The sequence below is a fragment of the Pholcus phalangioides genome, unplaced genomic scaffold, assembly GCF_987345545.1.
Source record: "Pholcus phalangioides strain wild (caught in Gottingen) unplaced genomic scaffold, Ppha-v1.0 ptg000007l_1, whole genome shotgun sequence".
In the NCBI taxonomy this organism is placed as follows: domain Eukaryota; kingdom Metazoa; phylum Arthropoda; class Arachnida; order Araneae; family Pholcidae; genus Pholcus; species Pholcus phalangioides.
The window spans coordinates 52,694,598-52,838,776 of record NW_028301600.1 but is presented as its reverse complement, the minus strand read 5'-3'; the positions used below and the strand labels follow the sequence as shown (position 1 = coordinate 52,838,776).

The following is a 144,179-nucleotide window of genomic DNA, read 5'->3' as shown; positions in this document are numbered from 1 at the left end:
CACAATAAATGACCAACTGAAAATAATTGTGCTTGTCATGTCAGGAAAAGAAGGCAATTGCCCTGGGACCCCTCTCAACAGAGACGGACTTCAAGATTTTGCCGCCCCGTTGCTCTTATATGTTAAATTTTTTCCGAAAAATTATGATTAACTCCCTCCTGGTTCCCAATTTTCGAAATTAGAGAATTTTTTATCATCATGTCTTTACTGTCTGTCGCTCCAAATATGGTTTTGAGTAGGAGCCTACTGTTTCATACCCACATTCATAACATAAATGAGATGCCGTAAAAATTTTAAACTGCAATCGTGACAATTTGTAACTGTGATCGATTTCATTCATTATGTTTGTTGTGTTACTCAGTTTTAATTATGTTGCAGAATTTCAATCAAAAGCTGTGATGCAATATGTAAATCTTCCAAAACTACTGAATTGGAACTAGAAAAAAAAATCTCATCTTAAAATTGTTGGAGATTATTTATCCATTTAAGGGGTGTCATGACCCCTGAAGTCGAATTTTCAAACATGACTTTAAAAAATATTTCATTCAATCGTGAAAATCAGATGAAAAAATTTCTTGTAATCGGGTTAATTTTTTTTTTCAAAATAAAATTAAAAATTAATGAATTATAGTGTAAATGTACACAAGAAAAAACGCTTTGAACGCGGTTTCCACAAATTGCAGTTTTTAAGCTCATCCATTTAAGATTTGAAAGAAACATATATATACACAGCAAAAATGACACACACACACCAAAAATGATGAAATTTTGCAGAAATATTTATATGGCATTTTTTAGTGAGATGAATCTCGAACTTCGATGTTCGATCATCCGTTGGAATTTTACGAATTTTAAAGTTTGAAAAAATGCATAAATTTTCAAAAATATGAGAAAATATTCAATATTTGTGTCAAAAAAATACTAGAATTAACTTCGAAATCCGAGGTTCAGTTTACTAAACATGGCGAGTGAACATTACTAAACTAAACTAACTAAAAAATTACTAAACATTTGAGCAAAATTTCATAATTTTTGGGGTGGCAGTAGCTTTTTTTAATCTTACGGATGAATTCAAAAACATCTGCAACCTCATAAAATCGTAATAATTAACACCCACTTAAAAATTTGAAAAGTGTGCACACAACAACAACAAAAGATGGAAAAGAAACTGGTTTACTTTGTGGATTGCATAGGGTTATGTCATTGTGTAGTTAAAAAAAACGTCAAGTTATACATCTGTTGTACGTTTGGTGAATTTGCAGTATTTTTAAGTGACGTCATCAATTTTTAAAGCGTTATAACGGGTGACCATACTTCCTCGAGAGAAATACGGGAAAATACGGGACGTCGCCAATTATCGCCAAAAATGACGCCAAAACCGAACAAAGTCGCCAAATATTGTTGAAGTAACGGAACAATCACAATGGCGGAAAATGCGGCATTACTGCTAATTGCAGTGGATTAAAATTAATTCCACGAAAAAAAAACGTTCACTAGGACAAATGTGGAAGATTAATATTCTCATTTATAGTTGTGATTATCAGAATATAATTTATAAGTTGAAAAATAATTTCAATCTTTGACTTCAATAAAGAACAAAAATTCAAGTAGGCTTCGTGCAAAATACGGGAAAAACCGAGACTTTTGTCAAAAAGTCGGGACAGCCAAAAAAACAGAAAATACCGGGACTGTCGCGGGAAATACGGGACGTATGGTCACCCTAGTTACATTAATAACCTTATAACTAGGCTGACCATATCTCTTCCAGAGAAATACGGGACATCGCCAATTATCGCCAAAAACGACGCCAAAACCAAACAAAGTTGCCAAATATTATTGAAATTACGGAAAATCACAATGGCGGGAAATGATGCATTACTACAAATAGCAGTGGATTAAAATGTATTCCACGAAAAAAAAACGTTCACCATGGCAAATGTGGGAGATTAATATTCTCATATACAGTTGTAATTATCATAAAATAATTTCTGAGTTGAAAAATAATGTCAATCTTTGACTTCAATAAAGAATAAAAATTCAAGTAGGCTTCGTGTAAAATACGGGAAAAACCGGGACACTTTTGCCAAAAAGTCGGGACGGCCAAAAAAACAGAAAATACCGGGACTGTCCCGGGAAATACGGGGCGTATGGTCACCCTACTTATAACATTAATTATGGGTCAGATCAAAAACTATAGTATATTTAGGAAAATAGGGGGGGGGACCGAAGTGATAGAACAAAAGATTTGGCCATCTTTTTCCCGTCATTTTCACCACATTTCGGGGGGACCAAACCCCCAAGTCTGCCCCCCCCCCCGCTACGTCCTTGGTGGTATGTGTACGAAAATTTGACAAAAATACAGTTTCGAATTGGATTTGAAATCTGAAATAGTGTGTGTGTGCCTGTGTTCGAGTTTTTGTTCTACCTGGACTGGAAATATTTCTACAATATTTTAATAGAAACAGCTGAAAGGCATTATATATGCTAATGTTTTATAATGTTTTTCGCAAAAAAAGTCAGATTTTTTCAAACACCGCTTGTTCGAGTGTCTTTAAACATTGTCTCTATCTCAGCACTGAGGTTTTACATGCTTTTGCATAATTTTTTTAAAATTAAAATGCTGAGGAGAAATTTCGTGGCACAAAATATGGGTAAATTTTGGTTATTTTTGCAAAAGGTTCCATGTTGAAATTAATATTCGAAGCAAATAACAATTAAAATTGTCAAAGCTCTCGTTCAATTGTATAAATATATACACAGAATTTGAGAAAAAAAATTGAGTTCCTCAAGTGAGAAGAAATTTTTTAAATGTTTTTTGAAAACGGGATGTGTGTGTGTGTGTTTCTCATAGGAAAGCATGGGAAGCCATGGTTTGTTTGGGCTTACTTGGTTCCTTTAATAGAGCGATCACCGGCTTCATCTGGCAAACCTGACTCACCATACTTTCTCTCAACGGACGCGCAGATCACGCCACCTCCTGTTATTCTTTCCTCCAGCTTACCAGAATAGAGACCATGGAATGTCCCGACAAATACGGGACGTATGGTCACTCAGGTTTGATTTAGCGAATAGTCAACGATACGATAATAATCGTAATCTAAATGTCCGCCCTGCCAAACCATCCGCGCCACACCTCTCCACTCCCTCTCTTTAGCAGAGCATAAGCAAGATAGCACAGCTTGATCTGAGTTGCAGCAGTTGAAGTGCGAAAACAGCTGGAGAAATGTGTGAGCTATCTATCTCTCTATCGTACACGTTACCGTCAGCAATTTCAAGGGTAGAAATTTTATTTTTGTCGAGAAAATGAACTTAATATGCATGATGTAATGTAATATCGTGAGAAAAGTTCCATGTTTATTTGTTTGTGATCGTGATCACCGATGGGAATCGCTTCCTTGGACTCCGTGAGCTCATAAGGATAAGTGAAAAAAAAAGAAAAATAGTTTAACAGGCTTTTGTTGATCAGTAGTTTCCACGATTTATCTACTCTCGAAGCAGTCACTGCGCATTCGCTGGTAAATATCTGCACATGCTATGGAGGGTAAATTTAAACCTCCTTTTCTACCAAACATGGGTTTGTGATGCAAAAGGAATGTGTCAATATTCAATATGACTTCCCTATAAGTAATTTTTGTCTATTCCATGCACAGCTGTCATTCATAATGTAGATGACATGACTGCACAGATATATTTTATGGAAAAACCAAATACAGTATATTGATATTAAAACTGTATAACTGTATGATCTTAAAATATTAAATTATCATGGATAAACACGTGAAAAAAATCCTTGAAGTAACTGAAAATCACATGTTGGGAATTGGAGAAAAAGCTGTCTTGGAACGTTTGCTAGAAGGACGTGGTGTAAGTTCGGAGGACATTAGTTTCTCCATTCTGGAAAATGCGATTAGATCTGAAAAACAAATAGATTTTAGTGATATGGAACGATTTAGTAAACACAAATTGAGGAGGCACCATAGTCTAGGAAGTGCACCAAAATATGCTAAGAGAAGGTTAACGTTTTCTGGTATTCCAGATGTGAAGTATGCTGCGAAGAAGAGACGCCGTGTAAACAGTGTAGCTCTTCCTACGAAATTTCTTTTAGGTGGTGATATAACTGATCCATTGAATTTGAAAAGTTTGGCAGATGAAGAGGTTAATAGGAGATTGAATGCTCTTACTCCCATTTCTTCACCTGTGTCTGTATCAAATGCTCAAACTGAGATTGAAGTCCTCATTCCACCTAACATCTATGATCCTTTGAATTTGAATACTGGTGAAAATATACAGTTTAATCTGATGCCTTCACGAGCTAGGAAACGCAAGATAAGGCGCCAACATTCTAAGCATTGCATGGAAGAATGTTCGAACTCGACTGAAGTGAGTCTTGATGCGAAAATGAAGACAGCATCTGCATTACAGTCAGAAGATTACAATGAGCTTCAAAATAATCTGAATAAAGTTATTACTGGAGATTGTGGAAAACAATCAGTTGATGTGATTAATATCACTTGGGAGAACTGTGGTGATGAACAGGATATAAAAACATCGAGAGATTTTATACACAATGCTTCTGATGTGAGCAAAACTATCAATCTAACAGATACTGAAAGAATTCCTGCTCAGTCTGTTGTTTCTACTAAACAACCAAAGACTTGTGAGAAAGAAGGCTCAAAAAGCCCTTCTAGGAAACCCAGAGTTCAATTATATGATATACCAGAAACAGAATTTAAGAAAGACAAAATTGTTTCACCTGTTGTGCCTCAAGGCAACACTTTCAAGCTTCGTAAAAGGTCATCTAGGTTTAAATCGGGTAGGAACAGGTTTTGGAAAAAAGATTTGTTAGCTAATGTACATTTCAAAGATTCTGATGAAAAATATGCTTGTGGTAGTTATCCTTTTCAATACAAATGTCACATTAACCAAGAAAGCAGACTAAGGTTTTTTAATAAAGATTTCTTTAGCGGTAAAGAAGTACTGGACATTGGCTGCAATGTAGGGTGTGTGGCTATGAATGTAGCAGAACACTATGGACCTAATAAAGTTGTGGCTTTGGACATTTGTCCAAAAGCTATAGATAAAGCTAAAAAGCATTTGCAATGTCATTTGAACTCTTGTATCGCAAAAAAAGAAAAGTTTCCTGTATCAATGGCTGCAAGTTATGGTGCATTGGTCAAAGTGGTTTTGCCATCCAAAGAAACTTATTCATTTCCAAACAACATCAGGTTTCATTGTGTAAGTATCATTAGTCATTTAATCTATGATAGTTTCTCAGAATTTTACTGAATTTTATTGAAAATCCGATGGAAAAGATGGGATACACTGGATCATACCCCTTTTACAATTTATTTTTCATTTTTTGAGCTTGATATTTTTGTTAGACAAGTAATGAAGGGTTACAACCAAAAAAGGAAGGTAAAAGCATAACTTTGCCATTTCACAGAAGTTTGCTGTTTTTAGCTTCATAAAATGAAATATTGCTCTATCGTTAATTAAGATTTCTTAACAAATTCTCTTTTAATTCTTTCTTCTCTTTTAATTTAATATTTATTTCCAGTGTATTAATTTAGATGTCAAACCTGTATTTATGTTTAATATTGCAAGAGGGCCAGTGGGACACATTTTTTAGGTTTAAAAATAACTTTTCGTACCGATGTTATTAACATTCGTGCTTTGGGAAAATTTATAGGTGCGAAATTGAGGAACATTCATGATTTTTTTGGATAGATTGTTTTATAAATTTCACAGAAAAACCCTTCAAAATTGGTCCACTGTGCTCCACCTTCCCTTACATTCCACAGATTATAGTCAACATTTTCTAGAGAAGCATAACTTTCAATCTCAATCTTTTGCTGTCGTAAAACTGAAAGATGAATGTTTTACATTTGTTTTAAGCAGGGTTGGGTTTTTGACATGACAAGCGTCAAAAACAGATTTAAACTGTCACAAAAACTGTCGAAAACCATCAAAAACCTAAATAAATGCTTTTTGATAATGTTTTGAACACAATAGGAATATAACATGATGAAAAACTTACTTTTTTGTATATTACAATGTTTTATTTTTAAACATTAATTTATTACAATAATTAAAACAAAATTTTAATTATAAGTTGAAATTTTGAATTTTTCAACAAAAAGTTTAAAAAATATAAAATATAGTTTTGTGGTTCATTTTATCTAAGCTACTGATTACCTGTGTTCAATTTGCTAAGTGGAATAGAGCTACTTATTCAAAATATGTATGATAGGGGCATCACAGAGTTAGGCTTTAGACTTCAGAAACTATAAATCAGTATTAAAACAGTCAAAAACTTATTGTCAATGTTGTCAAATAGTTTTTTAACCTGATAGATATGCTAAATAAAAAAAACATTTACTTTTATGTAGGTTAAAGGGTTTCCTATATTCGGAATTATAATTACTGAAAATCTATTTTGATACTTCAAATTTTCTGATCTGCCCAAAATTTTATTCCATGTAAAAATTCTCACACAGAATCTGTTAATACACTAATTGAACTCATTTATTTTCATCTAAAAATCTCTTGAGCTCAGGGTGTATAAATTCACAGTTTTAAAGAGTATTTTCAACCAAAACAGAGCTGATAGGACTTGATACCCAATGTTTTGCACATTTAAAATTAAATACAGCTTCAACCAATGCATTATAAATGCTAGTAAATATACCATATCCTAGTGCAGAAGTAAGAATGACTAAGGTTTGACTAAGGATAAGTTACAGGAGTTTCTTAAGTTTCATGTACAAGCTAGCATTGTCAAATTAAATGACATTTTAGTTGTATAATTTAGTATTTTGATCGCTACATGTATTTCAATGTTATTCACAATAAGAGTTTCTCAGTGATTATGTAGATAATTTAATAATAACAAAAATCACAACATTGCATATATAATGTAATAAACTTTTTTAAGCACATATCTGTTGTAAAAAAAAGTACAGTAGATGGTTTATATCAAAGCACATATATAAGCAGTTGAAGAAATTTTGGAATGTCAAATCATTCCATAGTTTTTCCTTCAGTGTTTATGCTATGCTTTATTCAAATTGTATATTTTATAAGAAAAAAACCATATATATATTTTTTGTTAAAAATAATTCTGTAGAGAGTAGAAAATTATTTTAGAATCATATTAAATATTTATTCTTTGTATAACAGTTACTTTAAACATTACGTGCAATTAATGTGTGCATTTCCAATGGGAATTTTTATATTCAAAAGCAATATTTGAGGTTTTTGACAAAGGTTTTTGATGTGAGAGTTTAAACCGTCAAAAACTGCCATGTGTCAAAAACCTGCCAACCTTGGTTTTAAGGCTTTCTGATTATAATTTATGTGCAACTCGGACACCTGCTTTGGAATTAATATTCCCCCATAGCATCTGAATTTGTAATTTATGTTATTTAATAAACTGCAACATCGGTAAAAATTATAAATCGCTCAGTATATTTTTTTAAATAAGTGAAAATCAAAATGATTTTCCAAAAAAAAAGATGAAAAAATTGGTATCATTTTTTAACATCAAAATGCCTGTGAAAAGACATCACATTTTTAAGAAAACATTTAATTTAAAAAACAGTGGAAAATAGACGGTTATTATTGAATTGCACATGCATCTGATAAACATTTCTCTGAGAAATTTCCGATGAATTGGTGTACACCAGAATGTGTTGCATATATTTATTTTGTAATGTGAAATTGTCTGAGATGTGCATGTTATGTGTTGTGCTGTCATCTATTTTCCAAATTTAGAAGTAACAAATTTGCTGGTGATTGTTTAGGTAGAGAACTACATAAAGGAGATTGTTGTACTTATACAAGGTGAATTATTTTAATTAAGATTAACATTATTTTTCAAAACATTTTTATCAACAGTAAAATTGAGCTAAATTCATTTTTATCTATAGGTACTGTCTCCAACATAACATTTAAATTACTTTTCTTTCTTACCATGAAATATAGATTTTTAGAGAAAAAGTTAAAATGTTTCAAGGTACAACGTGGGTCTTATAACTTTTAACATGTGATGTACCTTGAAACAGGAAACACAGAAGAAAAAAAAAAAATACAAATATTACGGTATAAAAATTTATTGAGTATTTTTTTTTTTTAAATCGCATAGGCCTATTGAAATAAAAAAATCTATAAATAATGACAAATATAATTTAAAAAAAAATGACATACAAAAGTAGTGCAGGCAGGAATGTATTTTATGTAAAATTAAATGCATAATTATTTTAAATTTTTCTTTTAGAAATGAGATTGAATCTTTTTACATCTTAAGTTCTGTCAGTTTCTTTGTATTAGAATTACAACATCTGTGATGTTTAGCACTTGCTATGTTGGGCAATGATGGGTAATAAAAAATATTCTTGCCTTTTTTCCTGAAGAAATGAATTTCATTCTCACTGTTATATTATTTGTTGAACACAGATCCATAGTGAACAATAGGATACTTATCTTGAACGAACGTAAACTTCACTATTGACTAAGTGCTGTGGATGTGTTTCAGTGAACAATATAAATGTATATTATTTTTGAAATGGAATTATTTTTTCAAAACATGAATTTTGTATCTTGAAAATATATTTTGTAGGCAAATTATGTGCCAGACTCTGAAGAAGCTCTTCAAATACAACAACCAGAATTTGATATTATCCTTTGCTTACGTGTGACAAAATGGATTCATCTTAATTATGGTGATGAGGGTCTGAAGAGATCATTTAAAAGAATATTTTCTCAGCTGCGCTGTGGTGGCCATTTAATATTGGAACCTCAACCATGGGAATCTTATAAAAAGTGTCAGAAACTTGCTGTAAGTAGGCTATTCCATTGAAAACTTCAGACAAATTTGCAATTTGCATATACAAAATCCTTTTTTTAATGGTAAAAATCATGATTATATTATATTCATATCGTATTGTTTTATATGTGTAAATAATTTAAAGCAAAATACAGAAAAAGAATTAAAAATGATTTTTTTTTTCAATAACCTATCAGTTTATATATATTATGCAATCATATGCTGCTGGGTGCATAAAAAAGTCCTTTCAACTTAAAAGAACTTGCAAATGGAGAGAACTACAGAGCTATGTGAACACATCATAGTAAAGTGACTATGCCACACCAGATAAGGCAAACAGCCAGAGGTGGTGATGTACAAATAAAAAATTGGGGGAGGGGTGAAGTTGTGCCAGTCGTTTTATATAATGTACTAGGGTACACAGGAAGTGGAGCATGTTGCATTGTATATTCATGAATTTTTGTGGTGGCTCAGCCCTCTGACAATATTTGGTGGGGGTTTAAAAAAATATAAAAGTTCAAATTTGTGTACAGTAAAAAATCTAAAAATACCAATCAGTACGAATTTTGCTTTTTTTCTTTTTCTGTTGTACTGAAGGAAATTTTTCTTGTTACAAAGATGGAAATTTGCAGATATATTAATGGCTGAAATTGTTGGTTTTTACAACATTTTACAACCATCTCTGCATTCCCTTTGAAAGACATTATTGGTCTATCATTATAATTATTATTTTAGCATTTAAAAATTGCAGAAATAAAGAGATTCTGTCACCAAATATCTTGTAAGTTTTGTTGTAAACTTGAGCTGTTAAGTTTGACACCTTTAAGCTTGACTAAATACATAGGCCTTCTTGAGAATTTTTATTCTTGTCTGCTTTCTAAAAATTCATGCCATATTTGATAAACAATGCTCGTGCTATTGGGTTGAACATATATATGCATGTTGTGACAACTCAAAATTTTGAAGTTTGTATTAGTGCAGTGGTTCTCAACCTTTTCGGACTCACTGAGGCACTGTTTTTAGATTTATATGCTCTTTGTTCTTCATAACCTCATAAAAATGAGTTATTTTATGATACATGCTTTTGTTATCTGCATATTGATACTTTTCTTTTGCTCTTATAAGTTCTGTTCCACATTTGAGATGGGTTCCCATGACACAGGACATTAAAACTGCGATGATGTTTTCCAGTGCAATTTTTTTTACTCTCAACTGCAAGGCATAATTTAAATTTATTTTCAATAATTTATTAGTATATACTCTTTTTTAAATAATTTGTTTAGCCATTTCATAGAATTTTGAATCACATAAAAATTTGGATAATGGTGCGTGCCACACTGGAAATTGTCATGAGTAAAAATATTCATTATTTAATATGTATAAACTTTCAATACATTCACATCTTTTTTTTACAGTCAAAACTTTATGTGAACTACAGGAATATTCAGCTGAAACCTGATAAATTCATCCCTTATTTACTGTCAGCTGAAGTTGGATTTCGAGCGTGGAAATTTTTAGGGCATTCTCCAACTTCAGTCAAAGGTATGTATGAGATGTGTTAGTCTACAATGGACTCTCAATTATCTGATGCATCTCTTAATACACTAGTGTGCAAAATTGGAGAATAAATGACAAAATCTGGTATATCTGGAAACGTGCTCAATAAAAAGGTCATTATAGATCTTTTCATAAATATGTCAAATCTGATCTATAAGATATATTAACTAATTTACTATAACAAAGTTCAACTAACTATATTTTTATAATACAGTGTGTACACTGCTATAAACAAATCCAGCTTATAGCTAACCTCCAGGTATAACAGAGTTTAACAGTTTTTAGTCCCATTCTATAGGAGGGTCTCTAATTAGACTGGATGTAGTGAACCCATAATTTTTCAGTGCTGGAAGCTCATTGGGGGGGGGGGGTATGACATGATTTGACTGCTTTTACGTTAATTTAATATTTATACATTTAAAAAATACAGCTGACTTACATGTTCTCCTGGTTATCTGATGATTTTGATTATCTGACGTATACCCTGCACATGTTGGCTTTATTAAAATATTTTACTAATTGTTTTAATTCCTATGCATTAGAACAATGTTTTTTTAAACTTTTTTTTAATCTTTTTATCTCGCGAGACTTGAACGTAGTTAAACTTCTGCAACACACTTAAATTGAGATTTTAAAAAGTAGTTTTTTAATGATTTAATTATTAATACCTGCAATTTTTGCTATTGGCAATTAAAGGGTAACTAAAATTCCCGGAACAAAACTTAATTAGATACCTGAGCTCAATGCTTTTGGAAAATATTTTCTTTTATTTGAAGCCAAATTTAGGACAGGCACACTTTAACATTTTTTTCCAAGGATTTCAGCTTTAATCTTTTATTTTAAATATTTTTCATTGCAAAAAAGTGGATGCACATGAATGTGTTGTTAAGAATGTGAGAAGTACAGTGTGTAAGTCTGGATACAAAATGTCTTTCTACAAACGGATGCACTCAACCACTGAGCTATGGGAGATACCCCCTCAATATTACAGAAATTATTTGTTGTTGTTTTTCAAAAAAAAATTCAGTTCTTTCAGTTTTAATTGGATAAGAGAACCTTAATAAGGTTATATAGGTATCTTAGCTGTAGCATAATAACAAATTTGTGTATGCATGTGACAGAACGAGAGAGTTCAAGAAAAGACAAACATCTAGGGTTGGTGATAAAATTTATGTATTGCTTGCCATCAGATTGTTGCAACGTTACTTTTGGACCAAACTGAAAGGAATGCAGTGACAAGCTCAAGATCCAGGCGACACCACAGCATGAGGATAAAGCAAATAACAAGTATCTAATATTGGGACTTCTGAAAAGTATATGTGGAATCTATCCTCCAAAGTGGCTGTGATTATTTTAACACTGGTCCCCATGTCTGATAAAGGTGGTTCTGGATCTCCAAAATCAAAAATGACTGGTTTCAGGGCTAATCAACAGAGGATTTAAATGAGTGAGAGCAGACTTTGAGGCCCATGCTTATCTGCCTTATCTTGTGCCATTAAAACATGAAAAGTTATTATTCCATTGAAGATAAATGATGGGAAAGAGAGAAATGCAGTATGAATCTTATGATGGTTTCAACATTTATGCACAATGTTCCCTTGAACTTTTTTATCTTACCGGCATCGATCTGCTTTTTCTGAGCATTGTAAGGCAAGCAATGCATAGCAATAGTGTATTTGGTAATGTTGTATGAGCAGGATGCATTTACAACGTGCATGACCATGCTAGCAGAGCTTATGCCAGAGAGAACGTTTTGCAGTACGAGGTGCCATAGGAACTCTGCTACGAAAAAGGTATTTGGATATCCATAGGGTTGTCAGACTTCCGTATATACGACCTGCAAGAGAGTATACAGAGAGGCCTTGCATTGAATATTCATTAATTACTGAGGGACTCTGCAACCGTTCAAAGTTGCTTAGGGAAGGTGGGCTCACATGGCCTGAGCCCCTAGGCTTCATGTATGGGCTGCTGTATTTAAATGAACTTTCATCACTACTGAGAGGCTTCATACCAATATTGGCATGTCTGTATTTCTCCTTTATCCACATTATCTCGGAACATTAAAAAAAAAATTTTATTTCCTTTTTATTTTTGCAGAGTATTGTTATATCGAGACTTTACTGTATATTAAAGCAATGGGGTCAACAATCTGTTGATCGCTGTACCATTTATATCATGATTTTTATAAAGTTTTTCAATATCTTATAATAAAAGTTTACAAAATTATCTATTGCAGATTGCTTTATTATTTCACTTAAGAGATTGGTTATAGTCTCATGAAAAACAATGCAAAGTAATCTTTGAGAGAATTTATTTTCAATATAAAGGAAGATAGTATAATACATCAGAGTCAATGTTTGATGAGCAAACAAGTCACTGAACAACTTGTCAAGTTTGGTTGCTGACTTCTGTATTTAAGGTTGAAACTAAGATATTCCTTTGAGAAAATATTTTTCTATTAGCTAATTTTACAGTTTATAGTGTGTGGCCATGTCAATAACTATGAAAGCATCAAAAGTAAAATATTTTTTATGTATTAAATATAGGGTCTAGATCACCAGTGTTTCTTCTTACAAAAACAGAAGATATTGGTCTACCTGATGAAGCACACCATTCTAGGGCAGTTTCACCTGTGGTTTTTAATGATATTGAATGGTCTGGTTGTCCTGATGATGAAGACCATCAAAGCTCTTCTGATTGGGAAAAGGGTGTTCCAGAAGATTGCTTGGAGGGTATATCTTCATTTCAGAGAGTTGTTGAAGAGACAAATTATGATTTTTATCAAGATAATCAAATGTTTATTGAAAGCTATGTCTTTACTCCTGAAAGTGATAATAGCAATGATGTATGAATTAAATTTAAGTCTTTTTGGCAAACACTCATTTAAAAAATGCATATTGTTTTACTTACATTTTCAGAACTTCCATTTCATTGTTTCTACTCATCAGCATATTACTTTGATTTCATCATCATTTCGCAACTATTGATTTTTATTCTTGTCATCCTGTGGCAAACTGTGTGTGTTATGGTCTTTTTTTGTAAGACCTATATTGCTTTTTGATGGAAGCAGAATGTATTTCATGTATCAGAAGTAACTTCCAGCAAGCACTTTTGCACGATTTTGTAATTGCATCACACATTTTTATAGCATTGAAAAGAGCATTGTGTAAAAATATTGTTTACAACAATTTGCTCAAGAAAATAGTGACTAGGTATAGCTTTACCTAAGTTTTAAATCCAAAATGAAGACATCTAGTTTAATGTTTGTGTGAAAATTCAATGTTCACATGCTTTGTATTTGTCTTAATATGCAGAAAAATTATTCCCCTTATTTCCATTGTACTATTTAAAGCCAGAAATTTTGTTATAAAGTAAATTTTGCTATAACATTCTTTTGTTTAAAATTGCAAACAGCACTTTTAAGACACCAAAATTTTGACTCTTACTTTTTGTGTGAAAGTGAATACAAAAACAAAAGAAATTCAGGTTAATTCTGTGCTAGTCAGTGTCTTGCATTTCTATATTTATGACTTATTAAATTCTATTAAATTAAATTTTTAAAAAATGATTCTCCTAATAACCTTGACAAATATGAATGCATAATGTTTTGTTATGACTTAAAGTTGAATTGTGATTTCAGATATACTGTATATACCTGACTATAAAATGACTAATATAGCCTGTGAAGACCATTAAATCAAAAAAGTGAGAAAAAAGCTATGGTAACTATATACAGCTTTATTGCCACATGTATATTCATGCAATACATTGCTTACATATATGGCGGGGCTTGACAAAGCTGAGGCGCCAAATCACCATGGTTACTGAAAACTTGACACTTGAAATTTTCTGTGTTATGATTGAGTCAGTCTGAGGGCTATGGAATTTTTTTGGAGTTAATGTAAGCATGTCCACTAGCATAGAAAAGTCTTTGAAAAGCCTGAAAAAATTATTTTGGCCATATTTTTGAAAAAAAAAAAAGTTTGGTTCATTCGAAATTTGTCGGGCACCTAAATTTTTATTTGTATACCTGCCAACTGTTCTGATTCTAGCAAGTTAATACGCTTTTGCTTCCAAAAATACTGAATCGCTAATATTGATATTTCCCTACCTTTGTCACAAACTGGTCGGTGTTAGAAACTATCGATGGTTCATTGGTTGACATCATTCCACAAAACCTAGCAGAAAATTTTTGCACTCCCCACAGTAAGAAAGAGTTGAACACAGCTGGGAGTTTTCGTGGCAGTTTTACTGCTGCGGCTTATACTGAAATGATGTCTCAAACCGTCTCTGTATTAGACAGTATACTGAGTGATACCCCCAATCCTTTAGTTTGATGGATCAATGTTTTTCCGAAATTTGCATGCCATCCTACCCCTTTATAGTTTCATGTATAATATAGCATTTTATTTTTTTTATTCAGGCAGAATTTTCTAAATGAACCAGGTGTCTCTGCTTTTTCCCTTCAATTCTGTCTTCCATCATGTCTCGCAGCAATCTGCACTGCTGGAGAACATGTCTCAACCAGTGTAGGCATCTGTATTTGATCTTTCCAGGATATGGTGATTTTCTCCAACCTTTGTTAATATTTGTGCATTTGACCTTTTTAATGTCTAGCTTATGCACTCCATGCGTTTCTAGCCCCACATCTCCAGTGCTTCCAATTGATCTCTCTTATTTATGATCCAGGTCTTTGATCCATATAGTGTGGTAGACCACACATGTACTTTAATCAGGCGTTCTATAGTTTAATCAGTAAATTTTTGTTCATTAACAATCCTTGTTTAGCAAGGGCAATTCTGGATCTTATGTCATTGCTCAGTAGCTATCTTCTGAAACACCACACTGTATAGGTATTCCTTCTCTTATTGGAGGCTATCTTGATTCCACTACAGATGTAAATACAAAAAATGAAATTTCAGTCATTCAGGATTAAGTAGTATATATTCTGATTTCCATGCCCTTGGTTTCATAATTCATACTGCGCAGTAGCAGAAAAAGAAAATATTATGACTGATCTTGTTTTAGTTCCATTTTCTCTTTCTTCTGCTTTCATTTTTATTTTTTCTCCCTCAAAGCACTCTGCCTATTTCTTCCTCTGCCCTCGCAGGGGGCAGAGTGGTTTTTTTCGCTTTACATAATTAATTGGTTTCACAAAATAATTGCTTGAGTTGAAATAATTTAAAAGTAAGTTGAATTTAATAAATCTCGTGAATTTCACTAAATTAATTTAATTGATACTTTTTATTTCTGACTGTTCTCAATCGGATGATGAAGGAATTGGTTCTGGTGAGTGTGATTGTTGTTCTTTTGAAAAGCATGGGATGATCAACTGATAACTTCTTTCAACAGTTGAAACTCAGCCAATGTATCAAAAGTCCTATCTCCCTATGAAAATTGTTGTAGCAAGCCAGAGAATTCTTTATAACCCTTGCAAATGGGACAATTCTAGTCTCAGAATCATTTCCTTTCATTACACTTCTGATGACATTGTAAAATAAGTTTCCAAAAGATTTTAGTGAGTTGGATTTCAAGCATATAATTCACATTTGTCTCATCTTTATCCTCAAATCCAAGATTTTGCTATTTCAGCTGTCATGTCTTTGGTTTACGAACTAATCCAGGATTAAAATAAAATCCTTGAACAAATTTCACAAGGTGTTTTTACTGTTTTTCAAATTAACTTTTCAAAACCGTGTTGTAACAAAATCCCATAAAGTGAGATCACTTGAAGTGAGGGATATTTTTATTCACATATTACTTCTAAAATTTCCATTGCAATCACTTTATTTTTTTTCAAAATTAGAATTTTTTCGCCACCACAAATGTGTCAACTTGAGTGACCAAACATGTATAGGTAATCAATGTTACCATTCTTTCAATAATTATTAAATTTTTGCTTTCCATTGTGTTTCTCAAGTTGTCCCAAAAACAAAGAAAAAAAAAATCCTGCCGAAAAATATTTTTGTTAATTGCCAATTTTTAGATTTTCAATTTTAAAGTGCTTTTCTCAACATTATTTTGTGGAATAAATTATGTAAATGTTTGAAAAAATCATTTATACATACATAAACTATATGTTACTGCCAAAGCTCAAAGTGGTTGGCGATGCCTGGCGAATGTTCGATGTGCTGATGTTAGCTGGTCTGTTAGGTCCCAAATTCAGAGGAAAAAAAAACAATTTGTTAAAAAACTATTATTAATCTATATTGAAGAAAAAAAAAGATTACCATATTGTGACTGCAATATGATAAGTTGCCATAACTAATGTGAACATAATTATCTCGAAAAAATATGCCAAATGGCGCTAACTCTGAATCATGCCTTTTCTTTTTGGATTTTGGCCATGGATCTCTAGCCACTTCACAAACTGGCTGGCCAATGCCTGAAATTTGGACATTGGCCGGGTCAATTCATGAACTGGCTGATTTCGGGCTTTGGCAGTAACATACATATGGGTCATTCTCATGAAATTGGACAAAAAATAAAACTGACAAACACTTATACTCTGAACAATTTTGTTGTCAATTGCATTTTTAATTCTTTTGTGTTTCTCACTCCTTTTTGTCAAGTTTATGGGGAACAACAGATTTCTAATTTGTCTTTTGCTAGAGCATGAGATGCACTCTCACAGCAAAGTCTTTAGATGAAACATTACTGCAGCTTGATGCTATAACCCAGAAATATGAATTTTTTTACTTTCTATCCCCCTAACTTATGATCAAACCTTCCTTCTGGTTACCTAATGCCTAGAGAAAGACATTTTTACGTTTTGCAGCACAACTAAGCATGTTGAAAACATGCTTTTCAGAAATATCTCTGAACTGAAACATGTGGTTAAGTGAAAATAATTTTAAATTATATATTTTTCACAAAAAAAAAGCTGAGAGGACATATAAACACTTATCTCATTTTTTCCTGAATAAACTTACTTTCTGAATAAATTTACAATGCTAATTGATTTAAAAGAAGGTTGAAGTGATGACTATATTTATTAACCTCATCACAAACTTTCATAGGTAGCAACTGAAGTTATAGGATTTGAACCAATGTTTTCCAAGTGTCATGAATGGGGAAAACAAAAATCTGGGGAAAGTTTTCATTTGGCTATAAACCAGTGATTCCCAACATGGGTATTAATGCCCTCTGGGGGGGGGGCGGTTGAGGCTACAGTTATAACATAGGATCCTATGGGTTGGGGGCGATGGGAGAAAAACATTTTGGAAGAAGGGGGCGATAGGACAAAAAAGGTTTGGAAACTGCTATAAACTATTGGTAAAACATATTTAAAATTATAAAAAAGTTGAAATATGAAAGTATACTGGTCTTAAAAATATATATTATTGAAAATGAGACTATTTTTGTTTTAAGATAGAAAGTTATATATATTTTAAAATTTGAAAAATATATGGGCTGAGAGAGTCAGGAGAGGACATTTCCTTAAAAAATGAATATTTGTTCAAGCAAATTTTAAAAAATCAATGAAAAGATTAAAAACAGAGTGCAGACTTTTCAGAAACTGGAATATAAATAGAAAATGATGAAAAAATAATTCTGAGTCAAATATACTTAATGTAAACTGCTGGGGGATATAATTTAGGCCAATTTCATGTGAATCGCCCATATATCAATTTTAAAATCATAAGTACAGCAGTCTCGTTACACAAAATGTATTTTGTGTTGGTGCATATTGCCTTTCACCAGATGTGCTTGAGCATTATATGTAATTTTCTAGTCAGATATATTCAAGCACTTGTATAATAAAGGAGGAAAATATGTTTACTCATATAGTCTGCATGAAAATGTTTTGCATTGTGTGCATTAAAGTGTCTTTTGTTTTTTCCTATATATTTTTTTTGTAAAGCATACGTTTTCCAGGACTATATAGATGTTTAGTATTACAAAAGTTCTTTATGTAACAAACTTATATAATTCTTTTGCATAAATGCTCATTTTTTTTTGTTACTTCATTTCAAAAATTATTTTTGTTATAAAAATGTTCTTTGTGACAAATTGTTTCTTTAAAATTTTGGAAATTTCTTTTTGTTTGCCTCGCTAAGGTAACTTCTAAATTTGTACATTTTAATTCCCATGTGTGGTATTTTAATTATTTCTTTCAAATTAGAAATATTCATTCTCCTTTACACATTCTTTTGTTATTATAGTGGTATATCTCTTTGGCACTACCAATGGCAAACTAGAAAATGCACTGATTGTTTCACACAATGAATCATTTTGCAGTCCTTTGAAACTTTTAGAAACAGTTTATAAATCAAAGAGAATGTCCCTTACTATAACATTAATTCACTGTTTAAATGTGAAAATTTTTATGAAATCAATCATCAGCAAATTTCAGTTAAAAAAAGTCAAATGATTTTTTTTTCATCAAGTAAATTGAATACAAGTACGTGTTTACTGAAATTCTAGTCATATTCTTAAAATACATTAATTTTATAAGGTTTAGTAATTACTATTTTATAATCTAAAGTGAACAAAAAATTAAGTATAATAAATGTGGGGTGTACATGATTTAAGTTGTATTTTGAACTTCTGTCTTCTATCAGAAAGCTAGAAAACCCAGATTTAGTGTTTGTATCACCATTTTTTTTTCAATTGTGTTGAATTTGCAGTGTCTGAGTTTGGTTACCATCTATCTTTCACAAAAAAAAAAAAGCTCAATGCTCTGTTTGCTTCCCAGAGAGTGAAGCGTTTCTCCAAATACTGGCATAGCCGAATGGGTTAAAGAGGCTTGAAGCTGCATATAGCTCTGAACATGGTATTTGTTATATACACCCTGTACATTTATTGATTTCTAATTGCTTTGAAATGCAGTGAAATCTTGATATAATGATACTCTATGGCAGTGGTTCTCAACCGGTGCTCCTAGGGCTCCGTGGCTGCTCAAGGAAAATAAAAAACCCAGTAAATTTGAAAAAAATAATTACTTTTGAATAATAAAAAAGTCAGAAATATCAAGGAAAGTTATTTTCCGGATGTTATGCTGAGGTGAACTCGGAAAGAAAAGTCAGTCATAACGTCTCTGCCGGGACTTGAACTTGGGCCCTCTTGCATACCTCGCAAGCATGCTACCATCTGCACTAAGTCAGAAACTTTGATGAATGAATAAAAATAGGCATATATAATTAACGCCATAGAAATTACATACCGGAAAGGGCTCCGTGGGTCAAAAAAGGTTGAGAACCACTGCTGTATGGATAAAAAAATGTAGAGATATTTTTATATTGAGCGGCAGCATTATCATGTGACTCAAAAGTTAGGATGTTGACATCTCTTTTTAAATTAGCATTATTGCCACCAAAAAATGTATTGTTTAATACAATTAGTTGATTAATAAAATTCAGTTGGTAGTTTTGTGCCTGTAAAGGGGTTCACCATATTACACTTTTGCATATATCACATGGAAATTAGCAATACCAATAATTTCATTAACACTTTCAGTGATCAGGTAATGAAAAACACTGATGCTATTAGATACTCTGGGAAGAACAAAAATATATTGGAGGTAATTTTGAGTGAGGTACCAAAAATATCATTGTAGCAGTTTCAAAATCTCTTTAAAAAAAGGGTTGTAAAAGATTTATCAGAGTAAAGGATATAACCATATATCCTTGTATGGAGACGAGTTTAACATTAGACCAAAGCCGCTTGAAAGTTAAAGCTTTTGCACTCAATGTTGCAAAAATTGCAGCAGAATTGATAGCAGCGCCATCTTGCATGTGGTAGGAGAAACTTAAACTGAATGGGTGTGACTCCCATCGTGATTAAAAATTCTCTCTCTCTATCTACTATTAAAATTTCTACTTGTGCATCAAATTGAAAATGTAAATCAGTGAACTAACCAGTATTCTGATTCCAATTCCAACGGGAATGGCTGAAATAGCATTTCATGGCCGCCATCTTGGATTAAAAATGACAAAATCATGAAAAAAGTAAAAACACAGATTGAATAGCTATCAGTGGCAAATATATAATTTTTACCTTGGCTTTCTGCCAGTAGTCTAATATAATGAGCACCTACTAAAGATAGTATATCTAGTCTTAAATAATTTTTCAGGGGCTCGATAACCCAATCAAGTTTCTACTGCAATAATAAGAAAATTTTGGGTGTATGACAAACTATATAACTCTGGGTAATAAAATCTTTCAGCACATGTCGTTGAAAATAATATAAAATAGGACATAAGACTAAATAGGTAATTTTTCAACTTGCCTGTTACTGTCCTTCCAAAATCTTGTTATGTACACTTGAACTCTCATATTCATTTCGCACCATCAATACAAGCAAAACTTTGGATACTTGGACATATCTAATAAATATAACACCAGCTGTGCAGGGAATTTTAGTTTGTCTCTTCAAAAGAACCTTTATGATAATTTTAAGGATAAATAATTAACCTAAAAACTACAAGCAATAGCTAACCAACCTAGTGTCATAACGCTAATAAGTGCCGAGGATGGGGTGGATGAAGATGAAAAAATGGCTTCCTACCTAATGCTAGCAGTAGGAATTTTTCCTTCCTCAACAGAGGATGCTGATTCCATATTCTGCTACCGGTTTCTCCATAGAACTGACAACGCATACTCTTTATGCAGCTTCGACCAGACACGGTAATTTTAATCAACATTTGAGAAAAATATTATTGCAGGAGGGATTTATCATTGTCAAGTATCATGTAGCAAAATTTCACTATGTAAACTTCTATTAAACGTATTCTAATTTCTGATTTTTTTAATTTTTTTTTTATGAAACTCTTCAATTTCATTGTATGGAGACTTGAATGTATTTGTTTAATGTAAGAGTATAATATTGTAATATATTAATTTATTGTAGTAATTCTTATTGTAAAATATATATATTTTTTACTTTACACACACACAGAAAAAAAGACAAGTGAGAATCGATTGTGATTGATTGAAAAGTGATTGTGTGGTGTTATTGGTAAAACAACTTATTGAAGTTTTATGAGAAAAATAGTAAAAGCTGTTCATTACATATGATATAAATAAACTGTTGATTAAAAAAATTGGCATACATAATTATTCAAGAGATTGAAATATAATAAAATGGGAGTGTCAACCCTTTTCTATGATGGTAAATTATTATAAAGAGCATTAGAGAGCTTATGTAGTTTTTTTTATTTTTGATAAAAAATAAGGTTGCACAGCAATATAAACCACTATTATGGTAATCAAAATTCAGTTTAAATTGGTGCTTGAGTTTTACAGCAATCCTAAGAGAGTGTATGCCTTTTTTTCGTGATTCAATATCTTTGATATGCTAATACATTCCAAAACTATCCCTCTATACACTTTTACACTATTTTATTTGAGTGGTTCTCAATTGTATGTTGTGGTAGGCTTGGGATATTGATATGTTCTCATTTTATCCATTAAAGTAGCTCTTTTTTTTTTTCTAGACTATTTTGAAGGAAATGATTAAAAACCAGGGTAGCCATGGTTGGCAAAAGTTTGAGAACCACTGTTTTACTCTACAACATTTCATTTGTTTGAATTCCTCATGGTTTCTTTTATTTTATAAATTACAATTTTTTTGAAAGTTTCTTTTGCATAAAAAAAAGAAACTTTCGAAACATTCATTTCCAAGCATTGAATCATAGTTTCTTCTTGCTCTATGATTCTCACCTTCTCTGTGGCAATTATAAGATATCTGTGTCCTCCTTAAAACCCTCTTATTTCTGAAATAATGAGTCCATGTAGATAATTTTTCTTTCATACTCTAACATTTTTTCCTTCCCTCCCAACTTGTCAACCAACTGCCAGTGGGTGGATTCAGCTTTTGTGTTAATGTGTTAATTACCAGCTCGGTTTATGGCTCTCAGAATTGGGGGGGGGGGGGGAAGCAGCACTATCTCCTACATAAAATCGGAAAAATGTCTTGGAAAAAGGTATGGCATTTTTTACAGAGGGTTTGGTTATTTCCACTGTGCTATTTATAATGTGTATCAGTGAAATTTATACAAACTGTGGAAAAGGGTTAACTATAGACTGTTGACCAGATGGCTGTTAGGTAGCTTTATGATGGATTGCATTGACATTGCTTCTTTAATGATTAAATGTGTTTGAAAACACTGATGAATGTGGTGGGGGGGGGGGGTCTGTAATAAAGTCCTTCAAGCACAAGATGAGACTTGGCCGTGTCACGTCAAATGCCTCTATTTTATTTTAGGTAAAGTGATTGAGCGTCAAGAATTACTATTGAGTGACTGAGCTTTTACATTTAGCTTCTCCTTCTTAAAAAGAATAGAATCGTCTAATTTGACATAGCCAAGTCTTGTCTTATGCTTGGAGGACTATATTAAACCTTAGGCTGTTTCCTTTTCCTCTCTTTATCAAATGAAATATATTTTAACCTCTTCCCCCAGCAGAAATTTTCCTAGGATGGCTATCTCTAATTACATTGAGAAAATGAGAAAGCTTAGTCCAGTTAATATGATTTTTTTATGCTTGGATTCCAGACCAAGAGTGTCATTATATTTTCATGCACACAAAGGGGGGATGGCACGTTTATGAGTGCAATTTTCATCTTTTTGGGTTAGGAACAAACAGCCGAGCTATTATATTTATCTCTACAATTAAAGACCAGTACAATATACTCAGTTGTTTAGAGACCGTAATTGTTTTAAATGCATTCTAAGGCAGAATATGTACTATTTCCCTGTGTTTTTTCCTTTGAACCTTTAGTGCACATTTCTACAAGTATCTATCCCAGTTTTAATCAGAACTTTCAGATTCTAACACCATACATAAGTCAAATCGTTGCTGTTCATGCAAAATGTCATAGATATACCACAATTCTCAAATTTTTTAATGCCATTAAAAGTGTCTTTACATGTGTTTCTATGTTTTGTAAAATGTCATGTTTCTGACCTATATGACATTTTTAAAGAACATGGAAACATGCGTGAAGATACTTTTTTTAAATGACATTAAAAAAGATTGAGAATTTTGTCACGACATTTTGCATGAACAGCAACAAAATGGAATATTGTTTACAAACATAAGGTGTGAGGAGCATATAAATACAATGTTAAAAAACAACTAATGGCAAATATTTGAATTGTATAAGGACTTCTATGTGATTTCTAATTTGAGAATCCCATGACAAAACCAACCCTACTTTTTTTAGAAGTTTTCATTCACATCGTGCACTCATTATGTGAGCCAGTGGTGGTCTGTGGAATGAAACCGTGTTGCAGCCAAAGTGTTAATATTGTGATGTTTTCAAAATCCTTCCTAAGATAAGCAAAGATGAGCAGAGGAAAACTTTTTAATTCTGAATGAAAAAAGAAAGTTTTCCCCTTATAGTTTTTTCCTCCCTTTCACTATTATATTGTATTATTGGTATAGGGTGGAGGTGAACAATCACCACCACACTCTATTCACTGTACACACCCTTGGGGATCACCCCCAATTCAAAGATCCTGTAAATGCTTGTGACTTACATGCCAGAAACTGCTGAGAGGTTGAGTTACGAATGATCAACAGTGGTTCAACATTGGGCTTGATGAAAATCTCAGTGAGACATGGAAGCATATCTGTTTGGATCCAGCTTCAACTCCTTTGCTGATGCTTGATTATTAATACGTTTGGATAATGTTTAAGTTCCAGTGAGACTGCTTCAAATTAGATTATTAGTTAATTATGATTGTTCTCTTTGTTATCAAACTACTTCAGCCTCTTGTCTTCATCATCATACTTTTATCTTTGTTGTATTACTGGTTGTAGAACCAGTTTATCTCTCTTCTAACTTCATAGGAAAAGAAGGAAAAACAAATCTCTGAGGTTCATAAACAAAAACCTTTTTCTAACTGCGTGCTATGGAAAGGTGTTGCTGGCGCGGTAGCCCAGCTCGATAAGATACTCGCCTAAAGTACCAAAGGATGTTTAGAGGTGTCGTAAGTTTGATACTCGGTTCATCCTTGTCAGAAAACTTTCCTGACATAGTGGTACAACAGAAACTGCAACATGACCGCAGAAAAAATTACTACCGCAGGGAGTCCCCCATCAAGGAGTTAGTGTACCAACCTCTCGATGAGCATAAAAACAAGCCTGCCGTTCGGAATCGGCAATAAATTGTAGGTCCAGGTCTAATTAGCCCTCGTGTGCAGAAAATGACAGTGGTGCGACAAAAATGATCAATGAAAGGTGTTGCTATGCTAACTAAAAGGAAAAACTTGACGAATTTCTACTAACTGGATTACGACTAGTTAATTTGTCCATCTGAAGAAAATGGTTGAACAGGTCTCTCAGTCTAGTTTATCCTAATATTCCTAAAATAAGAATGGTGCAAAAAAGTTATTGATAGAATTATCAAATGATCAATTTATGACAAAGCTTTTTTTTGTAATGTGTTATTAATGAAAAAAATTTTGAGAAAGAAATTTGTTTCCTTTTTTTTCTCATTTTAGAAATTGTGAATATTTAGAGAAAATATGAGAGCAATGGGGGGATCAAAACCATATTTGATCATTTTATTAACATACACTGTTTATTTTAGTGAAGTTTAAATAAATTACAATTTCTTATGATAGAAGTTTTTTTAAAGTTTAAATTGCTGTTTTATTAACTTTATTTTTGATACTGATAATAATCCAATCCCTTTATAGATGGAATGTTGTTTGTTTGATTAAATTTAGGCAAAAAGAAAATTTGATAGAGTGCATTGAAAAACAAAAGCATAGCACATCAGAGGTTCAGCCATAAAGGAAGCATTGGGGAAGCTGAAAGTTTGCCAGTCGTCTTTTATATATGGGACTGAAGCACATACACAGGAGGAGGGGGTTGTCATGCATTGTATATTTATTTTTTATTGGTGGGGGGAATCAAATAGCCTGAGTTCCCAGGTTCATGCACCTACAGATCACATACCATTTGCTAACACTTCAACTTGCTAAGTTAAAGAAAAAATTTTGGATTGTGGTAGAACTGGAAATGACAATTGTGTGAAGTTACTAATGGTTCAGATGCTAAATTTTTTTAGAGAGAGAGTATTTGCACAAGTTTCATTCATGTTTTGAAATGTTTTTGTTAATATTGTTTGGGTATGTATTTCCATACATTTGAAGGAAATAAGATTTTTTGAAGATAGTTTATTTTATTTAAATTATGAACTAACTTTGGCTATGAAAATTTAGGGTAAAGTCAAATGACTAGTGCATTCTAGGCTAATCAGATCATCAGTCTATTCCATTCACTGTGATTGGTCGTCCAAGACCATTGCAAATTAAAAACTTTATATCTACTCAAATTTAATATGCACTTTTTTGCCCCAAAACCAAACTTGTTTATATGGATATGCATTAGAATCTGTGACAATACAGTGAAATCTCCATAATGGACATTCCCCATTTCCAGATACCTCCCATTAACATACTTTTAGTTTGTGGTACAGGGGGCCTCAATGTATTTCACTGTACAACTTCCCATCATTAGATAGTTTTGGTCCTATGATGTCTTATCAAGAGGTTCCACTGTATTAAAAAACAATGCATGTTTTGGGAATTGAGGAATGTGGTCATTAAATGTGAGAATGTGAACATTAAACTAAATTGAACTATGGTATGTTATGAAATGAATTGAATCACAGAGTATTCTATTGATTTTGTTGCATTTTTCAAGTGATGAAATGCTTTTGCAATATAATTTGGGGTAATTTAAGTTCGTTTCCTAGATTGTGTCAAGTCTCAGAAAGAGTAAAAATAGTTCAAATAGATAGCTGTATAATGCGAGAAATGTTAGTACATGCAGGGTTTGTGTTCCAGAATTGTCTGATGGTTTTTATATATATAAAATACAATGGAAAGAAAGCAAATAAGGTGACAGTCATTGAAGTTATTCTTTCAGGAGATTAACATGTGATGTCAGGAGTTTTTATCTGTATGCTTCCTTGTGTCCTTACCAAATGTCATTAACAGGTGACATTTTGGTTTCTGAAGCTGTGAATCATTTGAAAACTTTTGGAAATCAAAATGCTCTTGAAATTTTTACATCCCAGCAATCACATTGTAAGTAAAGTTCAAAATTTGTATACACCTTATGCCGTGTTGCTACTGGAAGAAGTACTGAGAGAAACCTGGTAGGATTTTGTCAGTATTTCACATCCTTCAAGTGATCCCAAAGGAAGCAATCATAAATTAAGGTCCCACAAATGCAATGAATAATCCATATCCTACATAGAATACTATGCCATACATAGGATGCCATGGTGCTGCAAGGCCCTCTGTTAGGGACATTTGGTAATGACACAAGGAAGTGTACTTACAAAAGTTTCTGACCCCCTCCTATTATATAATCTCCTGCAAGAATTTTGTGTCCTCCATCTCTTTTAAATCTATTGAGCCAACTCATGTGCTACTCAAAATCCATAATACTCATTTTACTGACCAAATATTTCTGCCTTTTCTTTAATAATATCTCATTTTAGTCTTCTTTTTAAAATTCATTTGAAATATTTACATTTCAATTTTCTAATTTTTAATATTTTGCTAATTTTGTTCTTTTAATGTTTAAATCTTGATCTATCTTTCCACATAAGCATTTTTTAGAGCATAAAATATCACCAACGCAGTAAGATTGGTTTGATAAGAGTTGTTGCTATGAATTTAAATACTATTTTCTACATCAATAGACTTTTTATTTTTCAGAAATCAGAACAACTCTCTTAGGCAAAGTTTTTCACAGACTTGTACACTTTGCTGTTGTAAACTTGTACAAACTGGAATTGTACATTTTGCCTCATTCATCAATTTAGTTTTTTAAATAGAAGTACTAGGTTTTGATATTTGGAGATGAGTTGACTTCTGGCCTATCTCCTACCATACTTTTTTTATGTCTGTAAACTTTATGCATGTTTAAACTCCTGTTACACAGAAAAATAGAAGTAAGAGACCAAAGAGATTTTAAATAGAAACACTGCTCTTTTAAAGAAAAGGCAAAAATATAAGGAGTAAGATATCAAGTTTTAGACACACTTTATAATCATAAAAAAATGATTGGTGTTGTAACAGGTGTTTTACATTGTATTACTATATGCAGTTTTTCATTTAAAATTTGTGGCATTAAATCAGGGAGAGGGGCAGTGTTGCAATTGGGGTCTTTGACTGTTTTGGTTACATCAGGGTTTTTCATGCATTACAAATGAGAGTTGTACAAATTGTGTTTTCTGCATATAATTGTAATTGGTCTACATTGTTAATGTCTTCCTGATTGTACGACAAATTTTTGAATTTTAATTTATGCAAATCACAAATGTCTCTTTTGAAAGATTCTCTTTTTAAAATTAACATTCTAAATAAAAGTAATAAGCTTCTACTTTTCTGATATGTTTCATATGGTTTCTTCTATATTCATAGTTCTTACTATAGGTACAGATTTCATTAGAGCTGAAATTGAGAAAAGTTTTTTCAACTTTTTAGTAAAGAATAATGAAGGCTAATATTAATGTATAAGTTCAATTTTTGTGAGTTTTTACAGCACTGAAAATGTCTTAAACATTGCTCTGAGAGAACATTCATCAAGTTCATGTACATAAATGTATGGAGTGATTTTATATATAACTTGTATATAAAATTTTTGTTTTCAAGATTGTGATAATTTTGTGCTTTAAAATTTCATGCAGTTTTAAGCTTTCATAGATGTTCATGTTTGTACATATTATGAAAAATATAATTTCGCTTTTGAAATTATGTACTTTTGTTAGAATATTTGTTTGTTGCATTTTGGTTGTTAAACTTCTACTTGCTGTTATTGTACATTGCAATAATTATTTTAGATACAATCTACTGTTTCTGTAGTCTTAGCAGATGTTTTTATTAAATGTCTAGTTTGCAATACTTTTGTGTGTGTTTTTGAGTTTTTCATTGTCTGTGGAAATAATGAATTTTACATGTCAGCCTTTGATGTTATTTTAGAAGAGTAAAATGTATGGGAGGTATAGTGTTCTAAAGTTTATAAATGTATCATCATGCTATTCATGAATATTCCATGGTTTTCAACTTGAAAATGTGGGTGAAATGCTATTTTAAAAAATTGGAAATGTATCCATGTGTAAACATAATGATGGGGCATAAACATAGTATTTACCCTAAATGATGATTTTAATACCTATACAATTTTAACTAATTTATATTGTCTTATATATTTTGTATTCATTAATATTGATATAGTACTAATGCATTCACCATATAGATATTTTCTGATTTTATATGGGAAATTTTAAGTATGTATTCCTGATCATGTATTTAGTGTTACAATTATTACTTGAATATAACTTATAGAATCAAAACTTTTTTCATAAAATCCAAATTTATTTATTTGTCTAAAAAAGTTATCGACAGTTTTAATGTATAAAGCTTGGCTAAGATGACCTTCCAAGTCATCGCAACATGTTTTGCACTGGACTTAGTCTCCACACAAAAACTGCTCCATCAGGCCCTCCTGTGGTTACCAAATGTTTATCATCAGCAAGGAATTGTAAAGCATTGACATCAGTACTGCATTGTTTCTCTTCAAAATAGGGTGCCTAAAAAAATTAAAAGTAATATTCTAAAGTTTGTAATTTGATTTTTTAAAGTCCATGTCAAATGCAAGGGAACTAATATTAAAGGATGTTTATTTTCCAAAAGCATTAGCTAGAACTCAAAACTATTTGCTAAAAGCTAAAAAACAATTTCAACCTGCTTTCTAAAATGAGTAAGAAATTTACTGAACTATGAGAAAACAACTTAGATTGATTTCAACGTGAGAAAAATTGAAAAAAATCAGTGTAATTGTTGTTGTTTTTAATATATCTTTATGAACTCAAGTAGCAAACAACTAATTTATCGATATTTTAAACAAATCTTATTTCAATATATATGCTATAAAGTTTATGAAATTTTAAAAATAATGTACAATTGTTTATTTCACAATGTACATAGATTTGGCACAGATGCCAAACATCTTTTGATTTCTACTTCTGGAGCGAAGAAAAAAAATTGGAGTTTTTTAAAATAGAAAAGTATCAAACTGCTGAGGCAAATGAATAATCATATTAAAATAATGTTTTCAAAGATTATATAGAATTTTCAGTTCTCTATATGCAGCTGAACCCTGTTATAGCATCCCTGATGTTGCTCCAGAAATTTTTGGTAAACAAATATTCTGGGTATTAATGTACCTGTTTAAAAATTTCAACAGGATGGCTAGGGTGGACCATGAGCTACTAATACATCGTCAGTCAACTGCTTTGACAAGGGGACACCAGTATCGCTTAGCAAGGGACAATTCCAGGTTGTAGTATCACAGGGAGTTTCTCTTTAATAGGGTTGTCAATGAATAGGATAGCTTACCTCCGGTGGTTGTGAATTCTAATTCTTCACAATTGATACGTTGAAAAAAGTATGATAGACATAGTCAATAGTGGGATAAATCAAGAAGCAATCCATACTTAGATAAGTCAGCCGTAATCTTTTTATGGTATTATATATTATTAATTATGACTTATTTTTTGGTGATATATGCTTTTATATTGGGTATTTTGGTTATATTTGACATCCATATTTTTTATGGGCATAACCTTTTTAGCCACCTCGTTGCGAAATTTGCCTGTTGTGGCCTTCGTATTTGTATTTATATAGGGATCACGCAGGCTAATTTGTGATTTGGTATAACATCAAACTCGTTATAGTGATTCTGTGAAACAAATACAATCCAGAAAACACAGATGGAGATCCATTATGATCAAAACAGAATAGTAGACTTTAAATGAATCTGAAGTTACGCTTAAGTCTCTCCATTTAGAATTATTTCGAATGACTTCCAGTGGGATAGGGCAGCAGATCTCTAACTGTTGACTTTCGAAACATACTTTCAGTTAAAAAAAGTTTTCAAATGACATGCAGTTACTTTGTTTAACATGCAGTTACTTATCTCAAAATTTGTTTGAGGGGTCGGGTACATGAAAAAAAATAAAGAAATTAACTTTTATCAGTCCCAGCGTGCTCAAAAACCAAATTAGAAAGGTGTTGCCCTGTCTCTTCTGAGGCCTACAAAAGAAAAAAAATTAAAAAATTCCATGTTTCTAAGTGCAATATTCACTGAGATATTCAAATTTGACTTACTCCTTGCCAGCAAAATTTCGTCAGCTCTGCCCCCTACCACCTAACGCATATTGGTGGGATAAGGGGGTACGCGGGGGGGGGGGGCAGAGGTTCCCCCGACGGTCAAAAAAATATTTAAAAAAATTGAAATTTCGAAAGAAACCTTCACATATTATTATCAATTTCTGTTAATTTCAATGCTATTTGAAGGCTAAGAACTCAAAATTTCTTTTTAAGAAATTCATTGCTACTCACCCTCAAAGCCATACATGGTAAACCCTTGACCCGCGGATCAAATGTGGCCCTGGGGATTATCTGATGTGACCTGCTCCGTGAAACCTAATTTTGTAAAAATGAACTAAACAGCACATTTATAGATCGCTTAAGTCACCCGTGGCGCAATTCCAGAGCATTTAAGCAGCCCGTGGCACATTCCCAGATTGCTTGAGTGATCCGCGGCATAATTACTGATCACGAGTGATGCGTGGCACAGTTCCAGAGCACTTGAATTCGCGAAACATTTAGAGATCACTAAAGTGGCTCTGTAGGGGACTTATCAATACGGAGAATGTTAGTTCAGGTGTCCACAAACTAGCGAAAGGTTTTTCTCGTTTTTGGCTCACCGAATAAGATGCCATTAAGAATATTTCGTATTTTTAAAGGGTGGTTGATGGCGTAAGCATCACGCAAACCTCCCCTCCCCCTACTTCACCACACACCAACTCCGGTCACATATCGCCATACGGTAATTTCCAACCATTGGAGTTGGGAGGGAAATGAAGGCTCGGTAGGTAGAGAACTTGCTTCTGATGTTCTATGCCCGGATTCGAACCCACGGACCTTGATGGCAACCTTCACAGTGGAAGACGAGCATCTTTGCCACTCGGGCACCAGACCTCCTCCGTTTTTCGAATTAGAATATCTCAGTGAATATTGCACTTAGAAACGTGGAATTATTTTAGTTGGCATCGGAAGAAACAGGGCAACGGTTTCGGGGCACACGGGGACTGCATAAAAAGTTAATTTCTTTCTTTTTTTTCATGTTTTACGACTCTTCAAACAAATTTTGAGATTTTAAGTAACTGCACGTCATATTTGAAAACTTTTGTAATGTAAGTATGCTTCGAAAGTTAACGGTTACAGAGATATCCGCTGTGCAAACAATATGAAACAGCTTCTATAAGTGTCAATTACAGTATATCAAGACACCTCTCATAGTAAAATTTCAATTTTACGGATTCTTTTTTATTTGAGCTCATCAATGTCTTCAGTCATATTTCACATAATTTTGCAGCACATTAGATAAGTTTTTTTTTTAAATTCGTTACAAAAAGGTTACAAAAAAAGGAACAATCTGCATTGTCGATCAAGTTAATTTCTCAAAAAATGAATACATAAACTTATTAACCGATTATTTAGAACATCATGAAAGCAAATTTACCCTTTCGCTCACACAGGGATAACGAAATAAACGAACGAATCCTTTTTTATCCCCAGCAGCCAGAAGTTGCTTTGAATTTGAGATGTGGCAACACATGTGAACTGCGTCTGGTAGTTGTCTGTTATTCCACATGCCTAAGAGAAAGGTTTTATTGCTTTTGAGTACACACTTTAATGAGTCGATTCTTCTTCAACATTTCAGCGTGGTACGTTGTGTAAGGTTATCCGAAGTGGTGTGAAAAAAAAATCACACACACATACGCAAATAATATTGATATGTGAGTGTGTGTGACAACTCCTACGAATCCTTTGAATGAGTAAAGTTTCATTTAGTTTTCTTTCCCTCTTCTCGTTTTGTCAAAGTGGGTTATAGCCTATATTAACTCGTGTGTCGAAGTGGGCGATAGATAGGGTTACCATGTTTGAAAACAGAAAAAAGGAGAGGACGCATATATGCGCGCTAACTAAATAACGTCATTTTTTCCAATTTCCACAACAGATAGCACTACTTTTCTTTCAAGAAAAGAAACCCACCATCACTTGGGAAATAATTTTTTTTCAAATAAAACGGAACCGCTATATATATGTTACGGAAATTTGATAAATCCGGTTATAATGTGTAGTTACCAACCATTTTTGTAAGTTTAATAAATTTTGTTTTGCACATTTACCGGTGATTATGTGTAATCCCCAACTCGTATTGGTAAATATGATAAATCATCAATAAATTATTTAAATTTACCGGAAATTGTGCTCAAATTTCAGTCTAGGATGATGTTTCAATCAGTGATGTTGCTTATATTTAAAAATGTTGATAAATGGGAAGAAAACCAACATTACAAGACTGATAATGTTATGAATGTTTTTACCTTCTTCACACTTATTTTAATTTTTATAGCAAAACGTACATCTGTAGTGTGCACGTATTATGTACGGGTAAAAATAATTAATTGGTTTAATGAAGAGATGAAAGGTTATAAAATTTTCAATATTTATCAAGCGGTAGTTTAGTTTTTATGGCAAAATATGTGCAGTGTAATGTGCATCAAATATGTGCATCATGTACGGGCGAAACTAATAAATGGTTGATTTTAGGTGATATTTTCGCATGATTTCTTCCATATTTATCATACTTCATACTTACCAACTTCAATCGGGAATTATATATATAATTACCGGTAAAAGTGACAAATGTAGAAAAATGTATCAAACTTACCGAAACGATTGGTGGCTATGTATAATTGAGCTTATTTAATGTTACCGTCTTTTGGCTTCCATCCAAAAAGCTATACAATAGTTTTGGGCTTGAAACGTCTCGACATTTTGGTATATATGTTTAGCACAGACATTATGAGTTGGAGAAAAAAAAGACAAAATAATAACGATCCGTCTCTCCCCTCTCTTTTAATGAATTGTGTCCACCTTTTGGTCAGTTTTATTACTTCAACTAAAGCAAGAGGAGGGTGGCTTTCTTTCTATACCCTCAGATGTTTTTACTTCCTTTTGGGAGTGTTGTTTTTTATACCAGAGGAATCAGCATTGAGTATTGTTTGCTTCTTATTTTATTTATTTATGACTGGAATAGGTACCCCTCGCCGCCATTTCAGTACACGGCATCTGCTGTTAAGTGAACAAACAATGGTATTGTCAAAATGGATATTGCGGTTTTCTTCTTCCAGGAGCTGTTTTTCCGACTGTCTTTTTCAATCAATCAATCAATCAATCAATGGTTTAGTTTTAGCAGGGTTTTTGGCTACAGCAAGGCCCTCTCCCTGCGGCTGGTAGAGATTTTCTACATTAAAGAAAAAAAATATTAATCATTGTCGACTGCTCCCAGAAATTAAGAGCAAAGGAACACAAAATAAAGGGAAAGGAAGAGTGGGATATCTTCAGCTGCACAGGGCAACGATGCAGCACTTCTAAAGCTAGAGGCCCTCTATTTTAGTCATGATAGAACAGAAAGAAAAAAAAAACAATCAATCAAAACGATGGGATGCCCAAATATATTTTTGGACCAAACAAGAAATAATGTTGGGAGGAAGAGAAATCAGATCTGACCACTCTAAAATGTAGTTTTTTGAAACAGGATCAATGAGGATAAACTTGCGAATATTTTGATAGAAAGGACACTGGAAAAGGAAGTGATAAGCAGATTCTTCCATTGGACAATTGAAACAGTAGGGGTCTCTATGTCTTTTAATAGTGTGTAAGTACTTGTTGAGCGGAGCTCGCTCGCAAATGAGTTTGTAAAGAAGGTTTTCAATTTTTCGAGATGACATCTTTCTGGAGATTTTTTCAACAAAATTGAGGAAAATAGAAAATTGAGATGGACAAGCCACTTGAAGTTGATTCCGCCAAGTTGATGTGAGAATGTCTCGGGTTCTGACTTTGTAGTCTTCAATGAAGAAACCTGCTGGAGTTGTCAGAGGAACAGAAGTGGTGGCTAAATTATGGACTGCTTTATCAATAATTTCATTCAGAGAGATGTTGACATGGCCTGGAACCCATACAAGAGTTAGCGAATTTATCTGAGAACAAATATGCGCAATAACGTTATAGAGCAACAAGATTACAGAATGTGAGTGGATGCTAATATTATTCAGGGCAAGGAGAACTGCTTTTGAGTCTGAAAAAATTGTGATGTTTGGGTTGTCTTGGATGTTGAGACAGTTGAGGCCATATGCAATTGCAAGAGCTTCAGCAGAGAAAACAGATGCATTTGGATGTGCAGTACATGTTTTTGTGACATTAGCCTGGGGGAAAAAAGCACCAAGAGTTGTATATTTGGCTTTTGAGGCATCAGTAGCAATAATGATGTTGTTGTTCACCGATTCAAAATATTCATTGAAAAGAATTGAAGAGAGGTTGCTTTTAGGCGTTTTTTGGAATTCCCAAACATCAGTTTGAATGAAGACATTGTTGACAGACCATGGAGGAACCTTGTACATGAATGGGATAAATGAGTGCAGATTTAAGAAAATAGATAAGTTGGCGCATCTATTTTTCCAAAGAGCAGTATTTCCAAAGACAGAAGAACGATTCATAGTAGGAAGAGTAAATTTTTGAGATGGTGAGCTAACTGCGGTGATGAGAGCCATATAAGTTCTGTTTAGAATAATGTTCTCCAATGATGGAATTTGAAGGAGGGATCTCATCTTAATGACCGAGGTGCTTCTGGGAAGACCAAGAATAGAGCGAATGGCTGAATGATATATGGGATCCAGAGAAGATAGAAGGGATTTCGAGCAGTTTGCCCAAGCAATTGCACCGTATCCCAAGATATTTGAAATAATGGATAAGAAAATCGGTTTTAACATTATGTAGGGAATGGCTCTAGCTGACCGTGCAACAGAGTGGCAGATGTTATTTGAGAAAGCTCCTGTAGATTTGAGATGAAGAATTTGTTTCTTCCAGTTCAAGGTTTTGTCGAAATAGATTCCCAGGATTTTGATGAAAGGGTGGTAAGGAATCTGGGAGTTATGAATTTTAAACGAAGGATGGTGATTAGTTTTTTTGCGAGAGAAAATGCAGAATTGAGATTTGCTAGGTGAAAGTTGAAGACCATTCGTTTGTGCCCAAGAATTAAGAATGCTAATAGATTTCTGAAGAAAAACCTCTGCTTGGTATCCTTCCGGAGAGCTGGCATATAAAATCAAGTCATCTGCATATACAAAAAGTTTCACAAAATTTGGAATTAACGGGATCAGGTCTAGTGTAAAAACCGAAAACAGGAAAGGCGAAAGGCTAGAACCCTGTAGCAGACCTTTACTAATATGAAACCTGGGCGACGTATGGCCCCTCCAATGAATGTGATGATTTCTATTAGACAGATATGAATGGAGCCACTTGCAAAATACAGTACCAAAACCAATGTTGTAAAGTTTACGAATCAAAATATCATGAGGAACATTATCATATGCGCTCTGTATATCCAAACCAATCAGATAGCCCTGGTGGCCTTTCGAGAAACTTGTATAAATACAGGCAACTATATCTCTAAGACAGCTTTCAGTGCCTGTTTTAGGACGAAATCCATAGATATTATGAGGAAAAAAGTTGTGTTGAAGAGAGATCCATTGAAGACGAGAGAGAATGATTCGTTCGAACAGCTTTGTAAAGGTATTAATCATAGTGATGGGTCTATATGAATTAATATCAGTAGAAGGCTTTCCTTTTTTTAGGATGAAGATGACTTTTCCTTCTTTAAAAGATTCGGGAACAGAAGATGTAATCCAAAGAGAGTTGAGATTTTGGAGGAGGAGTTGAAGGATATCTGGAGGAAGTTGTCGAATGGCTTTGTTGGGGATATCGTCTGGACCTGGAGCAGAGTCTTTACCTCTTTTGATTGCTGATTGCAGTTCCTTAAAGGTAAACTTCTTTTCCAACTGGCTGTTAAATTCTCTAGAGCAGCTGGAGACTTGAGAACTTGTAGATTGGGGTTGTAGGCATTGGAATCTGGACATGAATGCTTTTGTTTGCTCGAGAGGGTCAATGAGCGTTTCGCCTTGAAAAAGAATGACTGCATGTGCCGAGTCATAGGTATGGGAACCAATATACTTGAATTTTCTCAAAATCTTGTAGATATGTACTGAATTGTTGTTTTGTCTGAGTTGGGAGTCAAAAAACATAAATTTGAAGCAACGAAATTTGTGTCGAAAAGTAGCATGAGCTCTTTTGTATTCGATCCAATTCCCGACAGTAGGTGACTGCCTATATCTCTTAAAGGACTTCTTTTTTTTAACAAGGAGTTGTCTGCACTCTGAGTTTAAAGGCAACCGCTGACTTTTAGTAGCGTCACAGATTACTCGAGCATTGTGAAATTGATCTTTGATAAAATTATATAAGTGATTAAAGGAGTTAAACACAGGAAATCTAGTGTTTGCTATGCCTGTGCTGAATTTGTTCCAATTGATGAAGTAGTGAGACTGTTGATGCGGGCAATAAATCCCGCCCAGAAAAATCTTAATGGGAACGTGGTCACTACCATAAAGGTCTGACCCAGTAGACCAGGTTATATTGCTAAATAGATTAGGGCTACAGAGACACAGGTCAATAAAAGAATTCCTCTCAGCAGAGAAGTAAGTGGGGCTGGATGGAATAATGAGGGCAATATTATTCAGATTGAGCCAGTCATAAATTTTATTGCCAGAGGAGGAAGTTTCTCGAGACATCCAGGCTGGATGGTGAGCATTAAAGTCACCTGCCAGAATAAAAGAACCTCCCATTTTTCCTTTTATGATATTGAGGTAAGAAGTGGAGAAGGAAGATGAAGGAGGTCTGTAACAGTTTGTAATATATATAATTTTGTCATTAAAATAGACAGAGATGACGAGAGCTTCAAACTCGTCGTTGCAATATTGGAATTCCAGTTTTGAAGGAATGTGTTTCTTGATAGCAGTGAGAAGACCTCTTTTATTTGAAGAATTGTCTTGACGATAAATATGGCAACCAGGCAGGAAAAAATTTTTCATTGGATTCAAATGCGATTCTTGAATGAGAATGATGTCAGACTGTTCAAGCAAAAATTGTTTCACAGAAGAGATTTTGTTTTTTATACCCCTGGCATTCCATTGTGTGATAGAAAGACCAGATGGGCTATTAAGTCTATTGATTGAAGTGTTGAATGAAAAAAAAAAATTGTGAAAGGACAAACAAAAAGCCAGGAGAGAACTTATCCCCTAAGATACACTAAAATTACTTTTTTTTTTTTTCCTTCACTTTTTCTTTCCTGGACGTGAAGAACGGGAAGAGGACCTTTGATTTTGTGATGGGATGAGGTCAACTTGCTCAATTTCACTCGAATCGGTGATCTTTCTTTTGCCGCCAGATTCTTGAGTAATTTTTGCTGGTGGTGAAGAAAAGGGTTGTAACAATGCTTTGATTTCATTTATCAATGCTTCCCTAAAAGCACGAAGTTCACTTTGAAGAGTGGAAGTAATCTGAGTGTTTTCAGGAGGAGCACTTTTGGATGTAATCGTGGCATATGATTCTGTGTTAATAGATCGTCGTGCCACAGCGATAGAGACGTGGCGCTCTGCTTTGATCTGTAAAACTTTACATTCTGTATTGTATTGGACACACGATTTATCAAGCGCTGAGTGAGAGCCTTTACAATTGATACAGGTGAGTGTACTAGCTGTACACACTGATACATGGTGCTGCTCCCCACATTTGTCACAAAATTGGGCCCTTGCTGGGCAATATTTTGCAATATGTGTGAATTTGAAGCATAGTTTACATTGTCGCGGTCTATCAATGAAAAGAGAAATCTTCTGGCGAAGGAACCAAAGCTTTATGTCCTCAGGTAAATGTGTTCCCAGCTTTGTTACTAACACAGTGGAGGTTGGAACTCCTTGCTTGATAAAACGCCGGAGCTCAAGAGGGATTATATTATTCCCTTGGATTTCTTCTGCTAATTCATTCACAGGGATGTCTGATTCTATGTTTCTGACGAGGAATCTCGTGGAACAGTTTTCCAGTAGGAATTTAGTAGATACTTTAGTTCCAAAAAGTTGGTTGATCATGAGTGCCTCCAGTGTTGACTTCGCTGTTGATATTGTTAGAATGAGGCACTTTCCAGAGCGAGTAAATTTCACCTCTGAGATATCTTTGCTTTTCCTGATGTAGGTGTTTAGCTCCTTCTGCAGGGCACGAGGCTTCGAAGCTGGGATAATTTGCGGGGAAATCACCATCACTTGGAATGATGAGCAGCCCAGAGCGGCCGCTTGAATGGCTTTTTGACCATCTGACATGGTAGAAGTGAATACATTATGTTCGTCAGATTTTTTCTCAGAACCACTTACTTCCATTTTCTCGTGAGACAGAGACTGTGTAATGTTATCCGATGAAGTCGATGCAATAATCTTCATACTGTCAGTTTCAGAAAGACTTGTCATGTCCGAGGTTAGGCTTAAGCGCGCCACCCCTGGGGCGTGCTATTTAATTCTCGCCACTGCAAGAGGGGAAAAAAAAGAAAAAACCACCGACAAAACTATTCCGGAACAAAAAATAAAAAACCTGACGAACTTGTCAGCAAAAGAAAGAGATGCAAAAGGACAAAAAAATTGAAAATATTGGACACAAGAACAAAAACACAACCAACCGCAGGTCGACAGGGACCCCAAGCTCTCCTACCAAATCGTCTTTTTCATGTTATTTTGGGGCAAGCTAGTTAGAATAGCACCTATCCTGCTTGGATGCAACTTAGACTCGTCTGGGAATTTCGAGGGCGTTGGTCAAAGCGTGTAAAAATGTGTAGGAAAAAAACAAGCAAACACTCATTTGATCATTTTTGTCGCACCACGGTCATTTTCTGCACACGAGGGCTAATTAGACGGGGACCTACAATTTATTGCCGATTCCGAACGGCAGGCTTGTTTTTCATACTCATCGAGAGGTTGGTGCGCTAACCCCTCGGTGGGGGACTCCCTGCGGTAGCAATTTTTGCTGCGGTCAAGTTGCCGTTTTTTGTTGTACCCCTGTGTCAGGAAAGTTTTCTGACAAGGACGAACTGGGTATCGAACTCGCGACACCTCTAAACATTCTTTGGTACTTTAGGTGAGCATCTTATCGACCGGGGTACCGCGCCCCGCAAACACTCATGCCAATGAAGAGATATATGGGTGTGAGATATATGACCCAAGCAATGGGTCCCACGCGTCCAATCCACTTCCTTGGGTATATAACATCGAGGTGATTACGCAAATTACCGCAATAGTGCTAATTTACGTCATGCGCAGCGCGCGATCCTACCCCAGCGCATGCGTTTCGCGACGCTGCTTATGTCAGATATGGTGAGCGAACCAACGAACGCATTCAGCGATCAACTGACATCCACCTTTCGTCTCCTCTGGACTTAAAGCCTGCATGCGTTTGTCGCGATTTTCACCATCTCATCGTGGTTTGCGACACCATGTCCCATTGCAATTTTTGTTCCTCTTGATGCTTTCTAACAGCCCTCTGAGTTTGTCAATCCATTAACAAAACACCCTGTATACGAGATGTGACCAGCACCCCCAATGTTTTTTCATGTCGGCGCTTCTCGCAACATACATCATTCACGGCCATTCATAGCCGAAAATTTCTAAAGTCGCTGAAAATCAACAAAGGCAATCCAGGACCCGGGAGTGCTCGAGGCACCCTTCCAGAACCCACAATTAATTCAGACGTCGTCATAAACTGATACCCGATAAAGACTCTTTGAACGGGGGGAAGGGGTCAACGTCCATGGACGCCTATGGACGTTCATCATAGCTATGATAACATCCACTCAGAAAAAGTCTCGACTGCCCTTCTGGAACGATGTGGAACCCATGACTTTCGGATGGTATGGTTATCATTAGACTTTCCTATGTGAATATTGTATATTTCTGGTCGTGCTTTTTAATGAGAAATATTGTTCATTTTAATGTTCTCTTTTTGTCTCACACAGCTCTTATGTGTGGGTTAAACCTATATACAGCAATATCCCAAATTTACACAATAGGTAACCTCGTAAAGAATTCGAACATCTAACCCCACGGTACAATTTTGTATGCCAACACACATAAATATGGGTTAATTGGGATACTTTCCATCTTACTATGGCTGTACTTTCCTATGACTTCATAAAATTAAACTGTCCTTTGGACATTGGTCTTTTAAAAAAGATGATGTATACTAAAATCTGTGGAAATGAACCTCTACATGCTTTTAGTGCTTTGATAACACCTTGGTTCATCGAAAGAAATAAGCTTCTTGTGTTTGGAGGCAAGAAAAGCATTTCAGCAGTGGAGGTCAAGTTAACCGAGAGTTGCAGGCCAGGTGAATTGTGTGTGTGTGTGCCATTAATGACAAAGAATTAAAATGATTCGCTTAGAGCAGTAAAATTCTTTTTTGCCGGCTTATTATAAAAATAGAAATTAAATACTGTATTTAATAAATAAATTACATAGTGAATCAGTTGACAAATTATACAGATAAATATTATAAAAATAACTAAGTGGAAAAAAATGCAAGGACGGTAATGTTCTAAGAATGTATTTTAGTATGATAAACAATCCTGGGATTTTTTATGAGTGCCCTCGATGAAACTCGCGCGGCGTCATGCACACCACATTAGATATCTCTTGTACGGGCGTTGCATTTATATACTAGGAATAATAATTATTATATTCTTTTGTGTGTGTGGTCTAAGTGTTTCATCGTGTTTCACTACTCACTCTCGTCACCGGGAGGGAATGCCGCATAAAAAATTCAACACTTGGTTGGGTAATGCACGTGTGAACAAAATCGTGCAGCATAAACAGTACGATGTACGAAAGACTGGTTGCTAAGCGGAGATGAAGATGATGTTCGGGAAGAAAAATTCTATCCCCTAGGGGGACAGAGCCACGGTTGGTCTGGAGGAGGGAAGAAAATTCACAATGCCTCTGTGGGAATCGAACAACCAACCGCTTTCCTCACCAGTGCTCTCTCTGCCGTTAAGCTACGGAGGACTCGCTCGAAAAGTGAGAGATTGATGGTTCGATTCCTCACAGAGGCATTGTGAATTTTCTTTTCGAACTTGATCTTTATCTCAGATTGGCAACTAGTCTTTCGTACTTCGGATTAAGGCGCGTATACACTAGCGCGCCGATCTTGTAGCGTACGACCGCCTGCAGCGGTTCTAATCTGCTCTTGGGGGTACACAAACTTATTTTGTGTTTCCTTCTTTCCTTTGTATTCGTTGAAAAAACCGATTCCAGGTGAGTCCAGTTGAAAAAATTCAAGAATCGTTCACAACACCGTACAAATTACTGAACAACCGATTGCGAATGATTTCATTGCACGATCCGCGCGCTAATGTATACGCGCCTTTCGACAATTTTCACAAAAATTCATGGTCACATGAACATGAACGAACTTGCAGTCTTATTGAAAACATATACAGGGTGCATAGAAAACAGGGCGTATGGCATTTTACTTGCGAACCGTTGATTCTAGAAGCATGCTTCCAATTAGAAAAAGTTTCCAAATAACGTGTAAAACTCAGATATGTCATTCATGTTGCAAGGGTTGTATATAGTTATAAAACACAAAAATTAAATTTTCATAGTCCCCGTGTGCCCCAAAATCTAATTAAAAAGTTGTTGCCCTCTCTCTCCTGATGCCAACTAAAAAATTCCACGTTTCTAAGTAATATTTACTGAGATATCGAAAAATGGAGGAAAGTTGGGGAAAAATAGCTTTAAAAATACGGGTAAACTGTTATAACCGCATTTAATGCTGTTTTTTTTCGAACTTTCCTTCGTTTTTCGAATTCGAATATCTCAGTTTTTTTAGTTGGCATCAGAAGAGACAGGGCAACTACTTCCTAGGTTGGTTTTGGGGCACACGGGGACTGTATAAAAAGTTAATTTTTATATTTTAATAACTATTCAACCCCTTGCAACATGAATGACATGTCTGAGTACTACACGTTATTCGGATACTTTTCTAACTGGTAGTATGCCAATAGGATTAACGATTCGCCAGTAAAAAGCCATACGCCTTGTGTTTGCTATTCACCCTGTATATTCTATGACTCACATTTGTTCTTGAATTCTCACGAGTTCTTGTGGATTGCACCAGCAAATATTAAAATGGAAGTCTTCTGCTGCCTAACCAACTTAGCTAACAACGTATCAGGAAGACCTCCCTAAATTTGTGTAACGACATTTAAACCCCCGACAGTGACCACAACAAAAACGTGAGTGCTAAATGACTAAATTCATATCAACCATTCTGAAGATTACGCGTATAATGTTGTAGGATTGTTGTGCTGTAGACGCCAGAGCTACTTTAAATATCATTTTGACCTAAGTTCCATCTTTGGACAAAAGTGTGATGTCAGTTATTATTGCTATAGCAGTTGCTGTTCCCAATCTTGATTGTTTTCAACGATTTCCGAGATATCGGTTGGAGCAGTAACCCTGTTATTCGCTCAAAATGGATGACAAGCCTGCTCTCTTTTATTGGCACCTTAGTAGACGATAGTTCTTTGGACAAATTCTGTTGTCTACAAATCAAGAATTATAAATACCGGTTTTTTTAAACCAGTCATGGTGTGAAGTAAAATATCTCGAAAAAAAAACAACAACTGGAATCGCTCTTCCCCCCCCCCCATTTTCCTTTAATATTCCATTTTTTGGTTAGTTTTTGCAAAGGGGAAGTTGGAATATATATCATTGAAAAAAAGGGAAAACCGTACCACGCTGAAAGGTTGATATTGCCAGTACAGAACTTCATTTCTATACGGTACATTTGTAAATTTTTGCAAGACTTATACACATAAAACGTAAAATAATAAACTGTGTTATTCTTGAGATTTCTATGTCGTTATATTGACTAATAATCAAATAATTGTGTTTCTGCCAAAGCCTGAAATCGGACATTGGCGAATTGACCAATTTCGTTGTAAATTGACCCGGAAAATGACCAATTTTCGGGCTTTGGCCAGCCAGTTCACGAAGCGGCCGGAGATCCCCGGGCAAAGTCCGATAACAAAAGACATGATTCGTGGGGTCATTGCCAAATTGGCGTATTTTTTCGTGATAATTATGTCCACGTTAGCTATGGCAACCCATAAAATTACAGTCACGATGCGGTAATAACTTTTTTTTTAATTTGACAGAAAAACTATATACCTATATTATTATATAAATAGATTTTTTTCTGAAAATTTCTCTTTTTTTTCCTCTCGTCACATGCAGCTAATCCAATACAGCTACTATATATAGCCATGTATCACATGCTGGCGATGAAAAAAAAAAAAGGATTTGGTGCCTACCGGTCCGGTAGGCACCAAACATCATCACTTCGTCTTACATCAGAACTTCGAACTTTGGCCACTCCGTGAATTGGACGCTCTTCGGGCTTTGGCAGTAACATACAACGTTGCATATAATACTAGTGTTGTTTTTTTAGTGAAGATTTTATAAATATAAATACTCTACTAACTCTTTACTTACCATTTATTTTATATCCTAATGTGCAGTTTGGCTTATACCATTCCAGCTCTTTAACTTGCGATGCTGTTTGAAGTTTCTCTTTCCTCTTTAGATTCCCTTAAAAAAGAGAGGTATCTCTTTTATCTATCTTAATTGTAACCAAAAAAAAGGGAGAAATTGTAACAAAATTAATCAAACCAAAGCAAAATACACCATGTATCAACAGCTATGGAACTAAGCAGAAAATAATGACGGTAAGAATATGAAAAATTATTTATTTATATAAAACACAATTGTAATAATAAGAGGTGTGTAGTTTAGCCTAAAGAGTTGTAAATATTTTTCAAAATAAATACATTTTTAATTGATAGATTTTTCTAATGAGTTTCCAATAACTAAAAGTCAAAATATTTGAGTATAATATATTTTGCATTTTTATTGTATATGTAATATACTTACAATACACTTATATGTATGCATATGCTGTATCTCGTGCCTTGATGCAGGGTAAATCAAGACGATATCGATTGATAAAAAACAACATTCATGAAATAGGTGATTTTCAACTATTTGTGTATTCACTATATTCGTTACCGTCAACTTCTTATCGCAATAATATTTTTTCAATGCTACTCCATAAATGTGGTATTCATATTCGTAAAGGACATTTTTTTTTAATTTCATCATTTCTCTTCACCTTTTATTTAACGCTTGTTGGGGCTTTTGTGCTTATATATATATATATATATATATATATATATTTTTTTTTTTCAGATATCTTTCTTTGGCTTTTTGAAAATTCATAAGAAATATTTACGGATTGTATTAATAACATTAACCATAATTTTTTTAGTCAAAATGGTAACAACTTTGAAATCGTTGGTATGTAAATATTGACGAAATTCCAATAACTTGAATGTTGACAAACTTTTTTAAAATTACTTTTTGTACATCAGTAAGTTTTTGATAGAGTCAAGAACATTCATTAAAACTTTAAGAAAATACGATGTTTCAGCTTACTTGATTTGAAATCGGAATAGAAAGATTCTACAGTAGGACCTCTCGATAACGGACAACCATGGGACCAAAAATGTTGTCCGCTAACGGAGAGTGCCCACTAATGGGGTGATACGATGTGCAGCGGAACCTCGTTTATCTGACTTTCATATTGTCACAACGCTTGGTTTCGGTCTAAATTAGTTCTTATAAATTTTAATGTTAAAATGTATATGTTACTGTGTGTGTGTGTAAAACTGAACACCAGTGCGGTGGTTATGCATAATCACCAATTGTTTCGATAAAAAAAAAGTTGATTAAATTTTACCATATTTATCACTTTTACCTGCGATTATGCATAATTCCCAAATAAAAATGGAAAATTTGATGAATATGAAAAAATTTATAACATTTCTTCTTTTCATCAAACCAATTATTTATTTTTACCCTTACACGATGCGTGCACTCATGTATTTTGCTATAAAATTGAATTCAATTGAAATAAGTGTGAAGAACTGATGAAAACCATTATCAGTCTTGTAACGTTGGCTTTCTTTACACATATCAACATGTGCAAATAAAACCAACATTACCATTCGGAATCATCATCCTGCAACATAGTTATGTTTAGTTAATCAAGTAATTAATTGACGGATTGTCATATTTACCAATACGAGCTTGGGATTATACATAATCACCGTTGAATATGGTAAATTTTTGATTTAAGAATAAAAATTAATGAATTAGAGTTTGTCTGATTCTACCGTCCGCTATTGAGTGTCCCCCCCCCCCCCGCAGGGAGTAAAATACGTTAAAGCCCTATTGAATCAAAGGGGTTGCAAGTTGCCCCAACACTTGCATTCTGTTGGCATCAGGAGATACAGGGCAACAACTTTCCAATTGGAAGTTACAGGACAGGAGGACCTTATAAAAGTTTAGATTTCTTTTTATTTTAAGACACTGTATTTTCACTCTCAAAACTGGTACAGGATAATTTTTGAACGCCTTCTGGGCATTTTCTAAATTGGAATTATACCCTACGACGGACAGTTGATGTGTTGAAGGTCGCATTAGCCCTTACAGGACACCCTGTATAATGGATTTACGCCCATTCCCTTACATGCGTAAAAATATTGATTTTTATGTATAAATGATTACTGTAGATCATTATTTCCCGGTTCATAGCAAATATCCTTATTTATTGCCCTTGGAGTCCGTTTACGGCTTTGCGTGAGAGGATCATTTGATCAGACAGAGTACAGATTACTTTGTGGAAAATACTCATGAAATGAAGCCCTTTCGAAAATAATGATAATGCAATTATTTTCGAATACAAGGATATTGAAAAATGTTAAAACATAAATTTTTATGTTATACTCGCAAAAGAGAGTACAAAAACTGTTTTTGTTTAAAGTTTCTGCAAAGTTGCATGTTTTCTTACAGAAAACGATATCATGGTAATCATTGTCAGTGAAAACAGCTTGCAAGTTTTCTCCATCCACCGACCAGTCCAACATAAGAATAGGCACAGTACCCTAAAAAAAATAAAGGAAAATTAAAATACAGTAAAAATCTTTTCGGTGTGGCGTGTGTGTGGTGTTTAGTGCTCCAAATAAAATTTCATAAATGGATCGTGAAATAAAATATAATAATAAAAAAATCAATGTAAATATGTGAATAAAATGGAAACAGATCTTACCGGTAGTATGTAATCAATTTTATACATATATCCATTACTGTGGGTCTGGAACAAGTAAATATTTCCATCTGCGCATCCTACTGCTAACGTATCTCCATCTGAAGCGGAAGATGAAAATCTATTACCTAGAGTTTCAATTGTAATCTATCTGCTAGTATTAAATTTAAAAATGCAGTTACAGTCAAATTCGGTTACATCGACCTCGGTTGTAACGACAATTCTGTTATAACGTCAGTAAACTTGGTGGTCTGTGGGCCGATCCCTATAGAGAATAACGTTAATGTACCTTGCTTATAAGATCGATGAAAATGCCATGAACTCGGATATAATGACACATTTTTGGTCGGTTTATGGCGTTTTTGATATCTAACGATGGAAAAAAAGATTTTTAAGAAGCTTTGGCGCTCCGACATGCTTTTGATCAACATGACCCGTATACGGGACATTACTGTATTTTGCCATATAATTTTGCCCTTTCTTATTTTTCCCATTACAAAAATGTCCCGTTGTCCTCCGTTTTTTTTGGGGTAAAATTTGCTTCAATTATTAATCTTTACTAGAATCAGAGGTGAAGATATTTTGCTCAATTTATAAATTGTGTAAAAATGAATACGACTATAAATATTCATCATAACATTTGCCATGTTAATTTTTTTCCCGGTGAAATACATTTTAAAAATCACTACATATATTTTCTTGTACTGTATTTCTCACAAAAGGTTATTAGCATATTTGGCGATTTTTCTGACAGTTGGTAATATTAAATTACCAAACCAATATAAATGCCAAATTAATATTAAATTACCAACTCGCATATTTAATTTTGTGCGAGAATTGGTGATTTCTTGTATTTATGACCCCAGTTGTCTTATGATCAAAGTTATCTTATGTTAAAAAAAAATTCTGTTTTTTTTCCTCTCGATCAAGTATGGTCACTCTGACCACAAATAACAGCTTCTTGCATAGAATTTGATTGCATCTGATCAGGGCTGGACCTTGAATCCTATGAACTACGCGGTTGCAAAAGGCGTCAACTGAAGGGTGCCGATAGGGGGGATTTTTTATCACCAAAATATTATTCGCTTACTCTTGAAGTATGTCCAGAACTGGCCCTGCATCTGATTGCATTCTTCGTCAAAAAGAAAAAAAGATCTCGGAAACGGCAACCTTGGTTGCACCGACAAAAACTCACGTAATCTTCGATGTCGTTTAAACTAAGTTTGACTGTATTTGTGAGAAGTTGAGTTATGATTCCTTTTCATTCATCGCAGCATTTATTTATTTATAATTTTTTTTTCGAATGAGTTCTAACATTTTACGCTAATAAATATCACTCGAGACTTGAGAATATACCTATAAGCATAATCGTTCGACAAATAAATAACAAAGTTGATTTCTCACAATATTGATATCGGATTTAAACATGAAACTGCAGTAGACAATCCTGATAAACTAGATCAGAGTTTTTCAACCTGTGGTTCGTGGACCAGAGGTGGTCTGCAGCAGACTTGATTAGATTAATTCTAAAATAAAACTTAGTTCTAACAATGAATGAAAAATTGTTCAATCTTTATAATTACCGTCTTACCTGGTGAGTATTTGAGTGTGTAGAGAGGACTGTTGGTGACTGGTAGTGTTGTTACATGAAGTCCGTCTTCCATATTTAGGAAAGTAACATCGCCATGTTCATCTCCCACAGCTACGATACTACCATGTGGATGAATCGTTATAGAAAGGCATTCGCTCTATTAAAACATAGGGGAAAAAATGCTAAGTATAAAGTATTGATCTACACAATTATCTTTTTAAGCAAAAATTCGCAAACATGATCCAGATTTTCGGACAAACTTAAGTAACTGGACGTCATTTCTTTACTCGTGATTGAGCAATGCACGTGACACAAATATTTTCAAAAAAAAAAAAAGAAGAAAAGATCGATTCTTTTTTTTGACATGTAATCATGAACGGGCTTATGTGTTTTGTGGACCGGTGCGAAAATAGCGTAGTGGCCTTCTAAAATTATTTTTCCCGATCCTCCAGTATCCTCGGCACCCTAGCGAAAGCCAGGTTTACATTACCACCCGAGGACGATTTTTATTAATTTTGTTTCCTTCACCTTTTTATTCACTATAGATGGGTCCATAAACAGATCTGTCGTGGGGCCCTCCAAAGATCACAACCTAGGGACCCTGCTGTCCCTAAATGGGGGGGGGACATGTGTACAAGGTATGGGGTTCTTTATATATAAGCCCCTTATATAATTACCCCCCGCCCCCAATATATAAGCGCCTTTATAGTTCGTTTCTGGCAACAGGGGCCAGCCCTGGCCCATCGAACAGGATGGGGGGGGGATGCCCTGCACCTAAAGCCCCATCTTTGGCTCTCGTTGAGCCACCAAAATGGACTGGCTGTCAGGTATAGACGACGGATTATCAACTATGAGCTGCGGCTGAATAATCTTTCTGCTAGAACAAGCATGCATTTTGCTAACTCACCCCCGTGTAGGTTTAAACACGTCGTTAAAGACCGTTGTAATATGTCATTAACGGGACCCTTCCCACGCCTCTGTCTCAAAGGTGTTCTTTGATCTCTGCAGTGATCTCTAAAGTGCTCTCTCACTTATACGTCGGTACAAGGGAACGGGGAAAAAGAAGGTGTAAGTGAGAGAGCCGTTTAAGTGAATAGCATTACTATTCTGTATCTTTGACCGAAAGTGCCGAAAATCTTCTTATAACTGACAGAAACTTATAAGTGAGAGATCACTGTAGGGCACGGTAGCCCAGTGCGATAAGACACTCGCCGAAAGTACCAAAGGATTTTTAGAGGTGTCGCGTAGTTTGATACCCGGTTCGCGCTTATCAGAAACTTTCCTGACACAGGAGTACAACAGAAACGGTGACATGACCACAGGAAAAGATTGCTATTGCAGGGATTCCCACACCGAGGGGTTAGGGTACCATCCTCTCTATGAGTATAAAAAAAAGCTGCCGTTCGGAATCGGCAATAGTAGGTCCTAATCTAATTGGCCCCCGTGTGCAGAAAATGACCGTGGTGCGACAAAATGATCAAATGAGAAATCACTGTATATATATATATAAGGGGTTCCCAAAAAATTATATATTTGCCTAGGGCCCGAACTTATGAGATACGGGGCCTGGCTTGGAGGTGTGTCAAAACCCTAAATCTGCGGGTTCCCTGTTTTAGGCCAGGATTACGCTATAAATGTTTTACAAATGTTCATTTATAAAACTTGAAAAATTCAACAAATAAGCGCATCGGTTACATTTGAGGTAATGCAACCAATAGGCTCATTGGTTCCATTTTTCAAGTGTTGTAGAAGATCTTGCATCAAACTTTTATAGTGTAATCCCAGTCTTGGACAGAAGTTTAAGCTATTGCTTTGTTAAAAGAAGTCGAAATGTAACTCAATGTAATCAAAGTATTTTTATTCTGTTTTGGCGGTCCCTAAAATTTAGCGGCCCGGTGCGGTTGCACCTTTTGCACTTGTCCAAGTCCAGCCTTGCATAGTTTCTCGAGAAGAGGTAATTATATGGCTGCTCATTATGTACAGTGTAGTTCAAGCAATATTATGTCGTATTTTACTTACATCACTTTGAACTTTCCAAACCAAACTGTTAACATCCCATCTGCAAATATACTTATCTAAGCCAGCTGTAACAAAAAATGGGCTGTCTGGATGAGCCGCCAGTGAACGGACGTCGTCGCAGTGAGCCTGAAAAAAAAAAGAGTTTAGAATTAATTATGATTAAATAGTAACCAACATCTCACAATGCGCATCAAAGAGGGAGTCCTAAAAAATGTGTAAAATGAGAGAGAAAAATAGATGGATGTAAAATGACTAATTACGTGTACGACTGGATTCAAAGTCCAAGTGGGCGATCCTTCCAGAATAACATTTTTGTTTGTGCCAACAAAAACTTCGCAGTTTTTTGTGACATCTTTCTGAGGGCACAGAGACGTAACGCCTCCAGAACCAGTTGGGAGCTAATTGAAAAAAAAATATAGAGATTGTGAACCTTATCAATTTAATTTAATTTAAATAAATTGAAACAAAAGAGAACACGCAATGAACATCTTATGATAATAATATACAAAATTAATGGAAAAGTCTTTCCAGACATGATTATTTCTAGCTCATCTAGTTTACTACCACGATGCACCACTAGAAACGAAGGGCAATATTGTAAATATTTATAAATGAGCAATTTGAAATAAAATTATATCACATGGAATCGCGAAAATTTTAATGTTACACTAACGTGTACATTATTTTTAACGAGCGCACCCATGGTGATTCCTACACGATGATTTTGCGCACGCGGAAGCATTTTCACGCAGTTTGGAGGGAATATCACGTTTTGTTGTTACTAGGAATATGTACCACGATAATAACTCTAAAAACATTTAAATGGTCCAGACCTTTGCTGTCAATAATACTTCTGATGGGTAATGTGGAAAAAGAGCCTTTTCTTTTGATCGTTCAACCCTCGTCCCCACACTGAGCTTCATCGGCAAGGGTGTCAACATATTTATTATTCGATAATAGAGATGCCGCAGATGAGGGGAGATAACTCAAAAAATGCTCAACACATGGCCTGTGGGACAAATGTGGTCCTCGGAGACATTTAATGTGGCCCACGATATCAAACCTGATTTTTTTAAAAATGAGCGAGTGGCAGATTTCAGTATTCCAGATCATTTAAGTGACCCGCGTGCAGTTCTACATTACTTTTATAGACTAAACGAATGAGACGTTTCTTGATGGAGAGACAGCATCGTTAATATGAGAGATTTAATTAAATGATTAAATTATATGATACATCAGAGACCCATCGGGAGCGCATTTTCTTGCATGCGTCCGATCTCACACTTCAACATCGAATGATACTAAATGATAGTACCGCTACATGGCAGGTATCTTTCTGCTACGCACCTACATCTAAGGAGCAGGTGGTATTCGCTAACACTTGAGTGGCCCATGACGTTTTCCCATATCTCTCAAGTGGCCCACGGCACATTTACGGGTCACTCAACCATTCTGCGACACATTTCCAGATCACTTAAGTGACCCGTGGTGCAGTTCACATCACTTAACCTTTTAACGGCTAATGTTCCCAATTAGGAACATTTTTTAAATAATTATTAATTATTTTTCTTACATGAAAAAGCACTTGATTGAGTCACCCGTGGCATATTTTTACAGATTACCTGAATGACCTGGGGCACAGTTCCAGAATACTTAAGTGACCCGCAGCACATTTACAGATCACTTAATGTATTTGCCAGCAGCACGTTTTCAAATCGATCAAGTGGCCCGCGCTCTCCTAAAAGTTGAACATCCTTGGTGTGTAAGCGCAATGTATCTGATTTTTAAGAGGATTTTGATTTCACTTACCATTGTAGAAGATACTTTCGCAAACTTTTTTGAAGAGTCCCAAACTTTTAATTCTCCTTCCTGATCAGGTGAACTGCTTCCAGACATTAACAGTCCTTCTGGCAGTGATAGTAGGGCACATATCTCTCCCTATACGGACGTATAAAAAAAGATAACACACATATAAGTATACAAGGTGCATAGCTAATAGCACGCGCCGCTAATTAGTGGTGAACCGTTGATCCTAGAGGCATACATCCAATTATAAAAAAAGTATCAAAATAACGTCCAGACTTCAGATACGCCTTTCATATGCGAGGTGTTTATAGTTATTGAAACAGAAAAAATTAACTTTTTTTTATTAGGACATCCCGCCGAGATGTTTGAATTGAAAAATGAAGGGCGTGGTAGCCCAGGTCGATAAGATACTCGTCTGAAGTACCAAAGGATGTTTAGAGGTGTCGCGTAGTTCGATACCCGGTTCGCCCTTACCAGACGTTCCTGAAACAGGGGTTCAACAAAAACAGCGACGTGACCACAGAAAAAGTTTGCAATCGCAGGGAGTCCGACACCGAGGGGTTAGCGCACCAACCTATCGGTGAGTATAAAAAAAGCTGCCGTTCGGAATCGGCAATAAATTGCAGGTCCCGGTCTACTTAGCCCTAGCGTGAAGAAAATGTGTGACAAAAATGATCAGAAATGAAGAAAAGTTGGAAAATAACAGCATAAACTCACAGGAACGCTCTTTACCTCTAATTTATGCTGTTCACTTCTCTCCGATATTTGAATTAAAAAAAAATAGCTCAACGAATATTGAACTTAGAAACGTGGAACTTCTTCATTGGCCTCAAGAGAGACAGGGCAACAACTTTCTCATTGGGTTTTTAAGGACAGGATGCCCGTATGAAAAATTAGTATTTTTTATTTCAACCTTTACAGTGGCAATCCCGAGATATCTCGTCAAACTCGATCTGCTTCATTTCATTCGCCCCGAAATATATCGGGTTCTTAGGCCGCTTTTACCTCCAGTGTGACGGTTATAATGCGGACCAGGAAAATTTTAAAAACCACTTAAAGAACTAATAACTATACAACACTTTGCAATATGAATAACGTATACAGTCGAATCCCGTTTTAACGAATACCGTTATAGCGAAAATCTCGTTTTAACGGACAATTTTCTAATACCCCAGGTAAGTTTACACAAGAACATTGAGAAAACCTGGAATTCCTTTATAACGAAATTTCGTTGTAACGAAGTGATTTCTCCGGTCTCTTGGAGTTCATTATAACGGGATTCGACTGTAGTATTTTTTCTTATGTCTACACGTTATTTAGATACTTTTTCTAATTGAAGTATGCCTCCAGGATCAAAGCCAGGATTCACCAGTAATTTGCAGCAACTGGACTTCGCTACGCACGATTTATATCTATGTAATGTAATAGAAAAGAACTGATAATTGTGTTAATTCTTACGTCGTGGGCTTTGAATTCTTTCTGTATGTAAAATAATTTACTCATGTCTTCACTTGGCGACCAGACTGTTATGAAACCTTTGGAGTTTCCTGTGACTAGCCGTCCGTCATTCAAAAACTCCACAGACAGATACGTCGTGGCCGCTCTGCCCTACAAATAACAAAAATTTCAAACGCTAAAAAAAGTCTGATTATTACAGCGCATTAACAAAGTTATATCCAGTTATGCATGGTAGGATATTTTAAATAGTTTCTTATACAAGACTGTAGTTATTATGATGAATTCAATTCACTATACAGGGTGTCCTGTAAGTCCTAATCCGGCCTTTAGCAAGCGTTAGTCGTAGAGTTATGGTTCTAATTTAAAAAATCCTCAAAATGTGTTCAAAAATCAATCTGTACCAGTTTTGCGAATTAAAATAGTGTATATAGTGTGTCATAGAATAAAAAATTGAATTTTTATTCCAACTTCCAATTAAAAAGTTGTTTCTCTGCATTTCTCGAACCCTAGAAAAATGTTACATGTTTTTAAGGCAGCCACTGCACTATAAACGTTTTATGAAAGTTCTTTTCTAATAAAGTTCTTTATAATAAATTTTATAACACCTGAACAATGCAACTAATTTTCGAGCGAATGTAACCATCAGGCATACTAGTTTTTTCTTCAAGTTTTGTAAAAGAACTTTTATCAAACTTTTATAGTGTAATCCTTGCTAGAGTGCAATATTCCTGAGGTATTTAAATTAAAAATCGGAGATAATTTGGGAAAAATTAGCATATATACTGACGGTCAACGCACCTTTCCCTCATTGATGCTGTTCCCTCCCAATTTTTCTCCGAAATTTGAATTCAAATATCTCGCGGAATATTCCACTTAGAAACGTGGAACTTTTTTTGTTGGTCTCTGCAGAAACAGGGCAACAACCTTCTAATCAGAAATGAGAAAACGAGGGACCGTATAAAAATTTAAATTTTTTTAAAGTGATTCCTAAACACATTTTGAGCATTTTTTGAAATAAAACCATACCTCTACAGTTGATGAGATAAAGGCCGAATTTGGACTTAAGGACGCTCTGCATATTTGCTTCCGTTTGCACAGATGATGGAGCGCGAAAAGGTGTTTTGAAGGAAATATTAAAACTTAAAATTGATTAAAAATTTTTACTCATTTTTTCAACAAAAAATTATATTATTATTAATATTTCAAATAAAAAAATCCATTTTTATAAATTCATAGAGATTTCGGAGAGAGAAAACGGATTTCAAGAAATTTATTTTATTCAAAATTCACTTTGACGTTTTGGAGGCAAAACGATTGATCTGAAAATTTTGCTTAACCTTATGAGGGGTTCAAATTACAAATAACTTATAAGTCTGACAAAATACTACAGTAATAGTTTTTTTACTATTAATTGATATTTGCTACTATAGTTGATGAAATATTGCAATAAACTGTACCGCAGAGAGAGGATCTAGTCTATCTAATCGGCCACTTTCTGCTTTCACCCAGAAGGATAAGTGTTGTTTGCCGTAAGTTACCAAAAGTTCATCTTCTGAAGGATGGAACATACCACCGAGAAGCTCTTCGTCTGTCTAAACGTTACAAAAAACTCTAATGAAATAAATAAAAATTTAATGGTACGATACAGAGAGAGTGGAACATTTCATTCATAAAAACTACTAACTAAAATCGATTATAATACACAGTGAAATCTCGATATAATGATACTCGACGGACCAAGAAAAAATACCGTTGTAGAGCGGTTATCATCAGGCGCCACCAAATTTATGCCGTTGTTGGCATCTATTTTCAATTGGCGTTGTTAGTACCGTGGTAAAATGCATTTATAAGTATTTATTTGAGCATAAAAATTATAATTGATTAGCTAATCAATAAAATTGAGTTACTTGTTTCAGACTGTAAAGTAGTTTCCTTTACAGTATTTTTGTGTATTAGCTTCACGGCAACTTCGTTAACACTTTCGGAGGGTAAATAGTGAAAAATTGCGCTGTATTAAAAACTCTCGAAGGAACAAACACTAGTGAGAAATCTAAAAATTTATATTGGAGGGTGCATATATTGAGTGAAATATAAAAAATACTGTTGTGTAGCGTGCAAGGCGTGCTCAACCTTTAGGAGAGTCCACTTAAGCGGACCACTTGAGTGATCTGAAAATGTGTCGCGAGTTGCTTAAATGATTTGGGAATCCTCTGTAGGCCACTTAAGGAATGTGAAAATGTGCCGTGGGCCGCTTGAGTGATCTGGAACTGTGTCGCGGGTTACTTAAGTGATGTGGTTAAATGTGTTGTGGGTCCCTTAACTGATCTGAAAATGTGCCGCGAGTCATTCAAGTGATCTGTAAATGCAGGGCTGGAACTAGGGGGGGGGGAGAGGACAGCGCCCCGGGCGTGAAAATTTAGCGGGCGGTAAATTTTAGGTGTAGAAAAAACACACCGTTACAATCATCGAATTTTATAATGGTGAGGAAGACAAAATATTGTTTGCTGCCCCCCATCACGAAAATCCTAGTTACGACCCTTGTGTAAATATACCGCTTCGTTCATTTTTGTAAAATTAGGTTTGAGGTCGCGGACCAGGGGTTGAGCATGTATGTTTTAGCGGCTTTGAAATTTTCTAAAAAGTACCGTTACAAAGAGATTTATCGTAGTAAGGATAGAAAAGCGGAGTTTAACGTTAGGATTTAGACGTTATTTCAAATAAGATACGAAAAAATATCGTTGTAGAGGGATTTATGTGTGGTAATATCGAGTATCGTTGTAGTGAGGTCTAATTGTATACTGCAGCACATGGAAATTAGTGAATTCCTTCTTATGACTCATTTTGGTTAGACGAATCTTGTCAGGTAAACGTAATAGTCCAAATGAAAAAACTCGGTAAGTTGGTCTTGATATGCTTATAAATAAGTTTGTCAGAAACTCGTTCTAAAACTGACAAAAATTTCAGACTTCTGCACGCAATCTCATTTACATCACAAATACAACGCTACACATCTGGAAAATTTCGGTACTATTTTATTTTTGATTTCTCCGTACGTATTTCCAATACTTTTCTCATTCATACAATGTGTGAGAGAGTTGGCTGAAATTCAGAAATATTATTCTCGAAAAATATGCAGATTTCGTTCCGATACTGATATGTATATCAGATAGTTTTTCTTAATACAAGTAGGGGAAACGGTTATACCTTGACCATAGTAAATCTTGAAACACTTGAAATAGTTTTGGCAGTATTGCTTTCTAGCTGATGTTTTTGGAGTGCAAGAGATTAGAAATACATAATCTTTACAACTGAACGTGTTTGATAGAGATATTGAAAATAGGTACACATAAAATAGAAAAAAATTGTGTTATTGTTTTTGCTGTGTTTTTTCTCAACGTTCAAGTTTAGTAAACTATATTTAGTAATTCTAATCTATGCGTTCTCCTGATCAATCGTACCAAGTGCTCAATCATATCAAACATCATGAAAAAAATTATTAATATTTTTCACAAATAATAGATCGTGTACATTGAAAGAAAAACAATCGTATAACTTGGAACAGTACAAAACTTGAAATTTTTCCAGTTTACCTTGGAATACTCGACTTACACAAATTTTTAACACTTTTTTTATTTTAAATACAATTTATATTTTAAATTTTAGTTCTATACTTTTTTCCTATAAAAACTTTAGCTATATAATATCCAGTTTTTCTCTTCCACTCCACCTTCGATTATTTCCTAGTCAAATTTGTTCAAAAAAATATAAAGTTTACAGTGTGGGATGCGTCCAACAAAATCTTTTACCAAGTGAATTCCCTTAGCAGAAGAGGTGACAAAATATTTTATTGTTCATCAATGCCGGATACAGCAAATGTTGACATCACAGATATTGTATCTCTAATGCAATCACCTAGCATCAAAGGAACTGGCAGAGAACTAAAGATTCAGAAACCTTCCTTCCTTCCGCAAGTATGATAAAGAATATGTATGCATTTCATCTATATAAATACGTTCTTACCTCCATTATTGTGTGAAAATACTTGTTCAAATATATATATTAATAATCATATTTGCGTCGTTGTTTTGATATTTTATATTTCAATACATGATTTATATATTTAAAAAAAATACTTGTTATATTATTTTTCCTGTAACCTTTGTATTTTTTTATCTTTGTAATTTTACCCTGGGGTTTCAAAGTACAACAGTGCATTGTTGAACAGTGTTCAACGTACAAGACCTCTTTTTCAAAAATCCATATTTCATGATTACAGTAAAAAAAAGGTAATTTAAAATTTATATGATGTTTCGTACGGCGGTATACAGTTACTAAAAACGAATTTAGTGAAATTTTACGGTAAAAATTGACTGAGAAAGAAAAGTTTGAAAAATAATGTGCCAAGATGTAACAGTCTCCCCTACTTCATTCAAGATGCGTATTTTAGACCTCATGGTCATTGAAATGTCTTGTTTGGGGAATTTTCGTGGAGCCTTTTGATATGTTTAAGATATCAAACTACGCTCGAGATTATTTTTCTATAAAATAGTACTGGAGTGAATTTCGATAACATTTTTTAATAGAAAGTGTCTCAAAATGGTGAAAACAATAATAAATTTTGAACTACTTATGCCATTTTCTATGAAAAAGTAATTTTTATGTCAAACTTTAAGCAAAATTCATGTAATTCGAAATACGATAGCAAAATATTCTATGAATGAAATGTTTTGTTATTTTCACAGCACATTAAACTAGTGATAGTGTAGGTTATGAACCAAAATTTTAAGGAGTGTGTGGTATGCTTATGTGTTACACCCAAATCTATTAATGCACGTGTGAATTTTTTAAAATTTCATTTTACATATCGTATTTAAAACACTGTAATTAGACAAACGCATGGATAGACCTTAGGTTTTAGTTCATAACCTTAAAAACGTATGGCAAAGTATCATATTAAAATTTTGATATAATCAATGATATAATGATATAATTATGATATAATCAACAGACTTTTAGAAATAATGTTTCTAAATCAAGTAAAATGTCGAAATAGCAATCCTCGTAAAACACGTTAAATGTTTTTTATATATTTACAAATTACTTGTAATTACTTGTAATAACGCAACACTAAAGTGGGTGTAACTTCGTTTCTAAGCGTCATATATACAAAACAAGGCGTATTGGTTTCATGTATCTTAGCCGAGCAAAAATTCACCATCCAAAACAAGGCCTGTTTTGTAATTACAAGAAACTGAGCTTTCATAAAAAAATTGAAAACAGTAATCGATGTTTTTTTCCGAAATGACGTTTTGAACGTAGTCAGATACCTTAATCATAATCGTTCTGTAGGCCTTGCTTAGTCTGATATTTTCCATTCAAATCCCGATCAATAATATAAAGCTGTTCTCGAAAATATAGGAAATCTATACAGACCGGTATAGCATCCTGTCAAGAGACCCTGTTCTCCCAAAGCATAATTATTTATGAGATTTTATTCATGAAAATATTGCGAATAAAACACATCGTCACCCTTATGCCAGAAACATGGATTTACAATTTCAGAAAATCGGGAAATGACGTTAGCATGCTTTTACTTTACCCATGTTACTCTATGGCTGCATTTTTTTGTGAAATGTTTTGTAACTCGTTTTTCAATAAGGGATACACATTTGCGTTTTTCTGGCAAAACTTAGCAAAATAAGTTACCCAACCAATTGATACACCCAAAAAGTGAAAATTTGCACATTCATATATCTCCGGCATAATGGGATGACATCAAAGCCGTAGAAGGAGAAAATCATGGCTCCAGTATTAGTTAAATAAGGGATGTATTGGTTTTGTGTTAGCGGAGTGGGATATGTTAAGACGTAACTTGAGCTTGTTTAGCGTACATGCATAGTTCTTCCGTCGTGAATCATGAAAGGATGATGTATGGTCGGTTAACCGGCCATATAATATGATGCCTCTCCATACCACCAATTCGACACCTCAAAGTGATGCCTTTTCGTGTTATATTCGAGGAGGTTGGGTAGAATCAAGTTCTGATTTTCTGTAAATGCAGTGTACGACTGCAGTTTGTCTGCAATCTGAACCTTGATTCACCACTGAACGTCATGCTCCACTCTTGAGTCCAAATACGATGTTCTCGACTGACTCCTCTGTAAGGATGCGAACATCGTGCACGCTGGTTTCCGATTCTGAAAGTCGGTGCCGATTTGTTATTATTGGTTAAAAAACCTGAAATGTAAGTTTTTAACCACTCCGTAACGGCACCGACTTACAGAATCGGAAAATAGCATGCACTGTGATCGTACCACACACGTCAGCGTTAGACGAATTACCTGACTCCTCACAAGCACTATAAAGTATAGAACAGAAATTCGAGTAAAAATACTGATGTATTTATCTGGGAAAAAAATAGCCTTTTTTCAGTGGAACTTAAACGATTTAAAGATTGTTGTTGTTTATAAAATACTTTTTTGTAAATCTTAGGTCGGAATGATTGAATATTCGCGTCAGTGTCAAACTTGCTGCAAAGTGGCTTCTACATCTACATATTTGTTTAAATAATTTGTTTATGAATTTCAAGCAATATTAAATTGTCAAAAGTTATGGGTTGTAGTATTACAAATCTTTTGGGATTGATAAAATAAATTTCAGTTAGGTGTATTGAAACAATAACCAATTATACTGAAAAATACCACATTGTTTATACAAATTTCCACTTGTTTAATTTGTATAAAAAAATTTACGCAGTTCACTCAACACAATTTTGAGAGATTAAAAGAGACAGCGGCATCACACATTTTAAGCTGCTTTATTAATTGATACCATTCGTGCATTAACAAGTCACGTCAAACCAAACCTTTATCCCTTTTTAAACTACTTATTCTTTTCCTGTCAGCTTATTGCTGATCATAAATCAGTCACAGATGTATGAGGATACTTATTTATGCCCGTAAATTATATCTTTAGTAACCGATAATGGCGATGGTCCGTAATCTATCCTATTAGCAAAAGAAAGGATATTACGCAATAGAATTAGAATAAGGACAAAACGAATCAATATCTGGAGCACGGAAACTTACTGTTGCTCTAGACATTTCATTGTCATTTTGCCAATCCCACAGGGAAAGCGTTGTATTTTGGACTCCTTCCATGACCAACAGCTGGCTGCCCTAAGAAAATAAAAGGTAGCATATAAAAAATATCATTATCGTGTCTCCAATAACGTCATCTGTGCAACTATAGAATTCATTTTCGTGATCGATCTGGTTTGAAGAGATGCAAATTGTGTTGCATGTCGCCATATATTATCGTTTTTTCCGTTTAATATCATCGTAATAAAATGAAACTGGATGTGATTTTATGGGGATACGCAATCACAGATAAGATTATACTAATAATATAATGATGATTTTTTTTCCCCGTTAAATATTCATTGATTTTTCATAAATATCACTATTTTTACGTGACTCTTACTAATGTTATAAAAGTTTCGGAAACTTTCATAAGTTCAGGCACTTATTAATTCTGGAAGTGGAATTTGAATAAAAAAAATGATGCAATTTAAAGTGAAGTATATTAAGAATATTTTTCATCAGAATTTCAAGGGAAAAACCGTTAAAGGTTGAAAATGACAATTAATTACTCATTTTATCCACCCCTTATTTATAGGAGTAGCGTTGTGGAATTATCAAGAAAAAATAATAGAATTATTTTAAATTATTGAAAGTATTATGCTCTATGAAATTAAAAATCTTTAAAAACGCGAGCTTCGAAACTGTTACATTTAAAATAGTTAGATAACAAAAGAGATAAATTGTACAATAGTTTACAAATTGGCAATCGCTTCAAATTAAATTAAATTAAATTTTTTTTCTACATTCAATCTATTTTTAGGTATTTCAATGCAGACTCATATACTACATAAAGTTTTGCCACCTTATTAATATGAGTTTCATTTATCGACATTTCACTCTATGCGTCGTATTAATAGTATATTATGTGGTGTTGAGAAAAGCAGTTTCTTATGAAAATGAAGGAAACAACACATTCTATCAATAACTACGTCCTATCAATCATTATTATTCTGGCTATTAATTGGGAGAAAAAGAATGTAACCACACAGGAAATATAATCCTTTATTAAAACTAAACAAATAATAGTTATAATTGATCAATATACGTATTATATGAAATTTACCTCCCATGAGAATGCAACGCCTATTATTTCGTTTTCTAGATGACTTTGTCCTACAACAGCTAAAGTTGTCAGATCATCAGCTTTCCAAACACGTATATGAGCCTGAGAAAATAATAAGAAATACAGTTTTTTAAGTTTTGAAATTTTTCTTTCAATAGTTATTACGAGTAGCATTGATATGCTTATTGTATTTACGAACATTATATACACATATATATATTTTTAGCAATATTTTGAGCAATTGCGATTGGGGTATAAGTGCAGCGAAAAAAGTACTTTGATCATGGTGACTCCAATAATATTCCAATTCAACTTATTATCCAATAATGTTCACTTTTCTTAACTTATATTTCGGGATGTCTATTTTCTATACCAAAGTTAGTATTCCAAGAAGGACAAAACTAATAAGGAAGAATTGTCTAAATTTCACAGAATCTCCCGGGTGAAAAAAACAACTTTCCTTATGAAAATAGAATAAGTTTATTAATCTCTTAATTATTAAAAAAAACATTAAAAAAATTTTCAGGAAAACTCTAAGATGTTTTTGTTAAAACTAAATAACTAAATAAACCTGCAAAGCGCGCAATATTATTGAATTTTTACAAAAAGTGAGACCCCTTTTCCTGATATGAAATAATTTGTATTCATTTTTATAGAAATTGTATCAAGTTTCAAAAACATCGCGTGATTGAAACAATTTGGATTAAGTATATCGCCATTCGTAAACAAGTAATTAAGAAACGTGCCATCGCAGCTTTTGGCAATGTTTCTAAAATCACTTCCTACTTTTTTTTTAAAGAGAAATTACAGAGAGCTTGTGCTTTGTTAGTATAAATATCCGTAAAGGTATTGAATTTCCGAAACAATCATTGTTCCATTAGTGCAAAACTTCCGGTAAGAATAATGCAAGAGAATTGAAATTATCGAAATGCCTGTTAGTACATGTTAAATAACGAGCACGTCTTCAGCTTTTCCTTTCTTTTTCCCCAGACTCATGGTTGGCTTTGTTCCAATGCATTCTTTTCGTCCGCGTTTCTCACTTCCTTTCAAAATTACCTCCTGCATCCATCCATACCGGAAATGAATTTTTGGTGCATACAGTAATACCTCGAAGCGACGCGATAGGCGGGACCGACGATAACAGCGTAAGTCGAATTCGCTTAAATAAGGGTATAATTTCGCATACAAATACATATAAATATCGGTTAATTGGGACCAAAGTTTGGAAAAATGTCTGTAGTTCTCCTTCTTACAATAGCTATACTATTGCAGCACTCGTCTATGGCTTCATAAAATTTAACATGCCTTGCAATTTCAATCTGATCCTTGAAAAAGACTCTACAGTGATACACCTCGGCTAACGAAGATTATTCGTTCCAAAATCCCGATCGTTAGCCGCAATCTTCGTAAGTCGAAACGTGATTTCCCATAGGTTTCTATGGACAATCGTTTGATTCGTTCCAGGTTCTGCCCAAAATTTAAAGAAATATTTTTTAAAACACCAAGGAACGCTACAAAAAATATAAAAACTGACTGAATGCTAATATGAACAGCTTCAAAATTGGATAAATGAAAATTCTACAGGAAGAGATCTTGAGATCTTTTTATTTTACACTAATGAACGCACACGCACAACCAACACCAGCTTCAGTCTTTTTAAGCTGGTGTTGACACAATCCAATCTAGTTCGTAGGTGCCTAATCCATTTGTGATTTGGTCACCTCATATTTGTGTCTGATACGTGCAGATAGAAAAGATAAGTTCCTAGAATGTCCAGACTGTCTAGTTTGATGCTCAGAGTCTTGCACTGAAAGACAGCGTGCTCTGAAAAAACATGGGCTCCTTTTTTAATGAATTTTTTTAATAGCCGAATCTTTCATTTTATAAAAAATGGTTCAAAGACGTTCAGAAAGAGAAGTCTAGGTACATCTTGAAAAAGATTTTGAGGTAGACATGAGTCAATCGGACTCAAGTGAGTACATCTGAGGATGTTGGCGCTAAAATTCAGCTCACGACACGGGTGTTTTTTGTTAGCGCGTGCAGATCCGTATCAACGAATATGTTCGTTAGCCGAAAAATTCGTAAGCCGAGGTATCATTGTATTGTTAAAACTCTGTACAAATGAAACATATATGTTGAACGCGTCTTGAATGTTTTGATAATTCCTTGATCTATCGAAAGAAATGAGGTGTTTGAGGTTGGAGTCAAGAAAATAATTTTCACCAGTGGGTCGAAATTAATCGGTATTCGCAAACCAGGTACATTGTCATCAAAGAGCATCACCTTAAACTAATTTTTAAGACTGGTTGTAACGTTTGACTTCAGATGAGAAATTGTCACTTCGTCTGCAAAAATGGCTGATACAAGGTGTTCCATTTCTAAATAGAGTTCCTTGGAGTTACATTTCTAAATGGTTAGTATTTGCTATACTGACCAGGTTACTCTGCATGTTCCATAAAATTATCCATCCTTCCTTTTTACGAACATTACACTACCATGGATACAATATTTATTACAATATGGAGTAACTACTTGGGGATGCGATTACAAGACCAACGTACTTCCTATTTCCTTCTCAAAATAGATTTATCAAACTTTTAGATCATTCGGTTTTGACCCCTGTTCTACCGTCAAAGACATCTTGGGTTTACGACACTTGGTTGTCTGTAAATCGATATTAACACTTCATAAAAACAAGAATTCATGCTCTCCTAAAAAATTCATTTCTCTGAGGAGACCTGGTGAAATATTTGTAATCCCTTTTTTTACATAAGAAAAGAGATATTTAAAAAACACTTCGTCTACTTGGCTCCCATAATTTTCAATGACTTGCCATTCCAATTAACAAATATAGCTTCATATTCTAAATTTAAAAAGGAATTATTTCATTATATTACTGCTTCACTAACATTGAAGACTATTTCTAAATATAGATCATGGGACTATGCGAACACTGTACTTGAATTAGAATTGCCGTTCCATGTTTGCAACTATTATTAATATTGTGCATTATATATGACTGTGAAAACTGTTTTAACTATGATCATTAATCTCGTTGATTGGTTGTCAGTGCGCCAGGGCAGTAATAAGCCTTCTCGGGGCCCCGGGCATACTTTTCCTTGGGGCCCCCTCTTGAAAGGGTTATTATTAAGCAAAACAAATGTAAATTTTTGTGGGTCCCCATTCGGCTCGAGGTCTAAAGGTAGTGCCCCGGCTGCCCCAGCCTAGTTACGGCCCTACAGTACGGGTATAATAACCCCTTGACAACTCATATATATATATATATGTATAGATAAATTTGTATTTTTTTCCCTCTCTCTTTTTATTCTCTAAATTGCTCTTGAAACCGAGAACCTGTTGTGTAATTTGTTATTTCAATTTCAATAAAATTTTGTTATTAAAATCACGACAAAGTTTTCATCAATATACAGGGTGCATAGCAAACAGGAGGTATGACATTTTACTGGCGAACCATTGATCCTAAACGTATACTTTTAATTAGGAAAAGTTTCGAAATAACTGTAGTACTCAGGCATGTCATTCATGTTTCAAGGGGTTGTGTAGTTATTAAAATTAACTTTTTATACAGTCCCCGTGTGCCCCAAAACCCAATTATAAAGTTATTGCCCTGTCTCTCCCAATACCAAAAAAAAAATCCACGTTTCTAAGTGCAATATTCACCCAGGTATTCGAATTCAAAAAACGGTGGAAAGTTGCGGGATGAAGTGCGGGAAAAACGTTTTATCCGCATTTAACGCAGTTTTTCCCGAATTTCCGCCGTCTTTCGAATTCGAATATCTCAGTGAATATTGCACTTAGACACCTGAAATTTTTTTTGTTGGCATCAGGAAAGACAGAGCAACAACTTTTTAATTGGGTTTTGGGGCACACGGGGACTGTATAAAAAGCACTTTAATTTTTTTATTTGATTTAATAACTGTAATTTAATTTTTATTGTTATATATAGATAGTATGTTAAAGGCAAAAATGACTAATGAGAATGTAGGAGCACATACAAAAAAACGTTAGCCGTCAGTACACTGAGTATAGTTATACCTCGTGTTGGGCAATTTTGAAAATAAGCGATTTTTTGAGAAAAATGTTCATTTTTGAAGTTTTTTTATTTTAATAACTGTACAATATTATTCCTTGAAACATGAATGATATATTTCAGTAGAACACGTGATTTGGAAACTTTTTCTAATTGAAAGTATACCTCCAGGATTAACGGTTCACACATAAAATGTCATTCTCCCCGTTTGCTATGCACCCTGTATGTATATCATAAGCCCAGCGGTCCTCAAACTTTTGTCATCCGCGGTTCCCTTACCTAATTCATGGTTCATCTGCGGCTCCCGAAAATAGCTTAGTAAAGCCGAAAAGCCCCTTAGAGAAGCGACGCACACTTTGAGAAACACTGCCATAGCCTTTCAAAAATCAGTGCGATTTCATTATATATGTTGTTTTGGTCAAATAAAACAATTCGTACTTGATTATCACTGAATAATTCGTAACTATATATCTCAGCAATAATCCTGTATATTCATTTTAACTTAAAATGTTAATTTTTCTCAAAAAATCGCTTATTTCCAAAATCGCCCAACTCGAGGTAGCTTACCTTAAGTCGAGATATAACTATACTCAATATACTGAGGGCTACCGGCTCATCATTTGTCTGTATGTGCTCCCACATTCTCATTAGTTATTTTTGCATGAAAAATTTATATTCCGGATGGCATATATGTGAGTCCTAATGATAAACCACATATTGTACTTAGAAACTTTATAATCAGCAGTGAAATACTCAAAAATGAAATTGGTCAAAGAATACTGCATACAGGGAATTTCTTGAAGAGCGAATGAAAATAATAAATAATATATGGCTGATTTTAAAATAATTTAAATTAGTGAAATACAAAAAAAATATCAGCATGGAGAACGGAATTGTGAGCTATGATAGTTTCACACTAGTAAAACTGTAACGAGGGGAATTAATCAAAACAATGTCAGTTGGTAGAATTTTTACATCTCGGTAATATATCGAAAGAAATTTACCCTATAATGTTTGAATGAAAATTCGTCGAGACATCCATAGTAGAAATTCTTGATTTTTGCACTTTTCACGCACTAAAATGGCCAAGTCTTCAAAAATTTGGAGATGGTCGTAAAAAAGTGACAAAAATCAAGACATTCACACAACTATGGAGATGTCTTGATAATTTTTTATTCAAAGTTACGAAGTAAATATTTTTCAGTATAGCCTAATACAGAAAGGGCGCAGTTTTTCTGATTGAAACTTTTTTAATTTGACATTCAATTTTAATTTTTATATTTCCTCTAATTATTATTTTACGATAGTGAAGCTATCAAAACTCAATTTCTGCTGTATTTTTTTTTAATGTTTTACTTTAAGAATCGGCCATAGAATTTGAATTCCTTCCGGATACCGAGTATGGATCTACGTTACCTAACTGGCTCTGAAAATGCTTATAATCTGTATATAAGATTCATTATGATGCTTCATTCTATGCTAATGATAATTCTAGCATATTCTTGGGTATAACACAGTCATGACCGCCACAAGGGTGTGGCTGACAGGACATCAGCCCGTTCGCCCGAGACGATTCTTATTTTTTTTTGTTTTTTAACACCATAAATTCACCATGGACAGGCCCGCCAAACATCTCTGCAGGGAGGCCCTGCTGCAGAACATCTAGGCGATGAACACAGTTGCAATAACGGATAATAATGGTCAAATATTTTGAAGTATTGTGTAAGCAGGATAACGTAATTTATCCAGTAATGTTTCCAATATTCAGTGCAAGTGATCCGATATTCAATCTTTGAACTTAATATTTTTTTTATAATGCATCTTCATCTCCACATGTAGTTCGGTTCCAATATATGAACTTTACCATTTATAAAACGCACGCAGATACTCATAAATTACTCGTCCCGGCCATGCGAGTTTGTTTGTTTTCCTCAATCAGACGCCGAGCTAGCAATCCTATAGGGCTATGTTTATACAATTGTCTGCCTTTGGTTTCCCGGTGGTTCTATAGTCATCATTGTGCCACGATCCTCATCACGCAGATGAAAAAAATATTCATTGATTTTTGGTAAAGACTATTATTTATTTTCAAGATTTATAAAACTATTAACTAAAACTATTTCAATGGATGAAGTAGCCAATTTTTGCGTTTAATGGGAGTAATTGGAATGTTTTCTCCGGATGTGGTAATACTGTATTTTTTTACAGCATGCAGCAGGTTTTTGGAATCACTTACCGCAATACCGTATCTTCGTATATCAAAATACGGCCTCCAGTTCGATTTGCAATATAGAGTGAAAAATAACATGTAACAACAATAACTAAATGGTGTTATAATCAGTGCTGGCGCCATGTCAAAATCTGAGCGAGCGTGTAAATTGAAAGCAAAAGATATTTCATGCACGGCACATTCTTCTACCTACTGACATACCTGGGAATTTCCATCGATTCCCGAACTCTGTCCAGTTGCGACCACATCGTCTAAAGAGTGCATGGCCATGCTGTGAATTAAATAAAACCTATTACTAAAACACCACTTTTCTCTTCCGTCGATGTTTTATAGTGTAGAAACAAAGTTAGTGAAGGAAATTAGCAAGCCGAAGAAAATCGAGTATCCACGTGGAATACATATCATTCAAAAATTTATATTCTAAGAAATAAAATTTCGTTTTCACACGCTCACGACAATAAATGAGATATGTATAGGTGCAAAAATTCCTTCTAATGATCACTATCTTATGTCTTATGAATATAGTCAACGATATCTTAGGAAAAAGTTCTCTTCCACCTGAAAAAAAAAACACATTTGTTTTCTCTTATGCACAACTATGGAGCTTAAGAAAGAAACACTGAATATCAATTTGATTGTATTCATTTAATGGTAAAAAATTTCTTGTGAAATAACAAATAATTGAATCTAGGAAGCACTATTTCTCAAACCAAAATCGATTTATTATTTTATAAGCACTATTACGTTTTTCACATGATTGATACGTATAAGATAATTGTATATAAAGAATATAAAATTCATCGCTTTTCTGTCCTCGTAACTGGATATAACCACGTCAGATTTTCCATTATACGAATAATGATACAAGTTATTTAACCATGCCACAATTTGGAGAGATTTACCTTAGGCTATGGGTGAAAATTCATGTCAACCCTCTAAAAGCAGGACAAATTTATCACATGGCTTATATTCCATTAATCAGACATAGCAATTGATGGAATAACTCAAATTAATTTCCCATTCAAGGAGACAGGAAACTTGAAATGTATTATATTTTATTTTGTAAATATACTCAAAAATTGTGTGTGAGAATAAAAAAAAGTATGCCGTATTGTAATTACTTTTAATTATTTTAATAAATAATTTAATTATTTTAATAAATAATTTAATTATTTTAATAAATAATTTAATTATTTTAATAAATTTTAGATATTTCACAAAATCTCTAAGAATAATTCCTGTGCCTCAGGGCTATAAAAGTTTGATGAAATATCTTTTACAAAACTTGAAAAAAACAACCAATAAGCCTATTAGTTATGTTTGCTCGAATGTAACCGATATGCTTATTGGTTGAATTTTTCAAAATTTATAAAAACTTTTCTAAAACTTTTATAGTGTAATGCTGGCGTTAGAGCTAGAGATATGTAACTTCAATTTTTGCATGTTTTAGTGTACTTTACATATATTAACCACTTAACGATCACGGACGAGATATCTCGTCCTAACGCGGATGAAAGAAATGTATTCCAGCTCTTTCTGGTTTTTTTACCGCTTTTTCATCCCCGCGAAGCTTTATTGTACCCCTATGATCGGAAGTTGCTTATTCCATGATTTTAATACTTCTATTTAGGGATTTTCTACCCACATATAATGTATTTTTCTACTATATAGAAAGATACATTATGTAAAAAAGAAGAGCACATAGGGAAGGTGGAAAAAGAGAGGGTGGGGGAAACGAAAGAGAAAACTACTAAACACTTTTCCCCCTTCTATTTCTAACATGCGAACAAGAAAACTAGTTACTTTATCGCTGATACTTGAAATAGAGATAGTCCAAATTTGTTACCAAAAGCCTGTAAGTGAAGGGGGGTTAAGATTACTGAAAATCATGAAAAAATGCCAGGTTGTTAGTATCACCATTGGCATTGTCTGGGACCAAAAAATTATAATAAATAGATTAATTAATAAAATTCAATTAGATGTTTCATCCCTCTGTAACTACATACATCCCCCTCAAAGTGTCCCCTTAGAAATGTAAATGCAAAAAATTATGTTTTCTTCGTGGTGAAATGAATAAATATTCCTGTAACTGTATTATTCAAAACTTATTTGTATTTTTATTTTTATTGTAAGTGTAGAGTGCTTTCGGTACTTTAAAGTACCACGTCAATTAATTTGCTGTCCGCTAACTAATTTTTAGAAAAAAGTATTTTTTTTTGTCATTTCGAAGGCTTAGAACTAAAATTTACATGATAATTTTTTCATTTTTTTCATAATGTGGTACTGAAATTGTTAAAATTGGATTTCAAAGTGCTAAACAAACTACATAATGATAATGATATATAACAATACATGTATAATTCACTTTTTATTAATTGAAACACCAAAGCAATGTCACTCCAAAAAAATAATAGATAGGACTATAGCCCCTCACAAGGGTAGGGCTGACTTTTCACAAAAGTAGGGTTTGCTTTTTCACAATATAAATTAACTATAAAAGCGCCTGTGAAAAGTCTAACTGGGGGGGGGGGGACGCAAAAAATCCCAGCTTAGAACCCTGCTCCAGGATGATGGGGCATGGATAGGACAACAGCACTGACGCTAATCTTCAATAACACAATAACAGTTCATATATCACTAGCTAGAATGTATTAGAACGATATTCACGATTACAACGTATATTGGCTTTACATATATATAATGCGATAACGCCATATCGCATTCAATTCATGTTACACGCCGCTGGTATGATGCATAGACTCTTGAAAACAATATCAGTGCAAAGTCCTTGCTAATGGAAAACGTGCCTAGATAAGCGGCTATGACCGCGCGGACACGGTGTGGGAGTTAGATGAGCCTGCGAATATTTCGGTAACGGCTGCCTATGTTGGTTACTCACGAATAGCGGTGTCAAGGGTATTTCCGGACCGATTCAAGCGTCAACAGCCAACAGTTGAATGGAGTCACATTTAGCCGGTGAACAACACATATACCTGATGGTTACTCAGTAATGACGTATGATAGTAGCGCAACTGATTCAACAACACCAGAGTAATGCTATTAGAGCCATTCAAACATGCAAAGAGACAGTGCTTGATTCGGCTTTGTCGGACCGAATAGATTGGCCATTTTCATCGCCAGATATCACTTCATCGCCAGAAGAACACTTAAACTGGACCAAAGAGCACCGTAAACAGAAGCCATATGGACCGAAAGGCCCTCAAAATAATGAATCAGTTCTTAAAGGAAAACCAGGGCCATGTTAATGCACGAGATTGCACCAACATGTCCCAGGGATCTTGTAGATTTAGTACAATGATTTTCGAGAGTAAATTATCTTTGTTGGTAGAGAGCTAGGTAAATGGACTCAGAACTTCACTTTGTCTGAAGGCTCATGGTGCTGTTAAAATGGCCTTGTGGAAATGATAAACGGACGCATGTCTTACTCTAATAATACGAGCCCATTTTTTTTTTATCGTAATCTTGAAATTCAACTAGCAGTCCTTTGGTGACGATATCATCGTGTGGGGGCGACTACAAATATAATGGCTTTATGAATCTGAACGTTTGTGGATTTAGTTCCACTGAGTCTGAAAGCTGTGATTTTTTCGGAAACCGATCTTTCAAAGCAGTAGATGAATCTTCCAAATGAAAATTTCACTCACTGTTTTGGCATTGTTCACAAAAACCCTTTCTATACAACGATATCTGATATCTGTCTTTTTAAATCGAATGGCAAAATAGACCAAAATAAAAAGAAAAGAAAGAAAGAAAAGAACTATATTATAGTTATTAATGGTATTTTCAACAAAATAGACCAAAAACGAGAATTCTAATTAAAGTAACGCTACGTAAGAGGGAAATATTGTTTCGAACTAAAATCAGTTTCAACGATAGCAAAATCGATTCGCAAAATCGTAATTTAGGTTACATATGAAAATGAGGTCGACGCCAAGGTTTGCGTGCACGCCTGAAACATTGCTCTTGAGAGAAGCGGGCAACAGTTAAAAATTATCCTCCGAGCGCAATAATTCAAGCACTTTTCTTTATTGTTTTTTCTCTACGAACAGACTATCTTTTCATTGCTAACCATCTGCTACTGACTATTAGGGTCAACATAATGAAAATTTTTCTTCACTGAGTTGGACTTTCTCCAAAAATAAATTTCCTTTGTAAAATTATATGCTTGCTTGATGCACTATAAAGTACGCATTTAAAAGAAACATCATTAGCTTCCATACAAAAACAACCTAAAATATGCACAACAGAAAATATATGCTTTTAACTTTATAGTTTGAATATTTTTATGAATTTAACGAACTCGCGTTTGTGATGACTCCCTCAGGATTTATGAGATAAAATAAATTTGATTCAAGTCTCCTTAATAATTCAAGAAAAAATTAAAAAACTGCGATGACTTGATGAGAGAAATTTTAAGGTAAAATGTATGACTTGGCAATGGCATGAGAAAATAGTTATACTTATCAAAACCTATTGAAAATATATTAATGTTTTTTACCCTTGCATTGCTTGCGTCAGCAGGCAGTTATATATATAAAAAAAGGGTATTGAAACACAGTGTTTTTATGGTACCAAAGAAAAGAAGAAAACCATCGAACAATAGTGATTTTGTGAATACGTCTAAAGCTGGATCCACACTTGCAGCACTACGCAGTTTAAACCCGCAGAAAAACAGGTTTTGAGGTATGGCCATCAAAGCGCGGGCTATTTCGATGGTCGATTTTGCGTAACCACTCGTTTAAAACCTGTTTTGCGTTGCTCAGAATCACGTAGCATGGCGGATGTAAACCCCCGGCTTTTTAGGGGCTTAATATAATTATAGTTATGAAGAAGACATGTCAAAAAAGTTCGATGTTTTGAAATTTGCGAACTTTTTTAAGATGGAGAATCAGCATGTTCACGACTCATTTCAAAGGGGGGGGGGGCAGCGAGAAACGCATTTTCTCATGAATTATATAGATTTCCGGAGCTCTGTTTTTCCAAGTTATGATTCGTGTTTGCTAAAACAACAAAAAGGCAAGTGTTAACTTCTACTAGAGGGTACGTTAGAAATCTGTCGCATGCGTGCTTTAACTTCCCGTCACAGGAGAGCTTTTCAAAACTTGGCAAGGGTACACAAACACACACACTAAGTAATGTTTGGCGGGGGGGGGGGGGGAGTGTCCCAGCCGCTCAACGGAAATGACACATTTCCACCAACTGAGAGTTAGGAACACGATATAAAACATTTTGTTGTCTTTTTACTCATCTCTTGTAGGGAATTTAGAATATCTTGAGAGAACGGATGATTTTTTTTTACTTGCATAGGTCTACTTGAAACATAATTTTTGTTAAAAATGTATTGATCTAAAAGGAGAAGAGAGAGAGAGAGAGAGAGAGCTGTATATATATATATCAGAAAAAAATTTAATTAGAAATACAAATACAACGACCACAACAGGCAAACTACCCAACGTGGTGGTTGAAAAAAGATTCTCATAAAAATATGGATGTCACAAATATAATCAAAATACAGCAACCCAATATAAAAGCATATATCCCGAAAGAACTGCCCATAAAAAAGTTTTACTCAATTTAATTATTTATTTCATGTATGTATGTATTTGTGAGGTTCGTATTTGTGTTTGTCTCTGAACATATAAATGAAAAATGACGAATGTTTTCAAGAAGTCATCACATAAGATTTCATCATATTTGATTTAAATCGGACGTATGATTTTGAGTTACATTGATTTTATCATTGGTTTATCATTTTAGAGAAATACCATCAAAACAACTTTTTGAAGTGAATACGTCTTTTAAATCGCCTTATATACGATACTGGGAGCATTCACAAGAAATTGCGTGACAAAATTCTTTAAACGCTCATATCTCAAGAAGTACCCAACTCAAGTCAGAAGCAATGGCATTGTCAGATGCACGTCACAAACGTGCATCCAGTGATATCCCACCGGTTTCAATATCTCCTCTGTACCAGGCCCCCCTGCCCTAATTGGTAACACATTTTTTGACGCTGTATCTTGAACAGTTCACAATGAAAATAGACGACATTGGTATCGTTGGTTAGATATTCCAAAGACAAAGCCGATGATAATGACATAATTTCATTATGTCAGTACCTAACACGCATTCAAACAAAACCGTATTTTTTTGATCGAGGCTTGATGAATGTTAGAAGCGAAAGACACAGCGAATACAGTCATCGACCTATCTCCGGCTATTTCGATAACGAGAAGTCTTAGTTTACTCGTAATATTATCTATCAATGAATCTATATGAAGTATAATTTGTGAGTTGTAGGGTAGCCGCGTTTCATAGTATGACTGGATAATACCCATTGCACAAGGGTTGATAACCGTTTTTATTCTTTTATTTCGTTCAGTGACTAGCATAATAAGTGTTTACTTTATGTTAAACGCACCATTTTCTTTTCGTTCACTTCATTTCAACGCTAGATTAAGCCATGTCACTAAATTTCTTGTACCAGCGCATATGAGTGAAAGTACACTTAAAATGATTAAAACGCTTATGTTTTCGACGAAACAGCTCATTCTGGGTTTAGTACTAGTAGTCTGCATCATTATATTGATGAATACTTTTTGTATGTATTCATATAACCATTTCTTGAATGTATTCGTGTTAACAACTCTTTATCGTAATGTCAATAATTTTCTGCTGACGAGTATGTGATCGTGAATCGGGTTTTGAAATTAATTGAAACTAATGAAATTATTAGGTCATGAAAAAGATATAAGTATCAGAAAAATCTCTATGAACCAAGTGATGCATTATGAATGGATTTATGTTTATATAATGTATGTATTATTTGTGAATACAACCATTTCAAAAATTGTTGAACTTACGCTGATATAGATTTTCTGCCGCAATTGGGGGGTAAAAACATCATTTCATTTCAGTTTTTGAACCAATGATTCATTAAAACTAAAATGCGGTTACAAATGCTTCCAATGTTACTTTTGGAATACTGAAGAGTGGTTAAAATGTAACCATTTGGCTTGGCACATAACCGTATATTGTAACTGCGGCAAATATCATCACTGGATATATCGACCAGTAATCGAATAGCATTGTCACAACTCTTCTAGGTTGTGACGTTTGAACTGACATTTAAATTTGCTCAGAAACAAGACATCTTAACACAATCCGTAAAAGCTTGAGTGAAAACATAATGGCTTCATAGAGAAAGTTTGTGGTACTTTTTGACCATTACTAAAATTCACTGAACGTTTTTCAATACATGGCCGCAACAATATACTAAATAGGGGTGCTCTTTTCATATAGATATGTATAATTTTTTATAAATTTTTTTTGGTTAATACTTATTGTTAAATGATGTTTACCATAATATGTCTTCCGTGTGACCCAAATAATGTCTTTGAGTCAAGGTCGCATGATTATGAAGCACAGCTACAGCTCCCACGTAGTAAACTATTTCACCGGTAGTCAAAATGAACAAATTTCGAGCTGGATCAAGCCCATGATATCCGTGACTGCTTAAGTTAAGAAAATTCATGATTCAAATTCAGTAATGCATATACGATGAATGAAAGAATACACAAAATTCCAACCATGTCTTAGAACAAAAATATGAGTCGTGTAGCTTTGTCTTGCCTACTTTTTCGTAAATGAGATAATTAACTGGACTTGTGAATTAAAAATTTGATGAGACAACGATATTATAATTTGTAAAATTAAAATCATAATTCATCTCCTTCCACACGTTACGAAAAATAACTTAAGCATATATACATTACATCAGTCGGACAAATTAAGAAACCGTTGACTTTATACAAATGCAAGGCCACAACAGGCAAAATTCCAAACGACTTGGCTGAGAAAAAGATGTCCACAACAAATACGGATGTCATATATTTCTAAAATACAGCAACCCCCAATTAAAAATGCAATTACAAAAACTAGAAATAATATATATATATATACATGATAAAATATTATACAGGGTGGGCAAAAAGTCCGTAGAAACTAAAAATTCATAAAAACCGGAAAAATAACCGAAATAAAAAACGGTTTGCATCGCTAGGTCACAGGAATTTTTTTAGGACGGGAGAAAACCCCTAAAAAAACAGCCGATAGGTGGTGCTGACGTACATAAGTCAAAGAAAAGATACGCAAATAACGAACAGAATGCCTCCAAATCGTTTATTACAGCAGTATCTGTTCCACATGACCACCACCGCAGGGAATAACACATTGCAGACGAGTCACAAATCCAGCAACCGCAGGGTGCAGCAGGTCCGCATACACGGTTTACAACGGTGAACTGGTTGTGGATTAGGAGCGCAAGTTCTTATAACCGTCTCATTTGCATGAAAAGTTCCACTTTTCTAAGTGGAACTTTCTTGGTTTTTTCTTCTTTGTTGACCTCAGCAGAGAAAGGGCAACAACTTTGGTTTGGGTTTTTTAAGACAGGGTGTCCGTGTAAAAAGTTACTTTTTAATTTTAATAACTACAAAATCCCTCGCAATATGAATGATGTATCTGAAGTTTACACGTTATTTCGATACGTTTCCTAATTGGAAGTATGCCTCTAGAATCAACGGTTCACAAGTAATTCGTGGCAAGGGGAGTTAGCCATGCACCATGTATAAGCTTATATGCAGTCCAAATCGATATACACGTACAGTAGACGCTCGATAATCCGGCCGTGCACTGGTCCGGCCCATCCAGTATTTCGGTGTTTTTAGGTGGGTTTTCTTCGAGCATAACAGGAAAACATGTCACTGTATGTATGTGCGCAGATGTTATTTAAATGGGTTTTTTCAACTACCTTCTAGTAATAAGGCGATTTTGGTAATAGGCACACCCTGGTCTGATATGTATTGGATGAGCGAAAGTCTACTGTATTTTAAATTGCATCAATGACGTTTGAACTGTATGATGTGCTGAGCGGAGTTTAAGTATGAAGTGCAACCGCGTTGAAATTTAAGAATAACATTTATAAGGATACACCCATGCGAGATCAAGACGTTTACTTGGAGACATGCCACCAGACAAGGCTCGCTGCTGTGCAGCGTCCAACGATGGTGCGTCTCTATGACCTTTTGTTGGAGATGCGCGCTTTCGTTCCCGACTTGAATGCCCCTTGTTCATTCTGGGAGACTTACGGACGGAAGGTTGCCGTCGGGTTGCTGTTGGCGAAACTTGAGCTGCCACGGTCGCCCTCGTTTCTTGAATGGCGGATTGGATGGGGGTTCTCTCTCTCGGCATGCCTGCGAAAATAAGTTGCATTTATGACGCGTGACTTCATTTACAATCTGCAATATGCAATTTAGAATTTGCCGTGTTAGATACGCATACAGGTGATGTTGGCTAAGTAAATTAGAAAACGAGAACGTAGAAATGTATTTTACAAGTCTTATTGTACATCTGACGAAATTATTAAATATTCATAATGTACAAAGATTTTCTGATTGTGATTTTGAATACCTTGTCTCAAAATACACTACACTCTAATTTATATTAATGCCATATCACATAAGTTCCATCAAGCATTCAATCATGGAACGAACATTAAACTTTTCTGGGTATCCAGTCCCATTAGGAATAGTGGAAAATAAGAATTCACTGTATACTACTTGAAATACTTAACAAAAGTCTCTTGAATAATGTTTTTTTTATCACCATCTGCGTAGCGTTATTGCAGAAGTACAATGACTCGGTTAATAACCAACTACATATTATCGACAAGACCCTTCTGCCGCTCTAAATAACTGTCAGCGCTACTGAGTCACTAGACATCAAGCTAGAGAAGAATTAGGAAAAAGACGGTATAGTTATTTGGCTGTGAGTAAGATGGTTGCTTCATGAGGAGAGAGCATTATCTAGAACGATATTTCTGTATAAGTCCATGACCATCAATTATGAATTCACCTTGAGTTCATTATCATCAATATTTTATGATCAATTTTGGTCAGAGCCATAATTCTCTCATACATATCTTATTACTGTTATCAATGCAACTGAACTTATTTTTCTGAATACATCAGAGCTTGATTATTATTTTTAACTTGAAATAAGTTTTATGATGTACAGCGTATGTTTTTACATTGGGAAAAAAATCATTGTTATATTTATGATTACTAGTAGGGGAGTATATGTTGTTTTCAAATTTTTCATCATGCAATGCTATAGAAATGTTATTGCTTATTGGGAAGTATCGTCCAATAAAACAGAATATTAAATTAAGTCAAACTCATATACTTGTGAGAGAAGCATCATTACAATAATGTAACTCACCCGTGAGATTCGGAAGACTTCCACCTTGAACGAGGGCACTTTGCCTTCCCATTTCGGTTGTATCGTTAACTTCCATGGAGAAGTAACCTTCTTCATTTTTGTCTGGCAAATCAATATGGTCAACAACTTCTTCGGTATCGATATAAAAAGTTTCGCATCTCTTCAACTCGTGTTTTAGTTGGGAAAAACTTCGTACCTGGAATGCGAAATTTAGGAGCAATGAACGTATGCTCTAGATTTTTACACAAGGCAGTCTTCTGCTTCTGCTATGCTTGATTATGAGGCTTGTACTCATAGTACGAATGGCTCGTACGGAACCGTACAATCAAGAAGGGATCCTTATACATACTTTTGCAGAAACTGATTTCATGATGACATATGCATATCAGGATATAAGACCAGAGTCACAATCTTTTCAGTCCGCGGACTAGATATACGATATTTCAGCCGCTCGCGTGGCAGAAACTTTTATTTCTAGGATGACCACATGATCGTCATTTAACGGGATATTTCCGAAATTTTGACCACTCTTAACTTTTTTTTTCAAATGTCTCATTTTGCTCATTATTTTCAACGAGGCTTATAAGATTTTTATTCTTTACCGAAATCAAGAATTAAGATTATTTTCAAGGATTATAAATTATATTATGAAAATTATGACCAATTGAGATTGTAGTCAATTCATTTCACACATTTGTCAAACATATAAGTGTTTTTGGCGAATTACATTTTTATCCATTGTGACTTTTGACAATTTTTCTGGCTGTAATCGACAACTTTACTTGCCTTTAACTATTTTTTTTATCTATAAATGGCAACTTAAGCATTAGACAATGTTTTGGCTACAATTGATGACATCCCACATGGATACCGATTTTCCGTATTTTTATAAAGGAAATATGGTCAACCTAGATATTTATCGCGTTGTGTGTATTGACACTTTTCTATCGGAACCTCTAATACAAGACTATCCGGAAATCGGAGATCGCTCGCTGCCTCGGTTAATCACCTATTTTTAATTTTCAACTGTGGACTTTAAATAGCCACTAGTCAGATTGAATCGTAAAACATAGTAATCAATACACTCCTATGCGATCGCAGAAGTCCTAAGAATGAGGAGCAAAAATTTTTATTAGTCACTCTGTCCCAGGCATTCCACGCTAAGAATCTAAGAACTTATTTTATAAACTAAGAACTAACTTTTAATCCCCGATAGTTAGACCACAATAATAACATGAACCTTTGACTACAATTGAACAAAAGAATGTTAAATCACTGCCATACGCAAAAGAAATAGGATTGCTACTTTTTATTTGTATGAAGTATTATATATGTCGGTGTACTACATCCAGCATTTTAATTTGCAAAGACGTTTGGAATAAAGACATTTGTATTATATTTGGGATAATTCGGTGTTTCAACTCCTTAGAAGAACTTCCATTTCTAAAATTTTCTTAAAATTTCATTACCTTTTCAAAACTTTTCTAAACCAATGCAAAAAAAAAAAAATCGTTTTGAAGAATTGCGATAAAACCTTCATAGCCAATTTCATTGCATGCCAAAAAAATAAAAAAAGAACCGAATAGGTAGAACATACTGATCGCATGTAAAAACCTATTGTCAGATTTGCAGAGAGCCATTTAAAAAAGTACTCAAAACCTAAAAAGTGGTTAAAAATGTATGACTTGTCTGGAATTTGATGAAAGATTGTAGTCACGCAACACCGCGAGATCTCATTTAGCATGTTACGCATAAATTTACTCCAGAATCGCCACTCCATAATAATCTCTACGCGTGAACATTTTGTAAAAATGACTTTGAAAGTAATTTATGAAAAAAAAGCATCGAGAGGCTACAATCTAAAACGAATGCACATCAAGTTCTAACTGTACATAGAGAGAGAGAGAGAGAGAGAGATAGAGAGAGAGATAATACTTTAAAACTCAGTAAATAAAAAAAAAATAAAAATCGAAAGAAAATTTTTTTAACTTGGATTAGCAGAAAATTTTTATTTTGTAGAAGCTGTGTCATATTATTACGAGTTTGTAAGTACAACTGCTTATGCATCCTTTGCACGCTAAGTTAGCATAAATTTTAAAAATAAGTGAATAGGTAATTCTTCCTTGGCGCAGAATGGAAATTGAGAGATGGATTCGCTGTCTGGAAAAAGGTGGAAGAATACAGATTATTCCAATTCCTATGTATTTTTTTCATCCAGGCTATTTGATGGTACCATTTACATAGAAAAACAGGGGCAGCTCGAGCGAGGGTGAAAGGGGTGCATTGAACCCGGACGGCAGATTAGGCTTTAGTTAGATTCGAAAATTTTGAAAAATTTCTAATAGTATAAACTCACATGACACATCACACTTTTGAGTCATTCTTTGACAACGAAGATGTTGAGAAGACCTGAGGGAACTGACAGGTCTTGGGTCCGTAATACTACGTACGTATGCTCCTTATGAATGTACTCTGTCATAAGGGGTAAGTATGGATGTTGGTGCTCCCACGGAGTAATTTTTCTGGAACGGTCAATTAAAGACAAAGGGAAAATTCAGTTTCCTACTTGTCCTGCTCTGGATCATAAGAAATACCATTGAAACAAATTTCCTAATTAAAGTGGCATCATTATACTTTCTCTTTACAGGATAAATGCAACTAATGATGGCTCATCAATGAGAGCTGTAATGTGGATCAAGTTATCTGGTATAATTAAGAACAATAAAATAATTCTAAGAATGCAAGAATGTTTCTTCAAAAGTGGGATGTATGGTCACGGACGTTTTGTTTAGTAAACAATGGCGTGCGGCTTTGTACTAAACAAAAATCAGGTATATCCCAGAGTCCCCTAGATTAAAGCCCTGTCAGTCTCCTGCCAGGATTGTCTTTAGGGCATCACACAAGCAGGGCCGTCTTAATAGCGTCATAGGCGCCCGGGATAATTAATTTATCTGAGGCCCTACCTGGAAAATTTCAGTTTCCATTTTTGTGAGGCTCTCTTCTTTTGAGGCCCCCGGGCGGTGCCCGGGTGAGCCCATGCGTTAAGACGGCACTGCACACTAGGTTTTACTCCCAGGCGGCAAGTAAGCTTGAGCCGTCCCTGTAAAACATCAAAGTATTATCTCAACTTCCCGTATTGTCAATGTTGTTACTGGCAAAAAATTACATTATTCATTCAAAATCACCGTGAAAACATTTTACTACTATCCGCATTCTCTTTATATGTATGTGTTTTATTTCTTAATGATTAAAATCTACATCAAGTTAAACGTTCCTGCATTAGGTTATCAGTCAGAAAATTGGTTTTAACGATTCATTTTCCATTACGTTGCTTTCTAGGTCATTCGATTGATCTTATGATTCAAGTAGAATATTATTAGATAAGCTTACGACGAGACGAGAACAAATGATTGAATAAGGGAGAAGCTTATATTGAGCAATCTGTCTTGGAAAATTACTGCATCAACTCTTTTTTATCTTATGCTTTCATTCGATGATACCATATAAATGTCGTTACTAAGATATAATTAAGGACGCTAAATGAACTTTCTTTTCGTATCCATACCATCTGCCATTCGAGCGAAGAGAATGGTAAATTAACATTTGACAGTGATCCATCCTTTGTGAAGCTACTACCGAGCACCTGTCATGGAAAATGCAAAAAAAGAGAGACCTTTCTTTTAAATTTTTTTAGTTCATTATAAGAATAATGGTTTGTTGGGGTTTTATTTTTTGAAGCTCCTATATATATTCGTTACAGGTCACTATGGATACAGGGTATGAGAATAAGAACTTCAGGAACTCACAGGTAGCAATTTAGGCGGAGAAATCCCATGTGGAAAGTTCCAGTGATATCATAGAAACCAAGAGAGCTTTTGTTTCCCAACACTCATTTTAATATATTTGCTTATAGATTGAATAACATAGCACAAAAGAAAGAGAAAAACCGCATAAATTGCAAAATATAAATCACAAAACCACTAAAGTTTTATCGCTTTAAGTGAATATCAACTTTTAAAATGATTGCTTTAGCATTCTCATTAAGAATTCCATGGTAACCCTAACTAATTTCGAGGCCAATACAAGGTTTTTCTGAAAATTTAATTTCTAAAAATTTCAGAAAATAGAAAACCTTATTTTCCTGGACATGAGAAGCGTTTTTTTTTTCAAATACACACATACAATATCATACGCAGAATGATTTAATTGTTCTTGCGTTAACATTTTCCTCCATTTTTATTGACTAAAATATTTTAAATTGAATTTTTTACCAGAATTTTCACGTCATATCACAATTGAACACTAGGAATTTCGGACCCATACCTTAAAATAATCATGAATACCTCTCTTTCTTATGGTATTTTTGTTTTCCTGTACTTTAAGTAGGGCAAAGCAGGATAAGGGTACGTACCTTGTGGAATTTTGACAACAAAAATATGGAACTTGAAGAGATAATGTTTTAAAACTTTATGAAACATAGTTTCATAAAATGAAAGTTACAAACAATACAATACAAATACAGCGCCACAACAGGCAAACTGCCCAACGAGGTGGCTGACTTAAGAACATCATGGATCCCCGAGCCATTTTTTTGGAGTCCCTACCTACTACTGCTACACCACACATGCACCCCCCCACGGAACCCCCAACGAATCGATACATGCGGGAATGTGCGTGTACGTGTAGTGCAACCTGACGTAAAGTTTGTTTCGGTGTAATGCTTTATGTGTAGTGCTGTCATCTGCCCCCAGTTTTTCTAACTATGAGTGAAGTGTTATGGTTGAATGATTTACCGTTGTAGGACTGTTGCTGTCTGTGGCGAGACTTTTTAACGTGGAGATCGGCTCGCATTTGCGCCTTGAAGTTGGGAACCACAGAAAACCAACTTCAGCCGACCACCACTGTGGGGTTCGAACCCGGATCCTCGCATCACGAGTCCGACACTATAACCACTCGACCACCACAGCGGCTGTAATGAAACATAGTTTCATATAGTTATGTTCGATACCCATATTTTTTATGGGCATCTTTTTACCGCCCCTTCGTGGCAATTCGCCTGTTATGGCCTCTGTTCAGGCATCCCTCTCTTTACGCGATTGATTGGTTCTACAAAATGATCACGTATGATGAAATCACGTAAATGGAGTTAAATTTAACAAGGGTAAGATGGTAATAGGGGTTTTTATTTCAGGAGGATAAGAAAAGAAGAAAAAAACCCCAGCTTCAGCAACAAAATAATTTTATTTTGAATGAATTAATCATTCAAACTCGTCAATTGGGCAGTATGAATGAATTTAAGACTTTACTTCTGTCTACCTTCACTACTTCTGATTGATTGTAGTGAATGTGTGTTTCCTTTTCTGAAGAGCCTGATGTGATGAGCTGATAACTTTTTTAATGAAAGCAGTTGAGATTCATCAGCAGTATTCTTGACTAGCAGTATTCTTCGTCTCTTTACAAAAACTTTAGGAGCAAAGCTAGAGAACTATGAATATCCCTCGAAAAATATGACAATTATAGATTCATTAGGATCGTTTTCTTCGATTAAAGTTCTGATGGCATTGCCGATGTGCAGGGTCGCAACTAGGGGGGGAGCAGGCGGGTCTCGTACCCCGGGCGATAGACCAGAAAGCAAATTTTATTTTCAAATCTCTCCTTGAACATTACAAGGGGGCGCCAAAATGCGCACTTGCCCCGGGTGACCGAGAACATAGTTGTGGCTCTGCCGATGTGTTACCAGATGTTGCTCATTAGTGAGATGGGTTTGAGCGTTTCTTTCCCATTTATCTCATCTACATCCATAAATCCAATAGATTTTTTCATTTTAATTATATTGTACTTCTATTTTGCAATTCCATTTTGAGGACTGGAATCAAATTAATCAAATTTTGTGGATCGCAGTTTCTGAAATCAACTTTTCAAAATCACCTTATAGAGAAATCGCTTTAAAGCGAAAGATACCGTATTTGTACTTATAACTCTATATATACGAAGGTTTTTAACAACTGGCTGTTGCGAAGATGAATTTTCGGAAAGAGAAAATTCAACTGCCTTTGCGGGGAGAATCAAACCCCCGTCCTTTCACTTTCCGGGTGAATTCCCTAGACCACTAGACTACAAAGGCAACGAATTTCTCAATCTTTCCTTGGAACTCGAGTGCACTGACCGGGACGTCCATGGACGGCCGGACCTGACTCAGGCCAAGCTCACAACTGCTGACGCTGCCACCATGAATTTTTGAAAAGAGAGTGCGCACACGAGCTCCAAGGAAAGATTGAAAGATTCGTTGCCTTTGTAATCTAGTGGTCTAGGACGTTCACCCGCAAAGTGAAAGGACGTGGGTTCGATTCCCCGTAAAAAGGCAGTTGAATTTTCTCTCTTTCCAAACATTCATCTTCGCAACAGCCAGATGTTGAAAACCTTCGTATGGTAGAGGAGAGTAAAACGTCGTCCTTGCGTAAATGTATATAAAATAACATGTCCTGACTGATTCATCATCGAGAAGAAACCACTGAAGCTATAAGTGTGAAATTTGGTCAGAATTTTCAATTTAAGATGACTCACAAAGAAAGGGTTTTCAAAACCCCCAAAGGGGTCAAAGGTTACACAGCGAAATCACGCCGAGCCGAAACCCCTGAAACTTCATATTCTTAGCCGCCTTTTTAAATCGCTCATAGATAGCAACGCTCTTAAGATAGGTAGAGTTGAATATTCTAACATCATCACACTGTTCGACAGAGAATGTTCTTCATAATAACCTCGAAAGTTCTCTTCAATCTTATTCACAAAAAACTGAGATTCTTCTTCGAAAAATTACATACTAATATGACAGAATCCTATTTTACCTAAAAAATTGTAGACGTCAAAGATGTTATCAATAATGACGATTTCTTAAGACACTTCAAAACGCATGTGTTAACTTGGTCATAGTAGCATTTAATTGCCTTCCTGCCAACAGCAAATAAATTGCGTGTGTACTCTTATCTACCTTCCCCTATATGATTCAAATTTTAAAAGATTGCTTAATTGACCAGTGGTCACCACACAATTCAAGGTTAACAGGTCTGAGTTTTAATTGCAGTTATGGTATTGATGCGAATGTGGAACCAATTTTAACCAGTTTCCAAGTGTACATTTTAGTTGGATTACACATGTGATTTATAAAATGACCATGATGGGAAGAAACGAACTACTATATCAGCAGGAAAAAATTCAATTATTATTGCTAATAATAGTTTTATGCCTTGATGAATTTTCAACATCATAAGATGAAAATTTTAACTAGGCTATCATTTGAAATTATTGTATTTTTGACCACAAAGGTAACAAATATTACATATTCTATCAACCTTGCTGCATGAACTATCAACGTGCTTTTTTAAGATTTCGTTTAATAAAACGAAAACATTGACATTCAAAAAATAACGACTTGACATTCAAAAAATAATATAGTTTTCGGCTGATCTTAAAACGGCTATATAGTCTTGAAGGCTGCAGCTAACGGCTCACCGAGCTTAGCTAACTTAATTAGGAAAATATTGATACGTTTATATATATAATTCTTACCCTCGAGAAGTCATAATTCCCTTTCTGAATAATATCTGCGCGCACTTATTCAATGCTTCAAATTAGCTTTAAGTAATAGATGTAGTTAAGTAGATAACCTAAAGTTGAAAATATACGAGAAATGATCTCGTTTCAGTCGTTAATTCGTAAATATATATGATTTCTGCCGAATTTTAACGAGATTTTAAATAATCGAGAATTTCAAGTTTCATTAGCGAATGAGAGATAAAACTCTGAATTTATGCATCATTTTCTCGAAGATTCACACTTCGAATATACTGTATAATGTACATATTGATTCATTCTAACTTCCACCAGATGGTTATCCACACGCACATTAGATAATCTCATTATTCTTATATCGTGATATCATGAATTTCCTTTTAAATGCCATATTACGTGTTCCTCATCATCATCAACTCAACTGAAGCGATATAAAATCCCTTTATTCACATCAAAAAGCTTTTATCGAGCTGTTTTTAGCATGACTGCTCTTTTTTATCCAGCCCTTTGAATAATTCGATTTTGTGAAGTCAATCTTTCATCGATACATCGTAAACTGTAACGGTGCTGTTTTCTAGGTTGAAAGAGTGCCTGTTATTCCACGAGAGCTAACATGTTCATCTTATCGACATTTTTTTTCATCTACTTAATATCGATACGAGCAGCCTCCACTTGTCATCTCGGTCATTCTTTATAACACCAGGAAAAGTAACAGAGAGAGCTTTCTAGCGATATTCGTGCAAATATATATATAAAAAGGTGACCACTATCATTAATAAAAACGTCGAGTTCATTCTTGTTTTTACTCTCAAAGCCCGTGTATACACGATGATAAGCTTGTGCTACAGATCCCTAATACACCAGGGATTTAGTAAGATGATGTGTAGAATATATCGTGTTACTATATATATAAAATTCCGTATTTATGTTTGATAATTAAACCATAAAAATGATGTGCCACTTTGAATGTGACTGAAATGGAGCTTTATAAACGGAAAGAAAAAATTATATATAATTTTAAATTATTATATATGTTTTAAAATTATATATATATATATATAAATATATATATATATATATATATATATATATATATATATATATATATATATATATATATATATATTTAAATATTTTATTAATTATTTATTACATATTTTTTTAATTATTTTTTCAACGTCAACTTTCATTTTTCAATAGGAAATATCAAATATAAATTTCTGCAGCAAAGGAATAAATGAATTTTTTATAACGATAGATATAAAAGTAAAAACAGATCGGATATATTGCACGAAGGGAGCGTAAAAAATGAAACTTAATGACGGGAAATATTGCGTATAAAACTGACTTTATACCCTCTAGCCAATGACAACGCGAATATCGCGTTTCATATATTCTATAAAATTTCGCGGGGTGCGCTATGATCGCGTTCTATATTACCCCGCGATTTTGTACAGCGAAATGCCAAATCCGCCCGTGCCTGGGAGTGGGGTGGGTGGGTAGTAGAGTAGAACAGTGGTGAGCAAACCGTGGGTCGCGACCCAGTGGGGAATCGCGGCAATGAACTAGGAGGGTCGCGAGAGATTCTTCAAAATAAAAACTTCCAAATAAGAAATTAATTTTTATTTAAAAATATGTCAAAACTAAAGAATGCCTTTATTCAGCTGAGCTAATAAAGTGTATAAAAATATACACCATGTATCATACAATGTAATTTTATAAAATTCTACTTGTACAATAATGAATATATATCGGCACCGTCATGCCAGAATCACTAATGTGTAATGTGTTTGCAAAAAAAAAAACAAACAAAAAAAACACACACACACGTGGGGAAATAGCGTTTGACTGTTTATTCTACCCATGTTACTCTTTGGAAGTTATTTTCCTAAAATGTTTTGTAACGCGTGTTTCAATGGAGAAATGGAGATAAACATTCACGTTTTAGGTAAAACTTGGATGACAAAATACGTTATCCAACCAGCTCTTAAAAAATGGAAAAATTGCACATTCGTGCTTCTGGCGCACATGCGTGAGACGATATCAAATTAGTACTTTTACGGGGTGACTTATAGAGAATCACCCGATTTAAAAAAATTCTTATATATATTGTATATTACATTTCTTAAAAATTAAAAACACAGAATAGAATGATAAGTAATATGTGAATATAAGGGGGAAAATGTGTCTATGTTTTATGAGCAATTTTTTTAACGGTCGATTTCAAGTGTAGAATCATTTTGAAATCTGATGATTATTTTAATCACCCTGTATACGAAAATCAAGGACCATACACCTCGCTACACTTTCTCCTTGCATGAGGTACACTAAGTACATCAAAAAATAAACTAAATAATATTTATATGATATTAAAAAAAATTGAATATCTTTGGAAGTCAATAACACCTCATTAAAGTCGAAACAAGCGTTCCGAAAAGCGCTTTCGGGACAGCACTAGAAAAACATCGGAATGTACTGGTAAACCGGAACATATGGTCAGCCTATGTGGGGGTCACCGATAAAGAGAAACTATTGACCAAATTTCGTATTTAAAGTTTCAGCAGTTTCGGCTCAGCGTGATTTCACTCTTTAATCTTTGAACTCCTTTATGAACACCTTCTGGTTGGATTATGAAAAAAAAACTCTTCTTATAGTAAGCAGTACACTCACTAAGAAATCTTACTTCAGACTTACATTATAAAATGAAACTACTGACCAAATTCATATTTATAGCTTCAGCGGTTTCGGCTCGGCGATGATGAATCAGTCAATCAGGAAACGTTATTTTATATACAGAGTGTATGACATTTTAGTGGTGAACTGTTGGTCCTAGAGGCATACTTCTAATTAGAAAAAATTATCCAAATAATGTTCTGTTCTCAGATATGCCATGAATATTGCAAGGGTTGTTATTAAAATAAAAAAAAACTTCTTATATCTTCCCCGTGTGCCCAAAAACCCAATTAAAACATTACTGCCCTGTCTGTCCTGATGCCAACTAAAAAAATTACACGTTTCTAAGTGCAATGTTCACAGAGATATTGTGGAATTCGAATATCTCAGTTAGAAAAGTGGAATTTTTTTAGTTTGCATCAAGAGAGACAGGGCAACAATTTTCTAATTGGGTTTTCGGGCACACGGGGACTGTATAAAAAGTTAATTCTTTTTGTTTTAGCAACTATACAACCCTTTGAAACATGAATGACCAATATCTGAGTACTACATGTTATTTGGATACTTTTTCTTATGTGAAGTATCCCTTGGGCTAACGGTTCGCCAGTAAAATGACATATGCCCTACTGCCTATGCACTCTGTATATATAGATTTCTAGATTCTCAATGCATATCAAGTTATAGATCATAGATCTATAGATGATTCCAGAATTAATCAGATTAACGCAACTTGTTTGACTTATCGAGAAGACGCATTTTGGGATTACTTCTTTTTTCATTAATCTTATTATTATTTCAGAGGAAATTATAATAACAAATGTCGTTGAAAAGCTTGGATATACTCGAAGTTAAAAATCTGGGAGAGAAAATGCATATTTATCTAATGTATTTTCCATGTTCCTGGGGCCTATATCGTGTGGTGAGATTAGTTTTCAACTGAAATGAGTTACGGTATTAATTAATAGCAATAAACGTATTAAGTTTGAAAAAGTATTTACGTAATTTTTGAAACGTAATTCTTTCTTGGAACCGTTTCACGTGCAAGCTCGATAAAAAAAAGTTAAATGAATTATTTTCTTGGAATGGAAGATCTCATAAAACACTCATTAATATAATTATACATACTTAATACTAATTGAAAGGGAAATCCAAAGCTTAGTTTTGAGCTGATGCGAAATATTAAATATGTTTTCAATATTACGCCTTCATTCGCATAAATAATAGTTCACCATTATAAATGGTTCCTAAATATGTGATTTCTTCATAATTTTTTTCGTGCTTTGCACACACTTGTAAATTTTTTTCTATTACATATATCCTGAAGTGAATTTCCTGAAGACAAAAAATATATAAATTTCTTTTTTTTTTAGTTCCATTCAAGCAGAATTACTCGGATTTTTGATTGATTCTGTCATTTTTGTTAAAATAATTTTCTACAATAAAAATTTGATTGCGTACATGTAAACTTATTCGGGGTTCGTTTCATATATTCAATGAATTAATTACGTTACCGCGGATGTAACTAGTACAGTACACAAAAAAACTGTGAACATGTTTGAGATGATATTCAAAAATTAAGGGGTGTCGCGATCCCTGAATACGATTTTTAGAAATGACTTAAAATTTTTTCATTCAATTGCAAATCAAATGTACAAATTTCGTGTTAATTGGTTAATTTGTTCTTTCAAAATGAGAAAAAGAGGCATACAAGAAGAAACACTTTGAACAATATTTTCAGCTCATCCATAAGATAAAAAAAAACTACTGCACCAAAAATTCTGAAATTTTATTAGGAATATTCATTTGACATGTGATAGTAATTGTACCTCCAATTTCGCAATTGACTAATAGTAAGTATTTTTTTTTAAATGTTGAATTCAGATTTTTTTTAAATTTATGTATTTATCAAAATTAACAAAATTTTAACGAATGGTCAGATATCCACTTTTGAGCTTCATTTTACTAACACATGTGAAGTAAACGTTTCTGCAAAATTTCAGAATTTTAGGTGCGAGTAGTTTCTTAAAATTTCAACGGATGAGCTCAAAAACTGCAATCTGAGAAAATTGCTTTCAAAGTGTTTTTTTCTTCGATTGACATAATTGTTTTCATTTGATTTTCAATTGAATGAAATATTTTTGAAAGTAATTTTTAAAAAATCGACTTCAAGGGTCATGACATCCCCTTGAATAAACGTTAATACAGCGTCCACATTTCTACTTAGCTGCAGACATTATTTTCATATGATGAAATGCTTATTGAACTGAAAACGTATTCTTACTAAAGTAAAAAAATGTATTGAAACATGGTTAATAAATGCACTAACAAATATTTATATCCGTAAGATATACCGAAAAAAAAAAAGCTGTATTACCTCATCTCCATTTTGATTATACATTTTCTTAGCCTGTCGCAGCCTAATCGCTTGCCCCAAATCTTCAACTATTTCTTCGAATGTCTGCGTAGTCCGCATATTGAGCAACACTCTGTTGAAAATAGTTGGATTTTGGCTATTAACTACAGTTATTGTCTTGCCCTCGTTTTGAGCCGGAAGAGAGCGGCTTCTTAGATTTTTTGGAGTCCGGACTCGCCAATCACGATATGACCTGGCATCCATGGGAGAAACTGGCCGCAAAAGTTTTATGTCTTCTTTTCTTAAGGCGATCGGTAGGTGCGATCTTGGTGGTCGAGCACGGTTTCCTTGACCATAGGCAAGTTCTTGGAAGTTTTTAGTGCCGGATACCACGTAAGAATATCCGTCTAGTAGATCATCGAGATCTGTTACTTTTCTACCAGTTAGGGTAAAAATGTATCTTACCCCATGCGGTATGTTTATTCTTTGAGTTAGGTAATCACACAAGGCATCTAAGGATATGAAATCTTTTCCCGGGGAAATAGATACTTTCGCTCCACTGTAGAATGGATCACCATTTTTGTAGAACGTTATCATCCGAGCCTTGGGAGGAATTATCGGTTTCGGAATTAGAGGAGGCTTTGTCGCTTCCCAACGGTGAGGCATTTTTCCAACAGCCGCCATTCTGGATCTCACTCGCTTTCCAGTTTTTCGTCGGGCCACAACAGTTATAGCATTGCCACTTCTGCTAACTCTCCATCGGCAACGAAAATGCCCTTCTAGAGTTCCTAGCTTGAGATGATCGGGCAGCTCTCTCGCTAGCATCTTGGAATGTGAACTGCTGACGAAAACGCATGGTGGAAAAAGATGGACAAAGCGATGTTAATAATTCTCGGATCCTAAACTTCTGACCAATCACCTGGAGGTGTCGTAGCACGTGTGAAGGTCAATGAAATATGACATCCACCACGTGACTGAATGTTCCACGCCCTCCGTTCCTCAAGTGTTGTTGGGTGCTACCCTAGAGGATAAGGTGACGCGCGATGAGGTTTGAAGGGTTCAATGAGCTGCAATAGGACTTAATCGGAAGCCGATGATCCGGAGCATTACGTTTCCGTGCGCTGCGCGTACATCCTTGATTGTGAGAGTAGTTTGAGAAAAGAGGGGGACGAATCCTTTCTCACTGGTTAAGGTGAAATATTGTGCGGGAGTGTTGTTTTCACCGTCGACATGGAAACCATTAGAACCTAGTCGCTCTTCGAATCGATTCTAATCAGGAGGATATTTACGGATACTGAGCGATCAGATGGGAAGCGCATGTCGGCACGGGTTGTGGTCGAACTTACTCAGTTTTTAACATTATGTTTGGATATTGATTTCAGTCGAGTGGTGGAGTTCGTTGGGCAGTCACAGCCTCTTTGTTCCTTTTTTTTTCACATTCTCTCCTCGTTTTTTTCTTTTCGTTGAATCTTTGACGGTTTCTGCTGGTCGTCGGCTCTGGGTGTGGTGTTAAGCAATGATGATGATGATCGTGTGTGTTTTCAGATAGGCCGGGCGTGGTCTGGCGCTTCATGCTTTACAGTCACAGTTAAACAACCGTGACTCCTTGTTCATCAACATAGTAGCAACAGTTGTGACTTAACTCTTCAGGTTGTTTCAGATATTTGTATACCCGCTGTTTCCATTATACACCATGCTTCGATTATACTTGGATTCTGCGTTCTAAAGGAAATTAAATTTAAATGTCCCGTTTTATTCGAAATAAATTAATTTTTTCTTGTTCATATTTTTACATTTCAGAGAACAACAATGCTCAGAACATAGGAATTCTTTTCAGTATTTGGTGCAAACCGTTGAAAAATAGATATAAAATTTTCTTCATCCTTTTGTATACTTATATTTGTAATACTAATATTTTTCAACAGAATATTTAACAAATGATGATTCAAAGGAAAAAAATTGTTGCAGTGGTCAGTTTTTATGGAAATAAGAAACATGCACTCCGTGGAAGTGTAAAATGCACTATTAGGGACTGTTGGTAAAATCACATTTCGCTAAATTCGGCATATTGATGTTCAAAGAAAAAACATCATTCAATAATCACTGAATAAAAAGATTGAATGTTGCAGACATTTAAAAAGATAGAATATAAGCTTTAAAGCGGGATAACGGTAAAGACCTAAATCAACAGCTGGAATTTGACGGATTTGTTTTGTCACCTTCACATAGGAGCAAACAGGGCCCATAATGGTCCAGAACTAATGAGAGTAAAATAGAAGAGAAAAGAGTCACGCTATTTTTAGTTTGTTCAAGATAACATATGCATAACGTTTGGTTCAGCTGTATCAGCGACATACACGAAATAAAAAAATCTTTTTCAATCTCGGAATCGCTTCCGTTTTTAGAACGTGCTCCGCATGATTCCGGGTGATTTCCGACAAACTGTCTGCAAAGTTTACACGAGTTTGCAACAGATGAAAATAGATTTTCTCCTAAGTATTCATGTAAGGAACGTTTTGTGTATCACGTAACTTATTTTTCGTCTCGGTGTCAGCACGTTTTCAAGAAACCACACCTAGACTTTGGCATTGTTGAATAAGCAAAAATACATTTCTGCAGCTAAATTTCTTTTGTTGGGGAATTAAAATATATAGATATTGTGTGCAAATTTTTTTTACTGTAAAAACGGAGGGATATTTAAAAAAAAAAATTAGAAATACTTTTGCGAGTACGTGTTCTTTGAACTCTGCTAGTTGGAGACCTAAAAAAAATGCGGAGTGAAACTTCTTTGGTTATTTTTTTCAAAAAAATTGAGCATTTTTAAAACTATGATCAATGGTAATAATAATTAGTGAGAATTAATAAATCTGATCTCTCAAATTTGATTGTTGAACCTTAAATTCAAAGATAGAGAACATAATACTCACAGAGTGATTAGTTAAGCCCCTTGGGGGGCCGGAAACTACTGGTGAACCGTTGGTCCTAGAGGCATACTTCCAATTAGAAAATATCCAAAGACGCGTAGACCTCAAATACGTCATTCATATTGCAAGGGGTTGTATAATTATTGAAATGGAATGAACCGCATAAACTAACGGTCAAGCTCATTATTCCGTTTTTTAATCTTCTTTTTCAGCGATTTTAGAATTCAAATGTCTCAGTGAATCTCACTAAGAAACATGGAAATTTTTATGTTGTCCTTACAAGAGACAGGACAACAACTTCCTAATTGGGTTTTTGGACGAGGTGGCCAAAGTTAATTTTTTTTCAATAAATACACAGCCCCTTGCAATATGAATGGCGTATCGTAAATCTACACTTTATTTTGGATACTTTTTCTAGGTGGAAGTATGCCTCGAGGATAAAGGGTTTGCCAACAATTTGTGGCCAAGGGACTTAAGTAACCACTGTGTATAATGTGAGATACTCATAAGCAAATGATTCACAGATACCTCCCTTGTAGTGGATTGCATTCCTGTGTTGGAATGACGGCTTTCCTGGGTAACAAAAGCCACCGAAAGCGTTGGAGTGCTACATTGATCATAGTGCCTCAAGGGGTTGTACATGCCTCACAACCCCCTCCATGCACGAAGATGGGTCTATGTCGAGTCCCGTGCACGCATATTTCTCTCGACAGCATCTTAGATATGATGAACAGGATTGAGATCAAAAGATCACGGAAGTCAGCCAAACATGCTGATGTCTTGGGCTAGGTACTGGTCTTTAGACAGCATAAACGAATGGATTCGAAAATTTTGTCGTCTGGCTTCAATAATTTGACTCGATCTCAACATTTTCGTATGAATGTGTTCTTTGTACAGGGCGCATGACATTTTATTGGTGAACCGTTGATCCTAGAGGCATACTTCCAATTAGAAATATCCAAATAACGTGTAGTACTCAGATACATAGTTCATGTTGCATTCAAGGGGTTGCATAGTTATTAAAATAAAGAAGATTAATTTTTTATATGGATACCCTGTGCCCAAAAACCAAATTAGAAAGTTGTTGCCCTGTCTCTCCTGCTGTCTACAAAAAGAAATCCGTAAACCGTTTTAAACACTTTAATGCCGTTTTTTCCCAACTTTCCTCCGTAATTTGAATTTGAATATCTCAGTGAATATTGCACTTAGAAACGTGTATTTGTTTTGTTGGCATCAGGCGGGCAGGGTATAAACTTTCTCATTGAAATTTTGAGGACAGGGTGCCCGTATAAAAAAGTTAATGTTTTTTATTTTAATAAGTAAACAACCCCTTGTAACACATGTTACATGTACTACATGTTATTTGGATAGTTTTCTGACTTGGTTAATTCGAATTTTGGATAATTCGAACATTTAAGAACTCCCCTTGAGAGTTTTCTACCTAATTTTAATGCTATAATTTCTTGTTCAATTCGAAAGTCCGAAGTTGGAGGAAAAAAATTGTCGTTTTTATGAGAAAATTTAGTTTGAAAAAGTTCTACAAAAAGCCAGACTTTGCTTTTCTCTATCAAGTTGTTAAACAACAACTTTTTTTTTTAAAACTAATAAAAATTTGAAAATTACGTTTTTCTTTACTCTTTTTTTTGATAATTTAATGCTCATTTTAACATTATTCAGCTGGAGTGTATCGTGACTGTGTACCCCTTAATACCGATTATGTTTTTCAACCTATAGGATTAAGATGTAACATTCAAAATCTGCATAATTTTGTCATCATTAAGAGTGGAAAATATCGGAAGGTTTAGATTGTGTAATATTCAACGTATATTTGACATATACGTTAGTGAAAGTATATTTCCTTGATAGCATAAGAATGATAAGCAAAATTCAAGAAACAGTTTCGTGACGGATGATCATGAACTGTTTCCGTAAATCAGGCTTTGAACATGTCAAGAAATATGACATGAATGTCGCTCTTCACTTGTTAATACAAGATATACAGAAGACTGGATGTTGTGAAGATATTTACTATTTGAGATGTTAATTTTTTAAGGAAGGAAAAAACTCATCTCTGCCTCTACCGGGAGTCGAACCCGGGTCCCTCGATTGCCGGACGAGTGCTCTGAAGGAAAATCTCTATCTCCTCTGTAGCTTAGTGGTCAGAGCACTCGTCCGGCAATCGAGGGACCCGGGTTCGACTCCCGGTAGAGGCAGAGATGAGTTTTTTCCTTCCTTAAAAAATTAACATCTCAAATAGTAAATATCTTCACAACATCCAGTCTTTCGTATATCTTGTATGTCAAGAAATTCTGGAGTGATGCTGATTCCAGAACAGTGGAACAACGTAGCAGCTAAGATATATTTTTTATAATTATTTATTAATAAAATTTGAAAAAGAGTTTCGGAACTGATGATAAAATTTTAATAATTGATAATTATTATCCTCTATAAATGTCGATGATTAAGCTTCACAATGTGTAGTCATTTCACAGATTAGGATAGATTAACTAGATAATTCGAATTTTGGATATTCGAACTTTTGTCCAGCGACTTTGGAGTTCGAAATTAACTAAGTTCGACTACATATAATAAGATGCTGCAAGGCTGTTACATTCATACAGATTCAAGTAGAGTGTTCCCATTCAATAGCTTCAGGAAAGTGCGTGATGGAAGATCTGAATGAACGCCAGGGGCTCTACCACCGGACTTATCCCGTTGCCGAGATCTCTTCCAGCCCAGCTTCGGGGCAGTCTGGAACAAAGTGAGTGTACCTAACAGTCTGAGTGTGTAGCTAGTGTTGTGCTTGACATTTCAGTGCTGCCACCTATACTTCAAATTGTGAGTGAAGTGTAATGATTGAATATTTGTTACGTTGTGTAGGCCTGTTGCTCTCTGTGGCGAGACTTCTTAACGGGGAGATCGATTCGCATTCGCGACTTGAAGTTGGAAACCACAGAAAAGCAACTTCAGCCGACCACCACTGTGGCACCGGTGGGGTTCGAGCCCGGATCGTCGCGATGCGAGTCCGTCACTATGACCACTCGACCACCACAGCGGCTGGTGGAAGATCTATAGAAAAAACGATAATCGAGTTATATCCATCTGTTCTCGATTGAGTTAAGTTTCTAAAATTAACGGACCAGAGAGCACTTGGGAATCTTGGTCATTCACTTTCTACAATGTTCAGACATTTCAAAGCCACATGGTATGTCGTATTGACATTGAAGATTCCATGGGGCACAAGAAAGACAATAAACATTCATCGATATGCTCATTGATCATTTTGATCGCTCCACGGTCATTTTCTGCGCACGAGGGCTAATTAGACCGGGACGTACAATTTTTTGACGATTCCGAACGGCAGGCTTGTTTTTTATACTCATCGAGAGGTTGGTGCGCTAACCCCTCGATGGGGGACTCCCTGTGGTAGCAATTTTTTGCTGCGGTCAAGTCGCCGTTTTTTGTTGTACCCCTGTGTCAGGAAAGTTTTCTGACGAACCGGGTATCGAACTCGCGACACCTCTAAACATCCTTTGGTACTTTAGGCGAGTATCTTACCGACCTGGGCTACCGCGTCCCCCATCGATATGCATCTGTTACACTAAACAACACTACAATAACATTTCTCAGACAATAGTACTCTTATCGCCAGTGCGAATTCTACCATCAGCAGCGGTTGCAGAGTTTTGTTATCGGAGTCTATCTGGAAAATCAGAATACGTCCAATTTTGATATAGTCTTGTAAATTGAAGTTGGTACAGAAGCAACTTTTTGTTTCCCCGTTGCTGGAGTAACTAACCATCTGCTTTGGAGCACAAACCCACAGCAGGATTCGCTGCGCTGATATTTTAGACAACAGCATGGTATCTCCCTGGTTAATTTCAACAGTGCAAACTGTAGTGAGTCGTCGGACCTCACGCACATTCTCAGCCGGGGCTCGCCTAGCATATCAATTGCTGATTACGTCATTATTAGCGCGCGAGCTCGTGTGTGTGTGTAAATGTGTATATATTGGAGAGAGAGAGGGAAGGGTATATAATGAAAAAAAGATCTGATATTTCTTAGAGTACTAAGCTCACCTTCTTTTCAATCTTACAGCTCATTGTGAAAATACAAACAATAAGAGAACTCAAATTTACATATACGGTATTACATTATACGGTATCATATATATGGTGTCCTGTAAGTTCTAATTCAGCATTTATAGCATAAATTGTTCGTCGTAGATTTATGGTTTAGATTTAAGAAATGCTCAAAATGTGTTCACTTTATACCAATTTTAGCAAAAATAGTGTATCACAAAATAAAAATTTTAATTTTCATACGGACACCTTTTATTAAAAAATACAATTAGAAAGTTATTGCGTTGTCTCTTCTAAGACGAACAAAAAAAATTTCATGTTTTAAAGTGCAATATTCGCTGAGAAATTTGAATTCAAAAACGGAGAAAAGTTGGGAGAGAACGTCAAAAAATAACGGACAACGTTTCTTTCCCCCCCCTTTATGCAACTTTCTCAGATTTTTGAATTCAAATATATCACAGCGATTGTTGCACTTTGAGACATGAATTTTTTTTGTTGGTCTCAGAAGAGATAGGACAACAACTTTCTAATTGTGGGTTTTAAGGACAGGGTGTCCATATAAAAATTTAAATTTTTCATTTTGTGATGCACTGTATTCTCACTCTCAAAACTATTACACAGTGAAGTTCATTAAGACAGAACTGGCCATGATATGGTTAGGAGGAGGTACAGAGTGATTTCCGAACACATTTTGAGCATTTCTTAAATCGGAACCATACGTCTACGACGAACGGTTGATGAGATAAAGGCAAAATTAGGACTTACAGGGAACCCTGTATATTGTTCATTTACGGCAAGACGAAGGTTTTATTTCTTAAAATAAAATGTTTAGGAAGCTTCTATATGAGGGGGAAAAAAATACCGTGTGTGTGGAATTTACCAAGAGCAGCAAGTGACGTTGTGTCAATGAAATATAGTATTGTTTGTATTCAAGTTTGATAAATGTCCAGGGAACCCGGAAACGACGTGTCGTTGACCGATGCCGAGCTTTCATCTTTTTTTCAACAACCGATAACAACTGAAAATGATCGGAAATCACCGAAATTACGGATTAAGTAGAAGATTTCCGGTATGAGGATACATGGGTTATGATATCTATCCGTGTATTACGTTAACACTTCATGAATGATGAAAATCCGTGCTAACGGGGCTCTAGCTTAATGGATCACGAGTGAGGAAGTAGTTATTAGCTTTAATATCATATCATTTCTCTCTTTATTTTACTTTTTTTTTTATTCAACACCTTTTACAGCGAATAATTCTCCGACTGCCGATATCGTGTTTGATTGAACCGAGCGAAAATATTTTTTTCCGTGGTTTGTTAAAAGCTAAATATACATCACGTGTGGAATGTGTGAAAAAAATTTCAACCGAACCCACGCCATCAAGTTTTTGTTGATTATAAATCATAGCAATTGTTATGAAGTATTGTTTATGACAGTGTGTTTCTCAACACGGACAGAGGTGGTCCGTGACGATATCATAAGTGGTCAGCAGGCAGACTCGGGTTCAATTAGAAATGTACCTTCATACTTAGGTTCACTATACATCATCCAAAAAAATGAGGGAAATTGCTCTTGTAAATACGGATATCACTAAATTTTGCCAAAAATTAAATTTAATACTTTAAATTCAATTTTCTAATTACTTCTAAAATCACTGAAATATGGAGAAATAGAGGACTGCTACAAATCACAATAAACAATGTATTTCACAAAAAAAAAAAATTCAAATCATCAGATGACCGTATTTCATTGAGAAAAATACTGTAAACTGGGATCTTAAATATGTGGTGTTTATTATACATATTAGGGTGTAGATTATACAAAACATAACCAATGGTCATTAAGAATTTTTCGGCAGTAGGCACAATCACTAAGTTTTACTAAAACTGCTGACAAACTGCGGAAAAAACGTTTAATTTGACAAATAGGCTAAATAAATATCTATAGATTTTACAATAATTATCATAATATAATTTAAAAACTTTTTATTTATACTGTATTATGAAAACGCTAAACATTCACGACTTTGATATACATTATAAATTGAAATAAAAGCATCATTGATAAAACGGGACACGAAATATTTTTAAATACACAATATGTTCCATAACAGAGAGTAAAATATTAAAATTGGTTGTTTTCTGCCAAAAGCTTCATAAAATTTTAACTGAAAGGATGCTCTTCTCTATATGAAAATCATGGTTTACAAGCAAAGCATAAAATAAGTATGGAAGACAAATATTGTCAAAAAATTCATAAAAAAAGGCTCCGGTAAAATTTCACATGTTTAAATGTGAAATCGTGCCCACGGGATTTCTGTATTTGTCTTGATGTGTTAATTAAATTTCAATTTCAAAATATTACTGATTTTTATACCAAAAATAAAAATATTTTTGCTTTGATAAAAGTTGCACAACGTTTGTGTTCATTTGATTTGTCTCGTTTAAATGTATAAAGTATCACCAACAACTTTGGGATGAAATTTTTTTAGAGGTTTTCGAAGATTTTATCACGACTTTTGATTGAAATTCTGCAACACAATTAACTTGATTAATACAATGTAATGAGCTTACTGAATCATATCGATCACAGTTACAAATTGACATGGTGAAGTCTACAAATATTAAAGGAAACAGATATTTTCTGGATAATATGCCGAGGTGAACTTGGAAAGAAAAGTGATCTGGTTTCGGCCAAGACACGAACCCGATCCCTCTTGCAATCTTGCAAACCGGGCAAGCATGCTACTATCTACACCACTGGAGACACGACCCTGCCTTTTTATTTCACACACTGTGTCGTGAAGTAGAAGTAGAAGCGTTAATAGCGTTTCTTAAGTTAAGCAAATGGTCCCCAGGTGGGACTGTAGAGAGAGATTAATGGCTTTTTTCTCTGCCCAATGTGATAAAAAGCCATCTATCTCTAACAAATATAGTTTCAAATTTTTACGGCATCTCATTTATGTTACGAGTGTTTGTATAAAACAATATTCAAAACCATATTTAGAAAAACAAACAGCAAAGAGATGGCTTTCACTTCAAAAATTGAGCGCTACTGGGTGGAGGTATGATTTCTCGGAGAAAAATATTAAGAAACGAAATATGAGAGCATCTCAAAGGGGCGGCAAAATCAGTAGCAGTGCCCAAGGCGATGAGAGAGGCTGAAGTTCGTGTCTGCTAAGAAGGTCCCAGGGCAACCACTCCCTTATAAATACGCCCCGAATGAAACTTCATCTGAAAAAACGATCAAGTTTCGTTCAAATCATGTAGGCTGAAATAAACTTCGAAGTTGTCAAAATATTTATTATAAAAAAAGAAAAGTAGATTTATCAAGACAGCTTGTACTTATAACATACAAAATTTTCGGGCGATAATATATATAATCAACTGCTGTCAAAAGAAAATGAAAAATCTTTCTTTATCGCATGTAGAATTTGGTATGAAATGTGACTGGATGAATAATCAATAGAAAAAAATCCGAAAATACTAATCATTTTGAATATGTCAATTCATAAATTAATAATAGTATTAATTAATTCATAATTAGTTTTATTAGAATTTCTGATTGAATCGTTTCTATTTCACTGCGTCTACTAGTCACACATTCGTCAAGCTACTATTTTTACATACTTCACGAAGTCTTTTACGCGTAATAGTTTTGATGGAATTTTAAAATAGCTGAAAAAATATCGCACTGTATTATGATTAAAACGAAAAGTTAATAAAAAAACAATATCGTAGTAAACACCATGTACAGTATACATCTTCCCTCAAAAACATTGACTCGACGGTGAAGGAGAGGAAATTACCATATTTTAGTGAAAATGTGTTGATTTTGGTTAAAAAATTCTCAAATAAATCTCATTTGGTTAACACTTTACAAATCAGGTGATCAATTAGCCTATATAGCCGGCAAATGTAATACGTATAACAAGGATATAACATCACTCTACACGCGAAGAACAGAAGCGCCAATCATGATGAAAGAGCTCCATTCAAAAAGCTCCAACACCCTTGCAAGTTAAAATCTTAAACCCGACCTGTCTGGGTATTAAGAAAAAACTGATTAAATCGGAAGCGAGCTGCGAGAGTTAGCGAAAAGGTGTTTGCGCAGAAAAATTAGCATCGGACAGGTACAAAATCAATGTAAAAAGTACGTGGTGCATCGCACCCCACAGATAGGAAAGTGGTGGTTGAAGTGGCTGCAACCTAAAGCAAAATTACAGCGACCCTGCAAAAATGCTATCGTGTATATTTTGTTGTTAGAATTATTGAGGTACGACTCTGGGCAGAAGGAGAAATCAATACATCTGTGTAGAAATGATTAGAGTTGCTGAGGACATTTTTTTTGGGTAAACTTATTCACAAAACCATCAATCACGAAATTCCAAGATCAATCCCAAAGGAGAAAGAGTACCGTTTTCCACAGTTTTACAAATTTCGTAATTCGTTTGGTAGAAATTCTGACAGAATGTTACAAAGCCGGTTTCCTCAGTCTTGTTTGGAGTAGAGACACCATTTTATATAGAGTTTAAGTAGATGATTCTGTGAATTAATTATTCTACCCAACAATTTGAGAGTACATATTGAATGCAACTAAGAGTCTTCCCAACTCAATGTGGAAGCGGTGGACATCGGGATATCCTAACTTTTTTCAATGAAGTAGAATTGAAAGGGATCGAAAACATCTGAACAGAGACAATTCAAATTTTTGAGCCGGAAAGAAAGGGTGGGGGAATAGTCGAATTAAAAACCCTGATATTGTCCCTAAAATTTTGCAAATTTCTTAGTGGGAAGGACTTCAAGACTTTATTCATGCGCAGTTTTTGGAAAGGGAGCATACCTGGTCCATATGCCTCGTGAAGGACCCATTGTAATGAAAATAAATCTTCAAATACTTGTACTGGTTAACCAGTTCTATTTCGTCACAAAGAAAAACCATCTAAAAATGTTGGGGAGTTTGAAGCTCTTCCTAAAAAAATCACGATTTTAGATTCCGATATGTTTACGGTCTGTCGAAAAAAATAAATAGAAAAAAAGGAAAATGAATGAAAAAAAATGAATAGAAAATAAATGAATTAAAAAAAGAAAAATAAATAAGTAAAGAAATGAAGAAATGTGAAAAATAAGTAAATAGAAAATGAATGAATGGAAAATAAATAAATGAAAAACAAATAAATGAAAAACAAATAAATGAGAAACACGTAAATGAAAAACACATAAATGAAAAACAAATAAATGAAAAACACGTAAATGAAAAACACATAAATGAAAAACAAATAAATGAAAAATAAATAATAAATGAATGGAATAAAATGAATGAACTATACAGGGTGATTCAAAACTCAACATACAAAATTTTACGAGAGGTACAAAACACAAAAACAAAACTGAATCACATGGGAATGTATGACCGGAAACCCCAACCTGATCAACTGGAGGATAAACGAAGATGCAGAAATGACACGCCAATAATGGGTGGAAAAACACTTTATTTAGTGATACTTTACACGAGGACAGTGCTTGTACGCGTTAAGTTTCACAAGTGCTCAAAGTTCTTACCATCTACAGCTTTGCACGCTTCACAATGGCGACGCATTGAGTGTCGAACCCTTTTCAAAAATACCCGGCATTTCGCACACGTTTGCAGCTGCGACGAGGTCGTTGTCACTCTCGAAACTTAACATGTCCTCGTGTAAAGTATCACTAAATAAAGTGTTTTTCCACCCATTATTGGCTTGTCATTTCTGCATTTTCGTTTATCCTCCAGCTGATCAGATTAGAGTTTCCCGTGGTACATTCCTATGTGATTCTGTTTTGTTTTTGTGTTTTCTACCTCCCCTAAAAGTTTGTAAGCTGAGTTTTGAATCACCCTGTATATTTTTAAAATATTGATATCAACATTTATATTAATAAACATTGATTCCAAAAGGAAAATACAACAATTTACTTAGCATTTCTTCATCTATTAATGAGCATATCACAAAGTAGTATAAAAATTTTAGAGTCGATTAAATCGCTTGCTCTTACAATGCCGAATTAAAACTTTTTAATATAAAAACGGTACAAAAAGTTTCAGTAAAATATTCATATCCGTCGACAGTCGTTAAATCTCATAATATTTTCTTTTTTAATTAAAATAATGAACCGAAAATGGTTTTAAGCATTCTATTAGCCGCGATCTCTCATCAATCGTTCTTGCATTATAAGCGAGTTCTACTCTATTTTTTATACACGTATACCGCACACATAATTTTATCAGCGAACTTTAACCTAGATTAATTTACATTTTATGGCTAAAATACTGAAATTACAGTAATTATTTTCTACAGTAATTAATATGCGTTCAACAGGGGAAAGGGGTACATTGGATTTTGATCAAACATATTTTTTGAGACTGTAAAGTATAATATTGTTTCCCGTATATAATTTGTATTACATAATGCTTTCGAATTATTCCTCAGATAAATTAAAGAATGCTTTGACTCAATTATGCCAGAGGAGTCATTCGATGGCTTCATTACAATGGAGTTGTGGGTGGGGGGGGGGGTTGTGCTATTAAATATCTGGTATGAAAATTAAAGATTAGGCATTCTCCTGAGAGTTTAGACTGCCAGTGGATATTTATTTGGTTGTCTGTCAAGTATTAGTTTTGATAAGGTACAAATCCTACTATGAGTAATTAAGTGTAAGCAACAAATAAGAAACACTGAGAAGTAAAAACCAAGATATGGCTTTAATATAATTTTTATAAATTTATTGATTGTAGAAGAGAAAAAGACTTACAAATACAAATACAACGCCACAACAGGCAAAAGGTCCAACGAGGTATCTGAGAAAAAGATGCCCACAATAAATATGGATGTCATATAGTTCAAAAATGCAGCAGCCCAATTAAAAATGCAATTACAAATAATATATATATCCATGATAAAATATTATACAATGCCCATAAAGAATACTTATGGTTGTCTTATTCTCAGTATGAATACCTTCTCGATTTACCTCACCATGTTTATCGTATTTCTTTTTAAACGTGTCAATTATGTTCAAATTTACTACTCCCAGGGGTAAGCTATTACATTTATTAACAACCCTATTAGAGAAAAAATATAATATATATATATATATATATATATTATAAACAGAATTTACAAGTTTGTACATGTATGTGTAAAGCATGAGTGTGTGTTTGTGTAAACAAAAATCCAGAGTCCAATGTAATGTCCAAAGTACAAATGTACTATGCGCTCCAAAAGGTCACGATAAGGGGGAAAAATTAAAATATTCAACATTTTAGAAAAATCGTTGGTAGACAAATATAATATAATATAATAGTGGGCAAAAACTTCGTAGAAACTTTAAAAGTGAATAAAAACCGGAAAAATAATCCAAATAAAAAACGGTTTGTAGGGTTAGCATCGCTAAGTCATGAATTTTTTAAAGACAGGAAAACACCCCCAAAACAGCCGATAGGTGGCGCTGGTACGAGTGACTTTGGTGGAAATATGCAAAGAGGTTTATTCATGAGACGGTTATAAGAACTTGCGCTCCTAATCCACAACCAGTTCACTGTTGTAAACCGTGTATGTGGACCCGCTGCACTCTGCCGTTGCTGGATTTGTGACTCGCCTGCAATGTGTTATACACTGTGGCGGTGGTCATGTGGAGCACATACTGCTGTAATAAACGATTCGGAGGCATTCTGTTCGTTATTTGCGTATCTTTTCTTTGACTCATGTACGTCAGCACCACCTATCGGCTGTTTTTGAATTGTTTTTTACTGTCTTAAAAAAATTCTCGTGATTTAGCGATGCTAGCAATGCAAACCGTTTCGTATTTCGGTTATTTTTCCGGTTTTATGAATTTTTAAAGTTTCTACGGACTTTTTGCCCACCCTGTATAATGATTATAATATATAAATATATTATTAATATACTATAATAAATTAAAAAAATTTGATAATAATAATAATAATAATAATATACTTGTACATATATTATAGTTACGATAATTTCTAAATTCATTGTATATGCCTACATCGTAAACTTTCTAACTGGGAACATCCACGAAAGATGGCGTACCTTCACTAATCCTTATTGACTTTTTTTTTGCTTTTTTAACAACTATGTAGTATATTTTTTGTTATAATTGCGACTATATCTTTATATTATTTTTGGTGACCATGTACGAATTCAAAATATGAATAACATTTAGTTACCAAGAAACAAATATTGCATAGAAAAAGTTGATAAAAGCTAACTAATCAATGTAACTAGTACTATCTGTATAAGAATGTCGATGCGAGAAATGAACAAAAGAATGTAAAAATTTCTCTCTCTGTATGCGTACATATGCGTAACATTGATGTATTGAAAAAAAAAGTTTTCCCGAGAAGAACTTATGCATGTTTTTTCATGTAATTGACGTCTTTTTAATGAACTTGATATTTTCAATGTTACTAAATTTTATTGAAAGAAAAAGGTTGTATCGACATTTGAAGATACCTCCTAAAAATAAGTTACTACCGCCATCTGTTATCAATACTGAACAGTTAAAACTTTTCAATTGTGGAAAAGGAAAAACAAGACAAAAACAATTGAGTATATATAACGTAAAAATTCAATAGAGTCACAAATATGGTTATGGAACTATTATCATTTAATGCAGAACCAAAAAGGTCGAGTAAATTCAATTCTGTGGAAAAAAAGCCAAATATTTGCCGATGGTTGCCATTTAATTGTGAACAGAAAATTTTTTTGTGAACACGTTGATTTTATATCTGCACAGTATATTTGTAGAGAAGATTAAGAATAATATCCGTACATTTAACAAGAAATACATATATAGCATATGACCAAATAAATTTTTAATAGATAAAATATCATGGACTTTTCTAGTCATGTAAATAAATAAATGAAACAATTTTCCATAGGGAACTCAAGAAACTAGGCTGAAAGTTTATTGCTTGATGTTAAGGTATTAATATACACCATAGCTTCCCAAACTTTTTGTTCCATCGCCCCCTTCTTCAGAAATGTTTTTCTCTCATCGCCCCCCCCCAACTCAAGCGAACCCATAGGATCCTATGTTATACCCGTAGCTTCTATCGCCCCCCTGGACTTTTCCATCGCCCACCAGGGGACGATATTGCCCACTTTGAGAAACACTGATATACACGATGCAGAACTAAACTTTCATAAATCTGTTTCTTTGCAAGATCACCACATAAAAGGAGAAACCTCTTTTACATGTTTTACCAAAATTTTCTTTTTTTATCGCTTCTCATGCCTGTGAAATAGTTCCAAACGTTATTAATGTGGAATGTTCATTCCAAAATTCATATTTAACAGTTGAAGTTGAAGACACAAGAGTTTCTTCGCTGAAGAAGCCAACATTTTCCGAACGGAAATGAGAAAATTTAATAGAAAATGAGTTATAAATTTTGCCGCGTTATATAAACACCGGAAACAATCGAATCAAAAGTTTAATTTCAATTTGGATTAAGTTGACATTTTTACAGATCCATGAATTCGAATGACTAAATACAAAAAAAATGACAAATTGTGGAAATTAATTAGTGTTAGAGATAGACGACTTTTTCTCAGCCCAAGATATCAAGAAACAGATATTTTCTAGATATGCTGACAAAAACGCCGTCTATCTCCCTCTCTACCATCCCACCTGGGAACCATTTGCTAAAAGTTAAGAAGTGCTAACAATGCCTCTACTTCAGCGCCTCACGGCACAGTGCGTGAAATAAGGAAAGCAGGGACGTGTCTCCAATGGTGTAGATGGTGGCATGCTTGCCCAGTTTGCAAGAGGGCCTGGGTTCGAGCATAGCCCACTAAACAATTATGAATGTCTAGTCGGCCGTGGTTCGAGTCGCGGCGGAGGCCAGATGACTTTTCATCTCGGCGTAATATCCAGAAAATATCTGTTTCCTTGATAATGAGTGTTTCCTTGTTTGATTTGACACAGTATACCCTTGGAATACTAATTTCCGAAGTCACTTTCGCATTTACTAATGTAGAGTTACGTGGAACGGGATGGAGAGCTGTTGTTTTATAACTCAAGTGATATTTATTACCATAAATGACATGGAAAAAATATTTTTTTCTTGTGGCGTTTCATATTTAACGTCAAGTATCGACGTATGCTTATTTAACATTAAACCTTTTATTTACGGAGGAGTTTAACTCACGAATAAACAATATTTTATCGAAGCAAGAACTTGCACGAATCAAACAAAATGCCAGTATAAGGTTTTCAGTTTTTCATACACATGTTTATAATTTGTCAGTAGTTCTATGTTCAGAAGAATATAAATTTCACACAATTATGGATGAGTTATGTTGTAGACAGTATAATTACCGTAATTATACTTTATTACCGTGGTTTTCTCCATAAAATTCAGATCGTGAGAGATACCTGTGACTGTTACTCAACAAATACACAATATCTAAATCCCATTTCAGCGTGTATGAAGTTGTCTTTTGGATGAAATTAACTTCTGTTCGCGAATGACTAATGTTAATTGCAGGAAGCTTGAACGACTTTTATTTTTCTCGATAATTTAGCGTTTGTTAATTTAAATACGGCAGAAGCTCCATTGTGATGCAGAAAAATATGCAAACATGACATCAGACAAAAGATTTCTTAAATATAAAAAAGTATACTCGTATACTCATATAGCGATAGTTTTTTTTTTGTTGTTTTGTTTTTGGGTATTTACAAAAGATAAATGAATAAAATATTCTTATGTTTAGTTCCAAGAGTTTTGGATTTTCCTCATCTTGGAACTTTCAATTTGACAACTACATATAATTTTAACTGATATCTTCCTATGCAATCGCTGAATTTAGATTTAGATGGGATTCGATGTGCGATACCACATTAAAATTCTTCGAATAAAAAAGAAAAGAAAATAAACAGTGAAATATTTCAAACAATAAAATGTTTTATAGGAACTGATTTATATTTTTTGCTATATTATTCATATAAATTACTTGAAAAAAAAATCGATTCCAAGATTCCAAGCAACAATAGTTCCATTAGATGCATTGAAATCACGTATTTCAGCAATTTTAGTAATTAATTCTTTCATTACTGACGGTATATTAAAGTACCACTAATTTTTTAACCCACCGTAACATCCCTCACATACGTTGGATGTTGGTATTTTGAATTTTATAGGCTGTGTAACTGCTATACAATTACTGGATGACAACACAATTGTGGGACAAATAGTTTTTTAATTAAATATGCTAATTTATAAAATTCAGTTAGATGTTTCACCCCCTGTAAAAGTGTTTACTGCTATACACCAACATGTTATGCAGCAAAACACTGCGTTTACAAAATGTTCCCCAACAAATGTATAAAACAAATTATGGCTTTCTTTGGCGATAAAATAAATAAACGTTCATTATTATATATTATTCATCATGCGAGTATTTGAATTGGTATTTTTTATTGTTAGCGCATAGCGCTGACCAAACTTTCAAGTATCAGGTTAATCAATTTGTTGGGTACTGCATAATATTTTGTTTTTAGGCTTTAATTAGAACTTAACTGACCAACCAAACAATGCACATGATAATTATTTCTTTTTTTTCATAATGTGGTATGAAAGGGTTCAAACATGAGATAAACATCATTAAGAAAATTAGTATTGACCATTTTTAAATGCAATCACAGAATTTACTTGAATGAAAGGTAATTAAAAATTGAATTCAAAAGCATTACATGTTAAAGGATTAATTACATTAATATGATACGTTAGAAGAGATTGTGCACGTAAGAAAGTATTCGTTTAATAGAGAATATTTCATTCAACATTTTCTGCAGTCATCGACAATTTTTTGAACCGTCTCGTGTATCTATTTTATGTCAGTTAAGACTCTTCAATTTGGAAAGGGTCCATCGCCTAGTCTTATTTTCGAAAAAGACACTGATTACGCAGGAAACGTATGACCCAACTTTACGACTTTTAGAAAAGTCCTGCACGCAGCTTAATCTGTTTCCATTAGGGAGCGCCGTCCTAGGATTATTAACTGAAAGTTTTCGAAAGGTTTTAATGACTTTCATAAATTGAATTTTTTTTCTCATGCGGTTTAGACGATGCTATGAACTGAATGAGCTAAATCAAAAATGGAACAAGGCTCTGAACCAAATCCAACTTATAGCTTGTATTAATATGATAGGCTCGTCTCTTTCGGATTATAGAGTTGTATTTTTCGTTCATCTTTGAATGATTCTTTTAGTATAACTGGCCACAGGTACATAAGATCAATTCTTAATACGTGACATGAAGTTGAATTTACACGTTGATTTACACCTAAATAACTAATAAATAAATTGTTTATAAAATTTATTTATTTATTTACACATCTTAACAGGCTGAGCCCAATTATAGAGATGGGAAACACACAGACATAAAGAATACAAAAAATACAAGTGATGAAAATTAATAGAAAAGCAAAATAATAATAATAATTCATCGAATTCACACGTTAAAAATGAAATCTTCAACAAACATATACCACAAAAATATATATGCGCAACGGAAGCACACATTGAGAATTCAATATGAGGAAAACAAAACGTCCAAAATAATGAAAAATCGAAAATAGATGAGAAAACAAAATATAACGAAAATATTATACAAATTCATATAGCACCTAATGAAACATGGAATCCTTATGAAAAATATCTGGGAATTCACCCGTAGTATAATTTTTGCATGCTCGCAAAATTAGTGAAGCATTATTAAAATGTTTGTGCGTGCACGAGGCAAATAAAAAAAAACATCATAATAAAAAAAAATCATCATAATGAGAAAAAAAATCATATATCTTTTCGTATATACTCACTGTCGAAAAATTCTTTGGTTGCAAAACTAGGCACACATTCACGTCTCAAGCGGATTTGTAAGTAATTAACCCTCTAGGGTTCACCTTTGTAAAAACGTATTTGAAAAAACATTTTTCTTGCGAAAAAGATACAAATTGGTGCTGTGCTAGCATATTTTTAAACAATACATCACCACAGCAATTTAATTAATTAGAGTTATTTTTTAATTACCTAAAATTGTTAATTAAGGGAGAAACACTGTTTGAATTGATTTTCATGTTATTTATAAGGAGATAATATCTTGCTTAGCGAAGCTGAGTAGTGTTTATTTTCGATTCGCTCAATTTGATGCGATTTTAGAAATCTCTGAACACGTAAAATTTCAGCATCTCTTAAAAAATGATACTGACAAGGAATCAACCCTTCCTAGTAAAAAACGTATTGTATTTATATAGTTGTATTTCTTATGAAATGACGCTATAAAAGATGTAGTTTCTGAAATATCAATGAAATTGAGAAAAGACATTAGTATGATGGGTTTTTTTGACTATATGTATTTACCATGTATATTCAAATATAAACGAGGAAATAATTGAGAATTAATAAGAGAAATATTTCCAGTATAAGTGCATACCTTTACAATAATGTGGAGCCTCTGTTTGGTTCAGGCCGCATCGGCCGACCCATCAAGACACTGCTGACAACTTTGAAAAACTAAGCATTTTGCTATCTAGGAATTTATAAGCAGCATTTTATGAATAAATATAAGCATTTGAATATATAAGCATTTTTTTCAATTATAAATAGACCCATTAGTCTCGTGACCTGTTGTTGATTTTGGGTCGGGGGCGTTGAGAGCCCCTGGTCTATAATTTGACTGCTGTTGTTGTAGAGGGATTTTTGATCGTTAGACATACTTTTACGATGCTATCACAGAGTACTTTCCCACTTAACAGATTTTGAGAGGGGCAAGATTATTCAAATTTGAGAAATTGAATGATCATATCGATGAACTGATTGGCACCCTGGTTGTTCTGATTAGACTATTAGGTTGTGGTGGTAAAGGTAGAGAAATATGGGTACTCATCAAGGCCGTAAGTAAAGTATTTTTGCGAAAGTATTTATTTTTTTTAAATTTTATCAGATTCATTTTTGATTAGAAGTAATTAATTGGTGTTAAGTTGGTATCAAATTCATTTGAAAAATCAAATTAATGACTAAAAAATTTTCCAGGGAGTGATGCGCCTACATGCGTTATCCAGCAGCCGCCCCTGTGCGATATGTTGTGCTTGGAGTGTCTATCCCAGACATCCTACAGCTCAATCATCCACACAATTGTCTCGACAGTGTCCAGTAGATACATTTTTTAGCAGAATAATGTTCTATCAAACATAGCAAGTGTCATCAGGATATAACTGCAGGGTTAACAGAATTCATTAGCCCCTTTGTTCACCAAATTCATCGCCAATCTGACGTGTATGAGACTATTTTGGCCTCTAACTTCGAGAATCCATGAGTTTGTACGATCTGAGACCCAGTTACAGAAACCGTATAGACGTCACAGAATACCATACGAGACCTGTATGATTTCGTGACTAACCAGTATTACATGGTTCATCCTTTCTGGAGGTGGCCAAACAGGGCGCTAGCTCCTCTTTTAACGTGCTCCTTTTTTACAATAATGTATTTTTCTACAATATTATAATCGATTATTTGTTCCAACGTTATTATCACAAATATATGAATAATAACTAATTTACCGAAGAAATCTTGGTGCGTGGTTTTTTTGACAATAATTATAGTTATATGTGTCTAGTATGTGATCTTCATATAAAATAGTATAAATTAAATTTAGTCAAACGTTAATAATACAAAATAAAACATTCTTTATCTTTGAATATTTTTTTTTGTCTCATAGTAAATTATTCAGTCATACATTTTAAAAGGGAATTAAAGTAATAATGAATAAATAATTTAGAAAAATAATAATAATGAATGAAATAATTAAAATGATAATGCCATGTGCGTGTAATCAAGCTGGTTTTTGATTATAATTTGTACATTTTCGAGTCGGGATGTTTGTAGCTTTTCTCAGTTAGACCATTTTGCTCATTCATAATTAACTAAGGTATTCGAAAATCATTAGCTAAATTAGCGTACCGTAAAAATTTTCGTGTAAAATAAATGTTAGTGTTGTATAAATTATTGCTATTTTTAGTAGCGAGTAGTTGAAAGTTTTAAGTGAATTTTAATTTTCTGATAAATGAACGAAGTGGGGTTGTATAATTATACCATAAATAAACTTCAACTTAGCTTGAGTTATACCAAAAAATAGGTTCTATTTATCGTGTATTACATTCAGGCATACTGAAAAAACAAGTTTGATAGAATATTTATAAAAAACTACTATCCTATTTGCTCACACATGGAAAAAAATGTGATAGTTTTCCCTGAAGAAAATTTCTTATTATATGCATATTCGATCATATTTTGGAGACTACATTAATATTCTAATACATTTTTTCCCCGGTTAGTGCTGAAATTTCCATTCTTATCGCTTCTTCGGAGGTTCTGATAGAAGCGTGAAAAGTTTGAATCCCGCAACTCAAAAACAAAGACATAAGAGGTAGTGAAGAAAGATGTCGGTTGATTTTCTGTTTTTTTGTTTTTTATTCTCCAAAATAGCAAAAGATGAGGAAATATTCGCTATATTTTTGCTCTTCCAACGTCACCGCAAATTATTATCGGTTGACAGATTTTTTTTGAAACCCTTCTTTCATTATAACCAAGGCTCGACTATTTAAAACCAAAGTCGCGATTTAATCTTACGCTATTTTTATCACGCTCTAATGTGTTACGCCTGAAGATAGCACAAAAAATTACATCGAGTTTTATTATAAAATACAAATTTATGCTTGTTACTTGTGGCTTCTGGGCAAAATGTTTATGTATGAAATGACTGACAAGACCAAGTTCACTTAACTAACAAGTATTCCAACAAATTTTCATAATTTTGTTATAGGTTTTTGCAAGGTTATTCATTCTGACAGATACACGAATTACTTTAAAGAGGTGAATATGTATATAGAATTTAGTGAATATTTAATATTGTTTTATCTCTTTTTTGTAAACTGCCATCTAAAATTTGGAGGCTCCAAGCTTTTAGGTTCAATACAGGGTGGTCATAAATAAACTCACACTACTCAGACGTATGTAGCGCCCATTCCGATGGGGGTATTTTGATGAAACTTGGTAATATAGAATACGTGAACCATGGGAAAAAGAAAGTTGAATAAAATAAAAAAGTTGAATAAAATAAAAAAAAGTTTAATTTTTGACCACCAGGTGAAAAAGTTGCACTTTTTCCCATGGTCCAAATAACGTAGTTTCAACGAAATACGTCCACCACAACGGGCGCTACATGGGTCGGAGTAGTGTTAGTATAGATAAGCTGAGTGGTGTCAGCACAATTACGTATTTGTAATAATAATAATTTGTGAGATTTGAACGAGTTCGGTATTCAAGGTGATTAAAAATTAATTATTTTATAGGCATTGATGTTATTAAAAAATGGTTGCTGAGTTAGCGTGTTGAGAAATTAGAAAAATTACATTAATTTTTGAAAATTCACTTTAATACACTGAACACATTTTTATTTCTAATATTATAATACGAGTATATAGTAAATATAACGTAAAATATGATATAGGAAATAATATTTCATGCAAAAGATAAATTAGTTGTAGCAAACGCATAAATAATAACAAAAACAATAATATTATATTGTTAAAAACATATGCTGTTATTATTAAAAAGGGCTGATCGTCTACAAAAAAATCTAAATTCTTAAAACAAGAGGGTGAGACAGTCTTTCACACAAGCTTGTGCTAATAATGACACTCCGAATGGGCAGCGGCTGAAATGTAGGTCCCAAGTCGAACACACAAGGGCCGTTTACTCTTGAAGGTTTTATTAATACGCGTAGAATATACAACATATAATGTTTTTGCAATTTGTTATTTCAATAAAACAATAAAAGCAGTTTCGAAAAATGCTTGGGTCCAGTAACTGAACTCGTTTAAACAGTTATAATCACGTGACGCTCGACGTCATTTGATCGTTTTTGTCGTATCACTTTAATTTTCTACACACGAGGGTTAATTAAACTGGGACCTGCAATTTATTGCCGATTTCGAATGGCAGCGTTCGACATTTTTCCTTTTTTTTATGCTCACCGAGAGGTTGATGTGCTAATTTCTCGGTGTGTGGCTCCCTACGGTAGCAATCTTTTTCTGTCGTCATGTTGCCGTCGTTTCTGTTGTACCTCCGCATCAGGAAAGCTTCTGACGAGGACGAATCGGGTAACGAACTCGCGACACCTCTAAATATCTTTTTGGTAATTCGGGCGAGTATCTTATTGACTTGGACTTCCGAGCCCTGACGCTCGACAACCAACATCAGTACGCAAAGCCTATTATAGTCTATTTCCCATGGGCTTTGGTACCTACTACTCGAATTGAATTCTACTAAATAAATACATGCTAGTATTGCCAGAAAAATCTTTAGTTTATCGACGAAATATGTTAACAAAACTTTAAAAGTTTGCGTTTGCATTGCGAAACATCGCTCATTTATGATGTGAAAATGTGTTAAATATTTTTGCTCGTCTTGCAATACTCTCGTAAATAGAGTTACTCAATATCCAAAAAGTTTAAGTTTATATTTTTTTTATGTTAAGTCAATAATATAATTTTAATTTTTTATGGACACACCTCGTGAAACATTCCATATACTATCCAAGGTTTCACTGTATGATCCAATGAATCTCAGTTCTTGGCACGTTTTTTCCTTTTTCAAGTATTTTAAATTTTTATCCTCTAGAATAAACATCACAAACTACGCAGTGAGACTTACTTACTCATTTGAAAAAGATACCCTCAATAAATAAAGAAATATCATGAGAAAAATAAACATGTAAGAATATTTGTTTATTGTTTTATTGCAGCTATTTTAAAATGACTCATAGCAGCTATAAAGCTCAAATGTATATAAATGGAAAGCACAGTTTGTCAATGTTCAGTCAGAGGATATAGAGTGTAAACGGTCACATACCCAAAACAACCATGTCTCATCATTTTATCGTTCAATGAGACTTTTCAGCATAAATCTTTGCTTTCTGCACCCAATGCGAGTATAAATTCTGCGAAATTGTAAATTATAGCGTAGCCTTTGCACACGCGGGCTATATTACTTCCACGGGAACCCTACTCTGTGGATATGTTTCGGGTAATCTCGGCATATATTGAGATGATCTAGCCAGGAGGAGAGACCATGTCATCAGTCAAAGGTTGTAAGCAGTTTAAATATATATATATAGGGTGTCCTGTAAGTTCTAATTTATATCATCAACCGCTCGTCGTAGAGGTGTGGGTCAAATTTGAAAAATGCTCAAAATGTATTCATAAATCTTCCTGTACCAGTTTTGAGAGCGAAAACACAGTGTGTCACAAAATAAAAAAAAATATAAATTTTTATACGCCCCCTGTTATCTAACATCCTATTAAAAAGTTGCTGTCTTGTCTTTCTGAGCCCAACAAAAAATTCCATGTTTTTAAGTGCGATATTTGCTGAGATATTTAAATTCCAAAAACCGGAGATAAGTTAGGAAAGAGCAGCGTGAGAGAAAATGAAAGAAAGGAGCGTTGTCCGTTAGTTTAAGCTGTTTTTTTACCTTTTATACAAAAATTGCCACGTTTTCAAGACAAATTGAATTTATTTGTCTTGAAAACGTGGCAATTTTTGTATAAATTAAAACCAGGCAAAGTTTCTAATTTTTGTGATAATGTTTTTCTACCCTCAAAATTTTGGACTAACGTGAGATTTTTTTTTTTATTGGGCTCAGAAGAGACCGGACACTGACCGGGGGACTGATGGGGGCGGACGGCGGACACTGATGGGGGACCGTCTAAAAATTTGGGTTTTTATCTTGTGATGCACTATATTATCACTCTCAAAACTGGTACAGGGTAAATTCAAGAAGAGATTAAGAATTTTAAAAATTAATGAAAGACATATATATATATATATATATATATATATATATATATATACTATAATTCCTGAAGAAATGAAACATTTGCAGAGCAAATGTAAAACTTTCCAGAATTAATGAAATTTTTTCTAGATTAATGAAAAATAATGCAAAAATTGAAGAAAATAATTGAGAGTTTATGAGAGAAATATTTCCAATATTAATGCTTGCTTACAATAATGTGGGGTCTCTGTTTGGTTCATACCCCATCGGCCCACCCATCAAGACATCGCAGACTATTTGCAAAAATTAAGCATTTTGCTATTTAGAAATATTTAATAAGCATTTGGACGGACTACTAACGAACAACGCTTCTTCCCCTTATTTAAGCTGTTCTTTCCTAACTTTTCTCCAATTTTTGAATTCAAAACTCTCAGCGAATACTGCACTTAGAAGCATGGGTTTCTTTTGTTGGCCTTAGGAAAGGGCAACGACTTTGTAATTGGAAGTTAGTTCACGGGGAGATCGTATAAAAATTTATATATTTTTTTTATTTCGTGATTCACTATATTATCACTCTCAAAACTGGTACAGGGTTTCTGAACACATTTGGATAATCTTTTAAGTTGAAACCATATCTCTACGACGAACGGTTGGTGATATAAAGGCCAAATCAGGACTTACAGGACACCCTGTATGTATCGAGTGCTATATAAAAAATACTTCATGCAAAAAAAACCAAAATTGTGAAAACATTCAATGTAATTTTTTTTGTGGAACACCAGACTATTTCGTTACATATATTTTTTATCACAGGAGATGAGCGGTCCATGCTTCTGGCATCTACACTGAACGTTGCTGAAAGAGTTGTGCACTGGAAGAGGCCGAATTTCATCCTATATTAAACGCACCATGTGCAATCCGTTCTTGGTTCGGTGGAAATCAATCATAGCGTTTGCCACAAATAAAGATGGATGAGCGCAAAAGGTTCGGGATTTATTGTTCTCTGCCCTTGGGCAACAGACAGCTGCTAGAGGATAAAGAAATTCTAAAACATTTTCTTTTTATTTTATAAAAGCAGAAAAATACAAAAGTTTAATAACGCATGACTATAAAAAAATGATTTTCAGACACAAAATCACTCAAATTGAAATTATAAAATATTATGTTTTTGAAGGAAAAATATTTATAGTTGCCTATGTATTGTCTTAAAACAGGAACAATAGAAGTTTCAATAGAATAAAACGTGGAATATATAATCACAATAAATTGTAATTCAGAACACTTGGACTGGGTGATTCAAATGCATTTTTGAAGTGGAAAGAAAAACTCGAATAATATAATCAACGTAAGAAAGAGATTTTTGGCATCTATAATTTTAAATGATCAAAAAAAGAAATATGCTTTGAATGAGAAATGTGCAAGAAATTGAATAATTTTCATTTTACTGATTATCAGTGACTAAAGTGTGAAATCACTGCTGTGTTTGAGTGAAACTTGATCTTCTACGGTCCCGTATATATTGGAGGTAAAAAAAAACCCATTATACCAATTTCACGTGCTGAATTATCAATGTGCTGCAATAACTCACATGAAAAATTACTTCAAGCCATTGAAGTAAACTCATCAATGGCTTGAAGAATAGAATTTTGTCTTCACAAAATGCAATGAAGAAGTCTAAAAAAATCTCAGCTATGAGTAAAGTTTTGTAGATTAGAATAGATTCGGCGGTCGCTCAACTTAATGAAAACTGAACCATGTGGAATGCAGCCGTATTTCATCACTAAACAACGGTATGCATATTGTCGCTTCTGGTAAAAAAATGTAAGATATTGTCATTATGAATTTAGCAAGAGAGACTTTTCGTCTCGTTCAACAAAACTGAATATAAAAACACGAGTTGAATAAACGAGAAAAGTCGTTAGTACACTAATGAGCGTAGGAATTAAACAATATATGTGGCATACATGGACTTCAGGTTTCCTGGAACAATAGAAATGAATTTATAAAGAGTCCAAAGTATGAAATATTTGAATTTTTGGTTTTAAGGCTTCCAGAAAAATTTCATTTTCCAAATATTCGAGAAATCTTTGAAGTGTTTTGAAAGATCAATGTTGAAATATTGTCTCGCAACGAATCTCGTAAACATGAAAGATAGGTTAAAGAAACGTGAAGTTGATAAAAAATTCAGTCTTCATGCAGACGAAAAAAAAAGTACTGACTAATTAACAGACCCTTAGGCAACGAAGACGAATGTTAATTATATTTCTTTACAACTGACAGAAACGTACAAGGTTTCTCACACAACATCAACCGAATGAAAAACTTACACAGTGTTGTACTAATAAAAATTTCATTTGACTTGAAGTCGATACTCGTACATCTCATTTACCGTGCCTGTATTCGACGTATTCAGTACGTATAGCTACCAAAAAAAAGTATTGTGTGAGATACTTTGCAGTTAATTCTCTTTCACTCTAACGAAAGAGATTCCGGAAAGAGGTAAGAGAACGAGTAGACGTCAACGGGAGTGAGTGTATATCCTCAGAGTAAGAAAGCGCTGATGTTTTATTTTATTTTTTCCATTTCGTAATGCTTTGGAGCACGAAACTTGCGATCGTTCTTGGTAAAATAAACCACGTATTGGTAAAAACCTTGGTAAATAAACCACCAATAAAAGACAAATTTTTCTCTGATTAAAAGAAATGCGGTCAACATAAAAATAAAAGCAACAATGAGAATGAAAGAAACGGAAAGAGCGAGAATATATATCGACGGCTCAGTTCAAAAAAGCAACAACTCTGTAAATTTCATTTTCGAGTTATCGCCATGCGAATGGTGGGAAATGCCTCTACATATTGCAAAATACAATGAGCAGAACACGGAAACTTCAGTGAATACATTGAACAGTACACACGGAAACATACAAGTTTTTACAATATTAATGAAATTGAAAACATGAATGAAATGAAGGCAACAATAAACATATATCGCATTTACGGTGCCTTCATTTGACTTATTCAGTTTGTGTAGCCGAAGAGAAAATTGCACTGTATGAGATACTTTGCAGTTAATTATTTTTCAGTCTATAACAATTTACTACATCGGAAGAGATTCCGGAAGGTGCTAAGAGAAAGTAAACGTCAACACGAATGTATATTCTCAGACTAAGATTGTGTTCGTGTTTATTTTCTTATCTCGTTGGTGCTTTGCAGAGACGTATCTATTTACACCAACTTATGATCGTTCTTGATGAAACACAATAATTTTTCTCCGATTAAAAGAAATGCGGCCAACATAAAAATAAAGTAAAATGAAAATAAAGAAAAATAAACCAGAGCGGGAACATATCGACGGCCCAGTTCCAAAAATCACCAACTCAGTGAATTTCATTTATGAGTTATCGCCATAAGAACGGTGGAAAATGCCTCTATATCTTGCAAAACGGCAGCAACTCCCAACTGTACCTATACACTCTCTACTGTAATTAAATCTGGGTTGAGATTCCCATTCGTTCCATAAAAAGTTAATCTTTAAAATGCAGATATCTCAAAACACAGAATTTTCAGTTGTCTTTTTGAACTAGGCCGTCCATGTCAAGTGAGAGTAAGAAACTGGTTTTAAAACTTACTGCTCTTCTGTAGCTATCATCTAAGTACGTTAGAGTGCTGCAATGAACACATTGAGCAGAACACAGAATCTTCATTGAACAGAGCATACAGAAACATACAAATTTTCACAATATCAACAAAATGAAAAACATTGAACGAAATGAAGTCAACAAACATGTATCGCATTTTTCGTGCCTTTATTCGACTTATTCAGTACACGTAGCTGCAAAAAAAAAAAAAAAATTCTATTGTGCAAGTTACTCTGCAGTTAACTCTCTTCCAGTCTCAGAATTTACTACTTCGAAAGAGATTCCGTAAAGGAGGTAAGAGAAAGTGTAAACGTGTGTCAACGAGAGAATGTATAGCCTATTCTCAGAATAAGAAAGCGCTAGTGTTTTTTTTTTTCCTATCTCGTGATCCGTGATGCTTCGGAGAACGTATCTATTCACACCAACTTACGATCCTTCCTGATAAAAGACAATAATTTTTCTCTGATTAAAAGAAATACGGTTAACATAAAAATAAAAGTAATAAATAGGAATAAAGAAAGCTGAAGCCACAGCGAGAACATATTAAGTGAGAGTAACAAGCTGGAATGTCGTTTTAAAACTTACTGCTGTTCTGTAGCTATCATTTGTGAGCGTTAGAGGTGCTTCAATGAACACATTTGCGCCCCATTTTCATTTTGCTCTTATTTAACGCTTCGTTCACCTCGAAAAGACTCGAACTTCCAAAACCGCGTCTTTCCTTAAAGGTGTAAAAATTTTTTGACATTTTCTCCGTACTCAGAGAGAGTACCGGCAAAATTTTTCTACTCCATCTCGAAATTTTTCTAGCAATATTTTTTTCTTTTCCTTTCTTTTTTAAAAACACTTTTGAACTTTTCTATTTCAATTAATCATGAGTTTTCGTCTGGTCAGGATGTATTGCGGTTTCATTTATAATACGGGAATTTCAATTTCATGCGTATTTTTCTAAAATAAATTTTTATATTTTTCTATGATATACAGCAGGGGTGGCCAACAGCTGGCACGCGGGACAAACGCGCCTCGCGACAAGATCAAAAACAATTATATTTTTTACATTAGTTTAGAATGACGTTAATGTGGGAAAAAAAATTCTGATTTGACAAAAACAGTTTGTATTTTCATCAAACAAACACACACACAACCTATTTAAATACACAGGTCACATGATTGATTTTAGAAACCTACTGTGAGAGTTACGGAAGTAGCAGATTTTCTTGCCTAATCATCGGAGGTCAGTGCTAACCTCGACGTGATATCCCGATAAGCAAAATATCTCTCAAAAATGTTTTTAAAACTAAGTTTTTCATGAAAATTCGAAAATAATGTGCTGTTGTCTATTGGTAAAAAATATTTAACCAAGTATTTAGCTGGAAAAAGCAAACTAGGAAAGCATTGCACGAAATTCAGAAAAACAAATTTCAAAATATCAAATTATTATTTTTTTGTTTGATAAACTTTAAACGTTTTCGAAGTAACCACTGAAATGAAAATTTTCCTGGAAAATATTCTGAACCGTGACCACTTGAATTCTGATAGATTCTGTTTATGAGAAATTTATTTCTCATACGCAGAATGTACGAGAACTGTATGAGAATGTATGCAGAACTCCATGTGACGTAAGAGAGATATAAAAGTGAATTTGAGAGAATAAACTTGTTTTCATACCTTTATTGTTTTCTGAATTTCTGTGTAGGGGGTTAATATATTTTTAGCATTTCCAAAATCGCCAAGTTATACGTTTGGTGAATTTGGCAGGATTTTGAAGTGACGTCATCAATTTTTAAAGCGTGATAACTCATTAAGTATGAGTCAGATCAAAAAACTGAAATTACTTGTCCATATTGCTTTTTCACTAGAAATCACGTGTGCAATTACTGGGCGGTCGATAGTTACCACCATGTATATTAGTATATATTATTCAGTTTACGGATCCATGATAGATTAATTGGATAATTCGAACTTTTTTCCAGTGACTTTGGACTTTGAATTAACCAAGTTCAAGTGTATATCAAATTTTATTTGTTGAACGTTACAGAAGTTTCGGAAAACTTGAGGAAAAACATAGTGAGTGATAAAAATGAGTTCCCCTATCCCCAAGTAAAAATGCGTGAAATGTGATGAGAATATGCAATAATTCATAATATAATTTGCAAGTGATCTCGAATAGACCATGGAAAATATACCTATTGTGAAATAACAGCCGTGCTAATGTAAATAATGTTAAGGAAAAATGTTAGAGAATTATATTTTCTCAGTTTGATAATATTTATTTGCTTTGAATAAATCAAATTAAGTAAGTTATGAGTGATTTTCGTGACCTCACCATAACCAATTACTTTAAGGAAAAAACTATTGAAATGAAACCCTATCATTATTCTTATTAGTCTCACAAGTTCTCTAGTTATTGATTAATTCTTTTTTTGGTTTTCTTTGCTATGTCAGAGACTAATAACTCAGTAATATCAAGATCACGCTTAAAGAACTCCCTAAACTATCAAAAAAGAAAAAAAAATTGAGAAAAAAATTAAGGTAAGCATTACTATTGCGTGATGAAAGTACTCGAAGAACTCACCTGCGTGTAAGAAATGACCATTTTGACTTTGAAACTGGAAATCGTCCAACAAAACTAACTTCTGTTGAATTTGCATATTCATAAGAATTTATACTTCAAAAAACGAGGTTGAAAAAATAGCTTGTCAAAGTCAAAATGACATATGATTGCATTTTTTACTCGTGGTAAAAAATTATTTTAATTTAAAAATGTACTGAGTCGGAATGATTTCGCATTGTCTTGACACGTGATTGCAAAACGAATATTTCTTTTTAACATTTGAATAAGTTTAAATATGTGTTGTAATTGTCTAGCGTAAAACTTTGAATTTTAATTATGAATCTTTAATTTCCAATCGGACCGATTGAAAGTTTTTAAAAAGAAACAAGTAATTAAGATCCCGTTAATTAATTTCTTTTACTTAAGTGATTCTAGTCAAAACGGAGGATATATACAGCCATACTTTACATGAAACCAAATTATCACGTGATTTCCCAATAAAGCATTTTTTCGCACCATTTATTTCAGTTAACTTTATTTCTCGTTAGTGAAAAAAAAAAATTCGCGTTCAAGAAAATTTAGTTTAAAATTTTTAAATAATTGTTACAATTTTTACAAGGTAACATTCAAATGTTTGCATATAAAAGAGAACTAATGTTAGGAAGTCGAAAATAATTTGTTCGACTGTATCATCAGGGAAATTTGAATAAAAAAAAATTAAAGATCATTGCCCAAGGGCTAAAGGAATCCGCGGATGAGTCAGTAATGAGCTTTTGGTATACACTGTATTAAAAGAAAAATTTAAAAAAAATTTATATATATATATATATTAATGACATAGAGATCTTTGCGAAAAGTTTAAAGATTCAAGGAAAATGAAATCGCATTCATTAGTGCTGCACAAGGAAACTGATAAACAACGTTTTTGCAAGAAAACTCTGAATTAGTTTTACGACGAATAATAATTTGAAATGGCTCGGAGCAAGTTTTAATGACATAAAACATTTACAATGACAGGAGTTCAACTCACACATCAAGACAATTTTCCTATCAACACAATGCTATAAACTGTTTTCCATGTCGAAGAAAGTATTCTTTTGAATATAAGAATAAATTAAATTTTCGAAATTCCAAAAATCTTTTAACAATGCGTTGAACTATAGGGGGAAGCCATGGCTAGTTGGCATAGTTTTTAATTTTTTGATTTTTATATTTTTCTTGTAATGCTTATAGCAAATGTGACCAAAGCTGTGGATAGCGGTACTCCTTGGCTACAAATTAGTGATGAAAGTATCAGTCAAAATTTTATGTTCATTTTGTGAAATGTGTTTAAAAATTGTTAAAACTACGCTAACTTACCACAGACGTGGGGCAAGTTGGCACAGCCTTTGGGTTAAGTTGACATAGCACGATGGTTAATAGGATCCGAGGAATAAACGTAAGTAACTACAAAACCTCTATTTTAATTCAGAAATGCAGAAAAATGTGCATATTAAGCATTCAATATTTTTAAGACGAAAAAAAAAAATGTAAGAAGAAAAGTTGCAAAATACGAAAAATAACAAGTAAGTCACCATTCACTTTAACTGGTGGTTGAAATTTTTGCACAGTTTTGCTGCTGTTACACCAAATCAGTAAGTTGGTATATGACTTTTGCTCTATGTCAACATACCTCTACGCTGGGATGCCAACTTGGCTGGACATGACTCTTTAACAAGAGGGTCGCCTCACTGTTCCACAAAAGTTTTATGAAGCATTTCAGCACTTGAATACAAAACTTTGAGCACTCTACCTATCACAACTGTTGAAAAAACGTCTCAACGTAGTCATATACTTCACAAAATAAAGAAAACTTCGAGTGGAAAAAAAACTTTCAAGGCAGGAAATCGGGAAACTTGCTGTTCCTCCTCTCTAGAAGCTCCCATCACACTTAAACTACAATGGATGATGCAACACCCTCAGGTGGTTTGACAGTCGCAATACTAGCACCCAGTGCTCACTGCAGTAAAAAGGAGAAGCTGCATGTCAACTTTCCCCTTATGCCAACTAGTCCCTGTCTTCCCTAGACAAGAATGAAAACATGTATGCATTTTTTTAACCTGAACAGTAGTCTCAACCCAGAACGGTTTTTTTATCCGTGTTAATATTGCTGTTCATCGCCTGAATGAAACATTAAATTAGTTTTGTTTTTGGAATTTTAAAGTTATGATTAATTTTGTATCGCCTATTTCATACGTAGGTTATGATGGAAAATCTTCTAGTGAGTGCATTACTAAATAAACGAGGAAACTATACGCTTTGTGATGATAATTACAGTGGGTATAACATAATTTGAGGTGCAATGTCGGTTTGGAAAGAAGGGGCAATATTTTTTGTAACGATGTATATTATTATAGAGTGTAGTAGAGTAAAGAGCATTACCAATCCAGGCTATCGTTTGCCAACACGCACGAAAGTTGAAAAGAGAAAAGACAGCGGAAAAAAAAAAATAATTGATACAGCCTTCCAAAGTTCTACGGTTAAGGTCACGTAGCGCCATAACTCTTTGCATTGCATGAATCGAATAGCGGAAGATAACACATTTCCAACTCCAAGCCAACTAAGCCAGAAAACCTCATTTATGACTTGTTATCGCTGAACTGGACCTGAATAGGCAAATGGTCAGAAAAGTAGGGAAAAGGAGATATAGTTCAACCAATACTATCAGGTTAATGGAAATCGGAAACAAAGTGTTTCATGTTTCCCAATAAATGTTTAGATGACCATGTTGAAATTTTTCTTCGTCTATAAAAATAATTTATCGCATTTTTTTTATGTTATTGATTCTTAAAATTTAATTTCAAGTTAAGAAAAATGTTCTGCATTCTATCAATTGTTTCAGATTTATTTTTGGCCATTCAAATGATATTTAAAATTTCAAATAGCACTTATTTAAATATCATTTTCTCACTATTACGTAAGGATTTTAAATATTGCATGGCTTAAAAATATATACATTTTAATTCTATGAAGATGGTGAGCCAACTTTCCAAAGAATTTTTCGTGCAATGTTTGTATTATTAGATAGCTTTTAGCAAAAATAAATAAGTAAATAAAAGGTAGCGTATAGCAAATAAAAATTAATTTCATTTGATCATTTTTGTCGCACCACGATCATTTTCTGCACACGAGGGCTAATTAGACCGGGATCTACAATTTATTGCCGATTCCGAACGGCACCTTTTTTATACTCACCGAGAGGTTGGTGCACTAACCCGTCGGTGTGGGACGTTCTGCGGTAGCAATCTTTTTCTGTGGTCACGTCACCCTTTTCTGTTGTACCCTCGTCAGGAAAGTTTTTGACAAGGATAAACCAGGTATCGAACTCGCGACACCTCTATGCATTTAAAGTTGAAGTTCCAAGGAGTTTTTAAAATGACTCGCAGAAGAAAGTTCCTCCGCGAAAAGTGCCATTTATTATATAAAATTAATTATAAACTTCTAGAAAATTTTATGTGAAGATGATTATACCTTGCATCATCTTGGCTGAAAAAAATTGAACGAATTGAAGTATTTCATCAAAAAAAATAAAAATAAATAAAAATAAAAAATTGAAAAATTTATAAAAAAAAGATTTGCTGACATTTATGTTTTTAATGTACAGCGATTTCTCACTTATGGGTCGGAACAAGGAAAAACGACGCTTAATTGAGAGAGGCGTATAAGTGAATAGCATTATTATGCTTCATCTTTGACCGGGAGTTCAGGAAATCGTCTTATAACGTATAAGTGAGAGTTCACTATTTTTTGAGTATCAAAAATGCAAAAACATCTCGAAAATTCCAACAAATAAATGCTCGGGTTTCAAAGGGATATTGACATCTTCACACGGATATAATGAAGTTCTCCGTCTCATACAACTTGGAATCATCAAAAAACACATCACGAAATCATCTTCTAAATCATTTATTGGTTAGAGAATATATGCAATTTTTGTTAATTCATCATAACTGATGATTAGAAGAAAAAAGATGAAATATGTAGATTAATATTTTCCTTGTAAGTCATAGTAATTAAAAACGTGACTAGTTCTATTCAGTTGTAAAGTAATTAAGTATAACGGCATGAATTACCATAAATCGTTGAGAGTTCTACTTATGGGGCTAAAGCTAACGGGAAGATTAAACGACAGCGAGAAGAAATTCTCTAGTCATTTCCCTCAGATAAAAAAAAAAATAGAATAAAAAGAAAATGTAAAAAAAGAAGTAATTAGCTGTAGATACATTCAAAGGGAAGATTAAAGCCGATTCGAGCGGCATAATCTTATGAAGCCATATTATCATCATCATACACAGCTAATGACATTTAGTGCACGTGCCGAGTCTACAGTCACCCACCCGTCTTATGTGCAACATGTAATTACCTGGCAACAGCGGATAAGCAGAATCACGTGCTACCCATTACTGCTGAAATGCTAGTAATTGAAGGACGATCTGTGTTAGGTAGGTTATTTCTATTGTCAAGCAGTAGCCAACAGCCATTACGATGAACCACAGTATATGGGAACGCCCTGCTATGATACAACAGCTTTAGCGTAACTAATGAAAGCGATAGCCACGATGCCGTTAAACACGGCCTTCCAAACCATTTGCCCGATTGAAATTCTGAAATAATATTTCAAGTTCCGCTTCATAACTAATAAGTGGCTATTTTATAAGAAAGGGTGGGCATCAGGAAGTTCACAAAATTTATTTCTTTTCCTGTTCGTGATGGTTTAGACGTCTACAAGAGCTACACGTTTACAATACACTGGAACTTCGGTTAACGAGCGATTCGTTTAACGAGCAATTCACATAACAAGTAAAAATTTTGAACAAATTTTGACTCGGTTAGCGAGAGATGATTTGCATTACGGTTAAAAATTTTGAGGCTTGTTTATTTATTTTCACGTTATCAGAACTGAGCTGATGGTTTTTCGCTTTCGTCCACACAAGTACTGTGGAATTGAGGGTAATATTCTCCTCTTCGGTTTACGGTCCATCGTGCTTTACTCAAAAAAATGACGCACCTGCGAGCGTGACTGTTCACGATACGAAACTAGACGTTGTAGCCACGCATATGTGGACTTGGATTTTATAAAATTCTGCTTGGAGGAAACTGTGGGCTGATTGGATTATTGATCAGGGTTTTGAGGGACTAGCTCATGAACAGGAATCAACAGTTGTCAAAGAGATTGTGTAACTTGGAGAAGACCACCGAGCTGGAGGTGCATGAGGATGACATGCATTGAATAGTGGTAGAATATTATATCGCCAGGAGTTGACGGTAGATGGATCTCTTTTATACTCAACAGCAAGAGTTAATGGACAGTATCTCGTCTGAGAAAGAGAGGAAAGAGAAGTCCCTCACTTTTTTCAAATGAGATTAAGCGGATGTATGGAATGTGTGGGAGTCTGTGCAAAATTTTGTAGAAAGTAACAATCATATAAAGCTGTCGCAAAGTGAGTAATTGCATTGTCCAATGAACAATGCAATTTCCGTGAAATCTTGAAAAGGAGGCAAAAGCAAGTGGCATTGGATAGGTTAAAAGTTGCACAAAAAGAATAAGTTTGCAAACAACAGTGAGTCCGTAAATAGTCCTAAGCCAGTGTTTCCCAACGTGGGCATTATCGCCCCCGGGGGGGGGGCGATAGAATGGTCCAGTGGTCCAGAAGGGCAGTAGAAGCTACGGGTGTAACATAGGATCCTTGCGTTCGGGGAGGGGCGACGGGAGAAAAAAAAATTCCGAAAAAAGGGGCGATAGAACAAAAAGGGTTTGAACACTCTGTCCTAAGCGATGGTCCACCTTTCTCTCTCTCGTTGTTTAGAGTAAGATAATTTATAAACATTATCGTGTTGTATGTATTGCAGATTCTACCCTCCGAAGAATCTGGTATCTACTTCATCCCATGCAAGAATTGCGAAAAAGGGTATATTGGCCAAACTAGGAGAAATCTTAATATTCGAGTTCTCGAACACCGAAAGCATGTTGAGAAGGAACAGATAAATAGTTCGACTATTGCTCAACACTGTTGGCAACTTTCACATAATTTTGATTTTGAGAAAGCATCTGTTTTGAAAAAAGCAACACGAAATTCCGAACTGAATTTTCTCGAGGAATACTTCATCAGAACTTGCCAGGATTTCCTCATTAATGATGGAACAGCCACCTATTTCTTCAGCTTGGAAGGGCTTTATTAACTTCATTCGAGACAGAATTTCCAACAATTTGCAACAGATGGCGCTCCAATTCGCATTCAAAGACCACTCGGTCTCAGCAAATACACAGGCGAACTCTCCGGACGACCAGACCATCACCCAAAGCTGTATTAAGAAGTCTTTAATACGCTCTTTGACATCACCCCTTCAACGACTCACTTGTGTGCTTGTGTGATTTCCCACCACGAGGTCCTGATGATAGCTCTCCATTGTAAAGCTGGAACGCATCGACCAGTCGACCAATTAAAATTTTATTTGTCTTAAAAGTGTGTCAATTTTTTGTATAAATGAATTTGATTTGTTTTTGCATTTCGTCAAAAATCAGTAAATATCTTTCAATTTGGTGTATAATATTTTTTGGTTTTTTATTAAATAATGTGAAAATTTAATCTTTTTTTAAATTCCCAAGTATTTGGTATAAAGTTATTTTGCACCGTCATAAATCGTCATGGAATTTTAGAGATTTTTTTACTTCCCTTCTTGTGCTCTCATTAAAATTTAAGATATGTTATAATTGTCTCGCACTGTATGAATGTATCGGTTATTTTGCAACGTTATCAGTTACAACCTTTGATAACCGCGCCCAGGAGTGACAAAACACTTACTAACTCGACCGATTTTCCTTGATTATTTGTCTTCAAACGTTGTTTGAACTAATTTTTGTTTTTATACATGTTATGTCTCTTTCCTGAATTTCTATGATTTTAAGATATATTACGAACTATGAAAAACAAAGTGTAACCAATATGCAATCACGCATTCAGTATTGTATACAGAAACGATGCAACTGAATGTTAGTTGTCACTAAAACCGGGAACAATACATAGAATTCTTATGCAGCTCCCCTATCTTACATGAAATGTTCCAGACGAGAAACGTAGTCAGTAGATGTTAGAGAAGCTAGCGAGTTTTGCCGTTTATGAGGTCTTGTCTTATAAAAGTGCTCCGGCATCAACCGAAAGCTGTCTCCTGCGAACAATAAGCTTGCAATGTACTATTAAATGATCATTAAAAGAGAAGTAGTCTCTGAAGACAGCTTTAGATAATTGGTATCCAAGACGAGGCATTGCCTGAATGACACTGATGGGAATCACAACAGCATTAGTCACTGATCACGTTATTCGCAATTAATTTTATCACATCTATACATATTATCTTACAAAGGGTAGTTATTGTTAGACATTAGACTCGTAAAATGCTACGAACATCTCATTTTACCACATACTCTCGTAAAAGTAAAAGTATGTGCTTAAATGTTTGATATTTTGCAGGAGTTTTTATTAAAAATTGTTTGTTTCTTTTTTGATTAAAGTTTGCATGTTTCTGAACATCCTCAAATAACACAAAAATTACACATACGTATGTATTTATAGTTTTCATTTATGAGGATAAAAGTCATATATCACTCAAAAGAATCATTTTGAATATAGATAAGCAATGTTTATTCTATAAATACAAATACAAATACAAATACAACGCCACAACAGGCAAAATGCCCAACGAGGTGGCTGATAAAAAGATGCCCATAAAAATATGGTTGTCATATGGGCATGTCAAATACACACTCTTATAAAAACATGAAGAGTTCTTGATGGGGTTCAAATTTTTGATACATTTAATCAGACCGTGAAAATTAATGTTAATAAATCAACTGAATATGAAAGAAAATATTATTTTTAAAAAGTAAATTACTCACAGACTTGTTTGCTAAAACCTTTGAAGACATCGTTAATATTATTATATCGTTATATTATATGCAGGAAGTGTGCGTAAGGGAGGGGGGGATGAGACACGACGACACACCTTTGAGAATTTCGGCAGATAGTTTAAAAGTTTTTTTCTATCAACCGTAAAATTTCACAAATTCAGCATGCACGATATCTTCAACAATAAAGATATCTTTCCGTGCATTACATTCCGTATCATCTGAAAAAAAGTTTTTAATAAGAATCTAACGAGATAAATGTTATTACTATTGACGTCTCTGAGCGTTTCAAAGTTAACGATGGTTCATTTGTAGGGAGATAAAAGAGAGTTATTCATGTTATTCACCGATGAATGTCTAAGATTTTCCAAAGATGCCTCTAGGACATTTTTCCACGATTAATGTCGAAAACCGATTCATTAAAACCTTGTTTTTCTCTCCATCAGACTGACATGGACAATACCGTCTAGTCTCATTTCATTTGAATTAACATAATTGAACTAAGAAATATTACCGCATATCTAGAACTTTAAATGCGTATTAAAACTGCTTCCATAATTTATATCAATAAAACTGCACAAAAAACTGCATGATCGTGACAAAAAAAACCTTCAGATTAAAATAAAAGATGTTGAAAATCATTTAATCTTCACGTTAACAGTACTAATGAAAAAACAGAGAAATGTTACATGTCAATGAATGTCATAAGTACACATCGAGACAAGAGTAGAAAAGAAATAAATCTTTTTTCTATCATTTGACACTCAGCCGAAGGTGCTTAGTTTGAAATAAATGTTAGAAATCAAAAGAAAAACTCAGTGCCTGATTTTTAGTCCCGTTTCTATAAAAATGTACCCTTGTTATCCCCGTTTCATTTATATGTGTCGTTACTCGTGGAATATTTGTCGTTTAGACATCACCATCTACATATGCATGCACAGGAAATCTTTGACAATCTCGAAAACCCGGCCACCGGTGACACTGACTTGAGACGGCTTACGTTAAAGCCAAGCTTTACAGCTATAGTCTATACCGAAGACATTTTTCTTCTAAGAGCAGCAGCTTTATCTGTGCAGAATTCTTAAGGGATGGCTTAGATGTGCTTGAATAAATGTTTTCGCTGTTTAGGTCTTTTTCGTATTCTTTGTCTGAAACTAAGTTTTGTGTTCTTTATATTTTGATACAAATATAACATAAATGTCAACGTAAAGGGACGGGTGCGGTAGCCCAAATCGATAAGATACACCCCTAAAGCACCAAAGAATGTGTTGTGAGTTCGATACCCGATTCGTCCTTGTCAGAGCTTTCCTGATGCGGGAGTACAACAGAAATGACGTCATGACCACAGGATTGGATTGAATTCTGATTTTTTTGGCGCAAGGACCATCTAGGTCAAACTGCGCCAAAACAAATGTCCATATAAAATTAATACAAGACTTGTTCTTGTCATGTCAAAAGGTAAGAGTATGCATGAAACGTAAAGAAATGACAAATTGTAAAAACTATAATTTGTCATGACCACAGAAAGATTGCTACCGCAGGAGTCCTACATCGAGAGGCTAGCGCACCAACCCCTCGGTGAGTATAAAAGAAACAAAAGACTACCGTTCGGAATAGGCACTAAATAGTAGGTCCCGGTCTAATTAGCCCTCGTGTGCAGAAAAATACCGTGGTGCGACAAAATGATCAAATGATCAACGTAATGGTACTTATAGACAACAAGCATTATAGGTAGTGGTTTATGAGTTATATGTAGTGTAATCTTTTATGCATAGAAAAATTATGTTACAGGTTTCAAATTTTTGAAGGAGACAAAATTACTTAATGAATCCACTATGGTTTATACCCATAATAACGTACTGAAATAGTTTTTGCAAAAATGGATGTAAATTGGTGTTGTTAGCATATTTTTAATTGAAACAATATAGCAACAAAGGAATTTAATTGATTATAGTGGATTTTTTTTTAATCAGCTAAATGGTTAATTAAGGGTAATATATAACAGTTTGCCTTTATTTTAATGTATGAACAGATAGAATACTGCTGAGCAAAGTTGAAAAGTTTTACCTTGAATTTTACTTCCAACCCTTTGTGTGCTTTATAAAGATCTGAACACGTGAAATTCCAGCAATTCTCGGAAAATGAAACAAACAATAAATCAACGCTTTCTAGATCAAAAAGTATTAAACATTATATAGCCGTATTTTCTACTGAAACGATACTAAAAGATGTACCTTCTAGAATGCCACAAAAATGGAGAAAAGAAATTGTTATGATGGGTTTTCTTTCATCACTTATTTGCCATTAATATTCAAATATACATGGGACCATGTAGGATTAATGCTCACCTTAAAGAATTGTCAGTGTTTCAGTAATTTAATATTATTTTAAAAGTATAGATATGTAACTTACTTTGGTATTATTTTCAAATAGTCAATAACGAAAATTTCAATAGTTACAGTAACGGAATTATGGTTTTTCTGAGAAAGAAAAAATACATATCACATTGCTTTAATCAGCAGTGAAATTGTTCCGCTCGTTTTACTTAAGTATATCGGTATACAGGTACTCATTAGCCGTTCTACAAATCAAACACAAATATAATGGGCCACAGCAGGCAAAATGCCTAACTAGATGGCTAAAAAAATGCCCATAAAAAACGGATGACAAATATATGTTACTGCCAAAGCCCGAAGTGTGTCCACTTCACGAATTAGCCAAAATTTTTGGCCAATGTCCGAATTGCAGAAATGATTTGGACTTTGGCTGACCATTTCGCGAAGTGGCCGGAGATCCCTGGCCAAAACTCGATATGCTGATGTAAGACAGCTCAGTAGGAGGAAAAAAAAAATCAATTTTTTTAATCGCCAATACATGCCTATATATATAGCAGATGTATTGGATTAGCTCCATGTGACGAGAGAGATATAAAAGTGAAATTTGAGAGAAAAAAACTATAAAAATGATTATATAAACATATAGTTTTTCTACCAAATTTTGGAGAAAAAAATGATTACCGCATCGTGCCTGTGGTTTGATGGTTTACCATAACTTACATGGGCATAGTTATCCCGAAAAAATACGCCAACTTGACGATGATCCCGAATCATGTCTTTTGTTGTCAGACTTTGGCCAGGGATCACCCGCCACTTCGCGAACTGCCTGACTAATGTCCGAATTTCGGACATTGACCGGGTCAATATTTAACCAATTGAAATTGACCATTAACGAAATTGACCAATTCGCGAAGTGGCCGGCCCTCTTGTGAATTTTCCAATTTCGGGCTTTGGCAGTAGGATTATATAAAAAAAAAAATATAGCAACCCCCCCCCCCCCCACACACACACACCCACACAACAAAGACAGTATTCACGAAAGTATGAGGTAAATATGGTACACTTCCCATAAAAATTATAATTGTCTCTCTCCATCTAAGTATATACAGCTTATCGATTTAGTTTCAAAAAACTGCATACACCATCTTGTAATTAATTGGACGAGCAACAGAGTATGTAGTTTTCAAGTGTGTTTTCACCCCAACTGATTTCAAATATTAGATTCCAAAAAAATTATATTCAAGTATTTGAACATAAAAATTAAGAGTTATGTGAATTATTTTTGTTCCAAACAGTTCGGTATACTAGTATGCTAAAAAGTTTGGAAGGAAAAACTATGTAATTGGCTGCATATTGTTCGATGAGAAATTTCAAAATTGAGATTAGAACACGACAACCTCTTCGTTGGGTCCGGTCTCATAAATCTCGCATACATTTCTGCTTAACCTTGTGCGGCAACGAAACTTTTGCAATTGGTAAAAAATTTTTTACCACTTTTTCGAAAAAAAAAAATTTCATTTCCCCTATTCTTTCAACACGGCTATCCCCGACCTTCTTACTTCTCCATTTTCCCTTATCCCGTAGACTTTAGGTGCTTTTAAAAAAGCCCTCACTCTCTACAAAACTCTGAGCGAAGAGTTCTTGGTAGCGGCAGATTTTCGCGGGTATATTTATGTCCACAAAGCTCGAAACTCCCAGAAGTCATTACTTTCGCGGAATGCGTATGACTTCATCTCTACTTTTACCATTCCACGCAATTTATTTCCTCTGCTTATGAGTATAAGTAGCCACAGAAAGTTAAGGAGAGGACAAAAAATGAAGGGCAAAAAATCAGAATAAAGTCAATTTTTTTTCTTTATATATGTCTTGGCCTGGTTTAACTTACCAAGTGAAATTTATCAGCATTAATTGCTGTGGGATGAAGTTTGATGATGAGTGTGGAAAGTTTTGATTCATACTCGGGGTCGAGAGTCAGCTTTAATAAAAATTTTGTAATAACTTTGTATCATATATACAGGGTGTCCCATAAGTTCGTAAATAGTTTAACCATTCATAAAAATTGAAGGAATGGATATACAGTCAACCTGCGGTTTATATACGAACTTAATTCGTTCCCGAAGTCCGATCGTATGCCGAATTGTTCATAAACCGAAACAATTTTTCGTGTTGGAATTAATGTAAAATGAATTAATCCGTTTCTGGCACCCCGAAGATTTCTAGTGGGAATTTTTGCAGCAGCTCTTGTGCATTACGTGAAACTAATGAAAATCATTTAAATTATAAGTAAGGGGCCGTTCAAGTATTACGTAAGCAAATTTTTAGAAAATTTTGACCCCCCCCTTTCCGCCCCCCGTGAGCAAAATTTCGTCAGCACTGTCCGCTGCTTCATAACGTATATTGGTGGGATCAGAAACGTACCCGGGAGGAGGGCATAGGGGGCCCGTGCACCTCCCCAAAACGAAAAAAAAAATTTTTTTTAATGTAAAAAACACTGAAAAAAATTGAAATTTCGAAAGAAAATACCTTTATATGTTATCATAATCGATTTCTGTTAATTTCAATGCTGTTTAAAGGGCAAGAACTCAAAATTTCTCTTCAAGAAATTCATTGCGACCCACCCTTTAAGCCATATATGGGTAAGAACTTGACCGGCGGACCAAATGTGGCCCTGAAGGTTATTTGATGTGCTTGCCCCACTCAAGCCCAATTTTGTAAAAATGAACTAAGCGGCACATTTACAGATCGCTTAAATGACCCGTGGCACAATTCCAGGGCATTTAAGTGGCCCGTAGCACATTTTCAGATCATCGAAGTACGCCCGTGACATATTCAAAGATCACTTAAGTAACCCGCGACAGAACACTTAAACGATCCGTGGCACATTTAGAGATCTCTTAAGTGACATGTGGCACAATTTTAGAGCACTTAAGCAGCCCCCCAGTGTGGTTCTAAATAACTCAAGTTACCCGCGGAACATTCCCAGAATACTTAAGTGATCCATGGCATAATTACGGTTCACTTGAATAATGCGTTGCACAGTTTCAGAGCCCTTAAGAGGCCCGGACACATTTCCCGAGTACTTGAAGGATTCGTGAAACATTTAGAGATTGCTGAAGTGGCTCTGCAAGAGATTTATCATTAGGGTGAATGTTAGTTCAGGCGCCCACAAACTAGCGAAAGATTTTTTTCCCGTTTTTGGCGCACCGAGTAAGATGCCATTAAGAATATTTCATATTTTTATAAAGGGTGGTTGATGACGTAAGCATCATCCAAACACCCCCCTCCCCGTCATCAAAAGTCAGTAAATCGCAAACCCTCCCCAAAACCTTCTCCCCATCGATGCTGACGTAATACTTGAATGACCCCTAACTGAAAAAATAACTACATTGTGAAATGGAAACGATGCTGTGGAGCCATGTCTGGTTTTGTTAATATCTTCCATAATCCCGATGTCAAAGCCTTCAAAATCTCTGCCCGCAACACAATCTGGAACAATATTCTCCAAGCCAAATTCATAGTTCCATAAAACATTTGCTGCCGACTTTTTTCAATGGTTACAATATGCAATACACAATTTGAAATATATACAGCGTAAAATATTAAATTAATGTCTTGAGAAGTTATTAAGAGAGTTAATTTTATGCCAACAATTATTGTAAAACATTTTTGAAAAAAGTTTTTTGATGTAAAAGTTTCTTCAAGTTCGAAATGATCCGCTGATCCACAGATCACAGGGTGGATGAAAAGAATCTTATTTGAGGGCGTAAACGTTATTTTGATGAAATGTCGGCAACAAATTTCTGAAACACCTTTTTCCCTCGGGATTCAGTCCGTTTTGCGTGTTCGTAAATCAACACAAGTTCTTAAACCGAATCATTTTTTTGTTGTTTTCATACATCGAATTGTTCGCAAACCGAGCCGTTCGTAAACCCAGGGTTTACTGCATTTGAATGGGGTTTGCGAAAAAGTTATTCCCACACACATGAAAGAGGGATTATTTTTGTTACAGAGAAAAATTTCACTCAAATTTTTTTCTGTTGAGGCCAATGCACGAAAGCAAATCACTGTAAATATGTAAATCAGAGTCCTATAAAATATAGGGTGTACGATTAACGGCTCATTTGTGAATTTTCCTGTTACTGGCACTTACATAAGGTTTTCACTGTGATATTGACTGATGGATGGTCACTATAGATGAAGTTGTTTTACCTTGGCCACGAATAGTCGGTTGAAGCTTTAGGAACGTTTCGGACACAGAAAAGATTGAAGAAAGTTTCAGGTCCTATCACTTTCGAGCAGCGCCCTCTATAGACAAAAATGTGAACTATTTTTTCTGCACCAAAAAAAACCATTCGTGAGAATAACTTTTTTTCACAAACCGCATTCAAATATACCGATTCCTTCAATTTTTATGAATTTTTAAACTTTTTACGAATTTATGGGACACCCTGTATATGATGTATAACATAATATTGGCAGATTAGAAATCTGCAATTTTTTTTTTGTTTCAGAGTTGTTGACTTTCCTGGGTTTCTGAGACACAAGGAACAAACTATATGCCTTTGAGGTTTTTATTCCACAAAAAAAAACTTGTCTAAATGCTAATTCACGAAATAATCTCTAGAGGATTGAAACAATGCTAAAAAATTCTCTTCACAAGCTCTTAATACGTGTATTATATGCACAAACCTATATTAATTGTATTTTTGAGCATTTAGATAGATTACAAGCTTAATGAAATTTCGAATACAAACAAATTTTTATACATTGTTTATTTTTATTTTTGCTCTGTTAATACACGTTCATGATGAATAGCAATATATATATATTAATTAACCTTCACCAAAACATCCTAATGAAAATATTGTATATAAGAAAAAAAAAACAGGATCTTTACGAATTTTCATTTAAAAATATTAAAACTCAATACAAACCAAACAACTGCATTACGAAAATATAAATAAAAATTAATTATAACAGCCTTTCGATTATTACGGCACAAAATTTAATAAATTGACAAAAAGCGAAAAGAAGCCATAAATATTCAAAAACTCTTTCGCTTAAAAGCTAATGCATTCCTGAAACAAACAAAATTTACTTTCTCTGGTCTTTTGATTTGATTTATCAAATGATTAATTATTGGAAATGAAAAGATCTGAAGAAAAAAAAAAACCAATGTTTCTCAAACTGTATTGAAAAACTGGAAATATGAATATTATTTCTCGCAAACAATTGAAGACTGAATTTTCCAGATGAAATTTCTCATCATAATCCGTGTGGTAGTTTCTCTTTTGATGGGCGAAAAAAAAAAACGTAAGTTGTTATCGGCAATATATACATCCATTTATTGCTCAGTGAATGAAGTGTAAACCAGCGTTCATAAAAGTAGAAGATTCTGTGGAATTTATCCCCATATACACATTTTCACATTTCTAAAGTACCGGTGATATAGCACTTCACAGTTTTGATTCTGAGAGTTCTTCCGCGTGAGCTTTTTCTCAGCTTAAACTTTCAACTCGATCAAGGAGTTGAATGATCTCTCTCAATTTTACAGGCTTTCGACTCTCGAGAAGTCGTTTAAGATATCGGAATTTCACAAAAAAACGAAGTTTTTGTGAGTATGCTGCACCGCAATATAAACGCTCCGAAGAAACCAGTTACCTCATGAATTTAATAATCTATCCTAACATTTCGATGCACACACACACATCCCACGGTCTTATCTACAGATCCTAAAAGGAAAATCTATGAAAATTACACTAGTAGTACGTATATGTGATGATGATACGGATTAGAATTGATATCTTAACACACATCTATGACGAAACACATTTATTTAATCGCCGTACGTCTCAACTGAATCAATGATATTTATAAATTACGAGTTGTGAGTTTTGTCATTTAATCACGAAAGTGACTACGTTATAAAATAATGTGATAATTATATTTATTTAATTGTATACAGGCCGTCCCAGATTGTTTGCGCAGCATATGCTATCTCTGCAAACGTTGACTTCAGAAGCATACTTTCAATTGCAAAAAAGTTATCAAATGACGTGCGGTTACTCAACGTCCGAGTGGTGTAGTGGTAGATGCTCGTCTACCACCATGAAGGCTAGAGTCAGGTCTGATCTTAGAGAAGAACATAGATAAAAATTTCTTTCCCCCTACCGAACCTGAGACGACCACCGATAGATGTTGCCTTCATTTTCGACCCAACTCGATCGGTAGTAAATTGCCGCATGACGATATGACCAGAATCGGTGTGTAGTTATTCAAAATGTCTTGAATTTACAAAAGGGTCGTACATACATTCAAAAATAGAAAAGTTAACTTTTTATGTAGACACTGTGTGCTAAAACTTCCAACTAGTGAATGCGGCTACAAATGCGGCTCTTAGAAATCATTTACAAAAATTTGCATACTTTAAAATGCAGTATTAATGGAGATATCTTACTTTAAAGTTTTCGGCATTTATTGTCAACTAGCTGTTACACGCGACTTCGCTTAAATGGATTTGGTAATCTGAAAATTGCTTGGCGATGATTCCGTCCAATAACATTTGAATCCCTCATAACCCCCTTGGGTGTTGCATTTCCAGAAATCCCGTCTTGGCGAAAAAGTCTCTATATTATAAAATATAATACTGACCGAATTTCATATTTATAGATTCTAGCGGTTTGGGCTCAGTGATGTGATTGCCCCATAAAATTTTTGAACCCCTCCCTATCTCCCCCTTACAGTATGAATTTAGAAAAATCCATCGACGTTGTGTAGTTTGCCTCTCTCAGTGATTAATTTCAAACCATCCGATTAAACTCAAAGTTTAAAAATTCTGTAATTGTCAAAATATTTAATTGGTATTTATTGTGAATAAAAAAAATGAAATGATTGAGTTCACATGTTATTTGTGTACAGTTCGTAAAATGGCAAATTTTGAACCAATGAAAATACTCAAAGCAGTGATAAGTTGTCGAAACATATAGTGATTTTATATATTTAATATCTCGATAAATATTGAAAATAAATGAAACTAAAAATATGTGTGTGTGTATGAGTTCTTTGCAAATCACTTTTCAGAGTACGATCTGTATTTCAATAATTGGAAGTTTTAGCATACGGGGACTCTATAAAAAGTTAATTTCATTCTTTTTTTATGTATACAATCCATCAAAAAAAATTTGAGATTTTAAGTAAGTGCACCTTATTTGTGTGAAAGCTTTTTTAATTGAGAGTTTGTTTCTCTCTCTTTCTCTCTAAAGTCATTTGTTGCAGAGATATCTGCTGCACTAATAATTTGGGACAACCTGTGTAGAATGAAGCACAAATCCAGGACGGGCATAATTAAAAGACCCTATTTTAAAGTAGCCTACAGGCAAAACCAGTCATCACAAAATTGTGAAATTTTGTGGATTTCATGAAGTGGATGGGAATTTGTTTCAGGGGGGGGGGATTAGTTGCGCATGTCACCACCAGAGGGCGTTTTATTAAGAAATGACACATTTAGACAAACGTTTACAATTTTAACAATTGTTAAACACTATTACAATTGTTACTGCAACAAAATATGTTCCACATGATGGCCATCATTTTCAGATACCATGTAAAATCGCAAGATGGCATGTTCCACAACTGACCAAAGTGCGTGCGTGGAAATGTTTAGCACGTGGCGTGAAATGCTGCCTTTAATGTCATTTAAAGTTCTTGGATTTTCCCGACTTACCAGACGTTTCAAATGCCTCCGAAGCCGAAAATCGCATGGATTAAGGTCAGAGGATCGGAGAGGTCATAGATTAGGAGAGTGCCGGCTGATGACATGTTCTTCTGTAAAATGTGTTTTAAGAACATTCTTAAACACATATTATACCTTATTGCTTACACTGCAATGTGTGGAGGAGCTCCGTCTTGCATAAAGATTGTGTCTGCGAGGCAGTAACATGCTTGCAGAGCCGGAACAATTTCGTTCTGTAACAGCAATGCATATCGCTTCCCGGTGATCGAACACGTCACTGGACCTGTAGAACGTAACTCCTCGTAGAAGTAGGGACCGAGAATAAATGATGCAGTAAATCCACACCATACCGTCACTTTTGGTGAATACAACGGAACCTCTAAGATATCGTGCGGATTTTCTGGTTCCCAAATTCAGCAGTTGTGAGTATTGACTGTGCCATCCAAGTGAAAAAGCGCTTCGTCTGTCCAGAGGATATTCCAAGGTCACTCTGAATCTACCTCAACGCGAGCTAGAAACTGCAATGAGAACCGGAGTCGAGCGTCATAATCACGTGGAAGCAACCGCTGCACAAGTGAAAGTTTGTACGGGTAATATCGGAATATTCCGCATGATCTTATGGACAGTTGAACTTGGCCTATCCAATGCCTGTGCTACACGCCTGACACCACGAGAATTTGAAGCTCTGTCCTCTTCCACCTGAAGCGAAACTTCATGTACTGCGTCTATAGAAACGGGGTTTCTTCCTCTTCCAGGACGAACAGCCAACGATCCCATGGTTTCAAATGTCGTTATCATATTTCGAAGGATTTTAACATTCATTGGACCTTTTCGAATCCTCTTCCAAGTCCGATATTTCCGTAGAGCAGTTACTGCGGATTGCTGTTTTAGTAAAGCAATTTGACCAAGAAAGAGCGATCTCGTAAACTTATTGTCATTCTTATCAGCAAACACATTGAGAAACAAGATCTCCGCGAATGTTTCTAGGTTTATAACAGCTGCTGCGTGACATCACATAAATTTACATGAACGCCTTCTGGTGGCGACATGTGCAACTAATTTTTTCCGCCTGAAACAAATTCCCATCACTTCATGAAGTCCTCCACAAAATTTCACAATTTTCTGATGACTGGTTTCTCCTGTAGGCTACTTTAGAATAGGGTCTTTTAATTATGGACGCCCTGCATGTAAATATGAGCAGACATTTGAAACATCTGCTTGTGTCGGTGAACTAATACTGAATTAATTCGACGTTTTTTTAAAAAAATTCTGTGGCTTTCGATTTAATGATTATAATACATCGACGTTTCAACAATACCGATGCACTTTTATTGCGACAACAAGGTATCACGAAGTTGTAGAAGAGGTTGAAAAGTACCAACAGAATGAGAAAATTTATTACGAAGTTACCTTGTTAAGACTTCAAGGATTCAACCGAATACAATATTTCTCTACCTTTTGAATTCTTACCTAATCTTCTAAATCTTTTGGTTAAGAATGGGTCCCAACAGGCACGAAAGAAAATTAATCTCAATTTATCACCGAAGATTTCCCTCAGGCACTTCGCAATCCTTTCCGAAGTGGAAATAATAGGGTCCTTAGACGAGTTCTGTGCTAAACTCTCCGCTCTTTATTCAAAGACATAATTTTTAAGGACTGTATCGGTGCAATTTCAGATATTTGTCATGTGATTTGCTTCAACTCAGAACAATTTTATCTGATACTCGAGACATAAAACGGGCTTTTGTACGAAAGATCTGGATATGCATACGTAAGCGCCGTACTTTTGGTAGCTACGCATACTGTTTTGACCATTTGCAGTCGTTTTCGGCAACAGCAGCCGCAAATGTGACACTTAAAAGTGATGGCTGTATCCACATAGACTGGCTATCCTGGGACTTACGCCAATGAAAGCAATTGGCACGGCCCATTCCCAGTACTATTCATTAAAGTTATGCGCGTGTTTATTCGTGCTTAAAATAACATTTCGAATTCAGCTAATAAACGGAAGGAACATTTAGAGCATATCACTTTCACCGACTGTTCAGTTTTCGTTTAAATACTTCATATCGGTGTTTTCGGAAATCAAGTCATTAAAACCAAAATCCTATTGACTATTCACTTTCCACTTCAGTTTGTTAAAAAAAAAAAAGGAAGAAATAGAATCACATTTATTGATAATAGTGTATTCACATCGTTATTTAATCCATCTTTTCCAGAAAAATAAGAATTAAATGATTTGGAAAGAAGCTCTTTCGTAAATCAACGCTTGATGTTTTTTTTTCATAGTGACATGGTTACATTCGGCGATATTTCAAAGTCTGAAGATAAGTATATACAACTAAGTGACATCTGCTTTAACGATGCTCGAACGACTCGGAATGAGAAATAGAATCAAGAGGAATGAATCGAAATAACTTAAATATGAATTCATCTCAAAATTATCGAAGCATTAAGTCCCGTATCATCATTCTAAAACAAAAATCTATCTCAAGTTATCATTCTGGAATTTTAAAAATGCATGCACATTTTGTGTCAACAAATATGATTGAGAGGTTATCCTTTGTCTCGTTCGTTGTAAAATGAACGTCAGTTAAAAAGTTAGCACATACAATCTTGACTTCTAGCTCATATTGTTACAATAGACTCGTGCTTAATGGGATGAACTAATAATCTTCTACCGGAGAGATATATTGCTACATTCACTATTCCTTCATAGAATGCTCGCCACTTGCTTTGAGTGTTATTATGTGAATAGTACGCTCATATGCATTTATTTATCGCGCATTAGATATTATTGTATTCATAATCGTATTTCCCTGGAACGCTCGAGTTTCAAGCAGTTTTCAACATTCTACAGCAGCATTAATTAGAGCTAAACGGTTATACTCAGATCAGTTAGTGTTACTCTAAGAGGTGGTGTTAGAGAGGTTGTAACGACACCTCGGCTATAACGACATTAATTAGTGGTCCGTGCTGATTTTCATAGACAATAATATTAATCGCCCTCGCTAATAACGTCGAAGAAAATGAAACGACCTTGGATATAACGAAAAAGTGTTAAAGAAGTTACCCTGAAGCTCTTTTCTGTATATCACATTTAAGTATTGTATGGTAAGCCACTTTACACTGCGAAACAACTAACTGAACTTTTGTGATCACCTAATCAATTAGAATTTTTTGTTATGAATAAATCTTTATTAATGGCTTTTATGGTGGTACTAACAACGCCTATTCAGAAGAGATG

At 34.4% G+C, this 144,179-nt stretch overlaps 2 protein-coding genes across 2 annotated transcripts; one reads left to right on the top strand and one right to left on the bottom strand.

The window, feature by feature from the left end:
- The first annotated feature begins 3,142 nt into the window (after positions 1 to 3,142).
- On the top strand, positions 3,143 to 16,308 carry LOC149085476 (7SK snRNA methylphosphate capping enzyme-like). Its single transcript, XM_089233493.1, has 4 exons — positions 3,143 to 5,235; positions 8,618 to 8,836; positions 10,240 to 10,366; positions 12,928 to 16,308. The coding sequence occupies exons 1-4, from the start codon at positions 3,766 to 3,768 to the stop codon at positions 13,230 to 13,232; spliced, it is 2,121 nt and encodes a 706-aa protein (XP_089089619.1). The 5' UTR covers positions 3,143 to 3,765; the 3' UTR covers positions 13,233 to 16,308.
- A 12,405-nt stretch (positions 16,309 to 28,713) lies between these two features.
- LOC149085475 (echinoderm microtubule-associated protein-like CG42247) lies at positions 28,714 to 91,956 on the bottom strand. The gene is made up of 18 exons (XM_089233492.1): positions 90,857 to 91,956; positions 78,241 to 78,436; positions 76,952 to 77,213; positions 75,324 to 75,473; positions 68,143 to 68,212; positions 61,661 to 61,762; positions 60,544 to 60,633; positions 54,913 to 55,047; positions 53,456 to 53,605; positions 52,001 to 52,129; positions 50,452 to 50,589; positions 50,192 to 50,317; positions 48,173 to 48,329; positions 46,585 to 46,682; positions 46,327 to 46,420; positions 43,911 to 44,006; positions 31,943 to 32,076; positions 28,714 to 28,943 (listed from the first exon to the last, which is right to left on the bottom strand). The coding sequence occupies exons 1-18, from the start codon at positions 91,658 to 91,660 to the stop codon at positions 28,797 to 28,799; spliced, it is 3,078 nt and encodes a 1,025-aa protein (XP_089089618.1). The 5' UTR covers positions 91,661 to 91,956; the 3' UTR covers positions 28,714 to 28,796.
- Between the last annotated feature and the right edge of the window lie 52,223 nt (positions 91,957 to 144,179).

What these genes read in the sequence shown, in the direction of transcription:
- LOC149085476 (XM_089233493.1), top strand. Translation starts at nt 3,766, where the DNA reads ATGGATAAACACGTGAAAAAAATCCTTGAAGTAACTGAAAATCACATG. An exon ending in AAAAGTGTCAGAAACTTGCT is followed by an intron (nt 8,837 to 10,239) that starts GTAAGTAGGCTA and finishes TTTTTTTTACAG; the next exon opens with TCAAAACTTTATGTGAACTA. An exon ending in TTCTCCAACTTCAGTCAAAG is followed by an intron (nt 10,367 to 12,927) that starts GTATGTATGAGA and finishes TATTAAATATAG; the next exon opens with GGTCTAGATCACCAGTGTTT.
- LOC149085475 (XM_089233492.1), bottom strand. Translation starts at nt 91,660, where the DNA reads ATGCTAGCGAGAGAGCTGCCCGATCATCTCAAGCTAGGAACTCTAGAA. An exon ending in AAGTCTTCCGAATCTCACGG is followed by an intron (nt 77,214 to 78,240) that starts GTGAGTTACATT and finishes TTATTTTCGCAG; the next exon opens with GCATGCCGAGAGAGAGAACC. An exon ending in GACTAGATCCTCTCTCTGCG is followed by an intron (nt 53,606 to 54,912) that starts GTACAGTTTATT and finishes TGTTATTTGTAG; the next exon opens with GGCAGAGCGGCCACGACGTA.